The following is a 105,750-nucleotide window of genomic DNA, read 5'->3' as shown; positions in this document are numbered from 1 at the left end:
CTCATGGTCTCAAGGTGGTTGTTTCATGCATCGCTTGAAGCCATACAACATTTGGCTGAAGATATTGGCACCAGGGAGTGTTTGTTTCCTTTGACACTGTAACAAATTGCCACAAATTTTGTGGCTTGAAACAGCAAAAATGTATCATCCCACAGCTGTGAAGATCAGAAGGGAAAATATATCTTTCCGGGCAAAATAAACATGTTGGCAGTTCTGCCTTCTTTCCAGTCTCTAGGGGAGAACCAGCTTCTTTGCCTTTTACAGCTTCTAGACTTCCTGCCAGTGGTGTAGCATCTACAAGTCTCTCTCTGACTCTGACCTCGGCTTCATCATCACATTGCCTCCACTGACTCTGATTCTCCTGCTTCTTTTCTTTCTTTCTTTTGAAGATAATTGGAGGGGTCTTTCTTTTTTTGTTTTGCTGCGTTGGGTCTTAGTTGCCACATGTGGGATCTTCCTTCCATCATTCAGGATCTTTCACTGCAGCGTACAGATTCTCAACTGTGGCATGCAGGCACAGGAGCACGCGGCTTCAGAAGCTGTGATTTGTGGGCTTCTTTGCTCCGAGGCTCCCCAACCAAGAATGAAACCTGCGTTCCCTGCATTGACAGGTAGATTCTTAACCTCTAGACCACCAGGGAAGCCCCTCTCCTGCTGCTGCTTTTTTTTTTTGTTGTTGTTCTACCACTTTATTGCTACCAACCCATTTCCCTCCACCCTCGTGCACACATGCTCAGTCATGTAATCCCATGGACTTCAGCCCTCCAGACTCCTCCGTCCATGGACTTTTCCAGGCAAGAATACTGGAGTGGGTTGCCATTTCCTTCTCCATCCTGCTGCTTCTTAAACAAGGACAACTGCAATTACATCGGCCCCAAGATAATCTCATCTCAAGGCCATAAACCTTAATTGTGCCTGCAAAGCGCTCTTTGCCCTGTAATGTAACAGTCACTGGCTCCAGCTATTAGGATGCGAGCAGCTTTGAGGAGCTGCTGACCACAAGGAAGGAATTCATTCTCTTCTAGAGCCCTCTTTCCATAGACTTTCTCAGGCTCCACTGGCTAGGGTTGACACGCGTATCCATGTCCTACCTCTGACAAAAGCTGGAAAAGGGTGGCTCACGTGTTGGCATCTGGAACTGACCTCTCCTCGGCGACTGGCACAAAAGTCAGCTTGGAGGAAGCTCATCTGCCCCAGAAGCCTTTCCTCGAGTTGGGTTGTAGGGCTGCATGCCCCCGGAGAGCAGCTGGTGCTGGAAAATGCCAGACTTGCTAGTAGCAGAGATCTGGACCACATCTTGTCCATTGTAAATAATGCTGCAGTGAACATAGGGGCGCATGTGTCTTTTCAAATTAGTGTTTTTACTTCCAGGAATAGACTTGCTGGATCATATGGTATTTTGATTTATTTTTTGTACATGCGAAGTGGCTTATGGGATATTAGTTTCCCAACCAGGGACTGAACCCGGGCCATGGCAGTGAAAGCACTGAATCCTAACCAGTGGACCACCAGGAAATTCCCTGATTTAATTTTTTGAGGCACCTCCATACTGTTTTCCACAGTGCCTGCACTGATTTATGTTCCCAGCCACGGTGGATGCGTGTTCCCTTTTCTCCACGTCTTTGCCAACACTTATTTTGTTGTCTTTCTGATAACAGTCATTCTTACAAGTGTAAGATGACATCTTGTGGCTCTGATTTGCACTTCCCTGGTGATTCATGATGCTGAATGTCTTTTCAGGTGCCTGTTGACCATCTGTTTGTCTTTGGATAAATGTCTTCAAATCCTCTGCCCTTTTTAGTTTGTTTTTTCCTTTTCAAAATTTTATTTATTTACTTGTTTGTTTTTGGCTCACTGGGTCTTCTCTGGAGCACAAGGACTTCTCTCTCCTGTGGCCTGAGGGCTGCAGAGCATGGGTGTGTCTGTTCAGTCCTGCCTGGACACTGGCTGTGCCCCTGGAAACATGAAGATGCAGACAACTCTTTATGATTCCTCTCTTAAACTTAGTAGTAGAATGCCGTCTGTGAAATATTCATGAGTTAATATAAAACTCTAACTTGTCTGATGTAACAGGACTATGCAAGAAAGAAATGGATGCCATATTTTTCAGCTCTCTTCTGTGATTAGTATACAATTGTACATATATTAATCCCTGTGATACTAAAAGATCAATGATCTCCACATGACAGTTCAATTTGATGGTTCTCTGGATTCTATATGATATAAAAAATAGAGTGTTGTCACTGATAATATTTACATTTTATTATCTATAGCATCTTTTCTATGAGACTTTGTCCTTGAGGCCTAGACCTTTAGTTCAGTTCAGTTCAGTCGCTCAGTCGTGTCCGACTCTGTGACCCCATGAATCGCAGCACGCCAGACCTCCCTGTCCATCACCAACTCCTGGAGTTTACTCAAACTCATGCCCATCTAGTCGAGGCCTAAGTCCCATTAAATGATGTTTCTGTGGCAAATCAAGGGCATATATGGAGCATAACTGCTCATACTTCATCATCTGTGACAGTGGGGAGCTACAAGTGCACAGTCATATTACATTCAGGACTCCCCTGGTGGCTCAGTGGTAAAGAATCCACCTGCCAATGCAGGAGACTCGGGTTTGATCCCTGGATCAGGAAGATCCCCTGGAGGAGAAAATGGCAACATGCTCCAGTATTCTTGCCTGGAGAATCAAATGGACAGAGGAGCCTGGCTACAATCCATGGGGTCACAAAGAGTAGAACATGACTTAGTGATTAAACAACAACAGCAACCTATTTGTGGGTCAAAAATAACTTGTGGATTCTGCCTCCTTTTTGGTTTCTTTATGATGTCACATCAAATTAAATTCCAGCCGACAGCTTTTCCATATTGATTATGTTCAGTGAGTTTCTCTAATCTCTGTGAGTTTCTTGGTGTCATAATTGGAAGTCTGCCAGCCTTGCCCATGTTCTTTCTGTTCTCAGTATGAGTCCTCTTGTGTTGGATGAAGTGAGAACACCTCCCGAAGGCTCTCCTACACTGTGTACTCGTGTAGGGTTTTCCCAGTATGAGTCCTCTGATGTATTATCATAGCGTTGAGCTATGTTTAAAGCCTTTCCCACAATGCATATATCCATAGGTTTCTCTCCAGGATGTGTGCTGTGATGTTGAGTAAAGGAGAAAAGCATGAAACTTTTTCTTTGATGAGTATGTTGTAGGGTTTCTTTCCAGATCCTTGTAGCATAAAGCAGTCACTCCTTGAAAATAATTTCTTGAATTCATTGGAAATATGAAATGTTTCATAACTTCTCTCATACACAGTAATGGATAGTTTGTGCCTGTATATTTGTAGGATTTTTCTCCTGTATAAGTTCTAAAATGTACTGAAAGGCCATCTTTCTCCTACACACACATATTTGTAAGATGTGTCTCCTGAGAGAATTTGTTCATGGTTTTAAGGGCTGAGCTCTATTCATATGTCTGTAGTCTGGATATATTTGTATGATCCCTCTTGAGTATGACTTCTCTGATGTCATTGAATAGAGGAAGAAGGAAGGACAATCCTAATTAGCTTTTCCCCCAAATGTACTATTCTTGCTCCCTTTGTCTTGAAACAGTTTCTCACGGGCTGTGTGTTCCACCTCTGTCTCCTGGTTCTTCTGCAGCTGCTTTAAGTGAGTCTCATGCCTAGTCTCTGCCAAATGTGGAGGGATGTAGTTCATTCTTTATGAATCTTTCTGTTTTCAGGACAGCACATGATTCTAGGAGAAATGCTCTGCTTTCTGGTTAACTCTGCTTTTGAATCCGATTTCCTGACCTGGAAAAAAAATGTAAGTGCTCAGTCATGTCTGACTCTTTGCAACCCCATGGACTGTAGCCCACGAGGCTCCTCTGTCTATGGGATTTCCCAGGCAAGAATACTGGAGTGGGTTGCCACTTCCTCCTCCAGGGGATCTTCCTGACCCAGGGATTGAACCCACGTCTCTTGTGTGTCTCCTGCATTGGCAGGTGGATTCTTTACCACTGCACCACCCATATACAAATATGGACATTTATGTATAAAGAAAACTGAGTGCCAGGATCGGGATGGGGAATACGTGTAAATCTATGGCTGATTCATATCAATGTATGACAAAACCCACTGAAAAATAAATAAAGAAAAAAACAAAAACTGAGTGCCAAAGAATTGATGCTTTTGAACTATAGTGTTGGAGAAGACCCTTGAGAGTCCCTTTGACTGCAAGGAGATCAAACCAGTCTATCTTAAAGGAAATCAGATCAAACAGTCTATCCTAAAGGATGCTGAAACTGAAACTCCAATACTTTGGCCACCTGATGTGAAGAACTGACTCATTGGAAAAGACCTTGATGCGGGGAAAGATTGAAGGCAGGAGGAGAAGGGGACGACAGAGGATGAGATGGTTGGATGGCATTACCAACTCGGTGGACATGAGTTTGAGTAAGCTCTGGGAGTTGGTGATGAACAGGGAAGCTTGGCGTGCTGCAGTCCATGGGGTCACAAAGAGTCAGACATGACTGAGTGATTGAACTGAACTGAACTGATGTATTTCACTCACACACACATACACACACATATATGTCACATATATGTGCCTCCCTCCCACCTGCACAGGGAGGCTTTGCAAGTCACTAGCAACACGTCAGGACATGTAATCCTTCTTCAGGAAAGGCAGTGAAAATTTGGGACCAACAATTCAACTGACTAGTTTTCAGCCAATGAATATTCATTAAGTACCTAGTATGTGCCAGGTAGAATAAAGACTTAGAAGAAGGAATGAGCTGAGCATGTATCTGGTGGAAACATACTCCAGGCAAGGGGGAACAGCATGTGCAAAGGCCCTGAGGTGGAAGTGTATTGTGCATGTGAGCTCCAGGGAGAGGACTGGTGTGGCTGGTGCTGAGGCAGAGAGAAAGGTGTGGATGATAAGCTCAGAAAGGCAACTGAGCTGACCTGGCCACCTCTCAGGCTTCAGTATGGACTTTCCCCCCTGAGGGAGCTGGCAGCCTTTGAAACTTTTGAGCAAAAGAGGCAGGTGGCAGGAGAACTCTCTGGCTGCTATGGGGAAATTGAGTTGGGGACAAGGACAGAAGCAGGGAGGCTGATGACAGGATCACTGTAAGAGATGCTGGCTATCAAGCAGGCAGAGATGGCTGCATTCTGGGTAGGGGTCAGCATGATGCTGGCAGGACCCGCTGTCCAGTCACAGGTAGGATATGAGTTAGGGGAATCCAGGCACCAGTGAAGACTTGGCCTGCACCAGGCAAAGAGTGGAAATGCTAGGAACCCAGACAGGAAGCACTGTGAGAGGAGCTGGAGTTGATGGCAGCACTGGCGTTTGGTTTGGCACCAAATTTACGGTTACCAAAGGGGGAAGAGAGGGAGGCAGGGATGAATTAGGAATATGGAATTAGCAGATACAAGCTGCAATGTATAAAATAAGCAACAAGGATCTACTGTATAGCACAACGAACTATAGTCAGTATCTTGCAATAACCTATTGGAAGGAATCTGAAAAAAATAACTGAATCACTTTGCTGTTCACCTGAAACTAAGGGCGTCCCAGATGAAGCCAGCGGTAAAGAACCCGCCTGCCAATGCAGGAGACCCAGAAGCCTAGCCAGTGGGCACTCTGCATCCCCCTTCTGATGTCTCCGTCAGAAGCTTTCTCTGTCCTTCATGGTAATAAAACTTCTGCCACACGAAGTTCTGAGGGTCTGAAGCCTGGTCCCTGGTCCCGAAGCTAAATCTTTATCTTCGGATATCAAGAATCCAACATCATTCACCGTAAGCTATCATCTTGATCCCTGAGTCACTAAGATGCCCTGGAGGAGGGCATGGTGACCCACTCCAGTATTCTTGCCCATAAAATTCCATGGACAGAGGAGCTTGGCAGGCTACAGACCATGGGGTCGCAGAGTGGGACACAAATGAAGAGACTCAGCAGGCACGCACACCTGACACTAAGGCAATATTGTAAATAAACTATTTCAATTAAAAAAAACCTACAATCACCAACATGAAAGCAAAAAGGTATAAATATTGGGCGAGATTCTTTGAGAATTGTTTCCTTAACCTTGACTTGGGCTGTGTAGGGATTGAGCCTGGTATCCTAGGCCTCCCAGACATGTCCTGGCTGGGCTTACTCTGAGGGTCACCCCCCCACCACATTCATGCTGAAAGTATGGCCATTTATTATTTTTTGTTTATACACGAATGATTTCTTTTTGGATTGCTTTATACACACACACACACACACACACAAAACTAATACCTTTTCAAAGCATACTTTCTAACTGCTTGTTATATTATTTTTATATACTGCTTTTTCCACAACACATATATTCATTCTCATTCCTAATCCATCAAAAAATCCTTAACTAATTGTCACATCAAATCCAAAAATGTGTAGCTTCTGTTTAGATTTCTAAGTAAATAACTGTACTGCTAATTGATATTGAGTTGCCCTTATATGAATTTGAACATATTTTTCTTAAAAACAACAAACAAGTGATGGCATAGAATTATTTCGGCAATCTATGCAGTACATAAAAATAAGGCTGCACAATAATGATGTCCTCGGATGAAAGCCGTAGGCGAAAATAAATATCGGCGAACCCACACTGATCGCCATAAATAACTGAATTAGTAGATGCGGCGAAAGGACATCTCTGCCCCAATGCACTTCTCTGAAGCCCCGGGCTGGAGGCGAAGGCTGGGCGCAGGGCGGGCAGCGGGAGCCGGGAACCCTCCGGCCGACCCCAGCCCAGGGAGCGGGGACCGGACACCTGCGCGGGCCCGCCCTGGCACAAGTGGGAAGCGAAAGGCGCGGGTGTCTACGTCGCGCGGGGCGGGAGGGGGCCGCGGAGTCTCGGGACGCGCACTTCCGGTCCCGCCGAGCGCACGCGCACTCGCGGGAACATGGCTGCCGCCGTGGCCTGTGTTGCCGACCTACCGAGGGTGACTCCGCCGCGCCGCTCGCTCTTTAGTGCCGCGGCTTCCCCTCGAGGGCGGGGTGTGTGTGGCGGGGGCGGTGTCCGCTGGGCCCCAGTGGCTCCAGAGCGCCGCGTCGGCCCGGCGGCAGTGAGGACGCTCCCGTGTGTGTAGACGCCCCTCTCCTGCGGTGAGGACGCCCCCTCCTTCTGCAAGTGAGAATGCCCCTCGGCGGGTGTGGACGCTCCCCTGCGAGTCTGGAAACTCCTCTGCGGGTGTGGACGCCCCCTCTCCTGGTGAGAACGCCCCAGCCATTTCCAGCTCACGGCCCGGCGGTTACGCGCTCGTGAGGAGCCAGCCGGCCCTTCGCCAGGGACCGTTTTGCCCCTGCCTGCTAGGTGTCCGTGCCGGCTGCTGGGCGACCCCCAGGTCTAACGCCCTTCTCCTGCCAGATGTCGGGCGAGCCGGTGTGGGCATGGGTAGGTGGGTGTCGGGCCAAGGTGGCCCCGTTGCGCCCACGGACTGTGCGGTTTCCCACCGCCCGGCGGGCCAGCAGGTGTCAGATACCTGTATTTTCACCACCTAAGAGCTGCAAAATCAGGTCTTGCCGGGTTCTCAGTGAAAACCGCGTTTTCCCACCTGTTAGTGGCCTTTTCACTTTCCTCTTCCTTGACTTTTTGGTAATATTTGGCTGCTCTGAGTCTTAGTTGTGGCATGTGGAATCTAGTTCCCTGAGCAGGGCTCACACCTGGGTCCCCTGCTTTGGGAGAGTGAAGTCTTAGCCACTGGACCACCAGGGAAGTCCTCTTTCTTGGTTTGGTGGTTCCTTAGCTCTTCTTCACCCAGTGGGTTAGGGTAAGTTTTTCTACATATAGTGAAGTTGAGTTCCTCCTGCGTCCTTATAGTAATCCATTAACATCTGCTCTGCTTGCTATATGCCCTGTATTCCCTTTGTCCACCCTTTTAGCCATCCACTAATCTTTTTGTGTTGTTGCTCAGTTGCTAAGTCATGTCTTTGCGACCCCATGGACTATAGGGCACCAGGCTTCCCTGTCCTTTACTGTCTCCCAGAGTTTGCTCAGAAATCTTTTGGGGATACATTCAAAATAAATGACAGATTATTATTATTACTCACCCCCTCAAACACTTCACTGTGCTTAACATCAATTAGAGTTCAGTATTGCTCTTTACTTTTTTGAGGGAAAATTGACTTACAGTGAAAGGCACGACTGGATGAATTGTGACAAATGTAATTCAGACTTTTATCCAAATTACCATTACTCAAAAAGATCCTTTCAGTTCAGTTCAGTCAGTTGTGTCTGACTCTTTGCGACCCCATGAACTGCAGCACACCAGGCTTCCCTGTCCATCACCAACTCCAGGAACTTGCTCAAACTGATGTCCATCGAGTCGGTAGTGCCATCCAGCCACCTCAGCCTTTGTTGTCCCCTTCTCCTCCTGTCCTCAGTCTTTCCCAGCATCAGGGTCTTTTCCAATGAATCATTTCTTTGCATCAGATGGACAAAGTATTGGAGCTTCAGCATCAGCCCTCCAATGAATACTCAGTACTGATTTCCTTTAGGATGGACTGGTTGGATCTCCTTACAGTCCAAGGGACTCTCAAGAGTCTTCTCCAAAACCACAGTTCAAAAGCATCAGTTCTTCAGTGCTCAGCTTTCTTTATAGTCCAGCTCTCATATTCATACATGACTACTGGAAAAACCATAGCTTTGACTAGATGGACCTTTGTCGGCAAAGTAATGTCTCTGCTTTTTAATATGCTGTCTAGGTTGGTCATAGCTTTTCTTTTCAAGGAGCAAGCATCTGTTAATTTCATGGCTGCACTCACTGTCCACAGTGATTTTGGAGCCCAAGAAAATGAAGTCTGTCACTGTTTCCATTGTTTCCCCATCTATTTTCCACAAAGTAATGGGACCAGATGCCGTGATCTTAGTATTTTGAATGCTGAGTTTTAAGCTGGCTGTTTACCTCTCCTCTTTCACTTTCATCAAGTGGCTCTTTAGTTCTTCTTCACTTTCTGCCTCTGCCGTAAGAGTGGTGTCGTTTGCATATCTGAGGTTATTGATATTTCTCCTGGCAGTCTTGATTCCAGCTTGTGCTTCATCCAATCAGGCCGGCATTTTGCATGATGTATTCTGCATATAAGTTAAATAAACAGGGTGACAATATACAGCCTTGACATACTCCTTTATCTTTTGTCAATTTAAAAAAAAAAGTTTGTTAAGGACTTGGGCTTGTAAAAAACTATGTTTGAACACCAAGCTTTTTTTGTTTTTTTCCACCCACAGCCATTAACTTTTCTCCCTTCTACTGCTTGTTTCTCTTCCTCCTACCCAACTTTTTATTTTGAAAGTATCACACTTAGAGAAGTGTTGCAGGAATAGTTCAATGAACACTTGTAAAACCATCCAGATTATCAAGTTATTAACACTTTGCCTCATTAGCTTACCTTTCTTTTCTCCCTGCCTCAAACACACATACTGTGCTGTGCTGTGCTTAGTTGCTCAGTCATGTCTGACTCTTGGCAACCCCATGGACTGTAGCCCGCCAGGCTCCTCTGTCCATGGCGATTCTCCAGGCAAGAATGTTGGAGTGGGTTGCCACGCCCTCCTCCAGGGGATCTTCCTGGAGGAGGAACCAGGTTCCATCCTAGAGATGGAACCCACGTCTGCCACATTGCAGGTGGATTCTTTACTGTCTGAGCCACCAGGGAAGTCCCAAACACATAAAGACACACTCTTTTTTTTGTATTTTACAGACAACCCAAGAAGATAAAAGGTCTATTACTCACAGGATGAGACTTATCTTGTGAGAGCAGGGCAGGCTTCCTAAAGTGATCCAAAAAAATCAAGAGAGACCAGGAAAAAGCTAGCTAGGCTTTATTTATTTATTTATTACTGAGACGCTTGTGGGATCAATTAGGGATTGAACTCCAGGTCCTCGCCATTGAAAGTGCAGAGTCCTACTCACTGGACCATCATTGAAGTCTTTCTTTGGGCATTTATAGTGATTAGAGAATGGAATTGGAATGATGGTGGCCTTGCATTGATTGGGGCTTGGATGGTATGAACTTCCTGCCAACTGCAAGGAGAAAGCATTTTGGTTCTCTCTCTTTTCTTTTTCAGGCTTTCTTGTTCATTTGTCTAGTTTGCAGAAGGAGAAGGGGCAGTAGGTGGTGGTAAGGATGGGAATTGAAAACTGCCAGCAGTTAGTCATCAAAAAATGAAGTCAGGCTCTTAATCACAATTGGTAATCAGATGGGTAACTTTATTAGGACAGGGCCATCACTTCATGGGAAATAGATGGGGAAACAGTGGAAACAGTGGCTGACTTTGCCGGGCCTGCCGGCTAGATGAACAGGTCGAGGACGCAATCACCAGAGCACCTGAGAAATAAAAGACTAGGAAAGATGGGGTTGAGAGGGACGGAGTCAGCTTGTGACTGATTCCGACGACTTTATTGAGGTAAAGTATATACATATATATACTAACAGGATTCACCAAATTTTAGATCAAAGACTTGCATACGTGCAGAACTGCAGACACTAGTTTTAGCTGAGGAGTTTTATCTTAACTCCAGCAGAGCATGGCACCAGCGTCTTACAATCAGGTAAAGACTACCTAGACATAAGCCATTCACAGGAGCCCGATAATCTTATCAGAGTCAGGAAAATGGGCAAATGGTGGCTGCAGCGATTTCCTTGAGGGAGGTGAGAAAGGCCAATTTGCACTTTAACAAATCAGGGGTGGCGGGACAGAGAGGGACCTCTTGATCTCTCTCAGGGCCGAGAAGGGGCCTGAGCAGTCAGGCCGGCTCCCCGCATGACTTTATTTTTTTGGGCTCCAGAATCACTGCAGATGGTGATTGCAGCCATGAAATTAAAAGCTTACTCCTTGGAAGGAAAGTTATGACCAACCTAGATAGCATATTAAAAAGCAGAGACATTACTTTGCCAACAAAGGTCCATCTGGCCAAGGCTACGGTTTTTCCAGTGGTCATGTATGGATGTGAGAGTTGGACTGTGAAGAAAGCTGAGCACCAAAGAATTGATGCTTTTGAACTGTGGTGTTGGAGAAGACTCTTGAGAGTCCCTTGGACTGCAAGGAGATCCAACCAGTCCATCCTAAAGGAGATCAGTCCTGGGTGTTCATTGGAAGGACTGATGCTGAAGCTGAAAGTCCAATACTTTGGCCACCTCATGTGAAGAGTTGACTCATTGGAAAAGACCCTGATGCTGGGAGGGATCGGGGGCAGGAGGAGAAGGGGACGACAGAGGATGAGATGGCTGGATGGCATCACCGACTCAATGGACATGAGTTTGAGTAAACTCCGGGAGTTGGTGATGCACAGGGAGGCCCGGCGTGCTCTGATTCATGGGGTCGCAAAGAGTCAGACACGACTGAGCGACTGAACTGAACTGAACTGAACATTAGTGGCAGACAGTTTAATTTTGTTAAAGAATCTATCATTTGAACAAGTAAACATTGTCATGTTTGGTCCACAGAGATGTCAAGAACCATGCAGATGGGATCAGACAGCTGAAGTCTGTCAACCGCTGATGTGAAACATCCAGTCGTCGGGATTAAATGAATTCCTCTGCAGGGTCATAGAGACTGGGGGAAAAGCCCTTCAGAGGTGAGTACCTGGGAATGGAATTCTCCACAAGCTTTAAATCTCAAGGTACCAGAAACATGCCAAGTGGAGTCTGGACCAGTAATTCTGACTCCCAACAGTTTCAGTACCTGCTTTTTTTTTTTTTCCTTTAATAATTGTATTAAAGTATAATTCACATACTATATAATACATTCTCTTAAGATATACAATTTACTGCTTTTTAGTAAATTCACTAAATTGTGCATCCATTACCAATATCAGTTTTAGAATATTTTCATCATCCTCTGAAAGGAAATGCGCATTAGCACTAGCTCTTACTTCCCATTTGCTCCATTCCTCTCAGGCCTAGGCAATTACTACCCTACTTTCCTCCTCAGAATTTGCCTATTTTAGACATTTCACACTGATGGTCATATAACATGTAATCTGTTGTTTTGGCTTCTTTCACTTAAGATTGTTTTGTAGATTCATCCACATGATAACATGTGTTAGTACTTGGTTCATTTTTATAGATGAATAATATTCCATTGTATGAATATATTAAATTTTTTATCCATCCATCAGATGATAGCCATCTAAGTTGCTTTCATAGAATAATGCTTCTGTGAACATTCACATACAAGTTTTGTAGGGTTTTTTTTTGTGGACATGTGTCTTCATTTCTCTTAGATAACCTAGGAGTGGAACTAATTGTAGCCATTCTCGGGGGTGTGAAATGGTATCTTGATGTAGTTTTGATTTATAATTCCCTGATAGATAGTGATATTAAGCTTCTTTTCATTGTGCTTATTGGCTGTTTGTATATCTTCTTTGTAACACTATTTGGATCCTTTGCCCATTTATGAAATGGGTTATTGATCTTTTTATTATTGAATTGTAAGAGTAGTTTATTCTGGATACCAGTGCCTTATCAGGTGTATGATTTTCAAACATTTTATCCAATCTCATGGATTGTGTTTTTAACTTTCTTAGTAACATTCTTTGAAGCACAGTTTTAATTAGTCCCTTTTATCTCCTGTGTCACTTGTGCTTTTGGTGTTATATTTAGGTTTCTGAAGATTTATGCCTGTGTTTTTCTTTTAATAGTTTTATAGTTTTAGCTTGTATATTTACACTTATGATGTATTTTGACTTAATTTTTCTGTAATGTTCACTCTTTAAGATCGATAGTTGCAATGTGCCTTTTACCATCCTGAAAAGAATTTTATGGATAATATTAAATATATCCATATAATTTTTAAAAGTGAATGTAAAGAATCAATAAAAGGCATTTGTATTTAAAAATGTATTTCTGTATTTAAATGCTTGGCACAGGTACCTAAAGACATAGGAAGAAGTCTGGTGCTGGAAATTATAGGTTTGGATTAAGAGAAATAGTACAGTCAGAACTCATTGTCCTCAGTGAAATTTGATGAGGTGAGGTATGACTGGATCCTGCTGGAACATGAGTGTTGTGTGTGGATCCAGACCAGGTGTATTAAATAGGAATGGAAGAACGTACCTTGGTGGAAGCAGGTTCTAGGCACTTAACTATCCCAGGTTGTCTGGATGAGCTGGGGTGACAGTTGTGGGATCCATCACCCCCTCCGCTGTAATCTGCAGCAACATCAGGATGATTTATTTCAGAAAACAGTTCTCCAGACAGAGCTGAAGTCTCAGCATGTGCTGGGGTACCATTCAGTGTAAAAAGCCTTAAAGACCACCTTCTTTGGTGGCCATGGGGAAGAGAAGGCTAGGGGAAATTAGTCATTCTGGGGCTCCAGAGAAGTGGTGTGAATATCTGAGGTCAGGTCAGAGGAAGAGTGTGTGTGTGTGTGGAGGAAACAGAGAACTCCCCAAATTTGTAAACAGCATGAAGATGAATTTTTTACCACATAATTTTTGTATCATTGTACTGCCAAAAATAGCAATACACAGATATGTATGAGTGTAATAATAGGAGATTTTCAAAACAACCTTAATTAATGAAATTCAGTTCAATTCCTTCGTTAATTACCCTAATTTAATACTGTTGCCCTGAAGTCTGTCTTAATGTCCTCCTGTATACTTGAGATCATTTGTTCTGTTTGCAGTAACCACCAGGGCACGTCCCACCATCTCAGGGATTGAACCCAGGCCCGTGGCAGTTAAAGTCCTAACCACTGAACTGCCAGGGAACTCCCAGTTATTGTCTGTTTTTTTAATATTGACCACACTAGTAGGTGTAAAGTGGCATCTCACTGTGGTTTTTATTAGCATTTCCCTAATGACTAGTGATGTTGAGCATCTTTTCATGTACTACTGGCCATCTGTTGGTCTTCTTTGGAGAAATTTCCATTCAGATCCTTTGCCTATTTAAAAAATTTGGGTTGTCCTGTTATTATTGGGCTATCAGAATTTTTTAAATACCTTCTACAAGTCCTTTATCAGATTCATGCATTGTAAGTATTTCCTCTGATTTGGTAGCTTGTCTTTTTACTTGCCTAGTGATACATAAATCTCATTTCAATAAAGGAAGTATTTATTATAGATGAAATGGGCATTGCTTTTGCTCCTCAAGGCCTGTTGCCTTCCACACTTCCAAAACAGTCATGATCACAGCTTTGGTAGGCATGTTGCCAGGGCATTTTAATATTTGTACTTTGAGAATATTTTGTGTGTCAAAATTTTCACTAAGTGGTATTATCTTATATATGATGACTTATATATCTGACTTACCTCATTTCTTTTAAGTTCAAACACTCATCCTCCCCTTACACACATGTAGGGAGGTGCGCTCCATCTCTCATTTCCACAGGACAGCTGTAGGACGCCCAGGCTCCGGTCTAATCAGAAGACCTATTTGGAAACATGCAGCCTTAAAATACTTTATCAGTTTATTGACATAAGGTAAAGGGGTCTACTGCTTCAATCTGAGAGCATTTTGATCATGAGTCTGGGTGAGATTTGTTCAGATTACTTTCTGAATTTATTGAGATGGGGTGTAGGGAGGGTCTTCTATGTTGATCTGAAAATGTGGGGAATCGTATCAGTTCAGTTCAGTCGCTCAGTCGTGTCCAACTCTTTGCAAGCCCATGAACTGCAGCACGCCAGGCCTCCCTGTCCATCACCAACTCCCGGAGTTTACCCAAACTCATGTCCATTGAGTCGGTGATGCCATCTAACCATCTCATCCTCTGTCGTCCCCTTCTCCTCCTGCCTTCAATCTTTCCCAACATCAGGGTCTTTTTAAATGAGTCAGCTCTTCGCATGAGGTGACCAAAATATTGGAGTTTCAGCTTCAACATCAGTCCTTCCAGTGAACACCCAGGACTGATTTCCTTTAGGATGGACTGATTGGATCTCCTTGCAGTCCAAGGGACTCTCAAGAGTCTTCTCCAACACCACAGTTCAAAAGCATCAATTCTTTGGTGCTCAGCTTTCTTTATAATCCAACTCTCACATCCGTACATGACTACTGGAAAAATCATAACCTTGACTAGACAGACCTTTGTTGACAATGCAATGTCTGCTTTTTAATATGCTGTCTAGGTTGGTCATAACTTTCCTTCCAAGAAGTAAGTGTCTTTTAATTTCATGGCGGCAGTCATTTCACCATCTGCAGTGATTTTGGAGCCCAAAAAAATAAAGTCAGCTACTGTTTCCACTGTTTCCCGATCTAATTGCCATGAAGTAATGGGACTGGATGCCATGATCTTAGTTTTCTGAATGATGAGCTTTAAGCCAACTTTTTCACTCTCCTCTTGTGTGTAGGGGGTGTCTTCTATGTTGATCTGAAAATGTGGGGAATTGTATCAGTAGATATTCTAATGTTTCATAGTCCTTGCTTTCCTGGGATAAATCCAATGTTGCCATTTTGATAACTTTCTTCTAACTTTTGATAACTTTGTAATTAAATTCTTCTTTTATGCTGAATATCATCTTGTATGCCTTCTTATTTTTTAATGATTATTCTTGTCAAAAATGATTTCATTAGTTGTTTCATGTAACAAACTTTCGGTTTTCGTCATCTTCTTGGATGTTTCCTTGTTTTTGGCTTCTGTAATTTTTGCTTTTACCTTTATTATCACCTTCCTACCACCTCCTGTTGGTTTTCTGTGTAGCTTCTTAAATTTGAACAATGATCTCACTAACTTTCAGCCTTCTCTTTAAAATACAAGCTTTAGGGAATTCTTTGACGGTCTGGTGGTTAGGACTTTGCACTTTCTTTGCTGGGAGCACAAGTGCAGTCCCTGGTTGGGGAACTAAGATCCTTCAAGCAGTGCACACAACAAACAAGCAAACAAAAAGCCCACCTCAGCCCTCTCCCCAGATGCCCAAGCACTAAAGACCAACATTTTCTGCCGAGGAAGGAACTACTTTAGCTGCATCTTCCTTTGCCATGTGTTTTGATCTGTGCCATCATCATCAGTTGTTCTGTTCTCTGTTTTCTAAGTGAGTGCTTGCTAATTTTCATCAGGATTTCTATTTGATCTGTGAATTACTGAGAAACAAGTTTTCACTTTTCCAAATAAAGAGGGTTTTAAAAAGCTTAATTATTTTTTTGTGTATTTGGTGCTCATTCTGTTACTGTATTTTTTTCCCCCTTTAACTTTAAACTTTTTATTTTGTACTGGGGTATAGCTGATTAACAATGTTGTGGTATAATAATTTCAGGTGAACAGCGAAGGCACTCAGTTGTACATATATATGTATCCAGACTACCCCAAGCCCTGCTCCCACCCAGGCTGCCACATATTTCTGGTTTTTAACTTGACCACATCTGTAGTCAAAAGACTGTGGTCTGGCCTTTGTTGAACCTACTCTTTGGCCTGGTTTATGGCCAGTGTAGCACATGTTCCACTTGTGCTTGGGAAGCCTTTGGCTCTGATTGTTGGCAGTGGTCCTTCATGCAGCTGTGTGGCCAGGCTGACTAATTACATTCTCATGCATGTCTGTATTCAGTCTTCCTGTATTTCCATTTCTGAAGCAGGCCTGTTAAACCCACCCAGTATGGTTAGATTTGCTGACCTTGCTGTGTGTTTGCAGGCAAAATGTTAACATAGACTGTTACAGAGCCCTGTTGTCATCTTTGAAGTTTGTTGTTGGTTAGCAAAGAACCAACAGTCTCTGGAGAGGAGTGTCAGTTTGAAACTGGTTTTGTCTTCTGCCTCGTTTTGCTTTTGTGTCTGTTAGAAACACATTTTTTTAATGCAGTCTGACACAGTGTCTTTATCTTACCCATCAAAGCCATTTACATTTATTGTTGTTGGTGATGTCCTATTTTATACTTTCCATTCTAATGTGTCCTTTCTGAACTTTTACCCTTACCACCTTCTGGATCAGTCTGGGTTTTTTGTTTGTTTGTTTTTTCCTCCTCTAACAGAATTTTTCCACTGTAACACTATTGACCTTTGGGTCTGGTCACTCTGTTGTGAAGGGCTGTCTTGTGTTTTCAAGGGTGTTTAGCAGCATCCCTAGTTTACAGTAGCATCTGCTCCCCAGTCATGTCAACCAAAACTGTCCCCAGATGGTGCCTGGTGTCTTTTGGAGGTTGAGAACCACTGCTCTGTGGACTTGGAAGTTTTCAGGGAGTTTGATGACAGATCTCGGAATATCAGAACTTTCAGGAAAGTCGGCCTATTCTGTGTCCAGTCCATAAATGCAGAGCTCTTACCACAAAGGTGGGTTGAGGACTGCCTCTTCAGTGCTGAAGTAAGACCATTGTCGGGTGTTGCTCTGGAATATGTGCTGACCGCTGGTGGCGGCGGTGGGGGGGTGGGTCACGGGGACAAGCACAGAGTGGCTGAGATGGTGCTCCCATGTGAGTGGTGACACGGCCCCTGGTCTCCCGTGTCAGACTAGTCCTCTTAGTGATTGTCACCCCCAGCACCATTCCTCCTGTCTGGTCTCTGGGAAGAGGAAAATGCCACATGGTTCTTCTTGAACTTGCTCTTGGCTCCGTCCTTGACTTTCACTGTCTCTCCACCATGTTCATATCTGAATTTCAAAAAGAAAACAAGTAAAAAAACACAGCCAAGAAAACAGGTGAAAAGACACAACCACACACCTGGCCTGTCACCTTTTTTCATTCCTCTTCTAGACTCAGCTTCGTGTACTTAAGTCTGTCTTTTTCACTCTTTACTTTCCAGCCTGGGACACAAGATTGAAAATGACAGCTCGGAATGTGCCTGAGGAAGGACTGTCCTGTGACGTGGAGATGGAGGCATTCACGAGAGAGACTCCTTGTCTTTCCACTCTAGGGGCCAGCTGGGACTCTGAGAAGCCAGAGGGACGTTCGAGGCGATCACCCTTAACTCAGGAGAAGCCAGGGGCCCAAGAGGCAGCTCCTGAACATCCTGGGTTTGTGAAGCATTTGAGCGCAAGCGCAGATCTTCCACAACGTCAGAGAGCTCCTGCAACAAACGGTTTCCGTGTACGTGGCTCAGATGTTAAAAGTCTGGATTGTGACCCAGCTTCACACGATGGTCAGAAAAGCCACGCAGCTAAGAGAATGGGTGACAGGGACTCCTTCGGGAAAGCCTTCAGCCATTCCATGGAAGTGACTCAGTTTGGAAGAACTCAGACGCGAGAAAAGCCCTGTAGATACCCTGACAGCATTAAGTCTTTCAACCACTTTACCCTTCTTGGCCAACAGAAAATCATGACACGAGGGAAGAAACTGTATGAAGGCGAGGACTTTGGGGACCTTTTTACCCTGAGTCCATCTCTTAATGAAAGCAGGAGGAGCAACCCTGGAGAGAAATTGTATAAATGTACTGAATGTGGCAAGTGCTTCAAGCGGAACTCTTCCCTCGTCTTGCATCACCGAACTCACACGGGGGAGAAACCTTACACCTGTAATGAGTGTGGAAAGTCCTTCAGCAAGAACTACAACCTAATTGTGCACCAAAGAATCCATACAGGAGAGAAGCCCTACAAGTGCAGTAAATGCGGGAAAGCCTTCAGTGACGGGTCAGCTCTGACACAACACCAGAGAATTCACACCGGGGAGAAACCTTATGAGTGTCCAGAATGTGGGAAAACCTTCAACCGAAATTCGTCCCTGATCCTCCATCAGAGGACTCACACGGGGGAGAAGCCATACCGATGTAACGAGTGTGGGAAGCCTTTTACGGACATCTCCCACCTCACCGTGCACCTCAGGATCCACACTGGCGAGAAGCCCTATGAATGTAGCAAATGTGGAAAGGCCTTCCGAGATGGCTCGTACCTCACCCAGCACGAGAGGACTCACACTGGAGAGAAGCCCTTTGAGTGCACAGAGTGCGGGAAGTCGTTCAACCGCAATTCCCACCTCATCGTGCATCAAAAGATCCACTCCGGGGAGAAGCCCTTCGAGTGCAAAGAGTGCGGGAAGACTTTCATCGAGAGCGCGTACCTCATCCGGCACCAGAGGATTCACACTGGCGAGAAGCCCTACGGCTGCGACCAGTGCCAGAAGCTGTTCAGGAACATTGCTGGCCTCATCCGGCATCAGAGGACTCACACTGGCGAGAAGCCCTACGAGTGTAATCAGTGCGGCCGGGCTTTCAGGGACAGTTCCTGTCTGACCAAGCACAGGAGGATCCACACCAGGGAGACGCCATACCAGTGCCCAGAGTGCGGCAAGTCCTTCAGGCAGAACTCTCACCTGGCGGTGCACCAGAGACTCCACAGCAGGGAGGGCCCCAGCCACTGTCCCCAATGTGGGAAGACGTTCCGGAGGGGCTCCGCCCTCATCCGACACCAGAGCTCACACCCCGGCGAGCAGCCCGTGGGCATTTAGTGAACATGGGCCATGCTCTCTCCTAACTGGCTCTCAGACACTGGCTCCTCCCTGTCAGGGGAAAGCACTTCTCTGAGCCCTGCAGTGAATCGACAGATGTGAGACGTTCCTGAGCCACACTCTTCAGTCTTTAGGTTCGGGAACTCCTGAAGAGAATACAGGGTGGTAATAGACGTGGTGAAGGCGTCATGGATGACTCCACCTGTACCACATGTGTACCACACGCATGACAGTGCACACATGTGACAGTGCACACACTGGAGTAAAGCCTGCGCTCCCCTGGAGGAGCCACCTGCCCGAACGTTGGAATCCTGGAACCGCAAGGCTCCTCTCTAATCGGGGTGAGGAGTCCTTGACAGGGAGTGTTTGCCTCACAGTCAGTAAGCAGACTCCTACTAGAGTCCAGTGAGGGAGACTTTTGGCTGGAGCCCTTACATGCTTATCTGTATCAGCAAAAGCCTACACGCTACTGTACCCTGCAATGACCACAGAGTTAAAGCAGATCGCTGTTTGAATGAATTCCCATGTTACTGTCTTGCGAGGTGCCATGGACTAATTTCAGCAGGGGCAGCTGGGTGAGGAAGTTGCTTGTGAATGAACAATGATGTTTCTTCTAAGAGGAGACTGAGTAGATTCCTCCAAGAGGGAAGGGGCTGCTGCTGAGAAATGCGAGGCATTGCTTTAGTTGTTGAGCCAAGCAGACAGAAGACACTGAGTTGTCATGTTTATGTTGTCACCCCTCACTGTTCATTTGGGATCTGGGATTTGTTTTGTGCAGCCGTGCCGAATCATAATGATAAAAGATTTTGTTGTTGTGTTGAAAATACTTAGGATATGTCCAGCAACTGAAAGCTTAAAATAGATTTGTGTTGCTGCAGCCCTGTAAAGGCATGCACACATACGGATGTAGGTTGGAAGTTGAGCACAGAGAAACAAACATGTCATTTTCCTAAGAGACTGTTGACTGCATGTTTTTTCCTCCATCACAAATCATATGTTGTTGTTTCAGTAATTTGTTGAGGAGTGAAAAGGTGGGGTTTCTTTGGACTTTTTTCAGACCGGAAGTGCCTGGGTCAGGGTCTCAAGGCAGTTTAGTTAAGAATGGATGGGGGAAATGGAGGAGAGGTATCCAGGGGGGACCACCCCCCACCCCCACCCCATGGGTGGGAGCTTCCAGGCAGAAGCTGCTCTGGGTTTAACATCCACAGTTCAGGGCACGAGGATAATTTTTCTCTTCAGAACCTGGATGATGAGAGGGTGTTCCCGTGGACAATGGGAGGAGTAGGCCACAGAGAGGTCTAGGAGGACCTGGGGCCTCCCTCCTAGGCTGAGCAGCACTGACTATGACCTGCTGCCACTGGTTGGGGTGGCCTCAGAGCCCTGGGTGGCTCCCCTCGGAATTGTGACCAGCTCCTAGGAACAGTCAGGGGGAAGGCCACTGAGGTAATGAAGGCCGTGAGATGATAAATCTGCATTATATTAAGCTGCTAGGTTTGTGGTAGAAGAGCTGACCCATTGGTAAAGACCCTGATGCTGAGAAAGATTGAAGGCAGGAGGAGAAGGGGACGACAGAGGACAAAGTGGTTGAATAGCATCACTGACTCAATGGACATGAGTTTGAGCAAGCTCTGGGAGATGGTGAAGGACAGGGAGGCCTGGCATGCTGCAGTCCATGGGGTCGCAAAGAGTCGGACGTGACTTGGCGACTGAACAACAACAAAGCCGTGAAATCCAGTGTCCTCAGCTTTGCCTTCCCTTCTCCCAGCCTCTCCAGCTCCAGACCCTGTTTTTCTGGAACGGAGGACGTCGTGGAGGGATCAGAGAGGCCGAACTCACAGAGGCCAAGTGGAAGCCAGAGGGCACGCTCTCCCGGCCGCTCCTAGGCCCATCCACCCTGGCTTGTCAGCGTCTCCCCCCCACCCCCCATCATCAGTGCACCCCCAGCCACCCCAGGGAGGCCAGAGGAGCAGCAGGGTGGGCACCCAAGCCGCTGCCTCCCTGGGAAACAGGGATGAGCCTGGTCCTGCGCTGAAGTTGGAGGTGGGGGAATTTGAGCTCCCCGAGATCAGAAGGGGCTCTGACGTGAGCCCCTGACCAGACGCTGCCCCCCGACCCACTGTGGCAATTGCAGCCTCCTCCCTGCCTCTCTGGCCATGCCCCGTGTGCTCTTGGTTCCCCCCCCCCCCCCCTTCCTGCTGCATCTGCTCTCCTTGGGTTCCCGCTCCCACCAGCCAGGACTCCCGACCTCATCTCTTGCGTGGCTTTTGTTGATGTCTGTCTGCCCTGTCGTGGCCTTGCCACCCCGAGTGCAGGCCTGGAGCCCGTGTGCAGTGGAAGGACAGAGGAGCTTCCGGGGACTGAAGTCCTGGTCCTCAGCGCGGGATGATGGGCACTGTCTGGGGGCTGCTTCAGGCATCCGTCCTGGCATCTACAAGGGAGAGGCCGGGGTGCCGTGCAGCACCCTGCATGCCCAGGGCGGGCCCGGCCCCGAGGAGGTCGGCAGTTCTGCAGCCGTGGAGCCCTGGGCCAGGCCAGGAAACAGGGCCCCTGGGCAGAACCAGGGCGGTGCTCCCCAAGCATCTCTCTGTGGGCCTGACGCGGAGGGGCCAGCCTCTCTGGATCAAGAGCCTCAGTTGTGGCTGCACTTTTTCAGAAGCTGAAGTTTCCAGAGGTGCCTGCGTACAGGGGCGGGCGGCAAGGGGGACCAGCAGGGCAGAACAGATCCCGCTGGAGAAAGCACGAAGATCCTTAGACACCACCGCTGTGGGCGAGACCTGCCTCCACGGCCTCCCTGCTCACCCTCCCCCAGCACTGCTGGTCTCAGGAATCCTGACCCCACGGGGGCCTTCAGTTGGGACCCCACCCTGTTTTAAAGACGTGCTAAATGTATTTGACCTTGAACACGTTTCCCAAGATGGTCGCACGTTTCCCAAGATGGTCGGTAGAGATCTCCACTTTGACCTCACTCATCTGCCCACCACCTGTCCTTCCCAAACGCTGGCTGCTGCAGTGATCTCCTGCCGTGTACTAAAACCACCCGAAAACATAGGCACTTAAGAACAGCAGTGTTAGGCACTACCATTCTGTGGACTGACTGAGTCAGCCGGGTAGTCCTCCTGCTGGGCCATGTCACCTGGAGGCTTGAGTCAGGCTGGCGTGTCCCGGGTGGCCTCACTCAACCCCTGGCAGTTGGCGTTGGCCCTAGGCACAGAGCTCAGCTGAAGCGCTCAGCCTGGGTTCTTGTTCATGTTGCTTCACTTAGGCTGCCTCACAGTGGGGCAGGCCGCTGGGTTCAGGAGGGAGCACTCCAGGAGGGTAGGCACTGTGACATGGCAACCCAGTCCAGTGTCCTTGCCTGGATAATCGCGTGGGCGGAGGAGCCTGTTGGGCTACAGTCCACAGGATCACAAAGAGTCGGATTGACTGAGCGACTAACACAGCAAGTGCTGTTGTGCGCGTGCTTATCAAGCCTTTGCATCATGTGTGCTAATGTCCGGTAGACTATATAGGTCACGTGGCCAAGCCAGTGCGGGGTGGGCTCGGGAGTAGCAGGGGGCGTACCCAAGGGCATAAATCCCAGGGGACGTGCACCGTTGGGGCCTCCAGCGTAACATTAGTTACAACATGGGTGCGTTGGCCCTTGCTGGTGACAGTCCTGGCTCAGACAGTCCATTGCCAGCGTCAGCTCGCAGTCTGGGCAGACTGGCCCGACTCTCACGGCAGTAGGAGCCCTTCCACTTGAGCTTTTGGGCCAGCACTGGGTCATGTGGCCATTTTAGCGGTAAGGTGGGCGGGGAGTGAGGGTCTTTCTTTCAGGCAAACACGAGCTCAGGCACTCAGAGGCAGGAAAGCAGACAGGACCACCCTGGCCCGCGCCACAGCCCTCAGCAACTGTGATCCGGCCCGAGTTCTCAGCTCCCTCAGTTCATCGATGATGGCATGCTCTTGCCCACTCCTCCCTGCTTGTCCAGACCCTCCATCCTCGCCCAAAACTGCTCCCGTAGCTGTCTCCTTCTCTGAGCCCTGTGAGTCAGGACCACTCACGTTGTGGCCTTGTTTCAGGCGGCAGGAAAGCAAAGAGAGCCTGTGAGACGCTCACGAGGGAAATCCTCATTTGCTTCTTGGGGGCACTGCCACGTGGGAGGAAAGCCAGCTGCAGAAGGTTCTGGACCCTCGGGAGGGGGACCAGGACTTCTCACCGTAGCCCGCAGGCTGTCAGTCATCCACGAGCCAGCCAGGGGAGTGGCACAGCTGGGGAGAGCCCGAACACCTGTCACCCCAGGCACCCTGCAGCAAGGCCAGGGTGCCCAGGCCTCATGCAGAGGGTGTGGGTGGGCAGGGCCCCAGGGTGTCTCCAGCAGGAGCAGCCGCCGGCAATGCCAAACGAAGAAGGTGCCTGCTGTGGCCGAGCAGGACCAGGCACTTCTAGCCACCTGCTGCCCTGCAGTACGTGAATCTGTCTGGGGGTCGGGGGTCCCAAGGGAAGCCAGGGGCCTGCAGGCCCTGTGGGGAGACCTGTGGGGGGACCCACCATTTCACGGATCATCTCAGGAGCCATATCAGGAAGCTCCAGGTGGGCAGGGCTGCTGGAAACTTCCACTTCAGCTTGGCCCTGGCCGGGCACCAGGAGACCATGAGAGGAAAGAGTCTGTGCATCTGAGAGGGCACTGGGCCTCACCTGGCTGCACGTGGAGCCCAGACCGGGGGAGGCTCGGTGGGTCCCGGAACACGTGGAAGGTGACGTTTGCCCCGTTCACTCTGAGGCAGAGATGAGCCACTTTGCTGTACATGCCAGCACAGGACAGCTGCCTGCCTGAATGTTCCAAATCACACATCGGGTTCCTTTGAAACCCTTGAGTGGTTTCCTGTGGTGTCTGTGTGGGTGTAGGTCTGCTTGTTTTCTAAATGAGCTAGTGTGGCTAAAGCAGGTAGAACCCCGGAAGGGCTGCGAGGAAGCCCTGGTCTTGCAAACACAACTAAAGAGGGCTTACCCTTGAGCACAAGCCATCAAGAACGAAAGAAGACTCTGCTTTCTTCTAGGCCCACTTCAGCACCACCCACACATTGGAACATTGGTCTCTGTGCGAAGTGTGTAATTGCCTTAAAGTGTGTCATCTGCCAGCTCTTTCTCCAAGTCAGCCTTGTCTCTGTTCCTCCTGGTAGAACTTCCAAAGGCTGTTGTTCAAGCAGAAATCTTGCCAGCTGTTTTGGCCTTTTCATAAACAGGTGATGTCACATTCACGTCTGAATCCTCAGTAGTATACTATTTTCCAGTTTAACTCACATGTCTTTATAGGTATGGAGTGGCTTACGAAGGTCACAAAAACACTCAGAGCCTAGTAATGGAGTGTTTTCAAACCATGTGTTTCAGCCCATTAGTGAGTTGTGAAATCAGAGGTGACCACCGGCATTACAAAGTAATGACATAGAATAAAATAAGTCAAAATTCATAATATAGTAAAGGCAAATACTGTTTTATGAAACTTTTCAGCCATATATCTAAATATGAAAACCGGATGCAATGTAAAATATGTATTTTACTTGGCAGGGAGTGGGGAGGATAGTGATCAAAAAAAGTGAAAACACAAGTAAAGGTTGATGAGCTTTGTCTGAACTTAACTCCTTGGGCTGTGTAAGGTGATCTTTTGATTTCTGCATTCAGTCTCAGATTCTAGCATTGTTCATTTTTTTTTTTGCCTGCGCATAAACTTAACTGCTTTCTATAGATACTGTTGCCTATTTCTGTCAGTTTTTGGGCAGGAAGTCTGTTGTTGTTCAGTTGCTGTCATGTCTGACTCTCCAAACCCATGGACAGCAGCATGCCAAGGCCTCCCTGTCCATCACTATCTCCCAGTTTGTTCAAACTCATGTCCATTGAGTCGGTGATGCCATCCAACCATCTCATCCTCTGTCACCCCCTTTTCTACCTGCCTTTAATCTTTCCCAGCATCAGGGTCTTTTTCAGTGAGTCAGCTCTTCACATCAGGTGGCCAAATTATTAGAGATTCAGCTTCAACATCAACCTTCCAATGAATATTCAGGGTTGATTTCCTTTGGGATTGACTGGTTTGATCTTTCTGTCCAAGGGACTCTCACGAGTCTTCTCCAGCAATACATTTCTGTTGTAATCATGCCCAAATCACAGGAGCTTAACATAATCAAGGATTTATTTCCTCATTCACATCCCTGTCTTGTAGTTGTTGCTGCTGCTTGAGTGTTAGTAGGTTCACAAGGAGTATCAGAGGGTTTGTTTAATCCCTAGGTCGTGTCTGACTCTGCAAACCCATGGACTGTAGCCCACCAGGCTCCTCTGTCCATGGGATTTCCCAGGCAAGAATACTGGAGTGGGTTGCCATTTCCTTCTCCAGGGGTTCTTTCCAACTGAGGGATTGAACCTGTGTTTCCTGCACTGGCAGGCAGATTCTTTACCACTGAGCCACCAGGGAAACCTGTTGTGTCAGAGGATGCCTATGTTCAAAGGGACAGGGGAAGGTAAAATCACATAAAAGGCAACCGGGCAAGATGGGAATGAATTCCAATGTGAAGGAAATGCTTACTACCCTCTGCTATGCCTGAGTCGTGTGCTGCCATGCCCCTCCTCCCCAGTTCATCTGTTGAAGCCCTAACCCATAATTTAGAGATAGGGCCTTTAGGGTGATAATTAAGGTTAAATGAGGTCACACAGGTGGGGCCCTACTCCCATAAGACTGGTGGACTCATAAGAAGTGGAAGAAAGAGCAGAGATTACTCTCTCTTGCCGAGTGTGCACAGAGGAAGTTACAGAAAAAGGTCTCACCAGAAACCAACCCTGACAGCACCTTGATCTTGGACTTTCAGTCTCTGTAGCTCCATAACTCCATAAGTTGGACTTCCAGCCTCCAGCAGTAAATTTCTGTTGTTTAAGCCAGCTAACCTGTTTGTTATGGCAGTCCAAGCAGACTAATACATACCCCCCATCATTGCCTGGGTTGATGAGCTTTGTAAATCAGTGTCAACCAGTGCAAATACTTGGAACACAAACAGCCCAATTTCTTAAGACTTACTTTTACATTTGTGTTTCTTGAAATGTAAAGACATGATGATTTTTCCTAAAGAGTTAGTGAGGAATGACTTCCCTGGTGGTCCAGTGATTAAGACTCTGAGATTCCAATGCAAAGGGCATGGGTCTGATCCCCAGTTGGGGAATGAAAATCCCACATGCTGTGTGGCAGGGCCAAAAATAAAGTTGTTTTTTTTTTAAAGAATTAGTTGGTGGGGGGTGGGGCAGGGGACGGAGAAGGCTGTATACATCGAGGCTGAAATCCTTCCTGGACCTTTGTGGGATACTAAAAGCAAAATATACACAAGTGACTAGGATGTTCATTTACATGGAGTTAAATACCCAATTACAGAGGAACTATGACTTAAATTTTGGTAGAGTTATTCAAAGGAATAATAAGCATAATGATAATTAAGAAGACTGTGTGGCAACACAGAAAAACTTATTTCTAAGCATTGCTTAGTAAGTAAATTATAAATATTTATTTTGTTGTAACTATAAGACAGTGAATGTGGTCAAATCATAGCAAAGAAAGTGTAAAACTTAAAATAGTTTTGTTGGAGTCATGGAATTTTAGTTATATTTGTTTTTGCTTTTTAAATTTTCTTGAAAATTATTTACTGGGTTTCTATAAAATTCACTTTCCACCATTTTGAAAAAACTTCTCCCAATCACGGAAAACTTTAAAAAAAAGGGGGGGAGGGAGAAAAAATATTTTCTCATGTTCCCAGCACATAGGAACTATTACTTTTGACTTTTCAGTGTACAGATGACTAATTTTTCTGTGTACAAGATTTGGTATGTATGTCTTCAATGCATATATAAAATCTATGAACATCATCACTATAAATGTCTTTCTTAAGTATCTTGAGTCAGGGATCAGTCCAGATTCATTGGAGTCGAAGCTCACACAACTGAGGAGTGCCCCCTCTTTGGGAGGAAAAATGAAAAATTGCCAAGATAAAATTAGGTGTTACCCCATGCACTGTAGCCTGCCAGGCTCCTCCCTTCATGGGATTTCTCAGGCAAGAATACTGGAGTGGGTTGCCATTTCCTTCTCCAGGAGAGCTTCCTGACCCAGGGATCAAAACAGCATCTCCTGCTTGGTAGGTGGATTCTTTAACACTGAGTCATCTGGGAAGCCCCAAGATGGTGACTTAACAAAGATAAATCTTCTCTGTGAAACAGCAACATCTGCATTTCTAATGCCTTTGAGTCTGGTAGAAAATTTTATAGCAAGAACAAAGCAGTAAAAGCCATCTCAGAATCTGCAAGACTCTGTGGAAGGGGCTCTACCTTTCAAGTCTTCCTATACAAATCTTTTCAGTTCCATTGCATATAAAAATTAACTTATTGCCACATAATGCATACAACTATTTTAAAATCTGTTTATAGTACATGGATAATTATCATATGGCATTCACATTTGTGAGACTGGTGGCCATGTACCTTGTTCAATTACACACAAATCAGAAAATTTTGTGCTGAGATATTTGAATATTCATGATTCCATAAAAATGCCACTCTCATGTCTGGAACACTCTGCCATATTGGTTTTAGCAAATATGAAAGTCAACTTGCACTTTTCATAAGCACCTAGCCACAAGAATGTCATGTGCAATAATGACAAATTCTGACTGCATCTGATTCTTTTATATGAAAGGCATTTGTTGAGTTTCTCACCACTTTCAAAATATCTGGTTTAGAATATGGTGACTTCTTAGAAGCCACCCCATGTTCACTACATTTTTTCCATTTCTCCCTTTTGTAGGTTCTATAGTGAAGCATTGGTGGGCACTCATGGCTAAAGGTCCTCAATAGTGATTAACTTCACACTTCCCTACTGTCTGGATGACTGGCTGTCTGGGATAGATGACCCAGAGCTTGCTATTCCCACAGTCATTTCCATAAATGTCAACTCTGTGTGGGAGTCTTAGGGGTGTGTTGAGCACAAAGGCTTGTTTACAGTGTATTGTTTATCAGGAGTATGACTGGGTCAAATGTAGTAAGTGATGTGCTATGGCTTAAGGCTTTGCTGGGTCCCAGCACACATGGAGTGGGTCTACCCAGTATGAGTTCTCTGGTGCTTGGTAAGGGAGGAGCTGTGTGTGAAGGCCTTCCCACAGTCCCTGCACTCATATGGCTTCTCTCCTGTGTGGATCCTCCGGTGCTGAGTGAGGTGGGTGCTCTGCCTAAAGGACTTTCCGCAGTCCTGGCACTCGTAGGGCTTTTCCCCAGTGTGTGTCCTCTCGTGCTGACTGAGCGATGAGCTGTGGCTGAAGGATTTTCCACATTCATTGCACCCATAGGGTTTTTCCTTGGTGTGAATCCTCTGGTGTTCTATGAGGAGGGAGCTCTGGCTGAAGGCTCTGCCACACTGATTACACTCATAGGGCTTCTCTCCTGTGTGGATCCGCTGGTGTTGAATGAGTGGAGCAAGCTGGCTGAAGGCTCTACCACACTCATTACACTCATAGGGCTTCTCCCCAGTGTGGATCCGCTGGTGTTTGGTCAGGGATGAGCTGTGGCTGAAGGCCTTACCACAGTCACTACACTTGTAGGGCTTCTCCCCCGTGTGGATTCTCTGATGCTGAGTGAGGTGTGTGCTCTGCCGGAAGGCCTTCCCACACTGCCTGCATGCATAGGGTTTCTCGCCTGTGTGTGTCCGCTCGTGCTGGCTAAGCGATGAGCTGTGACTGAAGGTTTTCCCACACTCGTTGCACCCATAGGGCTTCTCTCCTGTGTGGATCCTCCGATGCTCAGTCAGGAGTGTGCTCTGGCTGAAAGCCTTCCCACACTCACTGCACTCATAAGGCCGCTCGCCTGTGTGTATCCTCTGATGCTGAATCAGTGGTGTGATCTGGGTGAAGGCTTTTCCACATGCCTGGCACTCATAGGGCTTCTCCCCAGTGTGGATCCGCTGGTGTTTAGTCAGGGATGAACTGTGGCTGAAGGCCTTGCCGCACTCTCCACACTGGTATGGCTTCTCCCCAGTGTGGATTCGCAGGTGCTGGGTGAGATGGATGCTCTGTCGGAAGGCCTTTCCACACTGACTGCACGTGTAGGGCTTCTCACCTGTGTGCGTCCGCTCATGTTGGCTGAAGGAGGATCTAAAGCTGAAGGATTTCCCACACTCGCTGCACTCATAGGGTTTCTCACCCGTGTGAGTTCTCTGGTGCTGGATCAATGGGGCAATTTGGTTGAAGGTCCTCCCACACTGAGTACACTTGTAAGGCTTCTCACCAGTGTGGATTCGCTGGTGTTTGGTAAGTGCTGAGCTGTTTTGAAAGCCTTTTCCACATTCATGACATTCATAAGGCCTCTCTCCTGTGTGTGTTCGGTGGTGTTCAATGAGTGCTGAGCTGTGACTAAAGGCCTTTCCACATTCCTGACATCCATAGGGCTTCTCTTTTGCACAGGTTTTCTGTTGAGCATTTGAGTTTGAATTCTCCCTCTGTCCATGTGTTCCCCGCATTGGGGCACCTTGCCTTTCAGGAGTCATTGGTTGAGTTGGGAGATCTGGCCTCAGACTCAAGTTTTCCCCACACCCATTACCCTGCTGCTGCTCCTGTGTCGGTGTCTTCACAGGTGTGCAGGCCGCCTGCACCACACAGCTATCTGACTTCTCAGGGCCCTGTTCCCTGTTGCCTGCAGCATCTTCATCCTTAGAGTGCCACAGACTTTCCTGTAGGAACCCTTCTACCAGGGCACTGTTGGGTATTTCTTCAGTTACACCTTGCTTTTCAGTTGATAGCTTGCTTTGGGGTCTGGTTTCCAAATCTGAAAGAAGCAGAGAAATGGAAATGTCCCCTAATCCTGGTTCTGAAGGAAGTCTGTGTGTGTGTGTGTGGGGGGGGGGGGGGGGCGGGTGGTGAGTAGACAGAAGAATAAAACTTATAGTTTTGAAAGGTCCAAGGCACAGGTGGCTTTGTCCATTAAAAAGTACATTTTTACAAATCAGGGAAGGAAGCACAGAGAATAATCATGGGTGGGGCATTGGTATAGGAGGTGTGGATGGGGTGTTCAGGGAAGCACAGAGAATGAGGGCAGGAGAGGATGCTGAGGAGAAAGCACGCATACAGGGAAACTGTCAACAGATGTCCTGGGCCTGGAGTACCCCCGGCTCAGAGCAGAGCTCAATGGATGTGCTGAAGGAAGAAACAAATGCATTTCCTCCTCCTCCCTTCTGGCCCTGGGATCTGACTCTCTCTGTATGGCCATGGCCTCGGTGCCTGACATCCCCACCCTGACACTACACTGGCTTAAAAGTGTGATGTGGGCACCTTTCCCATTTGTTACACTCCAGTGAAAAGTTACATAGAAAAGGTCAAGCAAGATGTGGTTGGCAGAACAGAGACTCCCAAACATATCCATGTCCTCATCTCTGGAGGCTTTGAATTTGAGGTTACCCTTCTCACAACAGAACAGGTGCTTGGTGAATGTTCCCTGAGAGACTGAGTAGTCAATTTGCTCTGAAGAACCAGGGGTGGGTATGGAGAGAGAAGCTGGGGGGTGAACAGGCTCCCCCCAGACTGCAGGGCTTTCATCTCACCTGGGCACACACCTTGGGGGCCTCCCTCGTCCGCTGCCCACAGCTCTGCCTCCTGCTCCAGCAGGGAGATGACATCCGGCTTTGGGAGCCAGTGTCCTGCTCAGGGCGAGACCCATGGAGTGAACAGCTGTGTCCTAGGAGCCTCCCTAACCCTCTGCCCACACCTTCAGTCTTCCAGGACCACGTGTCTGGGGGGTTCTGGGAGGACATGGTTGTTGTAACAGCTTCTGCCCTTCCTTAGAGGCCCCTTCCCCCTACTCAGTCCCTGACCCCATCCCTGGCCCCAGGGTGCCTATCAGAGCTCTGTTTCTTCCTTTGCCTCATGGCAACAATGACCAGTGTGGAGGGGACCTGGCTGCCAAACCAAGACAACCTAGGACCTTCTATGGGTGCCCGGAACACAGACTCTGCCTCTCCTGTTGGTCTCAAGCCCGGGAGAGGCACACTGTTAGCTTTCTCATCACCTTCAGAGGGGTCCATCTGTGAATGGAGGAAGAAAGAGGTATGGGGGGAGGAGGGGGTTCCCACCAGCACCAAAGGCAGATCCAGGTCTGCCCGGGAGTTCTGTGGTCACAGGACCGATATGTCCCTTTTACCCCAGGACTTTCTGCTTCTGGCATTGTTCACATGGATCTGTAATTTGCAACCAAAACACTATAACTGATGTTACCTACACTAAAACAATCGGGTCCCTGAAGCCCAAGTCACAGCCCAGGTATCCCCATTTAAGGCCTAGATGTACTCCCACTTTTATCCCAGGAAAATGAGAACCTGTGCTGGGGGCAGATCATCAGGGCACGGGGGTGGCCTCACCCACAGAGACCAGGAGCCCGAAGGTCTCCAGCATCACATCTCGGTACAGGGTCCTCTGGGCCGGCTCCAGATGCCCCCACTCCTCCTGGGTGAAGTCCACGACCACGTCCTCAAAAGTCACTTGCTCCTGAAACATCACACACACGCATCCTCAGAGTCCCCAGTGTGGCCGTCAGGAGGAAGCAGCTGGTGAATGGGGGCCTCGGCCACGTAGGTGAGAGGGTCAGGGGATTTGGGTCAGGTTTCCCTTGGGGGGCCAGGAGCCCTGCTGGAGGAGAGACTCTTGAGATGAAAAAATGAGGAGTAAAAGTGAAGAGGATGGTGGTCCTGACATGCTGGGGTCACAGGAAGTATGCTGGCATGGGTGTCCCTCAGGGAGAAGGCAGGGAAGGAGCACCTAGAAAACTGTCAGGCTGTTTCTCTGCCTCACCCTTTGGCCAAAACCATATCGGAGGGGTCTGTGATGTATACATAATAAAACAAAGCCCTCTTTAAGAGATAAGAGGGTACATGCTGCCACAAGCCCATTTTCCAGAGACTGGGAGAACGTAAGTATCTTGCCCAAAGGTATAAAGCTGGTAAGCAGCAAGTCCAAGGGTTGAATCTGGGAGATTTTATTAAGAATCTGTTTACCGTGTAAATTAAATTGAAGTACATGAAGATCCATGCATTAGTGGAACGTCCGTGTGGTAGTGGGAGCACTTCAAAGCCATGGGGCACACTGGGGCAACTGGCCCTTTGGGGGAAAAACAGTAGCTCTCTACCTCATACCGTAAATAAATTTGAGAAAGCTTAAAGAGATGAATATAAAAAAGGAAAAAGTTGGAAAAGTATAGACCATTAATTTAATAAATGGGTGGCACAGAAAGTCTTCACAAATAAAACATTAAAAGTCAGAAAGAAGAAAAATGAGTTTGGTAGGAAGAACTGTGTCTCTACCATCCCAGGATTACATAGCAAGGAGGAATCAGGATAGCAGATGGAATTAAGGTTGTTAGTCTGCTGACCTTAAAATAAGGAGGTTATCCTGGAATGTCCTCGTGAGCCCAATGTAATCACAAGGGTCTTTCAATGAGGAAGAGGTAGAAGAGTCAGCCTCACAGTAATGGTATGTGAGGAAGACTCAAATGGCGGAATCTGTCTTAGAAGATGGAAGGGGGCCAGGAGCCAAGGGCTATGAGGCATCTAGAAGCTGGAAAAGGGAAGGCAGTGGATTCTCTCCTAGAGCTGCCAGAAGCAACACAGCCCTGCAGACGCCTTGATTTCAACCTAAAAAGACGCGTTTCAGACTTCTGGTCTCCAGAAGTATAAAACAATAATTTGTGTGGTTCTAAGCCACTAAGTTTGTTGGGATTTGTTACAGAATCAAAAGGAAAATGATACATTCAGCAATCAAAATTCATGATTTCTAGATGACAAAGTCTTTACAAGCCACAAGGACCATAACAGCAGAATGAATATTTGCAACATAAATAGAAGGAAAAGGATTACTGGCCAGCACATGCGAAGAACTGACAAATCAGTAAGTAAAAGGCAAACAACAGGACAGAGAGCCTGGCCCTTCTGAGAAGAGGGAGGCTGAGTACCCAGGCATGGATTACTTGCACAACTGGCAGGTTTTTAAAAATACATATAGTAGTTATGTTGGCAATTCCACCTCCCCATCCCCCCAAGAACCGCACTCCCTTGCTGCACTGTCTATACATGACAGACAACTGGTAATAGCCTAGACGCCTGTCATATGGGAGCAGCCAAAGTTAGTTTCTGGAAAACCTGCAGCCAAGCACAAGATGGGGGGCACTGATACACACAGCTGGGGAATAACCTTCCAGATGGAAAAATCCCAGCGGGTGGGACATCACCAGCACAGTGCTATTTATGTGAAACAAAACAGAGTTCTAATTCCTATTTGTCTGAAAACTTGTATATTAGCACCGGAAAATAAGGTGCAGAGTGACAACAGCGGCAGCTTTTTAAAAGGAAGCCTAGGAGGGACTGAGGAGCAAGGGGGACTTTCTAAGTCTGCTTGACACTTTCACAATGAGAATATCATTATGGGACTGTTGGTCTTAAAAAAAGTCAGCCAACTATGGAAGATATCAGAGTTTTGACACATTAAGAACTTTGAGTTTCTGAACCTTAAAAAACAGAAAATGTCAAAGCAAACATGTAGATGGTATTGAGAGATGCACATGGATTGCTCACTTAATAACCCCAGCCATGGGTAATCACATTCAGCCACTGTTCACCCAGGGAGGACGACAACGGAGTCACCCAAAACCACCCGGACAAAGGGCTGAGCCAGGACTTGAACTTAGGAAGTCTGGGTCCATCGATTGCCTGTTGGCCATGGGGCTAAGCCAATTCCCTGAAAGATAAGTGAGAGAAAAAACAGGCTCTGGGGGTCAGAACGGGAGTTCTGGGCCTTGGGGGTAGGCAGGGAACTCACACCCTCCTATCTGGTTCCTCCTTGGACAAACTGAGATGGACCTCTGAGATGTCACAGCAGAATCGACTGAGGGAGCCCCAGGGGCTGGGAACCCCACGCCTCAGCTGGACCATCCACTGGTGTCCATATGTGCAGGCACCAGGCTGCACACTCACAAAATCTACTCAGTGCATAAACAGTGCCTGAATACAAAAAGGAACTGTGGAGAGAAAGAGCAATGGAGAGTGGCTAGAAAAATGAAATGGTGGGGATGTCCAGGGGCAGGACCCCCAAGGACTGTTTCCTAGTCTTCAATTTTAAATATTGGGGTAATAGAAGTACCATATTATCCAGGAATCCTGCTCCTGGGTATATATCTGAAGAAAAAACAAAACAAAACAGTAACTCTAAAAGACACATGCACCCCAGTGTTCACAGCAGCACTATTTACAATTGCCAAGATGTGCAAGTAACCTAAGTGTCCATCAACAGATGAACCAGTAAAGACTTGGTACACACATGCACCTGTAACAGTGCCTGCTGGCGGGCAGTGCTCAGTACTCACTGGAATGCTACTCAACCATAAAAAATGAAATTTTGCCATTTGCCACAACGTGGATGGACCTGAACGGTATTATGTTTAGTGAAATAAGTCAGAGAAAGATAAATACTGAACATTCTCTCTTATATATGGAATCTAAAAAATAAACAAGTGAACAAACAAAAACAGACTCACAAAGAGAGAATAAGGCCAGTTTCTTCCATGATCAGGTGGGGAATTTATGCTTTTTTTTCCAAGGCACATGAGGTTTGGGCACTCACATCCTCCACAAAGAGATTTTCATATCACTGAAGCAAGTATTATGGATGGCCAGAGTGGAGGGCAGAGTTAAGAACTTGGCCATGTGGAGGGGGTGGTCAGGGACACAAGGCCACCCACTTCTTGGACCCTGGTCTCCCAGGCAGAATCCACCTCTGCTAGAGATTCTCCCACCAGAACAGCCAGTGTGGGGGCAAGGGCGGGGTGGTGATGTGAAGACTGGTGGCGGATCCACATGGTGGAGATTCCAACCCCAGATCCAGGTGTCTTTGCACTGCACTCTGCCCCTCCGGCCTCATCTGCAAGTTGCTGGAAGCTCCCTGAGAAGGCTACTGGGAGGAATGAGGGAAGTCACAGGAAGTGTGCTCAGGACTCGGCACATAGTGGTTGCTTTACCTGCAGACCCTGCTTCAAACTATGCTGAGGGAAGGGCGGGGTGGTTTTCTTTTCTTTCACCAACTCTCCCTGCTTGCTCTATACTTTCCAGACTCATTAGATCTTGCTCAGTTATCTGAAGAGTCCTACTGAGCACAGGTCTGGACACTGCAGAGGCCGTGGAGACAAGACACACACACACACTGCCTCCTGCTGCTGTGTGCTAGCTGCTGGGTTGGGGAGGGAGCAAAAATGCAAACCCCAGAAAGGCTCAGTGCTCTGGGGAAAGTGGGAGGGATGCTGCTGCAGCAGCAGCAGAGGGACCTGGAGGAAGAGGCACGAAGGAGCAGGACATACTCGGGGCTCTGGGGCCTCAGGGGTCGGAGTTCAGGCCCAGCTTGACCACTCCCAGCTGTGTCACTTGCCCCTGCACCTTGGTCCCTCCTCATCCAACCTCGTGGGACTGATGTGGATGTTGAACCTGGTGAAACGTGTCCAGCACTGACCAGGGTTCAGAATACTCAGTCTTCACCCGTTCTCCGTGTGCCTACTGTGTGCCAGTCCTTTGCACATGGTAAAAATGACCAGAACTGCTTCCCAAGGCCTCAGGCCCCTGCAGCTGGCCTAGGAGACCTGGCTCTCCTGCCACACATGTGCCTGGTCTAAGTGCCCGGTGCGGTCCCACCCCCAGGCCTCTGCTCCTGCAGCATTATGCCTGTGGGCTCGACCCCACCCTCTCCCTTCCTGCAGATCTCTGCCTGGGGGTCACGGCCTCAGGGAGGCCTCCTGGGCCCCAAGCCCACCCTCTTTGGGGCCTCATTTCCCTGCCCAACACATGGCACATTTACATTCCTCACGTGCTCTGTGAGCCGTGGGGCGGAGATTTCCTGTCTGTTTCCACACCTGCAGTACCTGTAACAGTGCCTGCTGGCGGGCAGTGCTCAGTACATGTTGGCCAAGTGACTGGAGGGAGTGTCAGCTGGGAGAATGGACCCTGAGCCCTGTGTCGAGAAAGTTCCAGGTCAGTGGGATGGATAAGCAATGTCTGCCAGGGTGGCACAAGGGAGGGGTTGGGGGGTGGGACCCAGCTGATCTTCTCAGAGTGTCAAGGTGAGATGTGGAGGGACACGGAGCTGACGAAAGCACAGACCAGGTCAGGGACAGAGTGACGGCAGAGGCCCCGAGGGCAGAACGAGCCTGGTGGGGACCACGGGTGGCACCTGAAGGCCGGGTGGGAGGGGGCACTGTACTCACCGGGTCCCCGGCGGTGAGGAGCCCAGCAGTCATTCCCTCCTCCTCGGGCCTCTTGCAGGAATAGTCAGCTCCTCTGTAGGCAGTTCTGGGGGGAAAGGGGATACAAGAGACTGGGCAAGTGACAAGTGACGAGTGACTCCAGGCCCTGGAAGGCCTGTGTGCATGTAGTAGGAACTCCGTGCCCAGGTGGGATGCAATAGGATTGCCGCTTCAGCGTGGCATTTCTTGAACTCCTGCTGTGCACCCGATGCTATTCCAGGCACTGTTGAAAGATGACCTCCCTTTCCCTTACTCATTCCAGACAGGGAAACGGATGGCCAGAGGGGCAAGGGGTGCAGCCCAGGTCGCACAGATGATTCCCAGGGTGATGACTCTGTTACTGTGCAGAAGGCAGAAAACCAGGCAGTACTGGGGTCTCTGGCACTCTTTGGTGTGCCTGTTTCTACAAAAGGTTTTTCTCTTATAAAATGAGGATGGTGACCCAGGACGGAGCTTATGAGAATTAAAATGTGAAAAGGAGACGTTCCCTGGTGGGCTAGTGGTTAGGGTTCTGGACTTTCACTGCTGTGGCCTGGAGTTTAATCCCTGGTTGGGGAACTGAGATTCCATGAGCCATGCATTGCGGCTAAATAAATAATGACCCTGCCTATTGGCACCTGATTCTGCCCCAGCCACTCTGACCAGTTGTCTTCATTATAGTTCCCTGGATGGGAGTTATAATATTCAGTGATGTTTTATGGGCTTATCATCCTCTCCCTGACTCTCCTGTGGCATTCAGGGCGGAGACAATGTTGGGGATATAGGACAGGGCCTGGCACCCAGAACATGTAAACACTTGCTTGTTGAAGTAATGAAGGAACCTGGATGGTGCCTGGCATGCAGCTGATGCTCAATAAGATTTTAATTTGTCTGTTTCCTGGGTCCCAAGTGGATAAGATCAAAATCCGTTGCTTTGGGTCTCCTTTACCTTTATTCTTTACGGACAGAAGCCCCTCAAGAAAGTGAGGTTCCACAGCTGACACGGTAGTGGGACCTCCTTCCCCACCTCCAAACCTCGGAGGTCTCGCCCAGTCCAGGGAGGGATGCAGGTTAGGCTGGCTCCAGGCTCTGAGGAGTCAGGCCAGCTAATCTCTATGACTATGCTCCTGAAGCCAAAGACCTCAATCCCTTCCCTCAAAGCCGTGACCCAACCCGCGCCCCAACTCCTCCCCTCGGGCACTGAGATACCCCTCCCGATTGGGCCCCGCCCACTCGGCCCCGCCCACACCGCCCACAGCGACCCAAACTAGGCCGAAGCAGTAAAAGGGATGTGACACAGGCGCGCGCGGCTATGGACACACCCTGGCCGGAGTCCCAGGGAAGACCCTGGACCCGCGCTCCGCCCGGCCTCCCCTACCCCGGCCAACCCAAACCTCACTTACCGCTGGACTGTAGGACAAAGACTGAGGCCGCCACGGAGCGCACTGCGCCTGCGTACCGACGCTGAACTACACCTCCCAGAGGGTGGCGCGCGCCACCGATCGTCTTCCCGCTTGCCACGCCCCCTCCTGGGTGGCTGAGGTTGAGGGGCTCTGAATCCTGGCGCCGCCTTGTTTTCCACCCTGGGACCCTCTAGTTCCGCACTCCTTGGAGGAATGCCAGGAGGAAGGCCACGCCCGCTGCTGGCCGAAATTGCGCCTAGCTGGGCGGGCGCAGAACTACAACTCCCAGAGAGCGGTCGTCAGCTCGTCCCACCCCGCCGGGGGCTGAGGCTGAGAAGTTCGAGCCCCTCTGACGCCTCACTCCTGGGACTGGAGCGTGTGGCTGCGACCGCGTTGGTCTGGGAGTGCGCCTGCGCGGAGGGCGCCGAACTGCGTCGCTCAGAGGGCCACTCGCGGCTTCCCTGGGTCTCTATTCCCGCCCGTCGGGTTCTTCTGATACACGAATTCGAGTCCTGACACCTCTGTGTCCCCATCATAAATATTCCGTGCCGCCGCCGCGGTGAGGAGCCTTTGATTGTAGCCCGGCGCTCAGTAGGTGCCAGTATTTAGTACACGGTTATAAGAAACATGGATATTTGAAAACTGCTTTACACACTGCTTCGTAACTGTCAGAACTGCGTTTCAATAGCATCATAGTATTCACCCAGGTGGCGCTAGTGGTAAAGAACGTGCTTGACAATGCAGAAGGTGTGAGACGCAGGTTCCATCCCTGTGTCAGGAAGATCCCTTGGAGCAGGAAATGGCAACCCACTGCAGTATTCTTGTCAGGAGAACTCCTTGGACAGAGAAACCTGGGGGGCTACAGTCCAGGGAGCCGCAAAGAATGGGACAGGACTGAAGCGATTTAGCACCTGCACATGGTACGCAAAGCTTCCCAAGTGGCTCAGTGGTAAAGAATCCGCCTGCAGTGCAAGAGACGCGGGTTTGATCCCTGGGTGGGAAAGACCCCTTGGAGTAGGAAACTGCAACCCACTCCAGTATTCTTGCCTGGAAAATTCCACTAACGGAGGAGCCTGGCAGGCTAAAGTCCGTGGGGTTGCAAAGAGTCAGATGCCACTGAGCATGAATACATTAAAAGTTGACGTCCCCTCACATGACTGAATTCGCCATTTGGTGAACACTGGCCAAGGCCAACCAGGTGGCATGCCCAGGGTACAGCAGCCAAGCGTACAAGGTGAGACCGTTCACCATTCCCCCACTTGAGCTGGACTTATTTTTAGTAATGCATGTGAACATCCAGTGGAGCAAGAATCTAACCAAGGCTGAGCCACCTCACCTGCCTTTGCCCTTTTAAGAGGGGATTGATTGATTCAGATAACTTGGGGCTTGCATGATGGATCTGAAGCTGAGAAAAAGTTTCAAGCCAAGGGCATCTTTTCTTTGACTAAAACAGCTATTTATTTGGAAAAACTCTGATGCTGAAAACAGCAAACAATAAGAATTCTTATGTTAGGGGAAAAAAACAGCTGGTGACATCTTTTTTTTTACAAATAACAGGTGAAAAGATTTGGCTGGTTCACACATGAGTGAAAGACTTCAAATCTAGTAAGCCTTGTAACAGTGGTTGTTATGAGATGATGTGCCTGATGGCTCAAAATTGGAATGCTCTCATGATGCAAGCTCTAGTTTTTCTTTTCAGATGTCATTTAGAGACTATAAAGGATCATATTTGTGATTGTCATACTGAAAGCTACTCTTCTGTCTGCTGAAGTAACAAAGCTTTAAAGTGTTCATAAAATGTCTATTACCACTTCCCTCACCTGCAAATCCAAATGAAAAGTAAGACTGTTTTTCCTTTTTCTTTCACAAAATGTACCCTTTTCCTCCCCAGTTTCCTTTTACCAGATCAGAAGGCATGAAAACTTCCCATGTGGCACTAGTGGTAAAGAACCCATCTGCCAATGCAGGAGATAAGAGAGACGTGGTTTCAGCCCCTGGGTTGGGAAGATCCCCTGCAGGAGAAAATAGCAACCCACTCCAGTATTCTTGCCTGGAAAATCCTATAGACAAAGGAGCCTGGCAAGCTACAGTCTATGGGGTCAAAGAGTCAGTCACGACTAAAGCAACTTAGCATAAACTCTCTCATGATGACATCTTTGCTTAAAAAATTTGTTTTTGGCTGTGCTGGGTCTTCATTAATGTGTGAGCTTTCCTCTAGTTGCAGTGCAATGGGCTTCCTATCGTGGTGGCTTCTCTTGTGGAGCATGGGCTCTAGGGTGTTGCTTTAATGAGTATTTTTCAATGAACTTAAGTGGCCATCAAAAGTACACAGGATAAACAAATTGTGATATAGTCATTCAATGGGAAACTATACAGCAGAGAAAATAAATGAAATTGAGTCTCACATATCAAAAAGGATAAATTTTGGGACTCTCCTGGAGGTCTAGTGGTTAGGAATCCACGCTTCCACTGCAGGGGTCTGGATTCAGTCCCTGGGTGAGGAACTAAGATTCCGACAGGTAACAATGCAAAACAAATAACAATAACAAAAAGCCCTACACAAAGGCGAAAGGATAAATCTTGTAATGATAAATTTATGGAGCAAAAAATGCAAGTTGCAGATGAAATTCTATGCTTTTATATGAATGCAAAATGTGCTTTGTATTGTTTTGAAACAGACACATTGTAAAGTTTCAGGAAACACATGGCACGATTCACATCTCATTCAGGACAGTGGCTGCCCCCAGAGGAAGGGGGTTTGCTATTCCAGAGGGGAATGTTGTTCAGTAGCTATGTCGTGTCTCTTTGTAACCTCATGGACTGCAGCATGCCAGGCTTCCTTGTCCTTCACTATCTCCTGGAGTTTGCTCAAGTTGGTGATTGTATCCAACCATCTCATCCTCTATCTCCCCCTTCTCTTTCTACCCTCAATCGTTCCCAGAATCAGGGTATTTTCCAATGAAGAGAGGGGAACAAAGGGGTTTAGGCCTGCAGGTTGATGTTCTTTTTCATTTTTTCATTCAGCTTAGGAGTCTTTTCACAGGTTTCATTGAATCTCTTACAAATTTTTATGTCTTACATATTTTTCTTAAAAGAAAAAGGAGCAGACATCTAACATTAAATTCCAAGCACATGAAAAATTGGATGCTGAATGTTGAACTAGTGGCAAAGCAGACCTGTGAAAGGGGAGCCTCTACATGGTCACCAGTTGTAGAGAAACATCTTGACTTTCATCTGGCCGGGGGGAGGTGGGGGGTGGTGGGGAGGTACTCAGCATCCCAAGTGTTGACCTTTGTGACTCTTAGAATGTTGGCTGGAGAAAATGAGTTAATCCTAGGATTTGAGAGCATGAGGTATTACGTTGGTGCAAATGTAATTGCAGTTTCAGACCATGAATTTTAAATCATTATACTAGGCTCAAAAACATCTTTATTAATCCAAATAGGAACCACTACAATCAAGATTTTGCCAATGAGAAATAAGTTTGCTTATTCCTATAGTATAAAAATCCATGCTTTAGGATTCAATGCACTCTTGGAAAGCATTTTCTGCATCCTGCACATTGTGGAAGTGGTTTTTCTGCAAAAAGTTCTCAAGATGCTTGAAGAAGTGGTAGCTGATTGGCCAGAGGTCAGGTGAATATGGCTGATGAGGCAAAACTCTGTAGCAGAATTCATTCAATTTTTGAAGCATTGGTTGTCTGATGTTTGGTCAGGCATTGTCATGGACAGTTGAACCTTTTCTGTTGACTAATGCCGGCTACAGGTGTTGCAGTTTTTGGTGTGTTTCATACACTTGCCGAGCATACTTATCCGATGTAATGATTTCACCAGGATTCAGAAAGCTGTAGTGGATCAGGCCAACAGTAGACCACCAAATAGTGACCATGACCCTTTTTTGGTGCAAGTTTGCCTTTGGGAAGTGCTTTGGGGCTTCTTTTCAGTCCAACCATTGAGCTGGTCATTGCTGGTTATTGTATAAAATCCACTTTTCATTGCATGTCACAATCCAATCGAGAAATGGTTCACTGTTGCACAGAATAACAGGACATTACAAAACAACAATTTTTTTTTGGTCAGCTCATGAGGCATCCACTGATTGATCTTTTTCACCTTTCCCATTTACTCCAAATGCCAAACAACCATAGAATGGTTGATGTTGAGTTCTTTGGCAACTTCTCATGTAGTTGTAAAGAATCAGCTTTGACGATGCTCTCAGTTGGTTATTGTCAACTTCTGATGGCCAGCCACTACACTCCTCATCTTCAAGTCTCTTGTCTCCTTTGCAAAACTTCTTGAACCACCACTGTATGTTCATTAGCAGTTCCTGGGCCAGATGCATTGTTGATGTTGCAAGTTGTCTCCTCTACATATGATCCATTTTGAACTCAAATAAGAAAATTTCTGGAATTTGCTTTTTTGTCTAACAGCATTTCCACTGTTGTTGTTGTTGTTGTTGTTCAATCGCTAAGTTGTGTCAAACATTTTGCGACATCATGGACTACAGCATGCCAGGATTCCCTGTCTTTCACTATCTCCTGGAGTTTGGTCAAACTTACATTCATTGAGTTGGTGATGCCATCCAACCATCTCATCCTCTGTTACCCCCTTCTCTTCCTGACCTCAGTCTTTCTCAGTCTAAAATAAATATAAAATCAACAGCAAGTAATGTCATTACCAAAAAAAAAAAAACATAAAATGAGAAATGTGCATTAAAATGATGTATAACATAACCACATTTATTTAGAATGTATTCCAATATCAATATCTGAGCAAACTCCAGAAAAAGTGAAGGACAGGGGAGCCAGGTGTGCTGCAGCCCATGGGGTGGCAAAGAGTCAGACTCGACTTAGCAACTGAACAACAACAACAAAAACAGTATCAGACAGCAAATTAAAAAAAGCAAAAACTGCAATTGCTTTTGCACAAAACTAATAACTTCTAGTCTAGCTGACTTGTACTAGTTATTTTACTGTTGGTGACCTACAACCCAGCTCATAAAATGCCCTACTTTTTCCAAATAAAGTGTCCCTGACTCACCCTCCCTTAACCTTTCATTCTCATCTGGCTATGATGAAATGGAACCAGCTGGAGCCCTTCACTTGCCATGGGGTGATCACATTTTGGACATCTCTCAGAGGGAGCATGTCCACAGACAGCATAGATTCTACTACCGCTCTGGTCTTTTCCAATTCAGAAACCTCAGTAACTGCTCAGACACAGCCCAGACTTCTGTCATAGAGGCATCCAAAATGGCTGTTTGGCCCAGTCTTGGCCACCCCATCACTCAGAGAGAACAGGGTATCATCCAGCAAGCTCCGGTAACTGAAGTAGCAGAGGGCCTGGACAAAAAGGAAGCAGCTTCATCACACACCTGTAACACTTTCTCCACTCACCCTTGGTAAACAGCTCTGCATTGAGAGGCCTTCTCCACGCCTTGTTCTCCATATTAGGGGCTGGACTGCAGTCCATGATGCACAAACTTGAACCCCCTGCCTGTTAGCTCTACCCTAAAAATACTAACCGGTCCACAATCTGACCACTGATTCCCACCCACCTTGATTACTGCATTGGTTCAAAAGTCATCAAGGTCCTTCCCTCACCCTCTTGAGCCTATTCTCACAAAAGCCAGAGTGAGTGATCCTTTGATGCGGCCAGGGCCTATGGCTGCTCTGCTCAGACCCATGCCCTGGCTCACAGCAGAGCCATTCTGATGCCCCCAGGCTCTCTCCAACCCGCCACTCACTCTGACCATCTTACTGTTGCTACAACTAAACAATAGAAACGTGGGTAGACAAATTAACAGGTGAGGGGAATGAGGAGTAAATGAGGCCAGGAGGGCCAGAATCCTCTGGGCAAGGGGCCCTCCCAACTCCTTTCCGGGGAAGGAGGCCTCGGTTCAGCAGCCTCAAATTCGATTGGTAACAAGGGGTAGGGCTTCATATATGAGGCGAAGCTCAAAATTAGGTTCCTCGTCCGAAAACGGTACATAACATCCCCTTCTTTACAACCCTTTAACTACTGAATGAAAAGGAAAGCACTTCAACAGACTTCAATAAAGTTCCTACAAAGTGCGGCTACCGTGAGCTGCCATTTTAGGGACAGGCAAACTGAGGCTCGCCGGGCGGCGACTTACCAAGCCCACCCCCTAGCCGGCGCGGTCCGCGTCTAGGACAGTATTGCCCACCTCGCCAATGCCTCGGACACTGCGGTCCCTGTAAGTCCATAAGAGGCGGAACTAGGGACAAGTGCCGCTTGGGGAATTTGCCAAGGAGGCGCTTCCGGCACCGGAAGCGCGTCCCTAGAACTACCACTCCCAGTAGCCCGCGCGACGCGTCCCCGTAGACACCGGGGGAGAGGCCGCCATTGTCCGCGGCTGAGGTGAAGCGGTCGCCGGGGCGGTGGGATTATTACTGTTGCCGCTGCCGCTGGCCCGGAGGGTAGGGAGAACGGGCGGGGAGAGGTGGCGCCTACACCTGCGGCTGGCTCGCCGCCAGGGCAGGTCCCTTGGCCCACCTCTGCCTTCGCGGAGGCGCTGGATCGGCTGGGCGGGCCCGGATGAGCCCGGCGCGTCGGGCCTTTGTCCCCCGGGCGGGAACCCCAAGCTCACGGCCGAGCCGGGCCGAATGTGAGCGCAACAAAAGCCGAACGCCCTCGGCGAAGCGAGCGCGAGCTTGTCTAGCTGCCCGCGGAGAGCAGGGGTCACCGGCCAGCAGGGGTGGGAGGCCGGCGGCTGCGAACCAGGTGAGGTCCGCCGTTCCCAGGACGGGCTGTGAGCATCGCACCCGCGGCGGGAGTGCTGAGGAAGTCTGGGGTGAGAGGGCAGAAGGCAGGTGACGAGGACGCCTCCGAGGCTGTCCCTAGGAGTCCACCTTGTCTTTTCCGACGGGCGTTTCTCGTGAGAACCCGTTCTCATCTGTCACAGAGGAAAGTCAAAAGTGACCTGGGAACAACCCGGGGCTCCTTTAAAGGTGCAGTGACCGGATGACTTTGTCAAGTTGCAAACAAGCCTGCAGAATATTTAGTGTGCCAACTTGGAGTTTGGGCGCAGATCCCGGTGCTCCCGGTGCCCATTGGGCGTTCCAGTGCTTTATACACGCTCCCAGGAATCCGGAGAGCTCTGCCAGTTGGCGTTGGTGCCCTCCGAGAGGTCGCGGAACTTGCATAAAGTTCTAGAATTTAGGGTTGGTCTGGCCTCCAAATTTGGTTTTCTGTTGGTCCCTGCACCAAGAGACAGATTTTTGTTTTCCTACATTAGATTTACATAACTTAAAATTAACTATTTTAGCGTACAAGTCCGTGGTTTTCTTGTGCGTTCAGAGCGTTTTGCAGTTATCACCACTATATAATTCCAGAACATTTTCATCATCTCTCAACGCACCCCCCCCCCCGCCCCCCAGAAAAAAACACCCTGAACCGTTAAGCTGCCACTCGCCCGTTCTTCCCTCCCCTCAGCTCTAGGCAACTACTTACCTATGAAGGTTGTAGGTAGATTTTACAACGATTTTTGTTAAATCATTAGAAAAGCTACCTCGTCGTTATCAGTACCCGTCTCATGAGAACTGTTGACAAATTTCTCCCTCCTCATCCTGGACCATGCCCTTTTGACAGCTAACCTGAGTCATTCTTCATTTTTCTTCAGAAATTTGTGTTTGACTTGTAAATTGTTTTCTTACAGTGCTCTGTAGAAGTCTTTCATTGTTTCTGTGGATGTGTTCTTATTCCCACTGTCTTTGAGAAAAACCATTTGTCTTTTCCTACTTTTGTTACTAGGTGGGTTTTGCAGTTGGTTTTCAATAATCACCCAAGTCCACTGCTCCTGGGCAAGCTTCTGGTGGATTAATCCTGCGAGATGGCTGCCATCAACCCGTGGGGTTCATGGGGTGAGTTCAAATCCTGTTTCTTCTGGGCCTCCCTAGTGGTGACCTGCTGTAGCTAGGGGTCAGAGCTGTAGAGGGGCTAAGGGTTTTGGGGATTGGAGGGGGTTTCTTTATCTTGGTACAGAATTAGAACTAAGTGAGGTTGTTTTGTTTTTTAATTGGTTGTTTGTATAAAAGGTAATGTAATTTTCGTGCATTTTATAGTTCTCTCCTGAGAAGTCTCATTAGTTCTAAGATATTTTTCTGGTGATTTGTGGAATTTCTTGGAAGACAGTCATCTACAACCAAAATTTCTCTACCATCCCCATGTTTTTTACTTGTATTATTTTCACTGTATAGCGTTGGTTTATAATTTAAGAACATCATTAAATGGTGTCAGTAGTGTGTTTTATGTTTAAGTGAAGTTTCATGTATCTGTCATTAAAGACATCAAAAGACTAGTAATGTTTCCTAAAAGTTAAATGATGTTCAATTTTGTCAGATACTTCTCCAGCCACTTAAGGAGTTCTGTTCTTAATTGCTCAGTAGCTGTATCATATCAATAAATTTCCTGAAAGTGACCCACTTGTGCATTTTTGCTATAAATCTAGCTTATGTTGTTTTTTTTCCCCCATACGTCCTTGGGCTCTATTTATGGAATTTTGTTGTGCACATTGGTGAGACAGGTCTCCTTTTCCATCTTGTTGCCTTTAGTCACTAGGATCAGTGTCACAGTCCTTTCCTTTCCTTGTCTTAACCTGACCCTCTGGTGTAGGTATCTATATGGACCAGTCCTGGGGGATGACGACTGTTGACCCATGGGCCTCCTGGGGTGAGTCAAGACCCTGTTTCCTCATCAGACACATTGGTTACCATATTGTGGTCTCTCCCATCAGTAACCTACCATTGCTGGAAATCAGAGCTGGTGGGGAGAGAGGAGGGGGACTGGTCCAGATCTGTCTCTTGGCAGAGCTGGAACAGGGAAGGATCTGAACACATTACTGGGGGATCTAGTGATGAAATCTCCAGAACAGGATGCATGAGAATGCATGTGTGGCCATTTAGGGCTCAGACCCAGAAAGGCTGTGAACAGGCACTTTCTTTACGACAGTGCCTCAGGACAACAGGGGATGGGTCATGTGTTTAGATTTATTGTTTAACTTCTCTGGATCCCTTCATATAACTGGATCCCTTCAGATAACTGCCTTCATCTGTAATGTGAGGAAGTGGATCTTTTCCCTTGCCCAAAAGGGAGGGACAGGGTCTGGAAGTAGTACTCAGGTGGGCCACTTCTGGCAGGGAGAGCTGCCTCTGTGACTTCATTTTCCTCCCCCAGCTCTGTGCCCTCAGGACTCTACCTGGCAAGTGGAGGAGACTGCTGAGGAGAGAAGGAGGGTCCCAGGGCTCCCAACAGCCCAGGCCCAGGTGAGATGGGGCTTCTGCTTTTATCTGATGGGTTGCCCTCTTCCTAAGGTGTTGAGGGTGTCCCTGACCATCCCAGTTGATATGGCTCCTCAGTTTACCACAGCCAAGGTTTGGATAGAGAAGGAATCAGCCAGAAGTTTATTGATTTCTGAGCATAGATAGGGAGAATTCAGTTTTCCATGACTTGGAACCTCACTGTCAACCAGCCTATTCAGAGTCCTTGAGCCCCAATGTGCTGTGGGCTGTTTGGTAGATAAGGGTCAGTCCCTTTTGGCAAGCAGTCCCCTCCCCTTTTTCCCTCCAATATATTCAGTGCCTGACTCACATTGGTCCTGTTTGCTGAGCTCTGTGCTTAGAGAGGGGAACAAGGTCAGTTGTGAGCCCCCATCCTTAGGAGCTCCCAGGCCCCTTTCCAGGGTGGTTTAGTCAGCTCCTGAGGCCTCACCATTTGCCTGGTGCTGTACATGTGATTCAGAACACAGGCCTGAGGTGCTCAGAAAGGCCCTGAGCCCTGGAGGAGCTGAGCACAACGGATGCCTTGGAGGTGGGACAGAATCTGCGTAGAGGCCATGTGCCGCAGCTGGGGTCCTTTTGCTGTGGAGAGGGAGGCTGCCTGGGAGATAGCATGCTCCTGAGCTAAGAGGTGAAAGGGACACATCAGCTGGATGGGCATAGCCTGGTGAGAGGAATCTGCCTTCTCTAGCACCATGGGGACACACTGCATGACCAGCATCTGGATGAAGGCTGAACATAATTTGATTTTAGGCCAAGAAAGCCAGGAAAAACCCTGCTGCATCCTGAATGCCTGCCACAGAGTTGGGGCTCCATCCTGGTTGTAGTAAGGAGCCACAGGAGTGTTGGGAGCGAGAAGCACCAGGGTCTAAAATGTAGCTGGAAGGATGCTCCTGGCAGGGGAGCGAAAAGAAGGGGACTGGAAGGCAGGCTGGCGAATCAGGCTTCAGTCTGATTGGCACCTGGAAGCAAGATCTGATATGTATAAGGGAGTTGAAGCAGGAGGACTTTGTGATTGTTTGGGCAGAAGATTGGCTCCCTAGAGAAACAGAGCAGCAGAGTTGATGATGTTGGAGAGGTGTCATCCCGCTCCTCCCCTCTTGCCAAGCCTCTTTACTGGAGGCAGCCACTTAAGAAATTTTTTTATAACTGTTTTATGAAAATATTATTCACATACCATAAAGTTCAACCTTTTAAAGTACGTAGTTCAGTGGATTTTTAGTATATTCACAGAACTGCAGCCATCACCAGTATCTAGAATTTTCTTCACTCCAAAAAGAAACCTTATACACATTAGTAGTTACTCCCTGTTTCCCCAACTCCCAGCTCCTGGTAACCACTAATTTACTTCTCTCTGTGTTTGCCCATCGTGGACATTTCATATAAAGGGACCCAAATAATATATGGCCTTTTGTGTCTGCTTCTGTCACTTAGCATGTTTTGACAGGTTATCGATGTGACATCATTTATCAGTTTTTTTCTTCCTTACGACACAGAAATAGCCTTTTTTTTTTTTTTTTTTTTTAGAAATAGCCATTTTTAACTTACTGTTTCAGTTTTTTAGAAGTGTGTTAGTTGCTCAGTTGTGTCTAACTCTTTGCAACCCCATGGACTGTAGCCTGCCAGGGTCCTCTGTCCCTGGAATTCTCCATGAAATAATACTGGAGTGGTTAGCCATTCCCTTCTCCAGAGGATTTTCCCAATCCAGGGATCAAACCCAGGTCTCTGGCATTGCAGAGACAAATTCTTTACTGTCTCAGCCATGAGAGAAGGGTTCCTTCTAAATGAGAGATTTTTATCCTAATTCGTTGAATTTAGGTGTATCCTAATGATTATCTGCTATGAAAGACAAAAATTGTTCCGTTACTATATTTAGGTTTTTCATTTCTAAGTTACAATAATGAGTCAAGCAAATGGGAGATACTGTGATTTTAAAATGTTAATAGTATCTTTGCCTAACTTTGTGTCTCCCACCAAGTTAAAAAAAATCAACAAAACCTCCCACAGTTTAAGAGCTGACTGGTGAAGCTTGTCATAAGTGTGCTGTCCCCACATGGCAGCGCTGCTGTCTCTGGGAGGCAAGGCCTGAATCACGTGCAGGGTGGTGGTTGTCTGGCATCAAAAGTTGAGTGACTGATGTTTGCTGCTGTTACAGTGTGCAGTCATTTTTAGATTCTGTAACATAGTCAGTAGTGAACCTTGACTAGGTTGAAAGATGGGCCCTGATCAGTTGCTTGGGAATAGAAGTTAGCTGCAGTGAAATGCTATGAAGTTCTAATAACCATTGTGCTGCACTTAGCTGGCAATATTTGTGAGGGTTTCTGAGAATTATTAGAGTTAATACCAAGAAAATAAAATGGAGAATTCAAATAACACCACCGTCCAGTGTCTGAAGAGTCTGAAGAGTGTCTGAAGAGTATGAGCACATACTCCTGGCCCTCTCTCCACACTCACTTTGGATCTTTCCCTCTGGGAAACTCAAGCCTTGAATATGTGAGTTTTGTATTAAGTGAGGTTTTCAGAAGCACAGACAAGAGCCCCTTACGCCTTTGTTGTTCCCTCCAAATTAAATATTTATTGAAATAAAGCATTCACCTGGTGAAAACATCAAATGGCTGTCATCCCTTGTTATCGGTATAGTCTGATTTTAGAAACATGTTGATTGGTGAGGTTTCAGCTAGTGGGAGTCCATTATTTTGATGAATAGGGAAAATAATAATATTCCAGCCCATTAAAAAATCCCAGCCAGCCACTCCAAATGTGGAAACTCTTAAACCCCTCCTTAACAATCCACTGAAGTTTTCTGCACAATAAATGTTCATATAAGACATCAGTTAATGGAATACTCTGCCCCATCCTTGATTGTCTCAAGGATGAACACAGTCTAGTTACATTTTCGTTCTCTGCAAAGAGCTTGCCCTAAAATAGTAATAAATCATGAAGTTCTGAAGATGCCAAAGAGTCCATCTGAATTTTGCTAGGTTCCATGAAGGGGCCAGTGGTCAGAGAATTCAGGTAATGCAGGAGCAGTCAGATGAGATACTGTCAGGCAAACGGCTGAGACCCAGCTCATCACCCTCTGGGTCCTCCCATGGTTTATGTGTGGCTGGTGTATCAGATTTCATAAAGTGCCTTAGAATGTGTGGATAAATGCTTATATGTGTATGCAAAGCCATCTGTCCAAAAATGTTTACCAAAATTTGGGTGAAATATCTTTGCAGTTCATCATGGCAGATAATAATTTGGAAGATGAGAATTCAGGTAAGGGTTACCCGAGAATTGGAAGGGCTCACTCCTACCTAGAGGTGGGCCCTTCTCTGCCCTGCCGCCTTGCTCCTGAGCATTGGGTAACAGTGACACTCCTCTCCCAGCTCCACCTCTTCGCTCCACAGCTGGTGAGACTAGGTGCCTGTCTCCTGCCATCTCTTCCTTCTGTTTCATCACCAGCCTCAGTTTTGGGCCCTGATGTTGGAGCATGTTCTGCTGGGGGTCTTTTTTTGTTTCTATTTGGTAGATCATGGATCCTTCAATTTTGATGACATCTCTCGACTCTGGAAATATGTTTTATTTAGATTTTTATTTTGACAAATTCTATAACTGTAGAAAAATATAAAAAGTGATAAGCTAGACAGGGTGCCTCCCATCATTCCAAATGAACAGTTGTTAATGTTTTGCTGTATTTGCTTTGCTTTCTTTTTTAGTCCCCAATTACATTCTTCTCCTACCCTTCCTGAGAACAGCCACTTAAAATACATATACAGCGAGTCCATTTTCATACTATATAGATAGTATGATACATGTAGATAATAAACTGTAGATATAAGGTAATAAATAATCTTACAGTTTTTAACAATGCTTTGTACATGCTTTCTTTGCACCTTTTAAGGTCAATTTTGAGGTCCCACCATGTGATAGTAAAGATCAGGTACATTTCTTTTTGCCCCATCAAAGACATGTGCTGTATATTCATCTTTTCTGTGAATAGGCTTATAAGTCCTCCCTCCCTCTACCATTTTTCCTATTTCAAACAAAGCTGTGTGGACATTACAGTTTTACTTGTGTGCACATGTAAGTTTATCTTGGCATACTCCTGGAAGCAGAATTTTGCTAAGTTTTAGGGTATATGTGTTGTCAGTATGACCAGTGCTGCCATGTGGCTCTGAAAGAGCAAAGCCCCTTCTCAGTCTCCCCATTCTGAGGGAAGGTGTCTATTTCCATATTTGCTGCCACTTGACAGTATTAATATTGGGTCTTTTAATTTTTGCTTACCTGGAGACCAAGAAAGTGTATTACTTTAATTTGCATGTCCTTGATTGCTTGTGGAGTTGAATATCTTTGCATGTAGTTATTGGTCATCTGTATTGCCTTCTCTCTGTCTCACTCCCATCTCTAGATTTCTGTAGACTCTGTTGATAGATAAGCATTTCATGCTTTCTGGATCCTGAATCTTTGCTGTATACGGATTATCTTCTCCCAGTCTGTAGCTTGTCTTAACTTTCAGTTCAGTTCAGTCACTCAGTCGTGTCCAACTCCTTGCGACCCCATGAACCTCAGCACACCAGGCCTCCCTGTCGATCACCAACTCCCTGAGTTTACCTAACTCATGTCCATTGAGTCAGTGATGCCATCTAACCATCTCATCCTCTGTCATCCCTTTCTCCTCCTGCCCTCAATCTTTCCCAGCATCAGGGTCTTTTCAGATGAGTCAGCTCTTCACATCAGGTGGCCAAAGTATTGGAGTTTCAGCTTCAACATCAGTCCTTCCAATGAACACCCAGGACTGATCTCTTTTAGGATGGACTGGTTGGATCTCCTTGCAGTCCAAGGGACTCTCAAGAGTCTTCTCCAACACCACAGTTCAAAAGAAGCAATCCTTCGGCGCTCAGCTTTGTTTATAGTCCAACTCTCACATCCATACATGACTACTGGAAAAACCATAGCCTTGACTAGACGGACCTTTGTTGGCAAAGTAATGTCTCTGCCTTTTAATGTGCTGTCTAGGTTGGTCATAACTTTCCTTCCAAGGAGTAACCGTCTTTTAGTTTTATGGCTGTAGTCACCATCTGCAGTGATTTTGGAGCCCGAAAAAATAAAATCAAAGTCAGCCGCTGTTTCCACTGTTTCCCATCTGTTTGCCACGAAGTGATGGGACTGGATGCCATGATCTTAGTTTTCTGAATGTCGAGCTTTAAGTCAACTTTTTCCCTCTCCTCTTTAACTTTATGGTGTCTTTTGTCAGGGAAATGTTTTTTTGGTATATTTTTGTCAAATGTATCTGTTTTTGCTTATGGCTAGCATTTTATGTAAAGAAGTCCTTTATTTTAAAACAAAATCCCTTCCTGTCCTTTTCCTTTATATTGTTTTTCTGAGGTTATTTATATGACCTCCTGACCTGATTGCTGTGTTTTCTGTCTCTTCGTATTCTGTGGGTTCTTGTACTCCAAGTCTCTTGTATCATCCTGTCCTGTTTTATACTGAAACTTTCCAGTCTGGGGATTATAATTTCAGATCATTGAAAGTTCTATGTGACTGCAGCCTGGGTTCTCTGTCCCTTTGGCTGCTAAGTTCAGTCTCCACCTGTGCAGGTGTTTCTCCTGTGTTCAGGGGCCCTCCTATCTGTCTGTGTTTACCAGAGAACTTTGTGGCTCTCTGCAGCTGAGCGGCTTTGGTTTCTGACCTCACTCCCTCCTTGTCTCTTTTTCTGTCTCTCCTTACAAGTCTCATGCTAAACTGCATGGGCCTGGGTGGGCCGTGATCACCAGATCAGTTCTGCTTGCAGTTTCCTGGGTATACAGCTGACTGTCAGGTCATCCACAGACCCCTCCCCTCTCCCTGTTTTGGGCTGAAGGGGTTCTCAACTTCAAGGCGGTCACTCACCTGGGCAACCTGAGAACCTCTTACACACTTTCCCATCAGGTAGAGTGGCTGGCAGGGAGGAGGGGCAAGTGGCAAAGGTGTCCTGAGTACAGGCCTTTAAGCCTGATTTTCACTCCTGACTTAAGTGGCATTTAAACCCAGAGCCCCTCCTGGGGTGCTGCGTCCACTGCAGCCCCTTCCCACGTGCAGGGTGGGGGTCTCTGGTGTTTCACTGTTCAGCCACACTTTGCCCTGCTCCCCATCTGACAGGAATGTGTGGACCACCACGTGCTGATGGCTTCTTTTCTTTAGCTGACTGGCTTTTCTTTAAAACTAGGTGGTTTTGGGGACTCTGGCTAGGTGGTCCAGTGGCTGAGACTGTGCTCCCAATGCTGGGGTCCCAGGTTCAATCCCTGGTCAGGGAACTAGATCCCACATGCTTCAACTGAGACTTGGCACAGTCAAATAAATAAAAATAAATATTAAAAAAAAGCCAGGTGATTTTTAAACCTATTAGTTTCCTGTGGTGCTATAGCAGATTACCAGAAACAGTGATTTAGAGCAACATGAATTTATTCTCTTGTTCTGGAGCTCTAAGTCTAGAATGGGACTACAGGGCTCTTATCTTCCTGGAGGCTCAGGGGAGAATTGGCTCCCTTGCTTTTACTCCGTTCTGGAGGCATCTGCATTTCTTGGCTCGTGGGCCTTTCCTCCAGTGTGCATCACTCTGAACTCTGCTTCCATTGTCTCGTTTTCTCTGATGCGGACCCTCTTGCCTCCTTCACTTGTAAGCACCATTGTGATTACATTGAGCCCACCTGGATAATCCAAGATAAATCTCCCCATCTCAGTATCCTTAATGTAATCTCATTGCTGTAACTGTGACATCTTTTGTCATGTTGAGGGAACGGTCATTAGGATGTGGACGTCTTTGGCAGGACCATCATTCAGCTGACCACAGATATCCACGTTCATCAACCTTAGCAAACAAATGTCACCTTTCAGCTTTCTACCTTTGTGTCTATTTGGATACCTTAAAAAAAAAGAAAAAGCTAGATCCTATGATAGGCCATAATGGAAAAGAGTGTTTTTTTAAAATGTATATATATGTATAACCTGGAGAAGGAAACAGCAACCCACTCCAGTACTCTTGCCTGGAAAGTCCCATGGACGGAGGCGCCTGGTAGGCTGCAGTCTATGGGGTTGCTACAAGTCGGACATGACTGAGCAGCTTCACTTTATATGTATAACCGAATCAATTTGCTGTACAACAGTTATAAACAACATTGGAAATCAAGTATATGTCAATAAGTTTTTTTAAAAATTTATTTTTATTGACATATAGTTGATTTCCAATGGGGGATCAGGATGGGGAATACATGTAAATCCATGGCTGATTCATGTCAATGTATGGCAAAAACTACAACAATATTGTGAAGTAATTAGCCGCCAACTAATAAAAATAAATGGAAAAAATAAATAAAACAAAAAAGTTTTTTTTTAAAGTCAAATATTAGGGAAAAAAAGTATTTCATAGCAAAGCTCAGATATTACATTGTTTCATCATCCATGTATGTATCTGAGGCATACACACCTTTTAGGAAATGAACACAATACCTTTATCACACCCAACAAAATTAACAGTAATTCTTTAGCATTACTTGGTACCAAGCCTGCATTTAGTTTTCCCCACTTGTCCCCAAGATAACTTTTGCAGTTGGTTTACTCAGATCAGGGTCCAAGCGAGGATGGCACATTGCTTGTATTTCATATGCTGATGAAACCAGGTCGCCTCTCGTTGTTTTGCCTAATTTTGCCCTTGTGATGTCCTTGGATGAGTTCCTTCATCCTGCTGTCTCCTGTAGGTGGGTAATTGAGCTAAAGGCTAGAGCAGTTACAGGCTTTGTATTTTGGGCAAGAGTCCTTGATAGGTGGTGCTGAGTCCCTCCTGTGCTGCATGCATGGGCACAAGTTGTCTGTTGTCCCATTTCCAGACGATGTGATTGATTAATGGGTGCAGGTATAGTCAGCCTGATCCCTCCATCATAAATTTCCCTGTCTGCTTTTCACCTGTAGTTTAGCAGTCATTGCTGATCATTGCCAGAGTGCCAGGGTCCGCTGTTTTATTAGGGGTTGCGGATTCTTTCTAGTGATTTTTTTCGTTCTGTCTCTGTTAAAGGTGGTTGTTCCTTTTTAAGTATTTGTGTGGGGATCCGTTGGGCTCTTTGGAGGAGTGGGAGGTGAACTTGTGGCTTATTCCACCTGCTTGACTGCTGCCAGGGTGTGGGCTTGGATATTGTTAACTGTTGAACTTTGAAGCCATGTAAGTAGGTGCCACCTTCCAGGGAGATAGCATCCTAAGAGCACCCTGGGCAGGAAGCATGGCCTCCTGCCTGGGGTTTTGCCAAAAGCTTTCACTTTCGTATCAGGTTTAAAGGATTTGTTAACAAAATAAGCCACTCGCTATATACAAATAAATAATACAAATATTTGTCAGAGAATTATCTACCTTACTTTCAATATACTAGCATTAAAAGAGAAATAGAGCAGAGGATACATCACCAAATTGTGTTTTGACCAACATCCAGACTTAAACAGTGCTGGGAAGTCCCAAGTCACAGCACATCTGGAGTCCCAACTGGGAAAGGGTCCCAGACAGTGCATCCACTCTGTGGGTGAGACTTCAGAGATAGCAGTTCAGGTTCCTGCTCAGTTCCAGGACTGCGGCAGACTGATATCATCATCAATCTGTGACCAAACTGCAAGCCTGGTTTCATGTTAATGCTGTTTGTTTTGTCTTGTAAAACTTGGAATGTTGCTGGGGCCTGGGGTTTGGCTGGGGCTTGGTTGGCCCGGCCCCCTTCAGGGGCTCAAGGACCTCAAGATTCCTCCCTCATCTTATCTAAGGTGCTGCAAGTCTTAGACTCAGTACACAGTTACTCCCAGTCTGGGCACCATCCACACAGGTTAGAAGTAAGGTCAGAGGCCTGTTCTGCTTTGTCTCTGAAGCCTAAACAAGACTGTTTTTTTAAAAATTTCCCAGCACCCCTGAGTGTATCACTCTGGAATTACAGTGAGTTTATGCTTTGTGCACACTTAGGTTTTGTGCACTTCTCTACCTGAATGTCACATTTAAGTAAAAATGTTTATGTTACCCAAAAATGTAGAGGCAGCTACCATTAAGAAAACTGGGGCCTGGGCAGGTCTTCAAGAGGAAAACCCATTGTCATTGAGGAGTCTGAGTTTTGGGAGGGTTTCACCATAGGAGGTTGTAATCAGCCGTTGTAAATGTTTTTTGGAGTAAGAGAATCACGGGAGCAGAAGCAATTCTGTGTTTCAAGCCAGTTGTGTGAAGGGGGTGAGGGGAGCAGTTCAGACCAGCAGAGAATTCTACTCTGAAGACCCAGCATGAGAGCTGGCCCTCATCAGAGATGACAGGCTTGGTTTATGAGCCATGACCCACAGGGACGGAAGAAAGGCGGCCGTATGTGGTTGGAAGAGAAGTGTTTAACAGGCTTTGTAGAGGTTCACCAGATGCTATGAGGGGAAACGCACTGCACACGTGTCCATTCAGTGGGTGTTTGTCCTGAGAGAGTTCTGTGCAGACCTGGAGGAGAGGACCATTGTGGATAGACAGGCCAAGAGAGAGGCCTCAAAAGGAGCAGGGGCTGTGGGGTTTGTAGCATACCTCCCACAACACACAGCTCACTCCCCACTGCCCTCATGAGGGAAGACATGCCCCTGCCCCACCCTGGAAGTGCCCAGATACCTGAAACTCACTTTGATGGCTTCAAAGGACTGTACAGGATGCATTTGTTGCAAAAATCAGACATCCCTTAATTTTTCTAGTGGGTATTCCTGGTTCGTTTTCTTAAAAATGTCAGTTTGAACTTTTTAGAGCTCAAAGTGCTTTGATAGCAACTGTAAGTGGTTCTCCTTGGCTTGGTCAGTTCTGCTCAGTCCTGGCCCACCCCACCTCCAGTCCTTGGGAGGCTGTCCTCAGAAATAATCTGGGAGTGGAAACTTCTCTCTGTGCCCAGGAAGGCAGCCTCTGAATGTTTAGAGAACCGTTGCAGGTCCTGGATCCACTTGTAGAGCAGATGTCAGCCCCAGGTTTTCTGCTCTGTGGATCAGGGTTCATGTTCTGCGTCCATCTTGGTCCTGGTCCTGGTATTGGTCTCATTAAGTGTCTGCAGCTCTGGAGAAGCAGGAAGAACTGCCCAGATACTACCCAGTGTTACTAGAACTGAGCAAGACTTGGGAGAGAGCTGCTCATTTTTATTGTGGTTACTGTGAGCCCAGGTGTCCACTTTCCTAAGAGTACATCCCAAATGCAGGGCCCTGGCTGGCTCCCAGTGAGACCTTACCCACATCAGTCAGAATATTGAATACATTCAGGGCAATTCCTCTATGTCCTGTTTCCTCTCCAACGCTGTCAGCCCTACTCCCTCTCCAGAAAACACTAGATGGAGGAGGGGGCAGGGAGAGGTGTCTCCCGGTTGAAGAGGAACATGTCTGGTCTTTTAGGAACCAGTGACCTTCAATGATGTGGCTGTGGACTTCACACAAGAGGAGTGGGGGCAGCTGGACCTTGTTCAGAGGACCCTGTACCGTGATGTAATGCTGGAGACCTATGGGCACCTGCTGTCTGTAGGTAAGCTGGTGGCTGACCGAACGAATACCAAATGAATAATGAAGCTGTCCTTGCAATACCCTCTGCTACTCCCTGTTTACCATCTTATATGAGCCTCAGGAGGGCCAAGGTGATCATGAGCCCTGAGGTTCAAGGATGGAGTCCCTACTGATCATAAAGTATGAATTGAAGTCACTCATGAAAAGAGTAGGGGAAGGAAGGTTATGTGACTATACAAGTCTGTGTTTTTCTTCCTCATGTAGGGAATCAGATCACCAAGCCTGAGGTCATCTCCCTGTTGGAGCAAGGAGAAGAGCCATGGTCAATGGAATCAGCATATCCTCTTCAAGGCACTTGTCCAGGTGAGAGCAGGCCCCAGGTGGGAGAGAGGAACCTTCCTCCAAGCCCTACTTTTTGAGAAAAGGGCTGAGGCCATGAGGAGTTCACTTCCTCAGATAGCATCACAGTTCCTTCCAAGGAGCTTCATCCCTTGTATTATTTTCAGAGCAAAGATTCCCACTTTCTTAATAAGGTAGCAATTTTTGTATGCTGCAGTTTCCCTCCTTACCTCTCATAGTATCTGCTGTCCCTTTTGTCTAAAAAGACTTCTCATTCATTTACTTGCTTTTTAATTTTTTATTGCAAAACTTGTATCCTGTAGTCACAGACTCTTCTTTCCAAAAAAAAAAAAACAGCAAAAGTGATTGTTTAATACAGATAATGTATTCACATGATTTAAAAACTCAAAGCTATATAAAATGGGTAAGTGAAAGAAAGTTTCATTTATACTTATTCACACTGTTGTTATCCTCCAGAGAGGCACACAGAAACACACACAGGTAACCCCTTTCCTTTTACTATAAATTTTGGGGTTATTTTATTAGTGGTTGTCCTGGGAATTATAATTAACGTCTTAATTTGCAGCAGTTTAGTTTGGATTTTATGTAATTGTCTTTTAAATCAGATAGGAAACAAAATAAAAATGCATTTATACAGTCTTGTATTTACCTATATAGTTACCTTTATTGGTGGTCTGTATTTTGAGTTATTGTCTTTCATTTCAGTCTGAAGAACTCCTTTTAGCATTTCTCATAGGGCAGCTTTACTAGCAAACTCTTACCTTTTGTTTTATCAGGGAAGGTCTTGATTTTTCTATTTTTGAATGATAGTTTTGCCAGGTATAGAATTCGTGGTTGCCACATTTTTTCTTTCTGTCCCCCCTGGTTTCTAATGAGAAATAAGCTGTTAATCTTGTTGAGGATCCCTTGTGTGTGATGACTTGCTTCTCTCTCTTTGCTTTCTGGATTCTTTCTTTGACTTTTGAAAATTTAAGTGTAGTGTGTATGCACATGGCCTTCTAGATTCCCAGGAATATGTTAGAACTTTCCAAAGCTCCTGGACATATCTCACTCCTCAGGTTTTCCTTTCATTTTTTGGTTTGTATATTGTTTGCCCCAACCATTTTCCATCATCTTGGACAGTAATTTAAAATAAAAAAAGGCTTCTTAAAACTTTGCCTGGAAATGTTTGACAGATCCCTACTTTCTGGAAACTTTTAGCACTGTGCAAGTTCCCACAAGCCTTTCAAGTGGGATCTTTCTGGGAACCACCAAACAGCTCAGATAGTGACTATTCTTTGGGAGTGAGGCTTTGAAAAAGCTCTAGCTTTGTTCTGTTTCCTCCAGCACCAGAAATATGGGATGTTATTTTCCAAGGCTACTGCTGAGTTGAGGAGTCAGAGATGGGATTAGGGTAAGTTAAAATGCTACAAATCTGTTACTATCGAAATTAACTATTCTCCTTGAATAAACTCTCTCTGGCTCACTGCACAGCTTTGGTTAAGCATATAGGCACACATAGTTACTTTTCACCTTACCAAAGGTAAAATACAGTACGCATTGTTCTGTATTTTGTTATTTTTAATTTAACAATGTACTGTGCTCTCTCTTGAGTCCTAAAGGTGGACGTCTTCCTGTCTACTCTAACAAAGTGGGCTTTTGTGGAGTCTTTCCTGTTGCCCCCATCTGGATCTGAAACCCTGTACCAAGGAGTCGTAATTTCCAGTAGCTTTTATGTGCTGACCTTTCTGAGTAATCATCCTGAGCCCTGTGGTTCCACCAGCTTCAGCCTTACACTTTTGCCTTCTTGCAGATCATCTCAGCTGTCTCCTTGATACTGACAGAACCAGGAGTCTCAGCTTTCCCTTCCGGCTGGTGTGCCCATCTTCCTGATGTGTATTCCTTGTGCCAGCCTTCTGTGAGTCCCCAGAGCTGGAAGTGGGGAAGTCATCCTGACTCCCTGCTCTTTCCTCTCTAAGAAGTAATCTCTCTTCTCATCCAGCTCAAATTGCTGAGTAAATTTTTATTTGTTATGAGCCTCTCAAGTGGTATTTCTAGATTTACATCCCTGAAGTCTTTCATTATGAGGTCTCTGCCAATAAGCCTACAATGACTTGCATTACCTTTTAAATAACTGACTTGATTTCAAGACCTTCCAATTTTCTCTGTTTTCTTTTTCTCTCATTGTTTTCTGCCTAATTCCTGGAGTTTACTCAGCTGGCATCCTAAAGGATGTGTGATGCCTTTGCTCATCAGCTTGCCTCTGCTCGTGCTATTCTGGCAGTCTGTACTTGAGCCATGCTCAAAGGCTGAGCTCATGTCGTTTCTTGTGGGTGAAACCTTCCTGGATGGCTTCTGTCATGCTGATCTCCTTTTCTGGCCTCTCACCTGCTTAGCATCTACAGCCCCACAATCACAGTGTTTCAATTGTCCTCTTGTCACAGAGATAATAACTTACAGGTGGAAGATAGGCTCAGGCCACAAGTACTGATTGTAAAGCTGGTCAGAAATTGGTCAGTGACTTGATCAGCTACCATTTTAAAAAGTTTTTTACTGGGAAAATTCAAAAGCTATTTGAAGATCATTCCCAGACTTGTGGGACTTCCCTGGTGGCTCAGCAGGTAAAGAACCTGCCTGCTAATGCAGGAGATGCGAGTTTGATCCCTGAGTCAGGAAGATCCCCTGGAGGTGGAAATGCAGCCCACTCCAGTATACTTGCCTGGGAAATCCCATGGACAGAGGAGCCTGGTAGACTACAGTCCATGGGGTCACAAAGAGTTGGACACAACTGAGCACAAAGCAGGACTCCCTAACTTCTAGGAGCTAAGCTTAAAATTGACAATAAATGCCAGTTCTTCAGCAGAGTAGAATCTCTCTCTGTTGTAATGGACTTGGGTAGTAAAAGGGGAAAATATTATATAGTGAAGAAAGCAGGAAAAACCTGAAGAAAACCAGGATCTAGGTCCTTATTGGGTCCCTGTAGCTTTTAGACACTGTGGTATGCTGAATAATGATACCCTCCTCCCCCCACAAAATGTCCACATCTGAAGCTGAATATGGTGCTTTATGTGGCAAAAATGGCTTTTCAGATGTGAATTAAACTAGGAATCTTTGAGATGCAGAGATTATCTTGGATTGTCTGGATGGGCCCATTGTAATCATGAGTTCCTTATAAGAGTGAGCGTCAGAGACACCGATATGATTGACAGAAGCAGAGATAGGAATAATATACTTTGAAGATAGAAAGAGGAGCTACAAGTCAAAGAATGTAAGCAGCTTTTAAAGCTGGGAAAAGCAGGGATGTGGATTCTCCCCTAGAGCTTCTGAAGGAAAGCTATTTTGATTTTAGCCCAGTGAAAGCCGTTGATAACCTCTGACTTTCAGACTGTGAGATGGGTGATTTGTTATAGCAGCAATTGGAAACTAGTAAAGACCTTTCCATTGTTGGAGGACTAATACCTCAGCCGTGATAATAGGTGGCTTCCACATATTGAATTTGTCAGACATTATGTTGGTTTTACAATTTCATTTAATCTTCAGAAAACTCACCTAAGGGAAGTGGCAGAGCCAGTAATTAAATACAGATTATCAGACTATAACTCCTGTATCTTTTTCTTTGCAGTATGCTGTCTTTCAAGTCTGTCTCTTCTCCCATCACTCTACAAATTATTCTGCAGTGTTACAAGAACTTTAGGAGTATCCTTAAACTATGTGATTTTTGCCCTTTGGGCAGATGATTTTGTGTTACTGAGTGAACTCTGTGGAATAGGAAATAAGGCTTGAAGCCTTGTTGGTGATACTTTGGCTTAACACCCCTCCTTTTTTTGGTAGGTGTCCAAATAGGAGAGCAATAGGACATTATAACATAGAAATGAATTGACATGCTTTAATAATTTAAATATTAGTTGCTGAGGGGCTGGTTGTTCGTTTGTCTTTTGCTAAACCAGTTATTATTTTTTCACGTTAGTAGTATTAAATGTGCCAGGATCCTCCAGACAACCCCTCCAAGTTCAGTGGTTCACTGGAAGTACACACTGAACTCAGAAGGCATTACACTCAGTGTAATGGATTGTTACAGTGAAGGGATGCAGAGCAGCATCAGCAGAGGGTAAGGTGTGTGGAGCTAAGTTCAGAGGAAGCCAAGTGCAGGCTTTCAGTAGCCCCTTACTCTAGTCCTCCTTTACATGGGGAAATGTTCCTAAATGGGTTTTACTCATATTCAGTACACATTTTGTATTCTGGTTAACTACTTATGTTCACTCTTTACTATTTTCCTCTTTCCTGTTATGATCTTTCTCTGGGTTACCAGTCTATTTGGAAACAGGTTCACACTTGCCTTTTCAATAACATGGGCAATGAATCTTACCTTGTCCACCCTACTCTTAGAATTTGTTTTCTCTATACTCTCATGGACTTTTTCTATTTATTTCAGAATGGATGAAAAATCTTGAAAGCAAAGCGTTGATCCCAACACAGAACATACTTGAGGAGGAACGGTCCCATAGCATGAAGTTGGAGAGATATATATGGGATGATCCTTGGTTCTCCAGGTTAGAAGTTTTGGGATGTAAAGACCAATTAGAAATGTATCACGTGAACCAGAGTACAGCTATGAGGCAGATGGTCTTCATGCAAAAGCAGATACTGTCTCAAAGAGGCTCTGAGTTCTGTGAACTTGGAGCAGGGTGTAGCCAGAGCTTAAGCATTGTTCCATCTCAGAAAGTTTCTCAAATAGAACATTTCTATAAGCCTGATGTAAATGCTGAAAGTTGGAGATGTAACTCAGCCATAATGTATACTGATAAGATTACCTGTGAAAATAATGAGTATGACAAAGCCTTCTACCAGTCCATGCAGCCTGTTCACCCTGCAAGTGTACAAACTGGAGATAATCTTTTAAAATGTACTGATGCTGTTAAATCTTTCAATCACATACTGCATTTTGGTGATCATATGGGAATGCATACAGGAGAAAAACTCTATGAATATAAGGAATGCCATCAAATCTTTAACCAGAGCCCATCATTTAGTGAACATCCAGGAATTCATATTGGAGGAAACCAGTATGATTACAAAGAATATGAAAACATCTTTTATTTTTCATCCTTTATGGAACATCAAAAAATTGGTACTGTAGAGAAAGCATATAAATACAACGAATGGGAGAAAGTCTTTGGGTATGACTCCTTCCTTACACAACATACAAGTACTTACGCTACAGAGAAACCTTATGAATATAATGAATGTGGAACATCTTTCATCTGGAGTTCTTACCTTATCCAACATAAGAAAACTCATACTGGAGAGAAACCCTATGAATGTGATAAATGTGGAAAGGTTTTTAGGAATCGTTCAGCCCTTACTAAACATGAACGGACTCACACTGGAATAAAACCTTATGAATGTAATAAATGTGGAAAAGCCTTCAGCTGGAATTCTCATCTTATTGTACATAAGAGAATTCATACAGGAGAGAAACCTTATGTATGTAATGAATGTGGGAAGTCTTTCAACTGGAACTCCCATCTTATTGGACATCAGAGAACTCATACTGGAGAGAAGCCTTTTGAATGTACTGAATGTGGGAAATCTTTCAGCTGGAGCTCCCATCTTATTGCCCATATGAGAATGCATACTGGAGAGAAGCCCTTTAAATGTGATGAATGTGAAAAAGCATTTAGGGATTACTCAGCCCTTAGTAAACATGAAAGAACTCACTCTGGAGCAAAACCATATAAATGTACTGAATGTGGAAAATCCTTCAGCTGGAGCTCCCACCTTATTGCCCATCAGAGAACTCACACGGGAGAGAAACCCTATAACTGTCAGGAATGTGGCAAAGCATTCAGAGAACGTTCAGCCCTCACTAAACATGAAATAATTCATTCTGGGATTAAGCCCTATGAATGTAATAAATGTGGAAAATCCTGTAGCCAAATGGCTCACCTTGTTAGACATCAAAGAACTCATACTGGAGAAAAGCCCTATGAATGCAATAAATGTGGAAAATCCTTCAGCCAGAGCTGTCACCTTGTTGCTCATCGGAGAATCCACACTGGTGAGAAACCCTACAAATGTAATCAATGTGAAAGATCCTTTAACTGTAGCTCTCATCTTATTGCTCACCGGAGAACTCATACTGGAGAGAAACCATATAGATGTAATGAGTGTGGAAAAGCATTTAATGAGAGTTCTTCCCTTATTGTACATCTGAGAAACCATACTGGAGAAAAACCGTACAAATGTAATCATTGTGAGAAAGCTTTCTGTAAGAATTCATCTCTTATTATTCATCAGAGAATGCATAGTGGAGAGAAACGCTTTATATGCAACAACTGCGGAAAAGCCTTTAGTGGTCACTCAACCCTTCTCCAACATCAGAGAATTCATAGTGAAGAGAAACTCTGTGAATTGAATTGATGAGGTTTTTATTTTATTGTACACTTGATAACACACTGAAAAAACCCTATAAGTATAATCAAGTGGGGAAATTTTAATAAGAGTTTAGTAAGACTTCTCCCCCTATTAACCAGTAGAAATTATCTTTGTAGAAGAAACCTGTGAATGAAAAGAATAAGTAAAAGCCTTCCACAGTTATGTAGCCCTTGTTTAAAATCAAATAAGTACAGTGAAGAGAACTCCAGACTCCCCTCATGGTTCACGAGGAATCCTACTTGAGCAACATGAACATAGGGAATGAAACGTCTTTTAGTAAGAGATCTCTACTGTTTGTGGCTCAGAGTGCATTGTTATGGGAAAAACTATCCTAGAAAAGTATTTTCAACTGGAAATACACTCTTTTGCATCAAGCTGGAGTATTGAATGGAAGCTTTACAATAACATTTGTGCATCATTATGGAAACACAAATTGTGCTATTGTAAGAGGAGGGTCCGGGTGCCCTTTAAGAATAGAATATGGAATACTAAACCTGAATTTAAGAAAAAAAAATAGTATTGAATGGGATATTTACTTTAATCAGGATTAGCCTTAGAGTAGTAAATGAGATTACTAATGATGGAAAGGTTATTGCGCGGAAGTATGAGACTGATGTTCTTGGAACAAAAGGTGATACTTAATAACCCAGTGTGTCAGTGTCCATGGTTTACTCATTACTGCAGTTGGACAATTAGTTTGTAATCTGTTTTAGGCCATCACGTAAGTTATAATTATGGACACTGAGTCAGAACGCATAGCATAAAGGAATAAAAAGGACATAGAACTGTATGTATATATCCACTAGAACATCTGAAAAGTGTATTTGCATAAGGACTCGAAATACTCATGGGTAAATTAACCTAATTAAGATTTTAAGTTTTACAAACACATACAGCACTTACCATGTACTAGACTTTTTTAAAAATGCTTTTCAGATATTAACTTATTCAATCCCCTTAATTCTATAAGATAGGAACTATTATTATCTCAATTTTACAAGTGGGGAAACTGAGGCAGAGATCATAAGAAACCTACCTAAGGACACACAACTAGTTAGGAGTAGAGAGATTGACTCCAGAGTTCATGTTTATAACCACTGTGTTATGCTGCCTCTGCAGTGATTTTTTTTTCCCCTTAATGTGTTTTTAAAAATTTTCTTCACTGTTTTTATAGTAGATATTTGATAATAAAAATCAAATTCCTAAACAATGAGAAATAAAGTTACCTGGCTCTTTGCCTGTGGAATTTCTGGTAATATGAGAGCAAAGCTCCCTTTGAAATATGAAGTCTGGATTGGACATTGAAAATCACTGCATTTTCTGGGTTCTGGTTTCCCAAGAATTTCACCACCTCCATCCCTGAAGATTATAGTCAACCAGGGGCTGGAGGACTCGCTGGAGGTTTGGGCAAGTCAGAGGAATGCCCCTTGGTGGGTTTAGAATTACCCTTCATGAGGCAGAGGACAAGAAACACCTCTGCACAGGAGATCCCCGTTTCTCAAGGTCTCCCTGGGATGCAGTGTTTCCTTATCTTCTCTAGATGAAAAGATTGCTTGATAGTAGGGAGGACTCAGAAGGGAAGAGATACCATCAATCATCTCAGAAAGTGAGGCAGTTTCTCTTGAGTGCTCAGAGTGGAAAGGGGGGGTAAGATGAATAGGAGGACTTGGATGGAGGACTTTCTTTGGTTCACAAATATTTCCTGTGTTTCCCTAAAGTTGGGCTATAATTTGGGACCAACAATCCTTCCTGGATAGGTTTCAAGGTTATTGGTTAGAAATCCAGGGTACAGAAGGCTCATCTAGTTCTCTAGGGGTCCATGACGCTCCAGGGGGTGAGAAGCAGTCGCCTGCCGGTATTGTGGGATGCTGTGTTCACTCTCTGATACCTGTAGCTGGTACTTATATAGGTGTGTAACATCTGATCCCTACCTTAATGTATAGTTAACCCAATAAATGTTGCAGGGGTAAATTAATTGGATTTCTCATGTGATTTGTGCAAAGATCGTTGAAGAGTCTAGGGTTATCAGCGTTATCTCTGTAAGAGAAAGCAATCTAATGTATCAAGAGTCATACTGCCAATATATGGGAATTGTATTCTAATACCCAAAGAAATACACTTTGAGTGAACCCAGATTATCTTGATTTAGTGACTCCAGAGGGTTTTGGAAGTCATATACAATATTCCATATATTCCACAAGCATCCTGGTAAGTTCTTCTGTAACTATATTACCAAGCTTAGTATTTTTTAAAAAGTATTTCTCTTTAAAAAATTTTATTTATTCATTTGGCTGCAGCAGGTCTTAGTCACAGCATGCAGGATCTTGTTTAGTTGTGACATGTGAGAGCTAGTTCCCTGACCAGGGATCGAAGCCAGGCCTCCTGCATTGAGAGCATAGAGTCTTAGCCACTGGACCACTGGACCACTTTAGGAAGTCCCCAAAAAATATTTCTAAAAGGGCCTCCTGGACTTCTAAAGTGTCCTTCTAAAAGGATCCCAGTCTTGTGTTTCCTCCTAGGAGGATTCCCTATCTCCCTACCACCTATTATACAAGCTTGTGTGTCCAGGACTCCGAGGTCCCCTCTTACCTCCCTTATTCTCACCTATACATGGCTCAGTTCATTGCCCTTTTAATAGCCCTACTTCACTCTGCCCCAACTCTGAAACCTTCTGGGCCCGGTTGGAAGTCTCTATTCATCCATCATCTGCTGAAACATGAGTCTCCTCTTTGCGCAGCGCCTCTTAAGACCCTTGCAGGGAGTGGCTGCTTTCTCTCCTACTTTTCTTCACTCGTTGCTTCTAGATTGTTCTCCCTCCCTTTTATCTAAAACAGTTCTGACTCTTGGAACATCAGACTGTCATTATCACTCCTGCTTCTTTGTTGCAGTCATCTTATGAATGGTTCACTTGTCTGCAAAGATTTCTACTCTTGCAGTACTGCGTCTAAAACCACCCCATCATACTCCCAGTCCCATTATCCGTGTAGACAACCTTCCCGTGTCCTGACCTCACAGCTTTTCGACCTCTCTGCTAGTGGTTTTGCCTCCCACCCAGCCTGCAACAGACACTGCCATTGTCATCCCTAGGACCATTCCATTACCAGCGACTAGGACCTGCCCACCATCTGTTTCAAGTATCTTTTCCTAAGCTAGTTGGCTGTTTAGTACCAAGATTCCAACAATCCCTTGCCTGAAGCTTCCCTCCGGGTTGCTCCCAGGAGATGACTTTGCTGCTTGTTTCCTGAGTGAATAGGGGCCACCAGCAGAGGCTTCCATCGTAGGTCTCCACCTCCTCTACCCACTTTTGGTAACATCCGTGCCTTCCCACTGTTGCCTTTATACAAATTGACTGGGTTGGTGCCAGAGCCTGTTCCATGTCCACTGCCTCAGGACATTGTTCCTGCGTTTCCCTTATCTGTTGTATCATCAGGTTTTCTATATATACTGGGTTATCCCCATCCACGCGCAAACATACTTTAAAAATGGAAAAGAAAACCGTCTAGCTCCTGTATCATTCTCTGCTTTGTTACAGAAAGCCGAATTTCTCAAAGGTGGTCTCTTGCTGTCTTCATTTCCCTTCCATTCTTTCTTCTGCTCAGCCATTCAGTTGTGTCTGTCTCTTTGTGAACGCATGGACTGTTGCCCACCAGGCTCCTCTGTCCATGGAATTTCCCAGGCAAGAGTACTAGAGTAGGTTGTCATTTCCTCTTCCAGGGGATCTTCCCGACCCAGGGATTGAACTGACATCTCCTGGGTCACCTGCATTGGCAGGCAGATTCTTTACCACTGAGGCCCTGGGGAAGCCGTTCTTTCTTGAACCCACTCCAAAACCTACCTTGCTGCCAGATGTCTTCCACATTGCTAAATCCAGTGGTCAGTTCTGTTTTCTTCCTTGACTTTAGCAGCAGCATCTCAAATTCTCAGGTGATGGGTCATTTCCTTCCTGAAATACATTCACCTGGCTTTTGGGGCTCAACCCCTGCCCCTCTGGCCTGCATTTCAGGTCCCCTTTGCTGTTTCCTCCCCACTTTCCGTCTGCTCACGCTACCTTGACCTCATCCAGTCTTGAGGCTCTATAAATACCACAGGTATGCTGTTGAATCTCCATTTACGTCTGCAGTTTGGTGAGTTTTTAAAAAAATGTCCATATCCTTGTAACCACCACTACAGTAAAACTAGAGAATTTTTTCCCCTCTCCAAAAAGTTCCCCATGTCTCTTCACAGTTAATCCCCACCACAACCCTAAGACCTGAGCAGTCACATGTCTGTTTTGTGAATACACATTAGAATTGTCTCTTAGAGTTTTATACAGATAGAATTGTACAGTGTTCTGCTCGTATCCTACATTTTGTATCCAGATACTTGTGCTCAGCATGATTCTGAAGGCTCCTCCACGTTGTACTGTGTGTCAGTAGCTTACTTTGCGTTGCATGGATGAGCCACAGGCAGTCATCCTGTTCACCTGTAGATGGACGTTACCTTGAGCCCAGCTCTGGGCTAGTGTAAATACAGCTGCTATGGATGTTCCTTTTCAGTGCTTTTTGTGTGTGCAGGTTTTCATTTATCTTGGGTAAAAACCTAGCAGTGGAATAGCTGAGTTGTATGGTAAGTATATGTTTAACTTCATAAGCTACTTCTATGGGCCTTTTCATCTGATGTCTTTATTCTGTTTTACATTCTGGGAAATTTGTCTCTTTTTTTAAGATTTCATCTATATATTTAAAATTTTTCTCTTTTTAAGACACCTATTATTAATACTTAGATGTTAGCATGTCTGTGTCTGTTGTCAGTATGTCTTACCTTTGCTTTCATGTTCTCTAATTCCTTTTTCTTTCTTTCCTCTGGACATTTCCTGTTTCCTATGCCAGTTTGCTAATTTGTTTCTCAGCTGTCTATTTGCTACTTATTTCCTCTAATGTATCTTCATTTCAATAACTGTTTTACATATCTAATATTTCTTCTTGGTTCTCTTTTATATGTTATTAGTTTCATTCCCTACTGCTAATGTCATGCCTTATCTCTCTAAATGTATGTGACTACTTTAAAATTTTGGTCCATCTTTTCTAATATATGTGCCTCTGATAGAATCCGTAATCCGGTGTGCTGTTTTTCTTCTGGAAATAAGTATGCTTAGAAAATTGCTTATTTCCTTGGCCAGTGACCACATTTATTTCTCTTGTTTTCATCAGCTACTTGTTTTTATGCACACATGGGATGGGATCAGATCCTGGTCCCTGTGAACCCCAGTGAGTTCAGGGTTGGGAGGACGGATCCTAGGATGGGGAGGTGAAGGCACCAGAAAGCTAGTCAGTGACTTCTTACCTCCCAAGGTAACTGAGTCAGTGGCTTCTTACCTCCCAAGGTAACTCTGAATCAGTGACTTCTCACCTCCCAAGGTAACTCTGAGTCAGTGACTCCTTACCTCCCAAGGTAACTCTGAGTCAGTGACTCGTTACCTCCCAAGGTAACTGAGTCAGTGGCTTCTTACCTCCCAAGGTAACTGTGAATCAGTGACTTCTCACCTCCCAAGGTAACTGTGAATCAGTGACTTCTCACCTCCCAAGGTAACTGAGTCAGTGACTTCTCACCTCCCAAGGTAACTCTGAGTCAGTGACTCCTTACTTCCCAAGGTAACTCTGAGTCAGTGACTCCTTACCTCCCAAGGTAACTCTGAGTCAGTGACTCGTTACCTCCCAAGGTAACTGAGTCAGTGGCTTCTTACCTCCCAAGGTAACTGTGAATCAGTGACTTCTCACCTCCCAAGGTAACTGTGAATCAGTGACTTCTCACCTCCCAAGGTAACTGAGTCAGTGACTTCTCACCTCCCAAGGTAACTCTGAGTCAGTGACTCCTTACTTCCCAAGGTAACTCTGAGTCAGTGACTCCTTACCTCCCAAGGTAACTGAGTCAGTGACTTCTCACCTCCCAAGGTAACTGTGAATCAGTGACTTCTCACCTCCCAAGGTAACTCTGAAGTGTGATCCACCAGCCCAGGGCTTTGTAGAGTCAGGGTGGAAAAACCTGTGCCTGGTGTCATGGAGTCTCTGCCTGTTTCTCAGCTACTCCCAAGCACAGGTTACTGCCCAGCCTTGACTCCACCCCTCAGCGACCTGGACCAGGGCCGTTCATGGCCGTGTTGATGCTGGACCATCCAACCAGCACGCCTTCCTCACTTCCCACTTCACCGCCCTCTCTTCACTTGCTTCATTGCATGCATCACTACTTGGCATCAGCTCATACATTTTCTCCTTTCTTACTGTCCACTCTGTCTCCCAATGCCACACACCAGGCTCTGTGCTCCAGGGAGTGGGGACCTCATTGGTCCTGGTCTGCCATGTCTGTGGTGCCCAGCATGGCACTGTGGCTCCAGAAGTGCTTGGGACACCCGCAGGTTGTCAGTTGTGCTTCTCGACCTCCTCATCTGGATCTCCTGACCGCGGAGATGTGGGGGGACTTGAGGGGGTGCGGCACAGGGAGGAGGGCTCTGCAGTCTCAGCAGATGGTCATGAAGCCCTGTATGTGGGAGAAGGACTGGTCAGAAGGCTCAGCCATATGATGGGGTCTGGGGGTGGATATCAAGGAGACAGTTACAGGAATTGGTCAGAATCAGCATTATCCTTTTAAATGTGCGGGAACTGAAGGACACTTTGAAGACAATGGCCATTATCAAAATGTGTAATTTCTTAATTTGAAGAATAAGTGTTTAAATGCCAAAAAAAAAAAAAAAAGCAATTAACTCAGAAGCAACAAGGCAGCCTTGCCTTGTGGACAGAGGAGAGAAGGGCCCGGGAAAGTGGGTAGTGCTGGGCGCTCCCAGCAACACAGTCTTCAGTCACGAGAGCCAGAGCTCACGCCAGCCTCCCCTGCAGAAGCTGTTCTTTCTGCCTGGACAGTGCCCTCCGTTGTGTGACATCACAAAGACGAAACCCCTCGGCAGGTGGAGCAAGTGTGGCGCTTATGGGCAGCACCCTGCTCAAGGTGGGTCCTCATGGTGGGAGGAACCGGTGAAGGGTCTGAAGAAGTACTTGTGCCCCAAAGAGGGAGTGTCCCGGTGGAGAAATGGGGACCCTGATGAGATTTTCCAGCCAGAAACCACTAAGTTTGGTCTTTTTCCCCAAACTTCTTATCCTGAAAGTTACTTGGGGGCATCTTAAAAATACAGGCGCCTACCCCTGGCCCCAGAAATGTATTTTCAACCAGGGCTCTGGAGGTTCTTATCATCCTGGGAGCAGACGTCTAGTGGGACATGACACGGTTTATACCCCACAAGGGAGGAAGCAGCTTGGCTTGAGGTCACTGTGGGTCCACTTTGGGCAGGACCCAAGCAAAGTGCTGGGGACTCATAACTTGGCCCCATGCAGTGACTACAGCGTGGAGGAGGGTGGTGGCCTAGGCTTGATGGGCCTAGAGGGGCCACCTGAAGGGCTCCAGGATACGGGGGGGGGGGGGGGGGGGGTGTGTGGAACCTGGAGATGTGGGGTGACGATGTGGAATTTTACCTCCAGGCTCCTGGAAAACAGTTAATTCTGTCCAACCTTTTGTGTTCCAGGAAACCTGGGCTAGGAGCCCGGTGTTCACAGACCCAGGGGGAAGGACTGGGCAAGGCAGCAGTGAGCACAGGGACCTTGACAGTCCTAAGTCCAGTCTAAACAGTGCCCACAGGCAGGCCAATAGGAAGCTCAAAAGAGATGGGTTTGATCAGAGGCAGTTGTGAGACTGTGGGATTTAGAAAGCATGGGAGCCGCATCCTTACCAGGCTCGTCCCGGGGGCACAGCAGGATGGGGGGAAGACAGGTTGGGTGTTGAAAGAACAGAGCAAGGCCCTCTTGATTGTCCACAGGGGGAGGAAGTCTTGTGGGGGGTGGGGCGGGTCCTAGTCTTGTCATCCCCCAGACATTTAGGAGGGGCAGCTGCCCTCTGGGCTGCAGCACAGGTGGAGTTGGCTCCTGGTCCTCGGGGCTGTATAAGCACCAAGAGGTGTCCGGTCTGTTATTACCATTGGTAGGAGGGATGAAAGCCTATTTTGTGTATCATGTGAACTACCGGCTGGGCAGAGGACAAATCCAGGAGACAGCCTTCTACACCATCTCATTGTTCAATCCCCTTTCTACATGCTGAGATGATTCAATTAATCTCTCCCTTAAAGAAACTTTTGGAGACAGCCACTTGGGTCTAGGCTTCTGGATGGTTCCCCAGAGGTTGGAGGCGTACCAAACTGCTTTTTTTCAAAGATTACACACTCACATTTTACATCCAGAACTAACTAACTCTCAGTGCCCACCCTGTTCTTGAGCTTTGTGTGGATTGCATTATTGAGCCATCGCTGTAACCCTGTTAAGTGGGTATTCTTTCCTCCTCCTATTTTACTGATGAGGAAACTGAAGCTCAGAGAGGTTAAGTAACTTGAAGCTCAACCATCCAGGAAGCCAGAGGTAAGCATTAGAATGGGCCTACAGAGCCCTGCTGTCTCCTCCATCTGCTTCTTGTGAGGTGTCACATTGAATTATAGTTGATTCCCTTCTGTCTCCTCAAGAGTGGGCCCTGAGGGTCTTACTCACTCCCAGCACACCCTCTCATTCTGTTAGTCTCCCCATTGGCTGACTTGGTTCCATCAAAGAATTCCATGTAGCAACCTGAGCTGACCTCACACTGGTGGCTCCCAGTCAGAACTGAGACATTCTGTAGGGAGAAGAGCTACTTAGTTTCTCAGAGAAATACAGGGCAGATGGTGGACATAGCTAAATACTTCCTTTCACCCACACGATAACAAACTAGCAGTTTTGGAATGATGGACAAGGGTCAAAGTTCTTTTGCTGTTTTATTTTTGTTTTTAATGGAATACCCACTTCATCTGTGTGTGCCTTATGCAGGTGAGTTCAAACCAGTCAGACAAACAACAGGCTGAATGGGTTGCCTCAACCATTGTTTTCACTCATTTCAGGGGAAGTAAGAAGGGGTGATTACACCTCTCTGCTGTAGGTTTTCTTTTCCAGATTATTTTCCCTTAGAAAGACAGCCAAATGTCACCAAACAACCCATACAGTTCGGTAAGCAATTTCGTTTGGTCCATGGAGCTATCCCAAGACCCAGAGGTGAGTCGTCGTTACTACTCGGTCAGTGGAATGGGAACTGTACTCTATGGTCCTCCTAGCTGCTATTCAATGTGTCTTGTCTTCTTTGTTAGTAGCGTGATCCATAAAATAATAAGATTAGATAGACGTTGCTTGGAAACTAGATCCTGTGTTCTCTCTGTGTGAGCTGGGTGATGGCAGGGCTGTCACTGCCTCCCGGCACCACCTCTCTGAGCTGATGACAGCACCGCGCCCTTCAGCTCCGCGCCAAGTTTCTCTAGGTCCTCTGCTTGGGAGGAGGGTTCCCAGCTTGCGTGACTGCAGAAGCAGGCCACGCCCAGATGCACTGTGTTGCTAACTGTCCATGTGCGTCAGAGGAAACACTGGCTGCGAGCAGAGCACCGCTCTTCTGCAGATTAAGCCCCGTGCATCTGCTCGGCACTGGAGTAAACTTGCTAAGAACATTTACCATCTCAGCAATTAATATTTGGAAACCGTGTCATGCCCTGTCGTCTAATACCAAGTTATGTTGTAATTTTCCTAAATGTATCCTAAACCTTTCTTTTCTCTCTGATCCCCCTCAATGGCCATCTAGCTCCAAGTACCACGCCCATGCAGCCCCCAGCGAGCACTGGTAAGTCGGGATCTGGGAGTGCACGTGGGATCCATGAATATCTGCAAAGCTCTTGTGTCGTATGGCTCCTCCAGGAGGGCGTCCCATGATGCTCATAACTAACCTGTACAGCTCCCCCCTACTCTGTGCAAATTAGAAAAAGGCACGCCTTGCCCCGCCCCCCATGGCTGGGTTAGTAACCATGCTGCTAGGGACAGATTAGAAAATAGCACAGATGTCAAAGTGTCAGGAAATATAGAAAAAAAAAATCACGGTTAATACATCTGTCCATCCCAAAGACATTCTTTATTACTCTTCCTAAAGCTTAGCTATGGGCTTCCCAGGTGGCTCAATGTAAAGAACCTGTAAGTGATGCACGTTTGATCCCTGGGTTGGGGAGATCCTCTGAGGGCATGGTAACCCACTCCAGTATTCTTGGCTAGAGAATCCCGTGGACAGAGGAGCCTGGCTGGCTGCAGTCCATGGGGTCACAAAGAGCTGGACACGACTGAGCAACTGAGCGCACACACACACACAAAGCTCAGCTATAGTATTTCATTTCCCCATTCACTTCACCACCACAAAAGTCCAGAAAAGGAAGCTGGGTCAAAGTGTTAGAGGGCCCACATTCTAGTCTATCTTGACACTAACTATCAACACTAACCTCTTGTGAGGTGGCCCTAGAGGTTCGCTGAGTCCTCTGCCATCCCTGAGCTTTCAGTCCCAAGTGTAATTTATGATACAGAGATAGAAGACAAAATTGTTTGTCTAGTTGGATCACTGGAAGACTCCAATTTGCTCTTGTAACTCTCAGCTCTCAGTTACATGGAAAGATGCCTACCTCGTAAAAAGGAAAATACGCCTTGAAAATACATTCTGATTCCAGTTTTGAGCTATGTTGAAAGTGGGCAAAATATCTCAAACTGTACCGGCAAAGGAGTAGGGCAAGTTAATCTCCTGTCTTGTGTGTAAGCCAGGAACAAGTGCAGTTTCTCCAGAGGGCAATTTGGGAGTTCTTATAAGAAGAATGCATTTACTTTTTGACCCACAGTTTTGAAATACACCCAGGATTTGTTTTAATCAGGTATGATAAGACCCACAGACTCAGAAATGATCATTGTGAAGGAGGAAGGTTATACACACAGAATCCTAGAAACAGCAGGCAGGGCACTCCATGCCAAGCCATGTGGGGAAGGACCAGCCTTGTCAGGAGGCAGGGGGTAGAAAGAGGGGAGCATGACCCAGAGCTTCTGTTGACTGGGGAAAGGAATGGGTGAGGCAGGGTAGGTACATGGAGTAAGCTTAGTGTTGCATTTGTTGTTATTGTTGCCGTTCAGTCGCTAAGTTGTGTCTGACTCTCTGTGATCCCATGGGCTGCAGCACACCAGGCTTCCCTGTCCTTCACTACCTCCCAGAGTTCGCTCAAACTCATGTCCATTGAGTCAGTGATGCCATCCAATCATCTCATACTCTGTCACCCCCTTCTCCTCCTGCCTTCAATCTTTCCCAGCATCAGGGTCTTCTCCAGTGAGTCAGCTCTTTCCATCAGGTGACCAGAGTATTGGAACTTCAGCTTCAGCATCAGTCCTTCCAGTGAATATTCAGGGTTGATTTCCTTTAGGATTGACTGGTGTTGCATAGTTTGAATAATTTTGGTGGGCTCTGGGGTACAGGAGTGGCTATAAAAAAAAAAGTCAGTGTACCCAGCCATTCTGTTTCTAGGAAATTTTATTTAAAGTATGCTGGTCTATTTTCCTAGTCCAGTTACCCTTCCCCTTTGCTTGGTGACTTTCTCCTCTGTTTTTCTCATTCACAAACACCCCCACCATATCTACCCCAGCCTTGATCTTACAGAATGACCTTGTTCCCACCATCACTGACAAAACACAAGCACTTGAGCGAGCATCTGCATCTCCCTAACTAGCAGTTGAATAACACTTTCTCATCTTTCCTCCCGGCCAGGTCAAGGCTGACCCTTCACCTTTGCACCAACTTCCATCCCCTTGGGACACTGGTCGATTCTTTCTCCCTTTCCAGTAGCATCACAATTTAAAGTGTTGTCCCTGTGCTCATGAGATCATGATGTCAATGTTTTTGTATTAAAAAGCAAAACCTGTCTCCCGATCTCTCAACCCCTTCTGGGAGATGCCCTCATTTCTCTTCCTGCCATGACAGCAAAATTCTTCAGAAAATTTTCAAAACTTTTCCTCTCTGTAATCCTTTTCCTTCTATTCTCTCATGAACTTGTCAATCATGCACATGGGTAATATCACTTAACTAGGTCTCCAATGACCTTCCCATTGCCAAGTCCAACAACCAGTTTTCAGTAGTCACGGTTTTGAAACCATCTGTAACCCTTGTCCTCCACATCAGTATTTCATTATGAAAACCTGGAAATGTACAGAAAAATGGAGAGAATCATTAAATGAACATCTGCATATTCATTGGAAGGACTGATGTTGAAGCTGAAACTCCAATCCTTTGGCCACCTGATGTGAAGAACTGACTCATTTAAAAAGACCCTGATGCTGGGAAAGATTGAGGGCAGGAGGAGAAGGGGACGACAGAGGATGAGATGGTTGGATGGCATCACCGACTCAATGGGCATGAGTTTGAGTAAGCTCCGGGAGATGGTGATGGACAGGGAATCCTGGCGTGCTGCGGTCCATGGGGTTGCAAAGAGTCGGACACGACTGAGCGTCTGAACTGAACTGAACTGAAAGCTTAAGCATTTAATCTTTGAGCATTTTCATAGTCCAGGTTCTTTTCTTCATGTCAAGCTGACTTCACATTGAGGTGCCAGTCTCAAAGAGTTTCTCAACTCAGTTGTTGAGCCAGAGAAGGGAAAGAAAGGGAGGGGGCGCTCTGTGTGAGACAAGGAGGAGGCACCTCAGTTTGTCAGATTTTACAAATGGTTGAGTAATGTACTTAGTCAATTGTGCCTTTGTTCAGTTTGTACCTATAGTAGCTCTTTATTTTCATTTCAGATGATGAGAAGAGTGAGCCTGCAAGGACCACCCTTGGTTTTATAGGATATTCAATGGGCCTAAACACCAACCCCTGGAATGCAGGTTTGTGGGAGTAGATCTCAAATTGCCCTGTAATATCCTGTTTTATTTAAAAACAGCACTGTACAACCTAAGACCATCCGGCGACACTTGAGTTGTAAAACCACTTGAGTGTAAGGCCACTCTCCTTTCAGCTATATCAGTGGCAGTTTCTGCCATACATCAGGGACCGGTCTCATAAGAAAGGGCTTTGGCCAAAGACAGGAGACAGATGAAAAAAGGAGTCAGGGTTTAGGTGGGAATTCAAATTATACTTGCTCACACAGGCTGTGCAATCTAGCTTGCGTGGTTTTCTTGTAAATTAAGAATTTTATTTTTAATGTTATTTCTGATTTTCTCTCCCATTCCCCTAAAACAATATGATTAACAAATATATTAACTGATACATGTGTGTGTGCTAAGTCACTTCAGTCGTGTCTAATTCTGTGTGACCCTGTGGACTGTAGCCTGCCAGGCTTCTCTGTCCATGAGATTCTCCAGGCAAGAATATTGGAGTGGGTTGTCATGCCCTTCTCCAGGGGATCTTCCCGATCCAAGGATTGAGCCCGAATTTCTTTATGTCTCCTACATTACCAGGTGAGCGCTTTACCACTAGCGCCACCTACGAAAGTCGCTCAGTCGTGTCTGACTCTTTGCAACCCATGGACTATACAGTCCGTGGAATTCTCCAGGCCAGAATACTGGAGTGGGTAGCCTTTCCCTTCTCCAGGGGATCTTCCCAACCCAGGAATTGAACCTGGGTCTCCTGTATTGCAGGTGGATTTTTTACCAGCTGAGCTATCAGGGAAGCCCTAATTGATAGTCACAGCTAAAATGGGATTTTATGAAAACTTCTTTTCCTTCTATTTTTAGCATGGATTCCTCATAGACCTGCTCTTGTTAAAGTAATTACAGTTGCATGTATAGCCCTCACTATTGCCCTGATATTTGGGACCATTATTTCCTACGTGATATAGTAAGTCTATGCTAAATAATCTTTACTGTCCTTTAATAAGACATAAAGTAACTAGATTATTTCATGGTAGTAATGTTAATAATGGTGATGATGTTGGTAATTCTTATAATCACTGAATAATTACAGTCATTATAAATTTTCAGTGTTTTTCAGAATATGGCCTATATTCATGGTGGATCATGACATAAATGAAAAATATAAAAAGAAACATGACAAAAAATTAAAAAAAAAATAAAAAGTATGAATAAATAACAAAAAAGAAACAGGACAGAATAAATACAATTTACTAGAATAGAAATGCTGTTTTTCAACTTTTCAGACTTAAGATTGTGAAGTAAAAGTTCTCTCTTACTGTGGCTCATGATCAAAAATGTTCTGAGATGCTGGCATCTTCTAACAATGTGATTTTCTAGAGTGAACTTGATGCTTTGGAAAGAAATCTTAATAGCGCAAAGCAGAAAAGTAACCACTGTCTCTTTCACTAGAAATTTATCATCATTGTGGTTGGGGTGATAGTAGCATTTAGGGAAGACACTCCATCTTGTTCACACAAATAAAGCTTGTGGCGAAGCTTTATATATATACTTGCTCACACAGGCTGTGAGCAATTTGAAATTATTTTGTGTGATCATTTTGAAATTAGTATCAGACAAAAGCGAGCCACACTGTGACATCATGTGACTGTGATCAGGAGCAGCACTTCGATTCCTATTCTAGGATTTACTTCCAGGATTCCATTATATCCCATCAGAAACATCTTGAAGAAGTACTAAATTCTTTCTTAGGATTAAGTGTGCACATGGGAAATACATTGCCATGTATGGAATATCTCTTAAGGTAACCATTTTAGGACTAGCTTGAAGTATATCAAATGAAGGTAAAATTAAAGGTGAAATTGAAGAGACTTTGCTAATGAGTGAGTGTCACCAGCATGTTTGGTTCTGGATTTTCTAATCTGACGATCTCCTTTGACTCAATTTATGGAACTTCAATTTCAGTTTATTTCATTAGTATAAATAAAGATGTTAACAGATATGAAGATTCCTAAAATAACTCACTAAAACATTTCATCCTGAACTCTTAGTGAGCAATTAAGTTACTGAGCTAATGTCAACATTTATAGCTTTTAAGTTTGTGTTACCCATAGTGACATTTTAAAACCTGAGGCAAAAGGAAAAATATATGCCCCAGAGCACATTTTTATGTAATTTTTAGGCATTGATTTTCTCCAGAAGTATATTTTGGATATATATCAATGAGGGACTTCCCTGGTGGTCCAGAGGTTAAGACTTTGTGCTCCCAATGCAGGGGACCCGAGTTCGATCCCTAGTCAGGGAACTAGATCCCACAAGCCACAACTAAGAGTTCACATGCCACATCTAAACATCCTACATGCCACAACGAAGATCCAGTGCAGCCAAATTAAATAAATAAATATAAAAAGTGAAAATATATTCAGTTCAGTTCAGTCGCTCAGTTGTGTCCGACTCTTTGTGACCCCATGAACCACAGCGCGCCAGGCCTCCCTGTCCATCACCAACTCCCAGAGTCCACCCAAACCCATGTCCATCGAGTCAGTGATGCCACCCAACCATCTCATCCTCTGTCGTCCCCTTCTCCTCCTGCCCTCAATCTTTCCCAGCATCAGGGTCTTTTCCAATGAGTCAGCTCTTCACATGAGGTGGCCAAAGTATTGGAGTTTCAGCTTCAGCATCAGTCCTTCCAATGAACACCCAGGACTGATCTCCTTTAGGATGGACTGGTTGGATCCCCTTGCAGTCCAAGGGACTCTCAAGAGTCTTCTCCAACACCACAGTTCAAAAGCATCAATTCTTCGGTGCTCTATTTTCTTTATAATCCAACTCTCACATCCATATATTGGGAAAACCATAGCCTCAGCTAGACGGAGCTTTGTTGGCAAAGTAATGACTCTGCTTTTTAATATGCTGTCTAGGTTAGTCATAACTTTCCTTCCAAGGAGTAAGCATCTTTTAATTTCATGGCTGCAATCACCATCTGCAGTTATTTTGGAGCCCAGAAAAATAGTCAGCCACTGTTTCTACTGTTTCCCCATCTATTTGCCATGAAGTGATGGGACCGGATGCCATGATCTTAGTTTTCTGAATGTTGAGCTTTAAGCCAACTTTTTCACTCCTCTTTCACTTATATCAAGAGGCTTTTTAGTTCCTCTTCACTTTCTGCCATAAGGGTGGTGTAAATCTGCATATCTGAGATTATTGATATTTCTCCCGGCAATCTTGATTCCAGCTTGTGCTTCCTCCAGCCCAGCGTTTCTCATGATGTACTCTGCATATAAGTTAAATAAGCAGAGTGACAATATACAGCCTTGATGTACTCCTTTTCCTATTTGGAACCAGTCTGTTGTTCCATGTCCAATTCTAACTGTTGCTTCCTGACCTGCATACAGGTTTCTCAAGAGGCAGGTCAGGTGGTCTGGTATTTCCATCTCTTTCAGAACTTTCCACAGTTTATTGTGATCCACACAGTCATATTAGTGAGTTTTATTTCATTTAAACTAGGAAAGTAAAATTATAATAAATTTTGTTTCTGATATAAAGTATTTTAAACTTAAAATAATGCCGTGAGTTTTGATATAGAACTTTTCAATTTTTAAAATATATTCTCAACTACTTTAATGTTTTAGAAAAGAAGAACCATAAAGTAATACATAAAAGCGTGTATATAGGGACTCAATATTTTCCCTTTTGACTCAGGCTCTCATGCAGTTCATCACAGTGCTGATGGATCCTGCTTTTTAAATTTTGATATTTGGTTTATTGTGTATTTTTCCAGCTTTTTTCCTTTTTTTACCCACACTGCATTGCTTGTGGGATCTTAGTTCCCCAACCAGGGATTGAATCTGGGCCCTGGGCAGTGGAAACACCGAGTCCCAACCATTGGACGGCCAGGGAATTCACTCATTTCAGTTTTTAAAAATATTTATCATCATTACTGAGTTTTTTGGTACCCCCCTTAAATTTTTCACATGAAGTGAGCACCTCATTCTCCTCACCCAAATTCTGTCCCTGTCCCAGTTTTCTGATTATCTGCAGCAGTTTTTACAGTCAAATCAGTTCTTCTGCTGCACAGCATGATTCTGGAATGTTACCCCTACACCCCTTCCTCCATCTCAGCTCCTTAGAACACAATTAAGCTAACCCTAAAGTGATTTATTATTACATGTAGTGTTAGTTGCTCAGTTGTGTCCAACTTTGCAACCCCATGGACTGTAGCCTGCAGGGCTCCTCTGTCCATGGAATTCTCCAGGCAAGAATACTGGAGTGTGTAGCCATTCTCTTCTCTAGGGGATCTTCCTGACCCATGGATCTAACCCAGGTCTTCTACATTACAGGCAGATTCTTTGCCATCTGAGCCACCCCAGAAGCCCATTATTACATAAGTCAAACATAATTAAGAAGGTACATATGTTAGAAAAAATTAAACACTGTATTATCCATTTCCACTTCACACAGAAATATCTGGTCAATGAGCCACTTCCAAGTTTAGATCTAGGTGAGGTGAAAAAGGCACTCACTTCAGGTGCAAAATTTAAGGCAGTGCCAAAAACTTGGTAGTCAAGATAAATAATAATACAGTATTTTTTTAATCTAAATTAATGCATTCACAGCCCCATGATGAACATTTTAAATACAGGATCAGTAACAGTGCCAGGCCAGAAAATATTGGAGACTGAGCAAAAGGAAAAACCAACAGTACCTATGCTATCTTTATATAAAATGTTGACATTTTGTTCAAAGTCTATTTCTGCCTCCCTCCCCATGTACTAGTACCACCATGTACTAGTGACTGCTTTTTAGTCAGAAAATCACAGCACTAAGGATTAAGACCTGATGATTTAGTGTGAAAATTATGCTTTCGAATTTCTCTATTTTGGGAATTCTTTTGGTGGTCCAGTGGTTAAGACTCTGCACGCCCATTGCACAGGGCACAGTTTGATCCCTGGTCAGGAACTAAGATTCTGCAAGCCATAGGGCACAGCCTTCCCCCGAAATTATGTATTTTGTTCTCCAGTCGACTGGTAGAGGCTGAGGAAAAACAACAACTTGCATCACTTTATAAAAATATCAAGATCCCATCGTTAGGAGATGAAGAGGAATTCTTTGAGGATGAGAGCCAGGACGAGTCCACGTACCTGCTTCCAGAGAATGAGAAGGAACTGGAAAATTTCATTCATTCAGGTAGGTGGTCAACCAGTTTATCTTGTCAGATCCAAAACTGCAGGAAAGCTGAGCTGACAATGAGGGTTTGGTTTTCTCAAAAGCAAAGCTAAGTGGGAGGTAAGAAAGACGAACATCTCTATAGCCACACCTGCGAGAGTAAACCATCCTCAGTTACACAGAGGGGCAAACAGCTGTGTGGTTCCTTGGTTCCTTTTGCAAGGCAATTCCAAGGATTGAAAAGAGAGTTCAGGAGACAAAACCTTTCCTGGACTAAACATTTCCCTTACACATACTTATTAATGTTGTGTTATTCTCGAGTTTTGAATGACAGGCAGATGCCTTCCTACACTGTCTGCCTCAGCCTGATGTGGAAATGGGATCCAAGCCCACAAAACAGGTTACTATCCCCGGGTCAGAGACCCCTGCTGAGAGTCGCTCACCACCCCTGCCACTTCTTGTGAGGAGATAACAACATATATGCTCATGTGGGGGGCATGCTAAGTTGCTTAAGTTTTAAAAACATGTATAGTTGATTTACAATATTATACATTTTTAAAACTGGGAATTTACAAAGCTTGAGTACAGAAAGTGGGGAAATAATTTCAAAGTGCAATTTTCCTTATCAGGCAAATAACATTCAGTATAGCCTAAAAATTCCATTGTTCCTTCCTTTATTTTTCCATATCTTTCCTCACTTCTCTTGTCTCCATTTATAATTCCTCATTTATTAGTATCTCAGCAACATGATGTCTACATTTTAGTTATTAGATCGAAAAGAAGAAAACATTTTGAAAAGAAGAGATGGACTGCAGCACAGAACTTGGTAAAGGAAGTGGAAGTAAAGGATCCTGCACAACCTGCCAAAGCGGGGCGTCTGTGAAAGCAGGTGACCGAGACGCAGGACTGGCAGCCAGTGCGGAGCGACAACTGCGGGAGGACGTAGGCTGAGAGCGCGGGCCTGACCTTCTTCTGGAGGACCTTGTACAGGAGCACCCTGAATGATGACGACTAGACGTGAAAGCAGAAAATAAATTCACGTGATGTGGCAGTTCCTGCTTCCTAGCTCTCACAGTTTTATGAATAAATATAACTTAATTGGAAGAGAAATCTGACTTTGTAAGTGTGAAAGAGAAATTGTCAGGATTTTCTTTTCTCACTCCGAACCAGTAACTTCTTTGGGCAAGTCTCCCAGACCATGCCAGGGAACCACTTTCATAAAAGAAAGCTTCCCCAGTGACATTATCTGTCAATTCCAGTAGCTTGCTTCCATTTTACTACGAGGAGAGTGAGAATGTCAAAATGAATATGACACTAGATTAAGATACAGTAACCTTTGTTTTTAAGGATCTGGGACCTGGTGAGGGAAATAAACCTGCAGGCAGAGAGCTGAAAACATTGCCAGATGTATTGTAAGCTAGGAGTCACTGAGAGCTGTGGGAAACATGAAAAGAGGCAAGATGTTCAGAACAGGGCTGTTGATTTGGGAAACAGTCTGATGGTTCCTCCAGAAGTTAAATATAGAGTCACTCCATGACCCAGCACCTCCTAGGTATATATCTGAAAGAATTGAAAATATATGTACCTGCACACAAGAGAAAGCTGTCCACAAACATTCATAGCAGCGTTATTCATAAGAGCAGAAAGGAAGAAACACCACTTCTGTCCATCAGCTGATAAACAGGTGAACAAAATGTGGTCTCCCTGTACTGTGGGGTGTTGTTAAGCTGGACAAAAGAAGTACCCACACATGCTCCAACACAGATGATCCTTGAAAACATTATGCGTAAGTAAAAGAGATTAGACACAAAAGGTCACACATCATATGATCCTGTTGATATGAAATACCCAGACTAGGCAAATCCATAGAGGGTGAAAGTAGATAAGTGGTTTTAGGTGCTGGGGTGGGGAGAAAATGGAAAAATGGTTTGTGGGTATGAATATTCTTTTGAGGGCAATGAAAATTTTCACCAAAAAAATTTAGTGTAACTGGACAAGGCTGGCACCAAACCCAAGTTCAGCTGCTCACTGCTGCAAAGGCCAATACTCAAGACACAAGTGTTATATTTGATTTACAATATTATACTAATTTCTACTGAACAGCAAAGTGACTCAGATAATATGGATTTAAGTTGGGCCACTGCATTCAAAGTGCTGAGTCCTAAACACTGGACCACCAGGGAAATCCCTGGACTACTTTTTATCAGGTATCAAGGATATGAGAAGAGCATAAATTGTCTCAGGCAGACATGTCTTAGCAAAAACCAGGGTGGCAGGCAGAATTCTGAGACAGCCCCTGAAAATCCTGCTCCCTGGTGTACACGGCTGTGTGTACACACCTGCCATTGAGTGTGGGTCTTCGAATATGACAGATGTCAGTCTTGTGATTAGGCAAAGGTGATGGGATTGTCACTCTTAATTGTTACATTAAACCATCTCTCCCAAGTCTTTATGGACTTTATTCTTTAGCCCACCACTCCTCTGTTTATGGAATTCTCCAGGCTGGAGTGGGTGGCCATTTCTTTCTCCAGGGGATCTTCCCTGGAGATCTTTCCTGATCCAGGGACTGAACCACATCTCTTACGTCTCCTGCACTGCCAGGCAGGTTCTTTACCACTAGGGCTATCTGGGAAGCCACAACACATGCAGGGAAAGACCTTTGCTAATCAACCCTTTCTCAGATTTTTTCTGGACATGCATCTTCCCTGTTGTGTAGGTGAGTATTTCCCCCCAATTCTGCCATATGCAGGATGCTGCATTAAATGTCTTAATTTCCCTAAAGTCTCACTCCCCCACACCTGATTTTTCTCAGGGCATTAAACAGTCTATCAAATTCCTCTGCCCTAGTCTTTTTATCCCCAGACATGGCAGGACTGCCATCTCCCTGCTGCTCTCCCAAGGTTTGGAGTCTACCAGGGGGCTTACTGGCCTCCATCCTGACTTGCAGACTATCGCCACCGTTGTCAGCGGCACTGAGGTAAGTGATGCAGAAACCAGACTGTTGGTCAGCCTTCGGACAAACCAGAATATTGCAGTTAAGTGCCAAGCTTTTCCTTCCTTTCCCGAAGTAGAATTGAGAATAGGCAGCTTCCACCTCACTCTGCTGTGCCTGGGAGGAGGGCATGGAGCCGTTGAAAATGCCCTCAAATTTATCTTTTTTTCCATTAGATGTTTGGACTCATGGCATATGGCATCTTAGTTCCCTTACAGAGATCAAACCTGTGTCCCCTGCACTGGAAGCGCAAAATCTTAGCACTGGACTTCTGGGACATTCCCCAAATTTATCATTTTGATTTGTGGAATTTTTTTGGTTAGGGTGCTTGCTTAGTTTCTGCAGATCCTTCACTGGTTTTTACAGTATTTCAAAAACTATTTTGACCAGCATGATGTTGTTTATCTAGAGTTTTTAGGGGGAGCAAGGACCTATAATTTCCTACTCTGCCATTTACTGATGCCCCTCTGATTCAAGTTTGACTTTTTTTTTTTTTAGAACTCTTTTCCTTTTTAATATTTAGTTTTATTTATATATTTGGCTGCTCTAGGTCTTAGTTGCAGCATGTGGGATCTTCGATCTTTGTTGTGGCATGCAGACCATATTTAAATGTTTACACTTCTCACTGCTATCTGGTGCCACTCTACCCATAAATCCAGGATCAAAATATACACATGCCTTTAAATGTTCTTCGTAGTCTGTTACATTTTTTAATAATATAGGCCTTTTAAAAAAATTAATTTATTTTTAACTGGGCTGGGTCTTCATTACTGCACACAGGCTTTCTATAATTGGACTGAGCAGGGGCTACTCTCCCTTGCAGTGTGAGGGCTTCTCATTGCTGTGGCCTCTTGTGGAGCATGGGTTCTAGGTGCGTGGGCTTCTCAGTAGTGGTGGCACAGAGGCCAGGTGCTCCTCAGCAAGTGAAATCTTCCCTGAACAGGTATCAAACCTGTGTTCCCTGCATTGGCAAGCGAATTCTTAACTACTGTACCACCAGGGGAGTCCGTTCTGTTAGGTTTGTGACTTAAGTTTTGTGTCTCTATACCAACGTCACACTGTTTATTTTTGTTGACTTAAAAAAATGCACAACGTGAAAGTTGTGCATCAAGTTTTATTTGGGGCAAAATGAGGACTATAACCTGGGAGACAGCATTTCAGATAGTGCTAAGAAACTGCTCCAAAGAGGCAGAGGAGAAGGTCAGTATATATGTAATTTTGGTGAAGGGGGAGTACATGCCACCAAGCACATTTTTTGCAAAAGGTTTCTGCTAGTCTCATCAAGGTTAGCACTAGTCACAAGGAGCAGTCATCACAGTGAAGGGTTTTAGTGCTTTTCTAGATATGAGGAGATACAAGAATGGGGTTCATAAAATTGGCTCCTGAAAACATCTATCTGAATACCTATTCTGCTAATTTTCCCCAAGCAGAGTGCCTCATTTCTGCTGTGCACCTTGAACTCCTTTTGGGGAGATGTTGAAAGTCAGCAGCTGCAGAGCACATGAGTTATCCTCATAGAGGTAGATAAGTAAGTAAGTAAGTAAAGTTGCTCAGTCGTGTCTGACTCTCTGCAACCCCATGGACTATAGCCTACCAGGCTCCTCTGTCCATGGGATTTTTCAGGCAAGAGTACTGGAGTGGGTTGCCATTTCCTTCTCCAGGGGATCTTCCCGACCCAGGGATCAAACCCGGGTCTCCAGCATTGCAGACGATGCTCTACCGTCTGAGCCACCAACTGCCAATTTGTAATTGGCATTTTTTACTCTAGATTTATGTCTCAATTTCTTTCAGAGCAATTACTCTAAATTTACATAAATTACTTTTGTCAATTTATATAAGATCATTGTCATACGATTGTTAAAGATAATTTCTTGAATTTCAAAAGATGGTTGAATTTTTATAATTTTGACGCTTGAATTGCACATGATATTTATGAGTTTTCTCTACTAGTGGATACACCTTTTGTGATTCTATGGAGGACATTATATCTGTAGCTTCTGTGAGAATCTGAATCTGTTTAGCTTCTGAGGGCATGCTGAACTTCCTGGAGTCCAAACTAATAAATAGGTCGCCAAACACCTAAGAGTTTTCAGTTGCAGACAGGACACTCCAGTAATCTGAGTACAGCCTCTTTAAGGAGAGAAGTCCTGCCTCTGCCTGGAAACCCAGAGGCACCATTTCCCATAGGAGCTTTGCCTCCTTTACTGGAGGATGGTTCAGTTCAGTTCAGTCACTCAGTTGTGTCCGACCCTTTGTGACCCCATGAACTACAGCATGCCAGGCCTCCCTGTCCTTCACCAGCTCCTGGAGTTTACTCAAACTCATGTCCATTGAGTCGGTGATGGCATCCAACCATCTCATCCTCTGTCGTCCCCTTCTCCTCCTGCCTTCAATCTTTCCCAGCATCAGAGTCTTTTCAAATGAGTCAGTACTTTGAATCAGGTGGCCAAAGTATTGGAGTTTCAGCTTCAACATCAGTCCTTCCAGTGAACACCCAGGCCTGATCTCCTTTAGGATGGATTGGTTGGATCCCCTTGCAGTCCAAGGGACTCTCAAGAGCCTTCTCCAACACCACAGTTCAAAAGCATCAATTCTTCGGCCCTCTGTTTTCTTTATGGTCCAACTCTCACATCCATACATGACTACTGGAAAAACCATAGCCTTGACTAGACGGACCTTTGTTGGCAAAGTAATGTCTCTGCTTTTTAATATGCTGCCTAGGTTGGTCATAACTTTCCTTCCAAGGAGCAAGCGTCTTAGGACCAATTCACAGGGGCGGGACTTCTGGTTTCCCTCTAGTGACTGAGGTTATAACTGCCTTAGGCCTGTTTGGGGACCGGTGCCTAAGGCTTTGGACAGATGTGAGGTATCCAGAAAGTCTGTGAAGAGGCGTTGTCCCCACTGCACAGAGGCGGGTCTGAGGCTCCGACGTGGTCCAGGGTTCCCCTCGCCAGGCCCGGGATGGGGATTGCTGCACCGAGTCGTCCCCACCCCCCCTCCCCCGCTGCTCCGCGCTTAACGAACTCGGATGGCAGCCGGCGCCACGGGACCATCTCGGGTAAATGCACGTCCGGCGGACCCGCGCCGCCCTCGCCCCACCGGACACTGAAGTCCAGAGCACGGGGCGCCTGCTCGGTGCCTGCAGCCCGGCCCCGGTTGTCGTAGGTGTGATGCCGAAGGCGCAGCCTCTGCAGAGGTGCGGGATGGGACCTCAGAACTCGAGTTTTCCGTGAAGCAGAGAAGACTGTACTGCTTTTCGCGGCGAAGGGAGACACAGCGGTCACGTGCCCTGAAACACAGTGCGTCCCAACCCCCGGGGCTGTCAGTGAGGACTTACTGGGTTCAAGGGAAGAGTTAGGATCAGGGCGTGTGTGCCCGGCCCTGTTCTTCAATCTGGCCTCATTGGCCTCCTGGCAATCTTGATTCCAGCTTGTGCTTAATACTCCTTTTAGAATACTACCACCAACTACACCCCCCTTAAGGTCATCAACTTCACAGCCAGGTTTGTTGACATCAAAGGATCTAATAACAATAAGTCTGGGTTCTGAAGTCAAGTCTCTTGGGGGTACTCTTTAGGTACTCACAGACAACTTCTATTGTATTTTAGCTGAGCAGAAATTGGGATAATAGAAGCGCCTTCTGCTACTGTACCTTGAACAAATGCAAGGATCTGTTCATACTGTTCTTTAGCCTGGCTTTCTTTTACCAAATCAATTTTATTTTGTAGAATCAAAATATGCTTCAGTTTCATGGTTTCTATAGCAGCCAAGTGTTCAGATGTCTGAGGCTGAGGACAAGACTTGTTACCAGCTATCAACAGAAGAGTGGCATCCGTCACTGCGGCACTGTTCAGCATAGTAGCCATCAGAATATCGTGGCCAGGACAGTCAACAAAGGAAACACGCTTGACTAATTTGAAGTTCCCTTTGGTCCCTGGAATGTCTGTAGGAAACTCATCAGGTGTCCTACTTCCACAGGATCTATAACATTCTGGCCAAGGACAACTTGGGTCATCAAGTTTATAAATCTTAGCATTAGCATAGCCAAGTTTGATTGTAATATTTCTTTCCAGTTCATTTTTTGAAATGGACAGTGTGGACTCCAGAAATAGCTTTTACAACTGTAGATTTCCCATGAACTATGTGACCAATTGTACCTATATTAATTGTGGCTTGTCTGCTGATAACTTCATGTGAAAGTGGCGTCAACTTGGAAACATCCAAAGTAGCGAGATCTTGCTGAGAAAGGTGCGGCTGCCCTAAAGTCACACCAGCCTTGCCCCCCGCCATCTTGCCTGGAGAGCTAGTCCCTTAAATCTATTTTTCACTTCCACTGTATAGTCATAAGGGATTTGATTTAGGTCATACCTGAATGGTCTAGTGGTTGTCCCTACTTTCTTCAGTTTAAGTCTGAATTTGGCAATAAGGAGTTCATGATCTGAGCCACAGTCAGCTCCCGGTCTTGTTTTTGCTGACTGTATAGGGCCTCTCCATCTTTGGCTGCAAAGAATATAATCAATCTGATTTTGGTGTCGACCATCTGGTAATGTCCATGTGTAGAGTCTTCTCTTGTGTTGTTGGAAGAGGGTGTTGACTATGACCAGTGCGTTCTCTTGGCAAAACTCTATTAGCCTTTGCCCTGCTTCATTCCATACTCCAAGGCCAAATTTGCCTGTTACTCCAGGTGTTTCTTGACTTCCTACTTTTGCATTCCAGTCCCCTAATAATGAAAAGGACATCTTTTTGGGGTGTTAGTTCTAAAAGGTCTTGTAGGTCTTCATAGAACCGTTCAACTTCAGCTTCTTCAGCGTTACTGGTTGGGGCATAGGCTTGGATTACCATGATATTGAATGGTTTGCCTTGGAAACAAACAGAGAGCATTCTGTTGTTTTTGAGATTGCATCCAAGTACTGCATTTCGGACTCTTGTTGACTATGATAGCTACTCCATTTCTTCTAAGGGATTCCTGCCCACAGTAGTAGATATAATGGTCATCTGAGTTAAATTCACCCATTCCAGTCCATTTTAGTTGGCTGATTCCTAGAATGTCAACATTCGCTCTTGCCATCTCCTGTTTGACCACTTCCAATTTGCCTTGGTTCATGGATCTAACATTCCAGGTTCCTATGCAATATTGCACTTACAACATCGGACCTTGCTTCTATCACCAGTCACATCCACAACTGGGTATTGTTTTTGCTTTGGCTCCATCCCTTCATTCTTTCTGGAGTTATTTCTCCACTGATCTCCATTAGCATATTGGGCACCTACCGACCTGGGGAGTTCCTCTTTCAGTATCCTATAAATTTGCCTTTTCCTCCTGTTCATGGGGTTCTCAAGGCATGAATTCTGAAGTGGTTTGCCATTCCCTTCTCCAGTGGACCACATTCTGTCAGACCTCTCCACCATGACCCGATGTCTTGGGTGGCCCCACACGACATGGCTTAGTTTCACTGAGTTAGACAAGGCTGTGATCAGATTGGCTAGTTTTCTGTGATTATGGTTTTAGTGTGTCTGCCCTCTGATGCCCTCTTGCAACACCTACCGTCTTACTTGGGTTTCTCTTACCCTGGACGTGGGGTATCTCTTCATGGCTGCTCCAGCAAAGCGCAGCCGCTGCTCCTTACCTTGGACGAGGGGTATCTTCTCACGGCCGCCACTCCTGACCTTGAACGTGGAGTAGCTCCTCTCGGCTGCTGCCCCTGACCTCGGACATGGGGAATCCATCCAAGTGATGATCTGGTCCCATCACTTCATGGCAAATAGATGGGGAAACAGTGGAAACAGTGTCAGGCTTTATTTTTTTGGACTCCAAAATCACTGCAGATGGTGATTGCAGCCATGAAATTAAAAGATGCTTGCTTGCTCCTTGGAAGGAAAGTTATGACCAACCTAGACAGCATTTTAAAAAGCAGAGACATTACTTTGCCAACAAAGGTCCATCTAGTCAAGGCTATGGTTTTTCCAGTGGTCATGTATGGATGTGAGAGTGGGACCATAAAGAAAGCTGAGGGCCGAAGAATTGATGCTTTTGAACTGTGGTGTTGGAGAAGACTCTTGAGAGTCCCTTGGACTGCAAGGAGATCCAACCAGTCCATCCTAAAGGAGATCAGTCCTGGGTGTTCATTGGAAGGACTGATGATGAAGCTGAAAGTCCAATACTTTGGCCACCTCATGCAAAGAGTTGACTCATTGGAAAAGACCCTGATGCTGGGAGGGATTGAGGGCAGGCAGGAAGAGAAGGGGACGACAGAGGATGAGATGATTGAATGGCATCACCGACTCGATGGACATGGGTTTGGGTAGACTCTGGGAGTTGGTGACGGACAGGGAGGCCAGGCATGCTGCGGTTCATGGGAGTCGGACACGACTGAGCAGCTGAACTGAACTGAACGGGAAACACTTTACGTCAGTCTGTATAATCCAGATTAACAAAATCTGAGAGCTGCAAGAAAATAGTGTGCCAATTTCTGTACAATCTACAAAACTCCCACTGCTGATCAGGGACCAGGCGCCAACAGGGAGAATGTTCAGGGCAGCGCAGGGTTGGTACAGTGTTCTGCAAATGGCAAAAAGGCCCCTCGGCAAACCAGGCTTGGTTCTGTTCAAAGCGCCTCCGAGAACTCTCCCTCCGCGATCCCACACGTGGGGCCCAGGTCAGTGGCCCACAGTGCCTGCCATTTTCCTCCGCAAACTGAGGGGCCTTGGCGGGCATCTGTGCCTCTCCTGCCACCAGGCCAGGTCTGACCACCACCTTCCTCTCCCCCTCTGCCACCCCTGTTCCTAAAGCCCGCAGCCTGCGTGCACCTGGGAGGGCCAGGATGGACACATGTTCCGTCAGGGTCTCCCTCCCGATTCCAAACAAGCCCTCCACCCCCGGCACCCACCCCCACCAAACTGGGCCGGAAATAGTGCATATTCTAGACCACACAAGTGTGTGTGTGCAGGTATGAATGACTGTGTTGTCCCAAGAGTTAAAGTCATGCAGAGTCATGCTATTCTGTCTGAATAACTTAGAGGGCGGCTTCAGGCTGGGAGGAGATGTGGGCTCTGCAGTGCAGGCAGCCGCCTGGGTCGGTAAGATTCACAGGACAGAGCCCGGCAGCCATGAGGCAGGACGTCCTCCTGGAGATCCGGGAGAGGGCGTTTCGAGGGAGCTGGCCCTGGGGGAGAGGGGACCCCACGGCCACCTCCACCCAGCTCTCCTGGAGGGCCCTGACTACCGCTGTACAGCACGTTGCTGTGGGAAGCGCACCTGGATGATGACGCCAGTCAGCAAAGCCCGGCAGAGAAGAGGCAGGTACCAAAGGCAAGAGAGGTGATCTGATGTCGAAGCAAAGCTGGATTGGGGGAAGCTGGGGCAAGGGGGACAGTCAGGCTCCAGAGAGCGGGGCGGGGCCGGGTGGGAGGCTGCGGGCCGGGCCACACCCTCAGCACACAGGGAGCTCAGCGCCCTTGGGGGGCGGCGCAGCAGACCAGCCTGGGGGGCTGACAGCTGCTGCAGCCTGCTTCGGGCCGGGGTCTGCTGGGCGGGGCCTCGCCCCAGAGGCTCTCACACATGTAGTTTTTTAACAGTCATTGAACACCAGCCACTCTGTTGCGGTTGCATTTTCTGGGCCTAAACTCACTATTCTACATAACACATCCATGTCAGCAAGCGCCCAGGTCTCCTGAGAGTTGTCTCCAGAGGAAGATGTAGACCCTTTCTGTCGCACAGTGGTGGTGTATTTAACCTCCTGAGTCCACCTCTGATCTGTGATCTTTAGAGGCCCAATGCTGCTAAGCAGACCATTCTCAACCTATCCCCACGTCTTTAGTCCTCAGAACAATCCCACTGATTATTCCTGGGTATGTCCCCCACACACTTTTCTACAGGTTACCCTGTCTCACCTGAGTCAACATGCACTTCACCAGCATTTCTTTCTTTCAGGTTGTTGGTGTGAAGCATCTGAGCAGAGCGTTTCTGCCGATGTAATGCCACAGGACAGGACCCTCAAAGCAGGTCCGTTTCCCCAGAAGGCACACGTGTGTGAGGTGTGTGGGCCCACGTTGAGAGACAGTTTGCACTTGGCTGAACATCAGGAAACAGCACAGGCGGAAGCTGACATGTGTAGGGCATGTGGGAATCGAGTTCATCTCACTGCAAACCTCTTATCAGCAGCACGAGCAGCATGTTGGAGAGAAACACTGCAAAAACAGCATCAGCAGAGCCTTGTTTTTGAAGAGCTGCAAATTCCAAGTGTCAGGGAACTCTTTTACCTTTCAGGAGGCCGGGAAGGACTTCCTGGGCAGCTCAGGACATCTTCAGCAGCAGGCCCCTCACAGCAGGGAGAAGCCAAACAGCAGAGCCGAGTGTGCGGTGGCCTTCCACACTGTAAAAAGTCACTGACTCGAGCGCGTGAAAGCTTGGAGCCCCAAACACAGACTTGTTCAGCACCAGGGCGTCCTCACGAGGGAAAAATCTTACATGTGCAGTAAAAAAACCTCTATCTTCAGGGAGTATTTGAGAGTTCACACTAGAGAAAGGCCTTATGTGTGTAGGGAATGTGGAAAATCCTTTAGACAAAGCTCTGGCCTCTTTCAACCCCAGGAAGTTCACACTTGTGAACTTACTCACAAGGAGTAAGACCTTGTGAGTGTGATGAATGTAGAAAATTATTTAGCAATCATTATGCATCAAAAAGTTCCTACTGGTTAAAAGCCATATGATTGCAGTGAATGGGGGAAATTCTTTAGCTATAAGTCTGACCTCATTACTCACCAGAGAATTCTTACTAGAACAAGGCGTTATGAATGCACGGAATGTGGGAAGTCTTTTAGCCAGAGCTCTCACGTCATTAAACGGCAAAGGGTTCACACTGAAGAAAGGCCTTATGAGTGCAGTGAATGGGAAATTCTTTATTTCCTTCAGCCACCTGTTCCAACACCACAGAGTTCACACTTGTTTAAGGTCTCATGTGATGAATGTGGAAAATAGTTTACCAACTCATCCAACCTCATTAAACACCAGAGAGTTCACACTGGAGATAGGCCATTTGACTGTAGTCAATATGGAAAATCCTTTAGCTGCAAATCTTACCTCATTTCACACTGTAGAATTCACATGGGGCCAAGCCTTATGATTGTGGTCAGTGTGGGAAATCATTTAGCTATAGCTTGACACTGTTTCAGCACTGGAGAATTCACACTAGAGAAAGGCCTTATGAGTGCAGTGACTGCAGGAAATCTGTTAGCCACAGCTCTAGTTTCATTAGACACCAAAGAAGTCACACTGGAGAAAGGACTTAGGAGTGTAGTGAGTGTCAGATCTTCAGTGACAGTTCTAACCTCATTAAGCATCGAAGGGGTCACACTGGAGAAAGGCCTTATGGATGTAGTGAGTGTGGGAAGTCTTTTAGCCAGAGCTCTAACCTCATTAATCACCGGAAAGTTCACGCTAGAGAAAGACCTTAGAGGTTAGCAAATGGAAGTCCTTTACCTTTAACCCTAGTCTGCTAAAGTACCAGAATGTACAAGGAATAAAGACAATTATATAATATTGGTCAGTTTGTTATAGACTGAATTGTGTCCCTGAAAATTTGTAAGTTCAAGCACTAATACCCAATGGAAATTTTTAGGTGTCACCTATAAGGAGATGGATGATTAAGGACAAATTAGGTCATAAGGATGGCCTCTCAGTGTAACTTGCGTCCTAATAAGAAGACCAGACACCAGAAGATGCTCACTTGCTCTCTGTAGTTTTGAACAGAGGAAAGGCCATTTAATGACACAGCAATCCTGACTGCACCTTGGCCTTAGACTTCCAACCTCTAGAAATATGAGAATGTACATCCCTTGAAGCCACCTAGTCAGGGATTTTGTTGTGGCAACCTGAGAAGAGAGAAATGCAGAGAAGGTACCGCATTAAATTCTGTCGACTCCGTAATGCTACAGTAGACATGGATAATTTCAAGAACATATATATAATAGTAAAGTGTAGTAAATTAGAAAGTTACAAATTTTAAGAGTTTGTTTGAAAAAAAAAAAAACAGCTTTATTGAAGTACAATCAGTTGTCATTCACAATAGTCATCTTCTGTAATTCACTGAGTTAATCGATGCACAACCGTTGTTTCTAGGGGAAATAACAGAATTAATTTCCTGAGAGCCTCTGGTCACAGAATTGTCCACCAGTCAGTAAATAACATTGTTTTCCTGTTGTTTTTTTTTTAATAAGCAACTCATTTACTATATACTGTTGATTTGTTAACATTGAAATCATGGCCAACAACACTGGTTCAGGACTGAACAATGTTAACCTATTATGTATTTTCTTTAAGGCACATTCTTTGTGCTTAGGAACATTAGGTGGCATGTAGGCACCAGGTTTGGAGGCCTGTTTGGGCCACAAAATCACCAAGAGAAAGCATAAATGGGGTACCAAAGACATCATGGGAAGAATGCTTATTTCCAATGTGAGAGCTGAAATGAGAAGGCAGAGCATCACTGGGTGACTCAGATTTTTTGTGTGTCTGTACATCTGTGAGAGGCCTCCCCTGTGGCTGAGGGATAAGAATTTGCCGGCGATGGCAAGAGACGTGGGTTCGATCTTGGATCAGGAAGATCCCCTGGAGAAGGAAATGCCAACCGACTCCAGTACTGTTGCCTGGGAAATCCCACAGACAGAGGAGCCTGGCCTGGGAAATCCCATGGACAGAGGCGCCTGGTGGGCTACAGTTGATGGAGTCACAAAGAGTCAGACACAGCTGAGCAACTAAACAATGAAATATCTGTGAACGAATGTAAAAATGTAAGTATTGATTTGGGGGGTTTCCACAGTTTTGGCAAGTAGGCAAGTTTACAAATACTGAATCTGTGAAAAGATGAGGATTAACTAATTGTGTTACCAAAAATTATGCATATTTAAAGACATACTCAGGCTGAAACTTGGAATTCACCATTTTGAGGACTCACCAAGATTTTGTGAGGATTTTGCCAGAGTCTCAGGTGTTTCATTTGGCCGAGTGCATGTGATCAGGGGTAAATTCAGTCCTTTGTGGAAGTCACCAGACCTGGGGTGGGTTGTCGGTGTTGCTGGGCTTTGGGTGATGGTTGGATGAACGGAGGAAGGTTGTAATTTCTGAGGGCACAGCACGTGTAGGAAAAGCAGGACGATGGGTATCTGAGATCACACTCGGTTCTCTGTGACTGAGCATATAGAGTACTTTGAGGCTGCCATCACTGAGGGGGACCGTGGGAAGTCTGTGGTCATCCTGGCTCCTGTGAGATTTGTTAGTGATACTCTGGCTGCTGTCTGCCAAGTTGTAAGTTTTCAAATGAAGGCTGATAGAAATGGTGCCCCGACATCTGGTGAAACACGGATGCCCTCCAGTGGCTGTAGTGCATTTTCCTCCACAGTCTTCTCACAGGTACTATCTCCTAACCGTACAACCCTTTTCATCAAAGGGAACAGGTGCAGCTCCTGCTTGTCTGTTTGTAGTGAGTTTTGGTTCCCGACAAACACGCAGAGTCATTTAAACAAGCCAGTCACGTCCTCCGGCAAGCGGGGCACCCAACCCTGTTGATCCCACACCCCGTGGTCGGTCGCTCTCCAGAGGGCAGCCTGCTAGTGGCCTTGTGCGCAGTCTCCCACATGCTAACATGGGATCAGAACGTGGCTGGTGGTTGCATCCGGCCACTGCCAGGGGTCACGCGCCTGGTCACATGCTGAGGGAACTGCACTCCACCAGTGGGGTTACGAGCAAGTGACTGAAACACCAGTGCCGGGAGGGCAGGAGACGTCAGTGGGCGGGGGCATGGGTCGTGGTGGCCCTGGGTGCGGGGCCTGGCGCACGTCTGCTGATCTGCCTTGAGGGTTACATGGCCGTGGCCATACCGTGGTGCTGTCCTATGGAAGTGGCACTTCCTCCTCCCTCCACCCAGAGCGTAGATGCTTCCTGCTGCCGAGGGCTTTACGCAGCGAGGAGACAGGGGCACCGGACCTGGTTTTCCTCTGCGTTGAGGAGCATGGGAAGAGGATGGGGTCGAAGTTGGGGGCGGGGTGGAGAGTGGATCGTGGCTGTGTGGGAGTGTGGCTTTTGTGGTTTCGTCTGTCACCATCAGAGCCGGATGGCATGACCTTTGAAGATGTGGCCATACATTTTTCCCGGAGGAGTGCGGTCTCCTTGAGAGGCTCAGGGATGCCGGTCCTGTGATGTGACGCTGGAGAACTCGGCACTCCCGCCTCCCTGGGTGAGAACTTCGGGTCCACTGTGTCTCCCCCTTCCCCAGTGGCAGCACGGTCCTCACGTCAGCCGCGAGGGAAGGCACAGGGCATCCGCCTCATTTACTGCTCCCAGGTCTGTGTGCGTCTCCTATTCCCTGTTTGGCCTAACAGCTGGCAGAAGTGGGTGCGGCATGGAGGCCCTGGCACGCTGGTCAGCATGTGCCTGCGCTTCGGTCCGGGTGCTTTCCTCTCCTTGAGTACAGCAGGTAGGACTACTGGGACATCCTTCCAGGTTAAATCAGAGGCCAGAGTCAGGCCTAAAAGCTTTCAGCAGACTTACTAGGTTCCTTAGAAGATCAGCTTAATCTACGTGTTGGGCTCTGTTGGTTAGAGAGAAGGGCACATGTGCTCTGATCGTCCTTCGCCATTTGTCACCTTCCCTGATCCTGGACGAGAGGAAGCTCCCCTACTAGGGAGGGACTGGCTTGCACTCCTTGGGTAATGGAGGGTATGAAAGTCTCCAGGGAAGTAGGATTTGGGGTCAGTCGGAGGGGTCCGGAGGAATAGGTGGCTCTGGAAAGGCTGCTGGCTCCTGAGGAGCAGGGGAGGCCGGTTTCCCCATTGAGGGTTGGGGGAGGTTAGAAGGGGATCACCTTAGATGTCAGGAGTGTTTTCTGATTCCCCAGGGCTCTAATTACAAAAGCCACGTAGGGAGAAAAAAAAAAAAAAGCCACATAGGGTGGGACTTGGGGAAAGGATCTTGAAGACTTGAACACAGGGAACCTCGGTCCATTTTTGCCTCTTGTGACGGTAAAGACCCAATTGCAAGGTGATATTGTAATTTAGAGACCCATTTTCAGGCCATTTCCTCTCCATCCTCCCAGCTTCCATAAAGGACAGGCACTGTTACAATAAACTTTAAGTGTTTCCTTTCTTAGCCCAACTATTTTTAAGAACTTCCAGTTCTTAAGGATACACTCCAGAGGTGTTTCTTCTGGCTTAGAAGAGGATCCTCCCATATTGAACAACCTGCAACTGGACTTTCGTAGAAATGGAATCCAGCGTCTGGGAAACATTTATCAGGAGGCTTTAACCTGAAGGGGTCAGAGCATCGTCCGAATTCCCTTTGAACCTAATGGGTTTTAAAATTTTATTTATTTATTTATTTTTGGTTGCGCTTGGTCTTTGTTGCTGTGTGAGGGTTTTTCTGTAGTTGCAGAGAGTGAAGGCTTCTCCTTAGCTGTGGTGTGCAGGCTTCTCGTTGTAGCGCCTTCTCTTTTTGGGGAGCACACTGGGGTGCGTGGGCTTCTGTAGTTGTGGCATGCGGCCCCTGTAGTTGAGGCGCATGGGCTTAGTTGCTCCGCAGCATGTGGAATCTTCCCAGACCAGGGATCGAACCTGTGTCTCCTGCATTGGCTGGTGGATTCTTAACCACCGGACCACCTGGGAAGTCCCCCCAGTGGGATTTTGAGCATCCACTACTCTCCCGTTGCCTAACCAGATGTCTCTGGTTGACCCAGGCCTTTCACACGGGTCCCCAGTGGGTGGGGACAGGGACATTTGCACACTGCCGGGGCAGTGCCAGGACTCTCCCTGAGGGGAATCTGTTGTGCATAAAGCGTAGAGCCAACAGCAAGTTTCCCTACCCTGGGGTGTATTCCTTGCTATTGAGCATCTATAAAGATTATAACATGGGCAGCGGCCAGTCCAGGAGACTGGAGTGAAAGGCACTCAATTGATGCAGAGAGGAACCCCTGGAGAAAGTAGAGTTAGGCACTCTGGAAGGCAGCATGGGGTTCAAGACCCGACGGCCAGGAAATGAAGAAGTTCTTTAGATTTCTTGGACACTGTGTGAGGTGAGAGACTAGACAGCAGGAGACGCCCTGAATCCTTTCCCCTGTTTGGTGGCTGCGGGGAGCGGCTTGAAAGAGCTGACTCTGGGAGCTGCCTTGATTGATTATCAAGGGTCTGTTCGCAGACATAGCTCTCTGTCCCGCCACCCCTCTGGAATTTACTCTCCGAGTTAACTCCTAACAGACCATTAGTGAGCCTTGAATGCACACAAGGTGCAGATAGATGGCTTTGCACGACTGCCCTTAAGATAAGTAGGATGCCTTTGGCGCCATGAGAGAGCTCTGGTGATTGTTATCTTAAAGATGATGTACATGGGGAAGAATTTTCTTTGGGATGCCTCTCTTCTTGGTTTAGTATATATGTAACCCTGAGAAATAAAGAATCATCGTTGACTGCAGCGATCCTCTCGATCCCATCTGTTCTGTTTCTTTATTTCTTAGCCTAAAGGAACGCGTAGTGTTGCTCGCTGAAATCTTCTGGCTGGCCCGGCAAGTGGCGCCCAACGTGGGGCTCAACGAAAGTTCCTTGCGGCCGCTGCCCGTTGAAACTATTAAGGTAAGTAAGAGTGTGTGTATTTGTATATTGAGGGGCAGGAAGGAATATTGTCGAGAGTATAAACCATGGGGCAAGATAATAGTCGTCAGTTGTTTGTACATATGTTACAGATAATGTTAAAGGATCGGGGAATGCAGGTTACTAAAACAAAATTGCAGACTTTTCTTAGTTTTGTTGAGGAAGTATGTCCCTGGTTTCCACAGGAAGGGACTATGAGTTTAGAGATATGGAAAAAGATAGGGAAACAGATTCAAACCTATTATACTCTCCACGGACCTAATAAGGTTCCTGTGGAAACATTTTCATTATGGTCTTTAATAAGAGACTGCCTTGATTTTGAACATGAGGAAGGGAGTAAATTAAAACACATGCTCCCACCCGAAGAACCAATTTATGCTACTCCTGAAGTTTATGCTACTCCTAAAGGGAAAGGACCCACAACCTTTGAATTAGAATCTGCAAAACCTTTGAAGGAAAATGAGGGAACGCTGACTCCAGAGGATGAGAAAAGTTTAGAGGAACAGGAAGCTGCTTATCATAAGGATGATCACTGGGAATTACTTGAAACTGACAATTCGAATGTGCAGGCAGCAGCTGCCCCTCCAACAAAGGGTCTGGAGGCACTCATGCAGAAATTATTAATAACAATAAAGGAAGAAATAAAAAGGGAAGGTAGGGATGAAGGCGCTGGTGCAATCTCTACTGCGCCTCCTGCTTATGCACCCTCAACTATTGCTGGATCAGATCCTCCACCTATTTCCAAACCTGAAAATTTGTTGAATATAACTCGTGAATCATACAGTTTGTCCCCCTTGCAAAAGGCTATGCAACAGGCCCAAAGAGCTGGAGAAACTGTTCAGGGATTCTCTGCTACTTTCCTGGTATTTGAGCATGAAAACCAAAGGTATTATGAAGCTTTACCTTTCAAAACACTAAAGGAATTAAAAATTGCCTGTGCTCAATATGGACCTACGGCTCCTTTTACCCAGACCATGATAGAGAGTCTAGGAGGTCAAAATTTGCCACCTAGTGATTGGAAACAAATTGCAAGAGCTTGCTTATCAGGAGGGGACTATTTATTATGGAAATCAGAATTTACAGAACAATGTGGCCATATAGCTGAACTAAACCAGCGACAAGGGATCAATACTACATATGAAATGTTGGTAGGGGAAGGGGCCTACCAGAATACCAATGCTCAATTGAACTATTTGCCTGGAGCATATGCTCAAATTTCTAATGCTGCCCGGCAGGCTTGGAAAAAGCTCCCTTGCTCTAGTAATAAGACTGAGGATCTTTCAAAAATTCGTCAGGGGCCTGATGAACCCTTTCAAGATTTTGTGGCTCGTCTTCTTGAAGCAGTAGGTAAGATTATAGCTGATGAGCAGGCTGGAATAGTGCTTACTAAACAATTAGCCTATGAAAATGCAAATTCTGCCTGTCAGGCTGCGCTTAGACCGTACAGAAAAAAGGGGGGTCTATCAGATTACATTCGTATATGTGCTGATATCGGACCTTCCTATATGCAGGGTATTACCCTGGCTGCAGCTTTACAAGGTAAAAATATAAAAAAAGTATTATATCAACAGCAAATAAAAAATAAACGAAGATTACCTAGTAGAAAAAATGCTGGCTGTTTTGTTTGTGGCCAGCCTGGACATCATGCCGCCTTTTGCCCCCAACGAGCCAATTCGGGGAATATAAAAACTCCTAATTTATGCCCTAGGTGTAAAAAAGGAAGACATTGGGCAAAAGACTGTAAATCTAAAATTGATGTCCAGGGCAACCCACTTCCCTCACCGTTGGGAAACTGGGTGAGGGGCCAGCCCCTGGCCCCGAAACAATGTTATGGGGCAATGCAGGGAAATCAGATGGTAGAGGGTGAGTCACAGACTTGTTCAGAGCCACCTCAGGGAGCGCAGGCTTGGACCACTGTTCCTCCTCCTACACAGTACTGACTCCCGAAATGGGAATGCAGGCTCTGCCCACTGGGGTATACGGCCCTTTGCCTGATGGAACCGTCGGACTTTTGCTCAGACGTAGTAGCTCCACCATAAAAGGACTGCTCATAGCTCCTGGAGTAATTGATGCTGATTATACAGGAGAAATCAAAATTATGGCCCACTCCCCGCGATGCATTACCACCATAGCTAGCGGACAGCGTATAGCTCAATTGATATTGGTCCCTGCGGTGCAAACAGGAAAAGCATTGGCTTCCAGGAGAGGGGAAGGTGCCTTTGGATCCTCTGATGCCTACTGGGTCCAGGCAATAACTAATAATCATCCTGAGTTCACGTTAAGAATAAATGAAAAGTTCTTTACAGGCATTCTGGACACAGGAGCTGATGTTTCTGTTATTGCTGAGAGACACTGGCCCCGAGAATGGCCTAAACAGATAGCTATATCAACATTGCAAGGAATTGGTCAAACTAATAACCCTGAACAAAGTACAGAGCTGTTACATTGGACTGACCATGAGGGTCATAAAGGGGACATTAGACCTTATGTCCTCCCAAACCTCCCTGTAAATTTGTGGGGACGAGATGTTATGACTCATATAGGAGTATATTTATACAGCCCCAGTGATCAGGTTAGCAATCAGCTTTTAGATCAAGGGCTTCTTCCCACCTCGGGACTTAAAAGAAATAATCAGGGAACTGTTGCGCCTGTTCAGACAAAAGGATTACCAAAAAGAAGTGGACTTGGGTATTTTTAGAAGGGACCTCTGATCCTCCTGTAACTCACGCAGATCCTATTACTTGGAAGTCTGGGGAGCCTGTGTGGGTTGATCAGTGGCCCCTTTCCAAAGAGAAAATTGACGCTGCCCAACAACTGGTGCAGGAACAGTTAGAACTGGGACATATTGAACAGTCTAATTCACCTTGGAATTCGCCCATTTTTGTTATTAAGAAAAAATCTGGGAAATGGAGGCTTTTACAGGATCTGCGAAAGGTTAATGAAACTATGGAAGTCATGGGAGCATTACAACCAGGATTACCTTCTCCCATGGCTATTCCGAGGGATGCCCACATAATAATTCTAGATTTAAAAGACTGCTTTTATACTATTGCTTTAGCACCTCAAGATTGCCCTCGATTTGCTTTTAGTGTTCCATCTATTAATTTTTCCCAACCAATGCGCAGGTATCATTGGAAAGTTTTGCCACAGGGTATGGCCAATAGCCCCACCTTGTGCCAGAAGTTTGTTGCAGCAGCATTACAGGAAACTCTGGCAAAATACTCCGATGCTTATATTCTGCATTACATGGATGATATACTGCTAGCGCATATTGATAAAGAGTATTTGTTAGCCGTTTATGCTAACATGGAACCTGCCTTAAAAGCAGTAGGGCTAATAATATCCAAAGAAAAGGTGCAAACCTTTCCTCCTTATTCCTATCTTGGCTTTCGTTTAGAAAGAGAAACATTTGGAGTTCAGCCCATTGCATTACGAAGGGATAATCTGAAAACACTTAATGATTTTCAAAAGTTGCTAGGGGACATTAATTGGATTAGACCCTACCTACATCTTGCTACATACAAATTGAAGCCTCTTTTTGATATCTTAAAGGGGGATAAGAATCCTACCTCCCCACGCAGCCTCACAGAAGCTGGAGAGCGAGCTCTTCAGAAAGTAGAAACTGCTTTATCACAGCAGCACTCCAGTTACTGTGACTATGAAAGGCCTTGGGGACTTTATATTCTTGCCTCAGAACATTCACCTACCAGTGTGTTGTTTCAAGATAATCCTTTAAGGTGGATTTATCTATCAGTCTCTCCCCTACGGGTGTTAAGTCCTTACCATGTTCTTGTAGCCAAAGTAATAGCAAAAGGAAGACAGGAATCTGTGACTTATTTGGGAAGAGATCCCCACTTTATTTGTATTCCTTTTTCAACTGAACAGCAACTATGGCTCTCTCAATTTTCTGATGATTGGGCAATTGTGCTTGCACAGTATGCAGGGGAGATTAAACAACATTACCCTGCTAATAAATTGTTACAATTTGCACAGCTGCATCAGTTTATTTTTCCAAAAGTCGTGCAGCAATGCCCTTTGAGAAAGGGGACAACTGTCTTTACTGATGGATCTTCCAATGGCGTAGCCAGCTTGGTAATCGAAAATGAATCTTATTATTGTCAAACCTCATATTCATCAGCTCAGGAAGTAGAGCTTTTTGCAGTACTCCAGGCTCTGCAACGCGTTCCTCAAAGTTTTAATTTATACTCTGACAGTCATTATGTTGTCAGAGCTCTCTCAGTCATTGAAACAGTACCCCTCATTGGAGCTGCTAAGGCCTCTATTCAAACCTTGTTTTTGAAAATTCAGAATCTCATTCGAGCCCGAACTCATCCTTGCTTTTTTGGGCACATACGTGCTCACACTGCCCTTCCTGGGCCTTTAGCGGCTGGGAATGCTCTGACTGATGAAGCCACCCGTATGGTATGTTATTCTTCCTTAACCCTTACCTCTGCAGCACAGGCCTCTCATGCAATACACCATCAGAATAGCAATTCATTACGGCTGCAATTTGGAATTTCTCGGGAAGCCACTCGTCAAACTGTAAAAGCTTGTCCTACTTGTCCACAATTTTTTGTGCTCCCAACATATGGAGTCAATCCTCGGGGTTTACTCCCCAATGATTTGTGGCAAATGGATGTTACACATATTTCTGATTTTAGAAAATTGAAATATGTGCATGTTACTATTGATACTTTCTCTGGTTTTATCATGGCCACACTTCAATCTGGAGAGGCTAGTAAGCATTGTATTCAGCATTGCTTACGGAGTTTTTCTGCTATGGGCCTACCTAAATGCATCAAAACAGACAATGGCCCTGGATATGTTGGCCGCAATTTTCAAACCTTCTGTGCCCAGCTGCGCATCATACACAAGACTGGAATCCCATATAACCCACAGGGCCAAGAAATTGTTGAGCGGGCACATCAAACCCTTCAGCACCAACTGAAAAAATTAAAAAGGGGGAGTTTGTATGCTATTACGCCTAACAATCTTCTTAGTCATGCTTTGTTTGTTTTAAATTTTCTGAGCCTCGATAAAAATGGAAAATCAGCAGCTCAACGTTTTTGGCACTATGATAATAAAAAGGCACGGCCATTAGTCAGGTGGAAAGACCCGCTAGAAGGCAGATGGCATGGGCCGGATCCAGTTCTAATATGGGGGAGAGGTCATGTTTGTATTTTCCCGCAGAATGCCGAAGCGCCGCGCTGGCTCCCGGAAAGGTTGGTACGCACGGCAGAGGAGATCACTGGTGGAGCGAATGAGACAGCTCACAATCCAGGAGACGGTCCCGCTGCCGACAGCTCAGCAGATACAGGCACTGTTACAGATGGCGTGTGAGAATGCTTCCAACCCTTCCCCTGCCTCTCCTACTAGTATATTAATTTCATTATTACTTCTTTTAAACCAGATAAGTTCCATGGAAGCCAGTATCTTCTGGGCGTATGTTCCTGATCCCCCTCTTTTACAGCCTGTTGGATGGGAAGTGAGTTCTGTTCCTGTGTATGTGAATGACACAATACTTTTGGGGGGGGTTTTCTGATAAGCATATTTTTCCACAGAATGCCAGTATTTCTTATACAGGGTTTTCTTCACAATTACCAATGTGCTTTTTCCGAAATCATAATGTTTCAGGTTGTCTCACTGTTAC

The 105,750-nt window shown here is 45.8% G+C and overlaps 4 protein-coding genes and 1 pseudogene across 13 annotated transcripts; 3 read left to right on the top strand and 2 right to left on the bottom strand.

The window, feature by feature from the left end:
- The first annotated feature begins 6,908 nt into the window (after positions 1 to 6,908).
- On the top strand, positions 6,909 to 20,137 carry ZNF329 (zinc finger protein 329). Its single transcript, XM_061140495.1, has 3 exons — positions 6,909 to 7,227; positions 11,457 to 11,587; positions 17,677 to 20,137. Exon 3 carries the CDS (start codon positions 17,697 to 17,699, stop codon positions 19,311 to 19,313), a length of 1,617 nt encoding a protein of 538 aa, XP_060996478.1. The 5' UTR covers positions 6,909 to 7,227; positions 11,457 to 11,587; positions 17,677 to 17,696; the 3' UTR covers positions 19,314 to 20,137.
- Positions 20,138 to 22,941: 2,804 nt separating this feature from the next.
- On the bottom strand, positions 22,942 to 38,456 carry LOC133055012 (zinc finger protein 135). Of its 3 annotated transcripts, none has more exons than XM_061140478.1 (5): positions 38,016 to 38,456; positions 36,595 to 36,679; positions 31,718 to 31,844; positions 30,917 to 31,000; positions 22,942 to 30,132 (listed from the first exon to the last, which is right to left on the bottom strand). In XM_061140478.1, the coding sequence occupies exons 2-5, from the start codon at positions 36,625 to 36,627 to the stop codon at positions 28,415 to 28,417; spliced, it is 1,962 nt and encodes a 653-aa protein (XP_060996461.1). In that variant the 5' UTR covers positions 36,628 to 36,679; positions 38,016 to 38,456; the 3' UTR covers positions 22,942 to 28,414. The 3 variants fall into 3 exon arrangements, with proteins under 3 accessions (XP_060996461.1, XP_060996459.1, XP_060996462.1); XM_061140476.1 differs by having other exon boundaries at positions 30,905 to 31,000; positions 38,016 to 38,388; XM_061140479.1 differs by lacking the exon at positions 30,917 to 31,000 and having other exon boundaries at positions 38,016 to 38,388.
- Positions 38,457 to 44,343: 5,887 nt separating this feature from the next.
- LOC133055007 (zinc finger protein 606) lies at positions 44,344 to 66,547 on the top strand. Of its 8 annotated transcripts, XR_009692556.1 has the most exons (9): positions 44,365 to 44,758; positions 45,788 to 45,897; positions 46,649 to 46,705; positions 47,210 to 47,298; positions 57,694 to 57,820; positions 58,063 to 58,161; positions 59,485 to 59,551; positions 59,951 to 60,055; positions 62,570 to 62,659. XR_009692556.1 is itself a non-coding variant. In XM_061140469.1 (8 exons), the coding sequence occupies exons 2-7, from the start codon at positions 45,867 to 45,869 to the stop codon at positions 59,523 to 59,525; spliced, it is 444 nt and encodes a 147-aa protein (XP_060996452.1). In that variant the 5' UTR covers positions 44,366 to 44,758; positions 45,788 to 45,866; the 3' UTR covers positions 59,526 to 59,551; positions 62,570 to 62,708. The 8 variants fall into 8 exon arrangements, 7 of the variants coding, with proteins under 7 accessions (XP_060996446.1, XP_060996448.1, XP_060996452.1 ...); XM_061140469.1 differs by lacking the exon at positions 59,951 to 60,055 and having other exon boundaries at positions 44,366 to 44,758; positions 62,570 to 62,708; XM_061140463.1 differs by lacking the exons at positions 59,485 to 59,551; positions 59,951 to 60,055 and having other exon boundaries at positions 44,344 to 44,454; positions 62,570 to 66,547.
- A 114-nt stretch (positions 66,548 to 66,661) lies between these two features.
- C4H19orf18 (chromosome 4 C19orf18 homolog) lies at positions 66,662 to 83,567 on the top strand. Its single transcript, XM_061140672.1, has 8 exons — positions 66,662 to 71,550; positions 72,947 to 73,472; positions 73,527 to 73,664; positions 74,239 to 74,277; positions 77,244 to 77,327; positions 78,177 to 78,279; positions 82,333 to 82,499; positions 83,243 to 83,567. The coding sequence occupies exons 2-8, from the start codon at positions 73,358 to 73,360 to the stop codon at positions 83,359 to 83,361; spliced, it is 765 nt and encodes a 254-aa protein (XP_060996655.1). The 5' UTR covers positions 66,662 to 71,550; positions 72,947 to 73,357; the 3' UTR covers positions 83,362 to 83,567.
- A 4,746-nt stretch (positions 83,568 to 88,313) lies between these two features.
- LOC133055256 (eukaryotic translation initiation factor 2 subunit 3-like) lies at positions 88,314 to 89,759 on the bottom strand (annotated as a pseudogene).
- Positions 89,760 to 105,750: the final 15,991 nt, after the last annotated feature.

Source organism: Dama dama, chromosome 4 (genome assembly GCF_033118175.1).
Source record: "Dama dama isolate Ldn47 chromosome 4, ASM3311817v1, whole genome shotgun sequence".
Taxonomy (NCBI): Eukaryota; Metazoa; Chordata; class Mammalia; order Artiodactyla; family Cervidae; genus Dama; species Dama dama.
This window is presented reverse-complemented; position numbering and strand designations above follow the sequence as displayed.

What these genes read in the sequence shown, in the direction of transcription:
- ZNF329 (XM_061140495.1), top strand. Translation starts at nt 17,697, where the DNA reads ATGACAGCTCGGAATGTGCCTGAGGAAGGACTGTCCTGTGACGTGGAG.
- LOC133055007 (XM_061140463.1), top strand. Translation starts at nt 45,867, where the DNA reads ATGGCTGCCATCAACCCGTGGGGTTCATGGG. An exon ending in TCCCAACAGCCCAGGCCCAG is followed by an intron (nt 47,299 to 57,693) that starts GTGAGATGGGGC and finishes CTGGTCTTTTAG; the next exon opens with GAACCAGTGACCTTCAATGA. An exon ending in TCTTCAAGGCACTTGTCCAG is followed by an intron (nt 58,162 to 62,569) that starts GTGAGAGCAGGC and finishes TATTTATTTCAG; the next exon opens with AATGGATGAAAAATCTTGAA.
- C4H19orf18 (XM_061140672.1), top strand. Translation starts at nt 73,358, where the DNA reads ATGATGGACAAGGGTCAAAGTTCTTTTGCTGTTTTATTTTTGTTTTTA. An exon ending in GCAGCCCCCAGCGAGCACTG is followed by an intron (nt 74,278 to 77,243) that starts GTAAGTCGGGAT and finishes TTTTCATTTCAG; the next exon opens with ATGATGAGAAGAGTGAGCCT. An exon ending in CACCAACCCCTGGAATGCAG is followed by an intron (nt 77,328 to 78,176) that starts GTTTGTGGGAGT and finishes TTCTATTTTTAG; the next exon opens with CATGGATTCCTCATAGACCT.
- LOC133055012 (XM_061140476.1), bottom strand. Translation starts at nt 36,627, where the DNA reads ATGACTGCTGGGCTCCTCACCGCCGGGGACCCG. An exon ending in TCCTCACCGCCGGGGACCCG is followed by an intron (nt 31,845 to 36,594) that starts GTGAGTACAGTG and finishes GTGATGTTTCAG; the next exon opens with GAGCAAGTGACTTTTGAGGA. An exon ending in CCCCCAAGGTGTGTGCCCAG is followed by an intron (nt 30,133 to 30,904) that starts GTGAGATGAAAG and finishes TGCTTCTTTCAG; the next exon opens with ATTTGGAAACCAGACCCCAA.